Source organism: Mesocricetus auratus, unplaced genomic scaffold, assembly GCF_017639785.1.
Source record: "Mesocricetus auratus isolate SY011 unplaced genomic scaffold, BCM_Maur_2.0 Super-Scaffold_100003, whole genome shotgun sequence".
In the NCBI taxonomy this organism is placed as follows: Eukaryota; Metazoa; Chordata; class Mammalia; order Rodentia; family Cricetidae; genus Mesocricetus; species Mesocricetus auratus.
The window spans coordinates 50,123,660-50,267,838 of NW_024429188.1; the positions used below are offsets into that span (position 1 = coordinate 50,123,660).

The 144,179-nt window shown below is 43.2% G+C and overlaps 2 protein-coding genes across 2 annotated transcripts; one reads left to right on the forward strand and one right to left on the reverse strand.

Annotated features, from left to right (window-relative positions):
- Nucleotides 1–7,849: 7,849 nt before the first annotated feature.
- Nucleotides 7,850–120,695, reverse strand: Slc16a2 (solute carrier family 16 member 2). The gene is made up of 6 exons (XM_005086543.4): nucleotides 120,069–120,695; nucleotides 22,446–22,590; nucleotides 18,402–18,852; nucleotides 16,843–16,986; nucleotides 12,080–12,308; nucleotides 7,850–10,380 (listed from the first exon to the last, which is right to left on the reverse strand). The coding sequence occupies exons 1-6, from the start codon at nucleotides 120,508–120,510 to the stop codon at nucleotides 10,160–10,162; spliced, it is 1,632 nt and encodes a 543-aa protein (XP_005086600.1). The 5' UTR covers nucleotides 120,511–120,695; the 3' UTR covers nucleotides 7,850–10,159.
- Nucleotides 120,696–140,089: 19,394 nt separating this feature from the next.
- LOC121139994 (importin subunit alpha-1-like) lies at nucleotides 140,090–141,978 on the forward strand. Its single transcript, XM_040744289.1, is given in 2 exon segments — nucleotides 140,090–140,322; nucleotides 140,324–141,978. Coding segments are annotated over 2 exon segments (1,569 nt in total). The 5' UTR covers nucleotides 140,090–140,155; the 3' UTR covers nucleotides 141,726–141,978.
- The last annotated feature ends 2,201 nt before the right edge of the window (nucleotides 141,979–144,179 follow it).

A 144,179-nucleotide genomic window follows, 5' to 3' on the forward strand; every position in this document is an offset into this window, starting at 1 on the left:
TACAAAGCAAGTTCCAGAACTGCCAGGGCTACACAGAGAAGAAACAAAACAAAGAAAAAGAAAACAAACTGTCTTAGTCAGTATTCTATTTCTATGAAGACACACCATGACCAAAGCATTTGGGGTCCAGAGAGATGGCAGTGGTTTAGAGCACTGGTTGCTCTCTTAGAGGACCCTGGTTCAATTCCCAGCATCCACATGGGAGCTCATCCCTGTCTGTTACTCCAGTTTTAAGACTTCTGACACCCTTACACAGACATGCATGTAGGCAAAACACCAATGCACATAAAACGAAAATAAATTAGAAAAAGAAAAGCATTTAATTGTGTATTTGCTTATAGTTTCAGAGGCTTATTCCATTATCATAAGGGCAGTGAGCCTGGTGGCGTGCATGCATGCAGGCGGGGAGGCACTGACGCACTGGGAACTACAACCTGATCCATAAGCAGAGAGAGAGAGAGAGAGAGAGAGAGAGAGAGAGAGAGAGAGAGAGAGACAGAGAGACAGAGAGACAGAGAGACAGAGAGAGACAGAGAGAGACAGAGAGAGACAGAGAGAGAGACAGAGAGAGAGACAGAGAGACAGAGAGAGAGACAGAGATAGACACACACACAGAGAGACAGAGAGAGACAGAGAGAGAGAGACAGAGAGACTGGATGTAACATAGGCTTTTGAAACCTCAAAGCCACATTTCTTCCAACAAGGCCACATATCCTAATCCTTCTAATCCTTCTCCAATAGTGCCTCTCCTTGATAACCAAGCAATCAAATATATGAGCCTACGGGGACCATTCTTTTTCAAACCACAACATGAGCTTCTTTGCTTCAAATAAGCCTAGACAAAAGACCCCATGGTAGTCAGGGAGCCAGAGGTGGTCCTGGAAATTAGTGCTCAGTGATGATGATCTGGTAGTAACGAGAGAAGGGCTGAGGCAACAAAGCACAAGATGCTCATTTGGGAGTGTTAACTTTCAGTCCAGTATTTCCTCACTGTGCTCCCTTTCCTCCCTTTTGGAATGGTAATGTGCATTCTGTGGCATTGTACATTGGAAGTCTGTGATCAGCCTTTTAGAGAGGTTTATAGTTAAGAGACTTCCTTGAGTTTCAGAAGAGGCTTTGGGCTTTGAAGTAGTCTTGAGATTGAAAGACTATGGGGACTTTAAAGTTGAACTTCATGTATTTCCACCTTATGATATGGGTCCAGGGAGTGGAATGTGATGGTTTGAATAAGAATGGCTTCAATAGGCCACCATGCTTCTCATCATGATGGCAGCAGCTTAAACTGTAAGCAAGTCCCAATAAAATGTTTTCCTTTATAAAACTTGCCATGGTCATGGTGTCTCTTTACAGCAATAGCACACTGAGGAAGACAGATAGTGATAAGGACATCACATGAAAGGCAGCTCAAGATCCTTAGTTGCTCTGTGTATGTCCTCCATAGGGAAGCTCCTGGAAGAATGTGATGGGGTCCATGAAGACTATAGCTGTGGGGAATGAATGAAGTCCTGAGTGAATGTGTATTATTGACATGGATGCAGCCAAGTCAAGGACCCCAGTCCCTTAGATCCATGGAAATAATAAGGCCTTCCCCAGGTTAGGCACAGGGGAATGGCAAAGCTTCCTCTGGCTCCAGTACAAGTGTTGAGAAAGGATTAACTTTAGCTCTAGCTAAGACCAGTGTGATGACTAATCTTGGTTAATCAACTTGACTATATCTGGAATCAACTAAAACCCAAGCAGCTGGGTAGACCTGTGTAGAATGTAGTCTTTCTTGCCAGCCTGGTTCCAGAGCCACATCAGTCCCAAATGAACACACAGGAGGCTATATTAATTATGAAGCTGTTGGACGTTTGCTGGCTTCTTACTGGCTAGCTCTGACTTAAGTATTTAACCCATAATTGTTAATCTAAGTATTTCTCTTACCAGAGAAAAGGGTCAAGACCTCTTACTCTGGCAGACTACATCGTGTCTCTCTCTGCCTCTCTTTCCCAGAATCCTCCTTGACTCCTAGTCCCACCTGTCTTGCTTCCCTATTAGCCAACAGTGCTTTGTTCAACAACCAATAAGAGGCAGATTTACAGAATGACATCTCCCATCAGACCTGTAAGGGATGTTTTTCTTGACTGGATCATCTGAAGTAGGGAAGACCCACCCTACATCTGGGCTACATCTCCTGGTGGCAGGCTACATAAAAGGACACAGAAGAAGGAAGTTTTTTTTTTTCATTTGCCTGCTTGCCCTCACTCTCCCTGTCAAGTTTATCTACCCTGCTGCTGAGGCATTCCTTTCCTGGAGTTAGAATCCATTTCTTTAGGATTCTAATGTATACTGAAGACAAACTGAGACACCCAGACTCATGGATCCAACAACTATCTAGCTTTTCCATTGTGAAGACAGCCATTGTTAGATTAACTGGACCACAGCCTGTAAGCCACTCAAATAAATATCACATATATTAATTCTGTCAGTTCTGTTCCTCTAGAGAACCCTGACTAATACAACCAATGTACAGAAAATATGGACCACAGTCTTCTTCTCCCAGAGATTTATAGCCCAAGACCGCTCCCCTATAGAGACGTCCCACCTAGACCAGCCAACTGTTAGGAACATAAGTGAAACCATTTTGTGTGTTTAGAATAATAATGTGCTGTCTGTAACATAGGAACTTGACATTAGGAAGTTTAGATAGGAAATAATCCCTCCTCATCAAGGCAATATCTGATGGGTTATGGACTGGCCACAAGGCAGCTAGCTTAGATACAACCAAATCCCAAACAGGCATTGAATGAATATGCTAGTGAACTAACCCCATTAATATGTTGTAGGGATTTTTGTCTGTCTGAAGTTCAATGAAGTCAGGCATTGATTCGAGAGGTAGGGTTCATATTCAACTGGTCAGAATGGGTCAGAGAGCTCCCCAGCAAAATTAAGAAAAAGAGGCTCTGGAGAAGGGGAGGAGGGACTGGAAATTTGTGTGGGCTCTTTCGAGCTGGGAAGCAGATGGTGACAGTGTGTATCACCGTTGTTGTGATTTGTCTCAGGTTTATCCTTATATTTCCCCCCTGACTTTTATTATATAATAAACAGCAGAAGAAAACACATTAATATGTTAGTGAACCAGCCCTAAGTTGTGAGCCCCAATAGAGCAAAGCTACTGCCCAATGAAATGATACAAAGATTGGATCTTTGGAACTGCCTTTAGAATAGTACTGCTGTGCTCCTGAGACACGGCTTCTCTAGCCTCTGCATTGATACCCATCAGCAAGACGACTTTGAGACTGGATTCAGTGGTTCTGGCTTCAGTGACGGTTGAACTTTTGACACCATTGTTGAGCTCACATATGCCTGCCCATCATCACTACTGCTGGCTGGCACTTTCAAGGATCTTCTGGACTTCCGCTAGTGCCATCCCTCTGGCTTGCCACAGCTGAAGGACTTCCCTGCAGTCATGGGTTTAGCCTGCAATGCTTTAGAAACATCCTCACCAGAGAAGATTCCCCAGTGGAACCCTGCAGCAGCATTTTCTGACCAACCAAGTGTTCCGTGCTTGGTGAGATATTCGTTTAGCTTTTATGTTATCATGATATTATAATGAATGCTTATGTGAATAAAACAAGCATATTTGAAAGACAAATCTTGGGTGGACATTCTAACTGCAGAGCACCTCACTGCTGCACTGTCTGTGCTAAGCCTCCTCCTTGAGCTATACATAGTCAATTGGCTGAATTTCCCAGTAGTTTCGTAGGTGTCCTCTGCCAGAGTGAGCATACAGCCTACTCCACTCGAGCTTTTTTGTCTGTCTGTCTGTCTGTCTGTCCAGGTGTCCAGGATCAAGCCATGAAGGACAGAGCATCTGGCCTAGCTCCTGTCACTCTTCATGCTTCCATAGTTTTGCTAGGCTACTGAACTGCTCCAGAGCCTTCTTTGGGGAGCAGGTGCTGACTCCAGAAGCAGAAGATAGGCATTCTGGGAAGTCAGGGGATTTGCCTCTGTTCTGTGAAGTGGGGGGAAGGACCTCGGAGAAGAGATCCAGAACCTTCCATTCACTCCCCCTTTCTGGGCCTCAGTTTCCCCACCTGTAAATTAGGCCCAAGAGCTGTTGCCTCTCAGGGTAGAGGAAGGATCCAGTCTGATACGGGAGGACCAGGAGGACCGGGAGGACCGTGTGAGCTGTGAATGCCTGTCTACAGGTGAAGTAGCCTTAGTGGTCATGTGAAGGAGCCTCCATGTCTACACAGGGTGGAGGGGTCCTTGCGCTGAGAAACAAAGGAGCACAAGCCCGAGCTGGCTAAACGATCTGGGAGGCAGTTCTGACTTGGCCCAAGCCCAAGACAGAAGCAACCTGCAAAGTTGGACTACCAGGAAAGCCCACACACCCTGGAGGAAACAGTGTCGGCAAGTGTGAGGACAGTCAGGGAGTCCGAGCGGCCTCCTCTGCTAGACAAGAGGCTGAAGGGAGCAGGTCAGTGGTGATTCAGTGGGAGACTGCGTGGCAAGAAGACAGACAAAGCCTGTCTTAGGGGCAACATAGGACTTCCCACCATTGCCAGGGCTCAGTACAGCTTTTGGAAGAGGGTTCCCCACCCAGGGAAATCCTGTTTGCTTCGTTGAGGAGCCTCAGGGCAGCTGTTCTGGGTGGGATCTAGGGAGGATCTGTGTGGTGGGGGACTTGGCCCGAGTTTTGGGCACGCTGGCACCAGCCGAGTAGCCTCCCAGAATTATTCTGGCCGTGTACTGATGCGTGTGTGAGCGCGCCTGCACGTGCATGCGTGTGTTCATGTGTGTGTGTGTGTGTGTGTGATGTGTTGGAGGCTTGAACCCAGGACCCGATGCATGTGAAGCCACGCTGTAGTACTGAGATCCGTGTAGGCCCCTCTGGGACAGTTGAAACGGTTGCAGTGGGGAGGTCGAAGGTCAGGTCGTCTAGTCTTCAGCAGAAGCAGGTTCCTGGGCTGACCTGGGTGGAGGGTGGGGATGGGGTGATTGGATTGGAGGTAAAGTGAGGAGCACACGGAGGACATTGGCTGTCCCTAGCAGGAGACTCGGTCCAGGAGGCTCTTCGGTGCCCAGACCCCTTACTGCCCTTTGCGCGTTCAGCCGGGACTCTTTCAGGTCTTACGCTAGCAGTGTCCATATGTCACTTCTGGGACCTTTGGAACAGTGCTCTGGCGTGGAGGGAGGAGCGGGCCTTTTGGAAGGGCATGTCCGAAGACCCAACCAGGATCAGGTAGAGACCTAGGGTGTGGGACACCATGGTCAGTCACCACAGCTACTGGTGGTGGTGTCAGGGGCAGTGGCGGCAGGGTGGAGCAGGCTGGGCATCTTGGAAGAGCTGAGCTGGGACCAGTGGCAGCTGCATTGTGTCCATCGGGCTGGGGCACAGATGGCCGGGTGCGAGGCTGCTCCCGATCTCTCTTCCGCAGGAGGAGCCGGAGCAGATGCTGCTCCCTGGCGCGGCTGGAGGGCTGTCTTCCTGCTCAGATTGGGGAAAGGATCCGGGCCTGCCAAGCAGTCAGAGTACCTGTCCCCGCTCCCTACATGGGCGTGTGTGTGTGTGTGTGTGTGTGTGTGTGTGTGTGTGTGTGTGTGTGTGTGTGTGTGTGTGCGCGCGCCCAGGACGCAGCCCTGGAGGTGTCCGTAGCTCCACCTGCACCCCCAGATGGTCCCAGAGTGCAGTGCTCAGGGGCGATGTCACTAAGCAATGTGCATCCCCGGTCTGCGCGCCGGGCCACTGCAGGGACACACGGGGTGGGTGTGGTGGAGAGGAGAGTGAGGGTCGCCCTGAGGGTCTGTAGTTTCTGATCTGGGGCAGCAGCCGGGCAGCGAGGAGGCTGCAGCCGGAGGAGTGCACACTCGACAGGTGCTGCGGGTGGGCATCTGGGAGGGCGCCTGACAGCCAACTTCCGGCTCGACCCCGCCCCTCCCCCGCTGTACGTGGCTCCGCCACTTGTAGGATGAGAGCAATGGGCTAATTTTATCCGACTGGGGCTCAGCAGGAAACCGACGCTGAGGCGCGCGGGTAGTTCTTCCGGGCGATTAGCCCGGGAGGCCTGAGACGGGGAGCAGAGGGGTAGGGCGTGGGGAGTCTCGGTTCGGGTGGGGGCGTGGTGGTCCCTGTCCTGTCCTGGAGAGGACCTAATTTTGGCGCCATGGTTGGTATGCAACAGGTCACTTGGGCCCAGAGAAGGAAAAGATATCTTGCAAAGAAGATAGTACAAATTCCTTTTTGTGTCTTAATCATTGTGTTTAATTCTCTTCCTTTCATACCTTAAGTTCTTGAGCTCTGCAGCGTGCCAGACGCACAGCAGGTCCCTAGGAAACATTGCTGATACTGATGATCAGAAGCGGTGTGTGTGGTGACCACTAGAGAGAGCTGAAAGACAAGCAAGCATCTCCAGGCCTTTGATGCACAGCCTCCTGAGCCCTTGGGGGAGGAAGATATCCATCCCTCTTTGGTTTTTCTGGGGTCTTTGCTACATTTCAGCTTATTAGAATTTCACAACTAGCTTCAAGCTTCACCCACCCTCTCCTGGTACCAGCTGTCAGAAATTGGGGATTTGTAATCCCTGTCAGTTGGCCTGCTCTGTTTCTGGGGAGAAGTGGTAGGAAGCTGTTGGCCGCCTTTTCAGACATGAAAAGGCCCTGGGGGAGAGCATATGCTCATAAAAAATTATAGGATTCTACAGCTTTGAAATCTAATGATCCTTAGTGATCAAACACAGACTGAACCCTGGGGGGTCTGGAGGAGGCACTGAGGGGGCAGAAAATCTTGGGTGAGAGAGCCTGGGGCCTGGCATCGGGACAGAGTAATTAGCCTTAGTGGGAGGAGGTGATGAGACCAGCAGCCCAAGGGTGTCTGCACTGAGCAGCGAGAAACAATAATAGCCAAGAGCTGGGTGGTAAACCATGCTGTCTCAAAGGAAACCAGTTTCTTCTCTTTGTACTGCTCTGTCCAGTACAGGGACCCAGGGAGCTGGATTTTATTAGCAGGTCTTGGGTTGTTGGGAGTGCAAGGACATTTGGTTGAATCTGTTTTCCAAGGCCAGGCCTGCAAAAAGATGGCTGAGAGGGAGAGAGAATACCAGGGCGATGTGTTGTTTGGGAGCGAGGAAAATGCTGAAGAGATGGGTATGCTGAAAGTGAAATTTTGTTCAACTGTTGGTTTTGCTCTGAGCTAGTCCTGTTGACACTTCTTTGAAAATGAGCTTGCTTCACAGTGGATGCGGTGGGCATGTCCTCAGTTTGTTTCGTCCCTGATGAACTGTGAACCAGTAAGAACCCCTTTCCTAGCTGTAGGCTTCACTTTCCCCATTTAAAGTCAAGATAAAATGGAGGAAGACTAAGTTCGCTCTTAGCTTTGACGATCTTGTCGTATAAGTACCGCGCGCGCTAACCGATTGCGTCACTGGAGCACTCGATCTTGTACGTCTCATGTATCACCTTCTATTCCAGACTGTGGGGCTGTGGGGTATGGAACCGAACTCTACTAACCTCTTTAAGTACCCCAGCAATAAAATAAGAAGACAGATGGGGTTTCACTGTATTTGCTGTGTGGCACTTTTCTATCGAGGTGGTGGCCTAGCCTTGACAGGGCCTCCATTCTAACTCAGCCAGTAATTATGTCCTTATTTGTGAAATAACCACGTTTCCCGTTAAAGAGTGCAGTTACCATTTCAGTCTGAAACAGTTTTCCCCCAGTTCCTCTCTTCCACTGTCAGCTTTCCCCGGAGTGCAGAGAACCAGGCAGAAATACTGTTTGGAATGAGGCTTCAATTGCGAAGCCAACTCTCCTGCTGTTAACTAGGTTAAAACGACGACCCCCTTGTAGGCAACATACATACTCAAACCAAACGTTTAGATCTGTTTATTTTGTTCCAAACCCCGTGAGGATTTAAATGTCCCAGGTCTCAAGCTCTGAAGTTTTGTTCGTTCCTTTAGTTTTAACTGTGGTGCCGAAGAGGTTGCTTCCTACTCTAAACAGTAATACTGTGATGCTTGGGCCGTACAACAGTCTTTCAGAAAGCACACAAGCCCACACGTGCACACACACATGCGTGAGAAAAGGAAATGGACGCCCTGCCAACGCTAGGTGACACCCGAATGGGCAGATCTGGGACCTGTGTCTTTCCTTCATCTGGAGAGAAGTGAGTGGCAGCCTGATCCTTAAGAGCTATCTAGCCGTGAACAATGAAGGAGCCCCTGCACACTCACTGCCCCCTCCCCAAGTGGCCTGGAGGGGTGGGGCAAGGAGGAATGGACGCAGAGGCACTGTTGCTCTCGTACTTTCAATGGCCTCTCTTGGGAGTCGCAGGGCTCCTGGGGCCCAGCTTCTCCTGTTCCACAGATGCTTGAGCTGACAGGACAGTAACTCCACCCCTTCCTGTCCTCAGAGCCAAGAACCAATGGGTTTTCCTTTGGGGAGTTGATAAGAGCTGGACTGGGACCAGCGGAGGGGGGCTCAGGACTTTGGCCTTGAATGAAACATCAGAGGCCAACTATGCCCCAGCTGCCTGTTAGTAACGGAAAATCTCATGTGTGGGGACCATTGTATTCTTTGGAGCCCCTCAGAGCAACCTCATCCTCCTGGCCTTGGGATGACCCTGGCTTGGGGTGGCAAGTTATTGTTGGGTCCAAGTAACAGCCAGGGGTGCCTGGCAAAAGATGATGAAAGGTTGGGTACAGGAACACAATAAACAAAGGCCTAGAGAGGAGAGAGGCGCACACAAAGACAGGGAAGAGAGAAGCTGAGCTCCTAATGAGGTGAACTGTGCAACTGGACAAGGCTGGCAGTGCCCTTTGCCTCCGGCCAGGGGCACTTGGAATGCTCTGTAGTAAGACTGTTGCCCAGAGCCTGGGTGTAGGGAAGTATCTGGCACCAACTTCAAAGGGATGACGGTGGTCCAGAGCCTACTTTTTCTGGCACCTGTAATGCCCACTCGGCAGAGTGGCCCAGGGTGCCCAGAATGGTGGACAGACTGGGTGGTAAAGGCTAGGGTGGCTTCCCCTTAAAAGAAATTGTCCAACCCTGTGTGCAGTTGCTGCCTATGTCTTTTGGGGATCAAGGTACACAATGAGGATTTTTTTCTTTTTCTTTTCTGGATCAGTTCATTTCCTGGCCTGGCCCAGGTGGAAATATTGACCTGTTATGAAAGTGAGAGATGGAGGAGTTGGTCCTTCACCAAGTTGTTAACCGCAGCACCCCTCCCCCATCCTGCCAGGACCCTGCCATGGCTCCTCCGGTGTCTGATGAGATGAAAGGACTTTCTTCACATTCGACAGGTGGCTACAAGGATGGGAAACTGGGAAGGCCTCTTGGTTAATGTCAAAATTGATGAGTGGTACATGGAACTATGGAGTCTTTAAGATCCCTTCCCTATGCGATACTTGCTCTTCCAGTCCATAATTGTATCAGTTTGAGCCCAAAAATGAGATGTAGCTCTGCCTGAGGTGAGCAGGATTAGTGTTAGTGTTAGGGATGATCTGGGCCAAAATGAAGCTGATTGGCCCAAGCTCTGGGTCCCTCCTTTCTTCAAGCACCTATGTATCTATGACAGCAGTAAGAAATAGGGGGAAGCAAATGAACAGGAGGCAGTAGAGAGGAAATGAAAAGAAGGGAAAAGGGAAGCAGATAGTTAACCAACCATATCATGGGGTGCCACAGAGCCCTTCGGAGCACTGATGCAAAACAAGGTCCTTGTCTCTTTTGGCCTTCCTTCCCATGACCCCCACATGGTTCCCAAGGATGGATGGCAACAAATTCCTCAGCAGAGGCTTGGGTCTCTCCCACTGGGTTCTGGGGACATAGTAGCACCTTTGGCAGTTGATTGTAGTGGGTAACTAACAGGCTGGGGCCAGAGGTTCCCCCTTCCCCCCCAGGGACCTAGAAAGTATATGGAGAGGATCCAAAGGCCAGAGGGTGATCCTATGTTTTCCCAGATCCTGGGAGAAGGGCCTGGCAAGTTTCAAGGCATTCATAGGGAGAATTTGGTTAATGAGTTTGGAACACTGAGAGCGTTGGCTCAGAGGAGATGGTCAGGTGGCTGAAATGCTGTGTGCACAGGTTTGGGAACAAGTGTGCTGGTGGCGAAAATGTAAATGCTGAGCAGGGTGAGGTGGAGGGGTGGGGTGGGGAGGAGCACACAATGGCAGGACAGAGGCATTAAATGGGCTCTTCAGGAGCTGGGGAGCCTGGCAGCAGTTCTCCATTGGGATCGGGATCCTGGGATAACATCTTATCCTTGCTGGAATCTCTTTGCTCTTTCTTGAACATCCTTTGATGCATCAGAGGGACAAAGAAGAGGATGACAGCCCCAATGATAGGGGGTACACCCGCAAAGTAGAAGGCCACATGATAGTCACCAAAGCAGTTTCGGAGGAGGCCTGAAAGGGTCAAGAGACATGAGCTTAGTTCAGCCTTTCCCTGACACCCAGAGGCACTCTCTTGCCCCTTCTGGGAGCCAGCCCAGTGCCAATCAAGAGTGTTGGCCTGTGCTGCCCTGATTCAGGAGCTCCCTCAGCTTCAAGACTAAATGCCCCTGAGGTGAATATTCATTAGTAAAGGCGCTAATGAAACTTCTTTTAAAGTTCCTGTGTTTGTCTTTCATTAAGCTACCAGCCACCTTTCAGTCACTCCTAGGGCTGGAGTTACAAAGGAATTGAGTTCAAAGGACCAAGAGAATGGTTCGTGGTGGACGTCCCCAGCCCCCCTCCCACCCAGATATTGTTCTTGGGGAGCAATTCAGCTGAATTCCTGTTTAATTTTACATTTATTTATCATTACTGTGTGTGTATGACGTGCGTGTGGGCACATGCATTACTTGGTGATCATGCAGAAGTTGGAGGATAACTTTGTGGAGCCGTCTCTCTTTCCATTTTTACATATATCCCAGGGATAAACCTCAGATCAGGAGGCTTGCATGGCAAGCACTTTACAGGCCCCCCGTTGGCCTTTTCTGGGAAGTCTCAGTTGCACTAGGAGGAAGATGAGCTGATGTGTGTATCTTTTTCCAGTTCCAGATGCCCATACCATGAGTGTGTTTGACCTGAGAAGTTACTGTAGAAGCTAATAGGAAGTACTGCATCATGAAGATGAGTACAGAAATACTACCGAAGAAAGCCTAGAAGACCCTTGTCCTTTTGCTTACTCAGGCAATAAGCAAAGTGGACAGAACTGTGAATTCTCTGGCTCTCTTTGGGTGGGTAGAGGCTCCTTTCCTAGTAGAAAATGTTCCCACTGCGCAAGAGCCTTGAGTGAAAGATTTGCCACTATCACACGGTGCTCGCACAATGCCTTGCACATAATTGGTGTTCAAGGAGTGAGTTTTGAATTAGCTCATTTAACAAGGCCGGTAAGTGAACAAATGAGCTGCTGCTCGCAGTAAATCCCTGAAAAGGAGCTGAAGTTCTTTCTCTCTTCACTGGGTTTCTGGCTTCTTGTGCTCCTTTAGGACTCACTATGCTCTTCTGGGAGGGTGGAGGGAGAAATTTGGATGTGGAAATGTCACAGCATCATTTTCCCAGTCCTGGTGTATTTCCTTAATTAAATCGCTACTGTGGGTTCAGTTCCAAAGCCAGTAGAGGAAGAGTAGGAAGTGAAGGGTGTCTATAGTTTTATGAAAGCTGGGGCCAACTTTCTCTTTTATCACTTCCTTGATTCGACTACCTTGACATTAATCATTTCACTGTGGAGAGACTAAAGAGAAATTTGGACCAAAGTCAGTGTGATGTGCATACCTGAAAAAGTATCAGCACTTGGGTGCCTGAGGCAGGAAGATGAAGAATTTCAGGCCAGCTTACTCTACCAGGTCAGCCTAGGCCGCACAGTGATGGAGAAGGCTAACTTTACTTTTCTCTCTACCCTCTAGAAGGAGCCATATTGTCTACAATGAAATGCTAGTGAAACATATACAGCCCATGTCCATGTACTGTTTAATCTCTTCAGTCAGGGGTTTCATGCACTCTAACAAAAATGTTTATACAGAAAAGTAGGGGGAAAGAGGTCCCAAGCAGAGGTACTCCAAAGAGCTAGCGCCCTCCCAAAGAAAACCGGACTCACACCTTCCTCAGGGATCAGCCTTACCTGCAATGGGAGGCCCAGCAATCATCGGCAGGGCCATCATTCCCAGGAGGTAGCCAATGGCCTGTGAAGCCTGCATGGGTCCCACCAGCTCAAATGCAATTGGAGCCATAATGGTGATGAAGAAACCGTCACACAGGCCCAGGAAGAGGCAAACAACGATAAGGCCCCAGAAGTCCTGGCACAGGGGGATCATCATGGACATCAGGCCCAGGAGCAGGAATGAGAGGACCTAGAGAAACAAGAACCTGAAATCACATTTCTTTTCTTAGGCCTTCGTTTCTATCATCTATAAAATGGGACTATGTGGGATGTCAGCAGAGAGAGCAGTTGGAGTATGTTGACTCAAGCGCTGTCTAAGTCCTGCACTGAAGGGTTTGGCCTTTAAGAGAGCCCCTATGTATCTGAATCTAGCAGGATTAAAACATTTTCGAGGGAGGACATTGCCTTGCCCATAGTCAAAGAAGTTGGTCTTTGCGAGGTATTCTAAACAAAGGGAGGAGTCATGATTTCTGCTTTCTGATCCTGAGACAGGATCTGGGATCAAGCTATGTTGGTGTTCTCAGATCAAGGAAGGCATGGGAGGAGGAAGAGAGGAGGAAGGGAAGGCTTGCATGAAGCTTAGATAGGGGTTTCGATGCAAAGTGCAGCTTGTTAAAATGCAGAAGGAGCCAATGTCCATCTTTGTTGGGATAGAATTTAGGAAATACCTGTTCCTGAGAGAGACCATTGGGAGGTTCTCTCAGGTTGAGATCACGGTTGATGTGAACCTCCTCCAGGAGAAGCTATCTTTTGCAAAAGATAGGAAAACATACCCAGGAACACATAGAAGAAACACGAGTCAAATCTGTTTCATGCCCTAAGATTTTCTGTGTTGTTGCTGACAGAGATTTTGTTAGGTTAGGAGCTGTTTTCTGGAGAAGATAATGCCATCTTAATCTTAGAATGTCTTGATGGGAGGCTTTGAACTTGGTCTAGGCCATTTTGAGGCAGTTACATAGAGGCTAGTAATAAGAACTGAGCCACCACAGCTTCTCCTGGAGGAGGTTCACATCAACCGTGATCTCAAATCAGACCCACCTATCAATCAAGCTGATCATGGCAGTAAGAGTTAGTATCATATACCACAAAGGACCCCATTAACTGATCTTAATCATCTGAAATTGCCAACTGTTGTATCTAACTCTTAGGCTCCACGAGGCCTTGTCAAAGCTCGGAAATTTATACTCCCTCCTCAAACTGGAACGCAGGCTTCAAAAATGGTCTCAAATGAGGTCATTTGGCAGGTTGTTTCTATTTCCATTCTAACGGACTATTCGGGAGCTAGATTCCTGACATGTCTGTTGGCTTTAACAACTGTTAGGGAACTACAGGGTCTACAGGGTGGCTCCTGAGAATCCGAAGCTATGTTCCCTCCTTTCCTTACCCATGCCTAACTTCTTCAGTTGACCTTGAGAGCAAAGGAGGCCGCCAGTCCCTGTGAGAGAGCATCTTGAAAAGCTTAAGAAGCTGGTGGTGCATGCCTTTAATCCCAGCACTCAGGATGGAGAGACAGGTGACTCTCTGTGAGTTCAAGGCCAGCCCTGTCTACAGAGTAAGTTCCAAGACAGCCAGGGCTACACAGAGAAACTGTCAAAAACAAAAAACAAAAAAACAAAAACAAAACCCCAAAACCAACCAAACAAACAAAAACTGAAAAGAAAGAAGCTCATTCATTGTCTTGTGCCTTGGTCCTAAAATACTCAATTTTCTTTCAGAAAAAGTGTGTGTGTGTGTGTGTGTGTGTGTGTGTGTGTACATTTGTGGGCCCAGATACAGGTGTACATGTAGACACACATGTGGGGGTCCAGAAGACAACTCCAAGTGTCAGCTTCAGGAAGGCTGTCTACTTCTTTTGAGAAAGAGTCCCTCAAGCTCACCAATTAGGCTAGGTTGGCTGTCTGTCAAGCCCCAGAGATCCTGCTATCTCTCCCTCCCCAGTGCTGGAATTGCAAGTGAGCATCACTGTGTGTGTGTGTGTGTGTGTGTGTGTGTGTGTGTGTGTGTGAGAGAGAGAGAGAGAGAGAGAGAGAGAGAGAGAGAGAGAGAGAGAGAGAGAGAGCGCATGTGGAGGTCAGAGGACAATTTTGTAGAGTTGGTTCTCTCCTTCCACTTTTGTGTTGGCTCTGAGGATTGAACTCAGGTTGCTGAGCTTGTACGGCAGGCACCTTTACCCACTGAGCCATCTTGCTGTCCCCTCTTTTGTTATTACCAAGGTTTTAAAAACATGGGTTCTGATTTCTGATGATCACACTCAGGTCCCTATGCTTACAAGGAAAGAAAGTAGTTTACTGTCTGAAGCACACCCACCTCAGCCCCAAACCCTCGGGTAATGAAGATGTCTCAGCTATGTTCTAATGTTATATTATTCTAAGTGGTGAAACTGGGTCGAGTATGAGGAAGGAAAGTGGGGGAAATCAGCAGAAGTCCTGGGTTATAGCTCAGCCTCTAAGTAGCTGTGCCTCCATGTCCTGTGGAGCTCCAGCTGCACAAAAGAAAGCAAAAGCAGCCTAGGCCCTGTCTCTCTGCTGGGAACTGTGTGAGAGATGCGTGTGAGCCGTAGCACCAGGCAGGGGCTGCTGCCTCGATGCAAAAGAAAGTTCTGGCTCAGTGCCAGCATGTTCTCATTTTCTGAACTCTCTGGCATCTCGAAGCTGCTAATACTGGCGGGGAAGGTCCATGGTGGGGGACATGTGGAAGGGGATGGAAGAGCACATATACGCCTATACAAAAGCCCCTCAGATAAAGCACTTGCTGATAATTGCACAAGAATTAAACATTTCATAATTTGTTTATCCCAGTCACAAGCTCCTGGCTTGACTTTGGGCAGTTCACTTATCTCTGAGACTTGGGCCTGTTATCCATCACTTAGAGAAAGTTAGGTGTGCTGGTTAGTTTTTTTTTTAAATCAACTTGGCACAAGCCAGGGTTATCTAAAGAAGAGGGAACCTTAATTAAGAAAATGCTCCCATCAGATTGTCTTTTAGGCAAACTCATGGGACTTGTTTTTGGGGGGGAGCGTGGTTTCAAGACAGGGTTTCGCTATACAATAGTCCTGGCTGTTCTGGAACTCACTTTGTAGACCAGGCTGACCTCAAAATTAGAGATCAGCCTGCCTCTGCCTCTCAGGTGCTGGGATGCCTGCCTCTGCCTCTCAAGTGCTGGGATTAAAGGCATGTGCCACCACTGCCCTGCTGCCTATGGAATATTTTATTGATTGATCGAATGTGGAAGGGTCCAGCCCACTGTGTGTGGTGTCAGCTCTGGGCAGATGGTTCTGGGTTCTATAAGAAAGCAGGCTGAGCAAGCCATGGGAAAGCAAGCCAGTAAGCAGCACCCCTCCACGGCCTCTATTTCAGTTTCTGCCCTGACTTCTGACCATGGTGGACTGCAAGCTCTAGAACAAAATAAACCCGTTCCTCCTCAAATTGCTTTTGGTTATGCATGGTGTTTATCCTATCAGCAGAGAGCAAACCAGGACAATAGGATGAGAAGTATGTGGTGCGGCAGCTTAGCTCTGCCACTTTTGTGGAAGAAGCCGGTCTCTCAGTTTCCTTCCGTGTGGTGCTAGGTTGGCCTGGCTGCACTACAAGGGAACTCCATAACTCCAGGGAAGCAGTCACTGGCTTCATATCCTTATCCATGACACCCGATGGCATTTAGGAACTCATTTGGCACTGCCAAAGACCATGGAATCCCCACTACAAATGGTCAGGGCCTAGAAGCAAGTCCAAACTCAACCTCTTTCTGGTGGAGAATTCGTGATCACTTGTGTTCTGTGGCTGCTGTTACTCTTCCACAGGGCTTTACAGTGTGTGGTACTACCTGGCAAGTCTGGTTGTAGGATCAGAAGCATGAGCTGGGCCAGGAAGGTAGTACTACTGCTAGGTAGACAATGAACTACCTGTATTCAAACCAAACAGAATCCAGGTCACACAAAAAGGATCACCAGACTACCTGAGTGGTCGGTCGCTGCCACAGTGTGAGGAAACCTACATCACTGTCAGAAGGACTAAACCAGGCCACCTCTCTATTTGTTTTGATGCTCACCTTTATGATAAGATAGGAAAGGGGAGAATTATTCTCACTGTACAAATAAGGACAGCGAAGGCCAGAGAGAAGGAGTGAGCTTTGGCCTTCGCTGGCATGATTTTGGTGTTCATTGGTAGGATGGAATTTCAGGTTTGTTTGTTTGTTTGCTTGTTTGAGAAAGGGAATTTCTACATAGTCCTGGCTGTCCTGGGACTTGCTAAGTAGATCAAACTGGCCTTGAACTCACATAGATCTGCCCATCTCTGCCAGGGATGGCATTTCAGAGCTAGTGCCTGATGCTAATGAAGTAGCACTGGAAATGTGAGAGGTGATGGACCTGGGCCTGGCCTAGAAGAGAGAAGCACTAGGTTATAGGATGCTTCAAGATAGTATAGGGAAGCAATTAAACAAAACCTTACTTGGGGCCTGAGATTTTCATTTTCATTTTTTTGGGCTATTATTAATACAAAACTACTTGTTATATGTTCTGCAAGGTTCCACATCCACAGTTCTCACTGATATTTACTCCATTGTAGTGAAGCAGGGAGAACAAGGATGACTGTCTTTAAAAGCAGGGGAACTAAGGCTCCGAGAATCTAAGTATCTATCATGTGCAAAGTTGGGGCCCAGAGACCTGCAGTGGCTCACCCTATATCCTATCCCAGAGCCAAGGCTGTGGACAAGGGGACACTCACCTGCAAGTATATCTTCTTAAGTCCAGGAATGGAGTCGCTGATGTGGCCTGACACAAGACGTCCAAGGCCTGAGGTAGCCCCGATACACACCAAGAGCACCCAGGTCTCCTTGATTTCCTTGAATTCGTCTTCCACATATTTCGTCTGAAAAGCATAACACCAGGACCCCCAGAACAGGAGGAGAAAGAGGAACTGACTGGTTAAATGCAGGAATATCCAAGATTTTCTACTACTCACTTCCCTGGACCAGGACAAGAGTCTCCGAATGGAGTAGCACCTCCCTGTATCCCCTAGCCCCAGGAAAAGCTCCATGGCTGCTTCTAGCAATTACAAAGGCTACTTAACCTAGACTCTCTGGAATTTGGACTATTGAGAAACAGTTGACAGGGCTAGGTACTTCCAAGTCTTCTAAGCCCTGACAGGACAAACTACTTAGAAAATCTAGGTTTTCTTCTATGATATCCCCATACATTGACAGACCGAACTATCACGTTACTAGGAGATTAAGGTCCATCATCATCCAGGCAACTCTTTCAAAGTATGCTTTAGGAAATACAAGGTCTACAGGCAGGGGATATAGCTCATGCTTAATAGGGACAAGACCCTGAGTCCCATCCCTAGTGCGCACACACATGCACACAAAACCTCACAGTTTGTAGAATAACAGCTGCTCTATAGTCAACAGTTCTGTGGGTGAGAAAGTCTGGTGGGTGCTGGTTAAACAGAGCTGAATGGGCTTTTAAACTGCAGGGTTTGTCACTATAGTCAAGAGATTACTACATATTACTGATCTAGGGAGTTTTCATACATGCTATTTCCTAAACAAAATCATTTGACCACAGAGACTGACATTCTCCTGAAAAGTCTTTATACAAATCATGCCTTGGGTCATCTGAGCCTCCCATTCCAGTGATGCTTACCCTTCCGAACCCATCTATCCAATGAAACGTTTTGTTTCCAGTCCTTAGGGATTAAAGCCAGGGCCCTGTGCATGCTAGGCAAGGACTTCACCACTGATTTGCTTCTGTAACCCTCCTTTTACTTTTGTTTGAATTATGAGACACACTCTTGATAGTTTTCCAGACTGGATTGAATTCATACTGTAGTCCAGACAGGCCTTGGACTTGCAATTCTCTTATCAGCCTCCCAAGTAGCTGGGATTTCAGGCCTGCACCTCCAGGCCTGGTTTCTATCTGAACTTTTCTCATGGGAGAAGTCGTGGATCATGGGCCTTGGCCTAAGGAACTACCCTCATTTCCCACTGAGGCTGTCTTTGAACCCGTGCTCTTTACTTCTCTGCCAGTTGCCAATCACTCTGTTGTTTCTCTAGTCTTTGTTCCTTTCTTGTTTATTTGTTTTGAGACAGAGTCTTGCTGAGTAGCCTAGGCTCTCATCAAACTCACAACAATCCTTCTACCTCAGTGTCCCAAGTGCTGAGACTATAGGCCTGAGCTACCATGCTTGACTGTTTTATTTCTTTTTCCTAAACTCTGCCCCTTCAATGTCCTCCACCCCCACCCTTTGGGTTCCAGGTGGGTTGAGGTCAGCTTCTTCCTCACCAGGTGTACATAGGGGACGAAGTAGCCGAGGGCAGCAGCAGCGATCCCAAAGGCCCAGATGCGGTAGGTGCGTTGGCGGAACACACGCATGTTGAAGTACTTCCTGAACTGGGCCAGAACACGTTGTCGCAGGGTGTGGGGACCTCTCTTGCTTGGGGTGTCCTGGGAGCTGGGCAGGAGGGGTCGGTAGGTGAGTGAGAGCAGCGTAAGGATAAACATGAAGGTACTCAGCACCTGGAAGGTTTGGGCCAGCTTGATTTTATCCCCCAGCATTTTTATGAGTAAGGGGAACGACATGGAGAAGATGCTACTTCCTGCAGACACCACACCATTGGCTAGACCTAGGCGACGTTGGAAGTAGTGACCCAGGATGACGAGTGATGGTTGAAAGGCGAAGGAGCAGCCACAACCAAAGAGGATCCCGTAGGTGAAGTAGCGCAGGCTTAGGGAGCTGTGGGAGAAACACCAAGAGCTGTTCTCAGTAGCCTGATAGCAATTTGCCTGCCTCCCTTGTTTGTCCTTGGAGACATCTATTCCTTCACCTTTACCCACAGCCCTATTTACCACACCAAGCTGCAGAGCAGCTAGGGAACTTCTGGACCTCACTTTGCAAATGGGGATGCAGAGTTCCTGAGAGGTAATTTTCTTAAAGGAACTCTAGATAAAAAATATGCTTGTCCTTCACTTCTCTCTCTCTCTCTCTCTCTCTCTCTCTCTCTCTCTCTCTCTCTCTCTCTCTCTCTCTCTCTCTCTCTCTCTCTCTCCTGTGTAGCCTTGGCTGTCCTAGAACTCTATAGACAAGGCTGGCCTCGAACTCAGAGACCTGCCTGCCTCTGTCTCTCAACTGCAGGGATTAAAGGTATGCACCACCATGCCCAGCAGCCTTCAATTTTTTAAGACTAGCCAATGGAGTAACTGTGAGGTCAGAACCCAGCCAATGGGGAAAAGACATAGTTGCCACCCAAGTTAGACTAAAAACCAAGCTTATAACATATTCTTTTAATATGTACCAGCTCTTCCAAGTACACCCTCTTGATCAAGAATAAAGTTTGCCTTGTCCAGACACTTAAAAAAAGTTTTGCCTTGGAACACATGTAGTGGCACATACCTATAATCCCAGAACTCAGGAGGCTAAGACAAGAATATCAGGAGTTAGCCTGGGCTACACTGCAAAACTCTGTCTAAAAAAAAAAAAGGCTTGGACTTTAATCCAGATCTGTGTGATTATAGCATCCTATGAAAGAGGATTAGGAAAAAAAAAAAAAGAAAACCAGAACTGGCCTTTGCAGAGGTTAGGTGAGGGGAAAGTAGTTTTGGCTTTCTTCCTACCTAGACACTGAGTAGACTGGGGGATCAAAGTTTTATCCAAGTAACAACAAAGGCCTGCACAGATCCAAGATTCTGGTCTTGGAAGGGTTCTTTGGTGTGGCTTTATTCTCAGGGCCCTTAATGTTTCAGACTGGATAATTATCTCAGGAGAACTTCCCTTCTCTGCATCCTTGCCCAAAGTCCAGATAGCCCAAGCCTTTTATCTCAAGCCCCAGGAGATGGATATAGGGACTGTGAGTTAAGAAGTCCCATTACTTTCCAGAATTCTGTCTCTGTTGCTGCATATGATATGGATTAGTTCCTTTAGAGTAAGTAGTCTGCTTGATTGACAGAGAAGTCAAGCCTCAAGTTATGGACCTGACCGAGGAAGACAGATCCTTGCTAAAACTCTTAGGCCCTGCTCTGCCACAAGCCTCTGAAAGAGAAGGTCAAGTGTTAGCAGGTGAAAGGCCATGGGCAGGTCAGCCTGGCTGGCCATCTACCCTCACACAATACTGGCACAACCTAGTGATTAGTTTTGGATGCTTCCATATGTTTTGCAACAGTTCTTATCTGGCCATTAAATTAACCAGTGCTTTCTTGTTCTCCACACATAGACCCAGATTTTCTACTGAAGAACTGGATTTATGCTGCACTGTCAGTGGTGCCTTGATTCCAAGAAAATTATCCTCACTGTTGCCTCCCATCTGCTCATATTCACTGGACACAAGCAGGGGGTTAAGTTTAGTATATAGGGGGTTGTCTCCACTTTGAACTTGTAGCTAAGCTAACTGCTTCTCCTCCGTCAGACTCCTTGGGGTCTTCTCTCATTAGATTCTAGGTATCCTATTGGATTGGCTGGGCTGGGAGTGGAGCTAGTCTTGAGGAAAGGGGTCTTGTGTGGATTCTTCAGGGCGCTGTGTAGTGAATATGTCTAACTGGGATCCAGGATGGAAGACTCTTGAGTTGGGTCTTCCAAAGGTCCATCAAGGCTGCCTGTGCTCCACCCTGTTGCAATCACGCAGAAGGACTCAGAGCTCTGATGTGAGACAATACGATGGTGACTTGAAGTTCTAGCCACAAGCAGAATCATGTTGTTCTCCCTGGACGTGAAACCATCCAGAGAGTTTCTTGGCTCTGAAAATGTTCTTACAGAAAGAGCAAACAGAACAGGGGGACGTGGGCTCAAGAGAAAAATGCCTCCTCCAGTGGGCTGAGATAAGAATGCCAGGAGAAAACACCACATCTAAGTACATTTCCCTCCTGTGCCGCAGCCCATGTGGGCTGCAAGGGAAATGAGATCCTTATGTTGCTAATTTGTTTACACTTTGCTGTGCTCTGCCTCAAGAAACAAGCCTCTGTTATGTAGCATTGAGCCTAGAGATACTTCAGAGGCCTAGCTCATCCCCACAAGAATCCAGTACCAGCTTGCTGGGGGTGGGGCAAATGAGGCCGACCACCAGAAGGGTCCTCAGAAAGTTTAGAGCTTCTGCCTTGGGAGGGCTGAGAAGGTTCCAGGCAGGATATGGTTCCCCTTCTCCCTTGTCCCAGTTGGATGGGTTGGAAGCAACACACCACTGCACGCCAAATCTAAGCTCTGCTGCAGGGTAGTCTGGGCAGCCGGAAATGCTCAAGTCATTAAGACAGTTGGCTCACTCCCATGGGGCCTAGCTGAAGCAGAGCATGAGTCTCATTCTCCACTGTGTATGGAAACTTAAGCCCAGAGAGCCATGGCTTTCTCTGGGGAGTCATACTCAGAAAGCAAGTCTCTTTAAAGTTGGCTCAGTCTCCATTCCAGACATGTCACTGTGGTCATATTCGTGTCTCCAGGCCATCATTCTCCTACATCAACCTAGGCAGACTGGAAGTATGAGGTACCACAACTTGCAGAAGGTCCACAGATTTGTTTAGGAAGCTCACATTTTTCTTGCTGTAGGATGGGGTCTTTATTCTCCCCTTCTCTGTATACATGCTTGTGCAGGACTAACAAGAAAGAAGGCAGAAATGTATGTGTAGCCTTCTCATCTAGCTTTACCAAGTTCTATCAGTGGGACCAACAAATCTAGGATTTGAGTTTCAGTTGGGTTGCTGGGGTTTGAACCTGCACTCAGTGGGGAATGTTACTAAACATCTTTTCCATGCCCAAGACACAGGAATTCCTATCTGTCTCATCCACCCATCTTTTTGGAGCCAGAGGCACTCAGAAAAGGGCCAGACATGGTAACTAGCTGTGTGCTCAGATTACCTGTTTTTCAGCTGAAGATTCATTTGGGAATGCTAGGTCTTCACATTAGTTCACTTAAGTAGCTCCCTTCTGGCAGGAAAGGCAAGGTGTGCCACATTAGAGGGGAGCTTGGAGAGATCAGAAGAAACCATGTGATCTCTTAAAGATTTAGAAAGTGAGGCCCAGATAGGAGAAGGATGCGCATCAATTACTCCATAGCTAGTCAGTGGTCAAAGTGGGACTTGAGCCTGCTCTATGAACTACCAGGCTTAGGATCTTCACAATATTTTGGAGCTTTGGGTCTTTTGAGGGGTGGATATTCCTTGCAAATGTATCCTTCAGACTCCGCATAAAGTGATTTACACTGGATCCTGCCTGAGTCCTGGGAGCAAGATCTTTGAGGGTTCTATACGGCCAGAGTCACCTACAATGAGAATAGTGTTCCTAGCTAAAGCCCAAGAAAGAAGTCAGTTCTCACCCTTGGAAAAGAAGCCAGCAAGCGCAGGCCTTACCTGGTGAAGGAGCTGGTATGGAGGCCAATGAAAGCAACAGCGGCCCCGGTGGTGGCTGTGATCCGGCAGCCCAAACGGTCAGTGAATATGCTCACAATGGGTGAACAGAAGAAGATCATGCCCATGGCCAGGGCTGCAACCCATGCTGTAGAGAAAAGAAGCACAGAGACCCTGGAGGTTACTGTGATGTCTAGTGCTGCCGCTGCCTCCGCCTTAGTTCTTCCCCGGCCTTTCCAAGGTGACACTGATATTCAGAGTGATTTGCAAACACAGGTGAGCTATGAAACAGGATTGAAAAGCAGGTGCTGGATTTGGACTAGTCAATTCTGTAACAGAAGGCAGGAATGCTAGGCCAGATATGTAGTTTTAGGAACTGAGGTGCTTGGATTCAGGCGTGAGGAGGGTTAGGGTAACCTTTAGGATTGAGTCAGGCTTGTTTCAGTCCTTAGAATAAAAATCTAAATGTGAAGATTAATGACCAGGGAAGATCACAGGCAAAAATGCTTCCTGGAATTGTATTAGGATATAGAACAGATTCAGGGGCCATCTGAAGGTTTCCAGGGACTCTATGCAAGACGATCATAGAACCTACCTGCTGAAATCCATCTCCAAAGCCCATGTCTGGCAAATCTCTAACCTCCAAACTCACAATGAGATTATCTTATTCCTAGAGGCGTCGCATCATATCTGTAACAATCTTGACCAAGGAGGAACAGTGCCCTTTTACTCACATTCTTCCAACCCATTTCCCCTTGCTCGGCCCTCAGAAGGAGAGCCCAAGTTTTCTGTTTGTTTAAAAGCTGTTATCGGGTTTCATCTTGAGCCACTCTCTTCTAGGTTAAATAATCTTAGTTCCTTTAAGCTTTTCTTTTCAGCTTTAATTTACTTTTGTAACTCTGTAATTATTTTCAGAGTCCTTCTCTGAACTCATTCCAAGACTTCATCATCATCATCAAAAAGCATCCAATGAGTGCCACCTAGCAAAGACGCTGGGCCAGTTTCTTTCTCCTTCCAAGTGAACAATCCCAAGTGGGCCAGAGGGAAAGGCCACTCCACTGCTGGTGCCTGCCTGTGCCTCCTACCTTTAGCGCCAAATAAGCTGTTCTCAGGAACCATCTTCACTTTGCTAGGCTGCTGTTCTAAGTTCTAGCTGCCTTGCTTCAAAAATCCTGGCCCAGGCCACAGGGGATCTGGACATTCATTTCAGTTTCACCCACTATGATATGTGGGACCTTGGGGAGTCACACACTGCTTTGCTAATCTAATTTCTCCTGTGTGGAGTGGGAATTAAAATTCCTGAGCTTTCATCAAAGGCCCCTTCCCCTTGGCAGTGTTGGGGACAGAACCCAAGGATTCATACGTGCTGGGGGAAGTGTCATACTTCTCAGTCACAGCACCAGCTCAGCCCTCAAACTGTTTTCAAATAAAATAATAAGATGTAATCATATGTAGAAGAGAGCTTTGGAAATGTGAAGAGCTATAATATATATATATATTCACATATATATATATATATATTCAATGAAACTCTGCCCATAGACTTAAATGTAAAAGTATTTTCCAGGCCGGGTGTTGGTGGCGCACGCCTTTAATCCCAGCACTCGGGGGGCAGAGGCAAACGGATCTCTGTGAGTTCGAGGCCAGCCTGGTCTGCAAGAGCTAGTTCTAGGACAGCTTCCAAAAGCCTTGGAGAAACCCTGCCTCGAAAATCAAAACAAAAAAAAGTATTTTCCAGGAGAAAATATAGGGAAAATCATTTTCATTTTTCTTTAAAGAAAGATCTCATAGAATGTTCATATGAAATATGACCCGTGAGTGAAATACTGATGTGCTAGACTTTATCAAAACTTAAAATTTCTGCTTAAAACAAATAACCAAGGACTGATGTAGCTCAGGCTGGCCTGAAACTAGCCACCTCTCTCAACCAGTTGTCTACAATTCCGCCCTGATTACCCTTGGGGGAGGGCTAGAGAATGTAAGTGGGAGATGTCAAAAGGAGGCAGTTTTTATCTACATAGCCACTGGGCAGCCTGCATCCCTGCTGAGTGCACCCTTCCAGTGTGGCCTATGCTCATGTCTAATCCCTCAGCTACTTCTCCGAAGTGAGCCTAGTAAACTTACTGTTCCACCAGGGTAAACTTTGGTGAACCCGTACTTCAGTTTGTTAGTGGAACCTTAGGAAAAGGGAAGGAAAATTAGCAACATGGGATTACAGATTTGCATCACCACATTCGGTTTAAAACTTCCGTGCTTTAAGAAAAAAAATAGTTATAAGGTCCAGAGAGATGGCTCAGCCAGGAAAAACATTTGCTTCACAAGCCTGATGACTTGGATTCCCAGAATCCACGTTAAAAACTGGACATTGTGTCATGCGCCTGTAATTCTAGTACTCCTACAATGAGATGGGAGGTGGGGACAGCAGGACTCCCTGAAGCTCCTGAGCCAGTTATCTTGGAGTATGCAGCATAGCCACAAACATTAAGAGAGACCTGCCTCAAGCAAGGTGAGCACAGAGACCTCTGCATGACCTCACACACAAACATGCATACGCACATTGCACATATGCAAAATAAATATTAAAAGTTATGAAAATGAAAATGCAGGTAATGGACTAGGAAATATTTGCAACATATATGTCTGGCAAAAGATAGATCCAGCACACAAGTCTGAGTTGATCATCACAACTCAACAAGAATGCAAATATATCAATTTAAAACAGACAAAAGACTTAAACATGCATCATGCACATACACACAAAATGAATATCAATTAAGCACTCAAGAAGTTGATAAATATCTTTAATCATTTGGTAAGTGTATATTAAAACTACAATGAAAGTCCGGAATTGACTGGCACATACCTGTAATCCTAGAAGTTGAAAGATTAGGGCAGGAAGATTAAGGATTCAAAGCCAGTCTGGGACACATGGTAAGACCTTGTCTCAGAACACCAAAACCAACCAAAGAAATACACAGGAAACATCATAATGAACCATCCCTTAAACATCTACTAAGAAGACCACTTAAGAAATGGTAATACCTAGTGCTGGAAGGATGCAGAGGAGCTGGAAATCTCATACTCTGCTGGTGGGAATGTAAAATTGTACATTCACTTTGGAAAACAGCTTGACAATTTCTTGTGAAGTTAGTCATGCACTTAAGATAGCCCACTGAAATCTTACTCTTAATATTTATGTCTATACAAAACCCTATACCTAGGGATGAGGGTCCAACTCAGAGATAGTAGTCATTGCCTAGCATGTACCATGTCCTGGGTTTGATGTCTAGCACTACCAAGGTGGGTGAAGCAAAACTCCTAACAATCCAACAATCCTAGTTCTCAATAATTATAGAAGCTTCTTTTCATAATTGCTGAAACCTGGCAACAATTCAAATATACTGGTAAATGAATAAAGAAATGCATACATATAAATACAGCAAAATAGAGCACACCCACAAACAGTATAAACTAGTGAGATACACAGCAGCTTGGATCATTCTCAAAGGTGTTGTGCTTAGTGAAAGAAGACAAACTCAAGTGACCCTACTCAGGAAATTCCAGAAAAGGAGAAATTATGGTGATAAAAAATAAAGAGGGGATGAAGGTGAGATTTATTAGATGGGGCACGGGGAAACATTTTGGAGTGTTAGTGGTGGTACTTTTTTGAGAGTGTATGTTTGTTGTGTGTGACTGTTCTCTGAGTGAAGCAACCACCATCTTGGGGCATTCAGTCGCATTTCCTTGCAAAAGATCATCCCAGCAGAGAGGAGCAGAGAACGTCATGAGATTCCCCTGTCCTGCTTCCTACTACCTGTTGTACGAAATGCTGCCTTAATTGCCCATGGCCAGGAAGAGGAAAAAATAAATGAGGAGAGGACTAGATGGTGGCTCCATCTATGTGGTTGTAGAAAAGTTCTCATCCCTGCTGGGTAAGGCTTTTCCTGTTGGGGAAGGTATGCCCACACCTCTGTAAGTAACCCCTCACCTATGCTCTGTAAGGAAGCCCAATAAACTCGTTGGTTCCCCAGAGTGAATTTTGGTAGGACTGTGTCTTGATTTGTCATTAGGAACTTAGGAGAAGGGGTAGACATTACTTATGTTTCACCCTGAGAAGGAATTTTTGTAACAAGTTCAGTGGTAGTGTGTTATGTGTGTTACTATATGTAAGCACGTAAAAATTGAGCACATTAAAGTGTGAATTTTGCCACATGTAAAATATATCTCTAAATCTTACATTGTTTCTTAAAGGGGGCAGAGGCTCAGTGGAAAGAGCATGTATGAGGCCCTAGATTCAGTTCCTGGCACTAAAAGTGGCAGGGCAGGAAATCAAGGTGTACCAATATGAGGTTTTACTTTGGATACATATATATTTTGTTCTAGCCCTATTTAAAAATATCTCAGTTGTATTATGAAAGAGGAAAAAAGTATTCAAGGTAGCAGGTCATCTTACAGACATTCTACAACTGAGCTTCTGAATATCTACAGTATAATGAAAACTGATAACTAGGCTCATAAAATACCTTTTGTGTAGTCCAAGAAAGCTTACACTTTATTTGACATAGTTGTAAAAATTAATCTAACATTTAGAAACTCAAAAAAATTGAAGTAAGAGTTGATTTACAGAAAACAGTCAAGACAGCTCAGAATAACAACAGCTAAAGTAAAATCACTCCTACCTGCTATACCTGGGAGGAACACAAAAACATATTTGAAGAACAATTGTGTGTTTTGAAGAAACTGAGGTCACATGACTTGTAGTTTTCTGGGGCTGGAGAGGTGGCTCAGAGGTTAAAAGCACTGACTGCTCTTCCAGAGGTCTTGCGTTCAATTCCCAGCAACCACATGGTGGCTGACAACCATCTACAATTCAATCTGGTGTATGTGTAATAAATAAATAAATCTTTAAAAAAAACAAGACTTGGAGTTTTCTAACAAGCACTCAGAATACTCCTCGCACGACTCCATTCTGACAAAGAGGGGGCTGCAGTTGCTCGTTTTTTTGTACACAGTGATCAACCATTTGTAAATACTAGTACTTGCAGCACATGGTTCACATTCATATTCAAACCCAAGGAAGGCTTTGCCATGTCTCTGAGCCTCACTCACAGGTGATAAAAACTTTGCCATTCTCATGGGAAAGAGGCATTGGTCCTCCACTTGACTGTGTCCAAGTCAACAATACACAAATTCACTCAGTGATTCCCTCTGCTCCTCATACCTCCCCATTTTCTATTTCTTAGATGCTCATGATGGGTCTTCAGTTAGTTCAGGGGTGGTTCACTGCAATGTTTGACACCCTACTGAGGAGAGAGAAACAAAGCATGTGGCCTCTTGCCCTGGGGTTATTCGAGCTCAAAAACTGGAAAAAAATTGAAAACCAGCAAGATCTTCCCCTTGCAATGCTCCTCTCTCAGGGCTGCTTTTAAGAACTGGGCCATAGCAAGCAACTACCAGCAGCTGCCCAGCCCACCAAGGCAGTGGTCTACATGTTCCAGCCAAGGAATCCCCACCCAAAAGGGCATTCACTACCAGGCCACAACCAAGGGCACCACAGCTGAGGTCTGGAAGGAGTCAGGCCACAAAATCTAGGCATGATTCTTCCTGGTAGTGTGAATCTTTTTTTTTTTCAGATTAGGATAGTCTTCTTTTTATTTTATTTATTTTTTTTCACATTTTTTAAAAATTTATTTTCCAGTTTAAATTTAGATAAGAATCAAGGTTGCTTCACAAGTCAGTTCCAGGTCCCTCTCCCATTCCCTCCCTTCCTCCCGTGCCCTCCCCCCCCGTTATCCCCTCATTTCTCCAGGGAGGGTGAGGCCCTCCATGGGGGTGTCCATAGTGTGTCATTTCATATAGGGCAGGGCCTAGACCCTTTCCCAAGAGTGAGGTAACCCAGTCACAAAAAGAGAAACATGGCATGTACTCTCTCATATATGGATTTTAGACATAGATCTGGGGAGTGCCAGCCTACAATCCTATGGCCAGAGAGTCTGGGAAACAAACTTTATTTAGTGGCTGATCGAAGAAGAGGCGGACTCCCTTGGTTAAGTACTGAGCTGAACTCAAGAAAGCCAGTAACAGAGAGGGAGGACTGATGATCAAAGGGATTAAGACTGGGTTGGTTTAACCCCCAGAAACAGCTGACCAGACAAAGGTTAACTCTTGAATACCAGGCATTAGCCTGGGAAGCCAGCATGAGACTGATCAAGACCCCCCTGAATCTGGGTGTCAGTGAAGAGGCCTAGGGAATCTATTGAGCCTTGGGCAGCAGATCAGTACCCATCCCAAGTATACACACGGACTTTGGACTCCAATAGAACAATGTGAGGTAGTGTGAATCTTAGTAACAAGGTTTTTCCCCCTCCTTATTGAGCAATTTTCTTCTTACCCTTAAGGCGGCTATGTTAATTAGTTGGCAAACTTGCAAAGACTAATGTAATTGGTTGCCAGCCCCTTCATAGCCCAAGAGGCAATGTCTAGAAGCTGCACTCCTCAGGGATCCAATTTCACAGAAAAACCTCCTGTGAGGAAACCACAGGGGTCTATGGAATCACCTACAGGACTCCACAAGCCCAAACAGAAATTGGGAATGCACCGAGTCCTTTGGTCATAGATCCATTCCTCCCATTTCCTCCCATTTCCTCTCAAGCAGCCAAATTTACTGCCCATTCTTCAAGAAACCTCATCTAAAATGATGAAGCTACCACACGTTCACGTTACTTCAGTAGCTCCTTAAAATCTCCTTGAAATTACTAACATAAAATTTCAGAGAAAACATGTAACTCCCTGTCTCTAGATACTACTTCTCCATGTTTTACAATGATGCTTACAATTGTGCTCCCTCTGCCCTCTATTTTTAGTCTTTTCTTTGCCTTTATTTGTACACTTCTCTAGGGAGTGGTCCCTTGTCTGACTGATGCGAGTTTCTGATGGTTCAGCTATGTCTGACTCACACTCATCATAACCCCCACACCCCAGGTTGATGCCTTGACCTGATTAGGATGGTGAGGAAAGGGAGAAAGAACACAGAGATTTATGTACAGAAAAGCTGGACTCAGGTGGGCATGTGCACTCTGATGGAGGACACCAACTGTTGGCAGCATCCTGGAACCTCATCCTGTTTATTATGTTCAGCACAGCAGGAAAGAGTTATTTTGGGTAGGAGGTCTCAGTAGGTGAGCAGTCTCAGGCTGTAAGAATCTGGGAGGAGGAAGCTGCAGTTGCTAGTTTTTGCAGACTAGTTGTAAACACTCTCACTCAGACCTGAGGAAGTCTATGCCATCCCACTGAGCCTCACCCATACTGGGATAGCTTTGCCTTTCCCATGGGATTGAGGCATTGGTCCTTGACATGGCTATCCTCATGTCAACAATACACATTCACTCAGGACTTCATTGGTCCTTCTCAGGGCTTTCTCACCTCCCAACAAAACATCTCATGTTTTCTCTTCTTTCTTTTCCCATCGCCCACTTTTTGGTTTTTAGAGATAGGGTTTCTCTGGGTAACAATCCTGACTGTCCTGGAACTAACTCTGTAGACCAAACTGGCCTCGAACTCACTGAGATTCATCTGCCTCTGCCTCTCAAGTGCTGGGATTAAAGGTGTGCGCCACCACTGGAAGTTTATATAAATGTGTGTGTGTTTAGTTTTAAGAAGTTTGCTTATAATGTCTCTTAGCATGGATTGCTTGGAGTTTATCCTCTTTGGAATTTCCTCATCTTTTTGAAACTATGGATTTATGTCTTTTTGCTGCATTTTGGGAAAATTTAAGACATTTTTTGAGTGTCTTTCTCAGTAGCACTTTTCTTCCCACTCCTCCCCCTCTCTTGGGAATTATCTGGTGACAAGAATGTTAGATCTTTTGTCATAGGTTCATAGGCTCCTAGGGCTCTGCTCTTCTTGTTTTTTCTAATTCATTTCTGTCTGTTGATCATGATGGATAACTTGCATTGTTCTACTTTCAAGTTCACTGACTCCTTCCTCTGTTCTCTTTATTCTGCTATGGAGTCCATCCAGTAAAACTTATTTGATTTTGGCCATTATATTCTTCAATTCTAGAAATTTCTATTGTTTTGTGGTTAAGGTTTCTATTTTATATATTTCTTTTAAGAGTTATTATTATGGCTTGTTAAGTACTTTTTATAATAGGTGCTTTAACATCCTTGCCAGATAAGCCCCACTTTTGTGTCATCTTAGTATTGCCAGTCAACGGTTGTTTTTCCACTAAAGGCAACATTTTTCTGTCCTTAGTGTGGCAAATGATTTTCTGTTTTATCCTGGACATTTTTGGATATGATGAGTCTCAGGATCTTATTAAGATCGTCTGTTTTTAGCAGGCCTGCTTTGACAACTTGCCAGTCAAATACCATCCCATTACTGCCAAATGGGGACAGAAGTCCATGTTCTCTTCTCAGCTGCCATTGCTAGACACTTTGGGGAAGAAAGGTGCCTTGTTATTGCTGGGAGGCCACATTTCAACATCACCACTAGACTTCTTCTGGTAATTTTCTGAGAAGGACAGGGGTCCTTGTTTCCTGTGTGACTTCAATTGACATTACAAGTGATGGTAAAGGTCCTAATGTTTTGCTTGGCCTTCATTGATACTACCTTGGTACCTTGTCAGAAACCAGTGGAGGTGTGATCAGAGGTTATAGTTTGGCAAAGGTGGAAGTCCACACTTTCTACAGGGTCTTCTGTAACACTGTAGGGGAGGAGTAGGTCTTGTTACTGCTGAAAGAGGAGGAGTTTCTAGCTCACTATTCAGTTTTCTCTGACCTCACCTTAGCGTGGAAGGCAAGCTTTTTAGGGACACTATGGTACAGCTGAGACTATAAAAGTCTAGGCTCCTGGTTAGGCTCTTGACCATAAAGGATGAGTGGGGTAAGTTTTTCCCTATGACATTCAGCTGGAGTAGAGAGGTCATTGTCTGGCTAAGATGCCCCTTTCCAGGTCTTTTAGGGAAAAATGGGGCTTCTCTTAGACCTTCTTTGTCTGCTGCCATTGGCATTTCTAGGTTGCTGGCTTCATAGCTCCACATTTCAGACAGATGATGATTCCATGCCATTCCTCCTGCTCTGAAGTCCCTAGCTATATTCCATGGGAGAACAGAGGAATGTGCCTTGACCTAATTATTAATGCTAAATGTGTGTTTTCACGACAACTCATCCATACTACTTTATTGAGCAGTCATTTAACACATTCTCTGACTCAGTCACGTGGCTATCCCTCAGACATTGATAATGACAAATGAATGACATAGAGATACAGTCTTTGTCTTTAGGCACCTTATGGTACACACTTGGTTCTTCAGAACTGGGCACTGAATGTAAGGCTTTGCTTAGGCTAGATAAATGCTCCATCCCTAAACTATATCTTCATCTAGTAATATGTTAAAAGAACCTGAGAAATATTGGATAATCAATCAGAGGGCTCATCCCTGGGGCAGGCAAAGTGGTCAACCTCGAATCCATATACATACAAACAACAAAAACAAACTTAGTAGGCTGCATTTATTATATATATTTATGTATACATACATATATAGAGAGAAGACATAGGGGATTGTAGGGAGGGGACATGGATGGGATGGGCTGAAGAGAAGAAAATAATATAATTTTATTTAATTAAAATAAATAACAATACATTTTAAAAATAAACTGGGCAATAACATCTATAAAATGCATGGCCATAGTAAAGTTTCCTTCCTTGCTCCTTGAGAAAGGTTCTCATCCAGTCCTCACTGGCCTTGAACTTGCTGTGTAGCTAAGGCTGAGCTTTAACTCCCGATCCGTCTGCCTTTATCTCCCAAGTGCTGAAATTAGAGATGTGTGCTACTGCACTCAGGTAAAATTTCTATATAAAGATTTACAGGTCTGGAGAGATGGCTCAGAGGTTAAGAGCACTTGCTGCTCTTCCAGAGGTCCTGAGTTCGATTCCCAGCAACCACATGGTGGCTCACAATCATCTGTAATGAGATCTGGTACCCTATTCTGGCCTGCAGGGATACATGCAGGCAGAACACTGTATATATAGTAAATAAATAAATCTTAAAAAACAAAGATTTGCAAAGAGTCAGACATTCCAAGGACATTTTGCTAAGTTATAGGAAAAAAATATAGCCTGATAGATCAATACCCGAAGAATAGCATGGTATGACAAAAGACTTAAGGACCCTTAGTAGGTAAGTTACCAGCAAGAGTCATGATGATGATGATGATGACAGTTATGACCATATTGACACTAAATGGGCACTGTTTGTCCTTTGCTGTTATGGCACTCAGTTGCCTTTATTTTTTAAATGCAGGGTGTAGCAAACATTTTCTAGAATTTTGACAGTCAAAGCTAGGGCGTTTTTAGCTATTGTTCCCCATAATTACCTCTGCTTTTATAAGGGGAAGACAAAGAAATTTTGACAAAGCAGTTGAGCTTGTGGGAGAATTGGGAAGGGTAAAACAAATGTACTATCTTTCAAAAGAGACTTGGAAAAAAATAGGGGCGGAACCCATAACTTTCCACGAGGCAGAAAACATTATTTTCAATCCACAGCTGCAATATTAAGCAAGTGCCTAATTATTGAAATAAATGTTCTCCCCAACAGAGCTCCAGCCTTTGAAGACGAATTATATTTAAATGTACCATCTACTCCTTTCATCCAGAAGTTCCAAAGTTCTTTTCAACCCAAACCATCACCCCCAGGTTAGTGAGAGGTAGCCCACCCCCCAGAGCTCATACTTGAAGTGAACACAATGTCTGTATTCAGGAGCCAGCCCTTTCCTTTTCTTTACCCAGCACCCTTGGGCTTCTGTTGGTCCCAGGCAGCACAAAGTCAGCATAAACTAAAAAACAGGCCTTTTAAGTTGCATTCTGGACCAACTGGTCTTCAAAATTCTTTATGCTCCATTTTTTTCCTCACTTAAGTGCCCAATTCTGGATGCTTACCCAGGCTCTCAAGCAAAGGTCTTTGAAGTCCAGGGGACCACTCAGAAAAGAACTCAAATGTGGGACCAGAGCCTTCATTCCTTGGTTGACAAAACTCAAGCTATTCAAACTCTCTCAGTCCCAGAGTTAAAACAGAGCAAGAGATCCTCCAAGAACCAAACTCTGGAAATAGGCGGTAGGCTTTTACAAATTGCTGTTATTGTGAGAACTAATCAAGGCTTAAGAAGGGCCAAAGCGAGACAAGTAGGGGCTGGAAGGAAAGGTAAAGGGAGGTGACATGGGGGTAAAGGTGGTTCTGACAAGGTGCACAGTACAACGAAAGTATAACAAACGGAGAGGATGCACCATGGATTAGTCTATGTTACTGTATGTCACCTCTTCTGTCGTATCTCCCCACCTCTTCACAGTTCCCAGGACTTTGCAGAGTCTAAATCTAGCTGAATAGGTGAGGGTGGCTGGAATGGTATAAGTGGGGCGGGTGGAGATAAGGCAGTGGCTCAGGACTGTCATTGAGGCCCGCAGGCACATGGGGTTAGCTGGTCCGCAGTCGTTAATCAGACAGCCGACATCATTCGTGAGGCATGGTTAGAAGAAGTCAGTGAAGGTACTTCTGGGATCAACTGGAGCTCCAGGGGGATGAAATGCAGCACTAATTTTCTTATGGACCAAGCTCTGACCTCCATTCTTTCTGTGTCCTACCCAGGTAGTGACCTCCCTCAGAACTTCACATTGTTTCTTCAGCCTTGGGCAGGGCCCAGTGTTAAGAGCTATGTAACCATTTGTCCAGTGAACACATGAAAAAATCTTGCTCAGGGAAGATGGCTCCAAATCTTTTCCATTTCCCTCCCCTCTCCTTCCCTTCCTCCTCCTTCCTTTCACTTTTCCTCCCTCCCCTCCCTTTCTCTCCTCTCCTCTCTCCTCCCCTTCTTTCTCCACCTCCTTTCTGGTCCTTCTCTTGTTTCTTTTTTTCTTTTCTTTCTTTCTTTTTTTTTGTTTTTCGAGACAGGCTTTCTCTGTAGCTTTGGAGGCTGCCCTGGAACTTGCTCTGTAGACCAGGCTGGCTTCGAACTTACAGAGATCCGCCTGCCTCTGCCTCATGAACGCTGGGATTAAAGGCGTGCACAGTACTGCCCGGCTCTTCTCTTGTTTCATACCCTTGCTTCTTTGGCTGTGCTTGTGGTAGAACCCAGGACTGTGTGCATGACTGGCAAGTATGCTATCATTGAGCTCTATTCTGGGCCCCTTTATATTTTTCTGACACTGTATGGAAAAGCTCTTTCTCCAACTCTCAGTTTCTCTAAGTCCATTTAATCACCATCTACTCATTGTGCTAGAACTCAGATCCAGATTTCAGTGAGCCTGTATTTAAACTCCCAAAGCACTTTCATATTTGATCTTTGAATTGGACCCTCCCAGCGGTTTCTGCGTTTGTGATTTTCTTTGTTTTGTTTTCAGAATGCACTGAGTTCTTTCTGATTTGGCATAATATACTGGAAACCACCTTTTCCTGAACATTGAATACTTAAACAAATGCATTTTTATCCTTCTGCATTTTGTCTCAACCCAAACTATAGTCTCAAAGCCTGTCAAGCCAACAATATCACTGAAATTATATTAATGTGATGCCCCCTTATGTGGCCATTTGGATTTTCTCACCCCTTGCTGTAATCTACTTCCAGTTTTAGAGTCTACTAGTAGTCTAAGGAGTCTACTTCCTAATTTTGCAGATTGAGACCCAGAGAGACTCACATATAGGCCTATTCATACCAGGTCTGAAATAACAGACCAGTATCATTCCTTAGGGTTAACTGGGATATACTTAACAGTCTATGCTATACTGCTTTAGCACTCAGGGCTTCATACAATGTCCAGGTGTCTACTCTAGCAGCTGAGGTAAGACTACTGTGATTATTTGACCCATATGTACCTTCTCTGGCAGAACTGTGAATTGAAGCAGTTCCCTCAGCTTTTTTTCTGAGGAAGGTGGCTTACCCCATATAGACTACGACTGTCAGGTATTCCTCTGATAAAGGGCATGAGAAAGAGGGAGGAAGCAGGCAGGCAGATAAGCACTAAGCAAACAGAAGGAGAGACATATCCAAAGCAGGAGGGGTCTTACTAGAACTGCAGAATGTTAAAGATGAAAAAACTCTTAAGAATCATAGAGGAGCTGACCAACTGATGAGTCCAGATAACCTCCTGACAAATCCAGACAAGTACATTGCAAGTGAAGTACAAAGAAATATCCTTCATAAAAATAGTGGCTCACTCCCATAATCCTTCCACTTAGGAGGTTGAGACAGTAGGGTAATTATGAGTTCAAGGCCAGCCTGGGCTACAGAGTGAGGCATTGTCTGAATTCCCCCTCAAGGAAATAATTCCCCCAAATCTAATTAAAACACTTAACATTTTAGCTAATGGAATCAATGATATATGAAAAGGATAAAACATCATGACCAAGGGGATTTATTTCAGAAATATAGCTATTTCAACATCTAAGAATTACCAATGAAGTATATACTTAGAGTAAAAATGAAAAACATGTAATTACGTGTCAACAGATTGAAAAAAATATGTGACAAAATTCAATAACTGTTCAAGATCAAAAGAGCTCTCAGCAATCTGGAGATAGAAGGGAACTTTTCCAACCTGGCAAAATCAATTATGAAAAACCCGGAGCTAATAGCATGCTTCATAATAAAATAGTGAAAACTTACACAATAGATTGGAAACAAAACAAGGGTACCTGTTTTCCCTACTTCTTAGAGCAATCTGTTAGTGGTTTTTGCCAGTGTATGAGATGAAGGAATAGAAAATACATCGATAGGAAAGGAAAAACCAGGGCTATGAGTTGGCTCATCCCAATATCCACCTCATCGATGAACTGTTGGAGCATGTGAAGGAGACAAACCTACAGCTCCAAAACAGCAGGATCTCCATGACACAGGATAACAACAGGATATCCAAGAGGACCCCCACAATGACAACCCATTATTGGCATGTAAGTTAGGATGAATGGATTAAAGGATAAATTGTGTGACTCAACAGGCCACACTAACTACAGCTTCCATGACAAGATTCCCCCCTCTCATTTCTTTGTTTTGTTTTGTTTTTGTTTTTGATCTGAGGGGACAGGTTGCAAAGGCAGAGGGTGGAGGATAGGAGACAGGGAGTTAAGTGGGATCAGAATGCATGATGTGAAATTCACAAAGAATCAATAAAAGTTAAAAAAAACCTTATACAACATGTTAAACTTGACTCAGGATGGTTCATGGGTGTAAATATAAGAACTAAAATACAAAATATAGGAGAAAGTCGAGGTGATCTTAGTGTAGGAACCAGGACAGCCTCCAAAGCCACAGAGAAACCCTGTCTCGAAAAACCAAAAAAATTTTTTTCTTTCTTTAAATTTTATTTAATGTGTAAGAGTGTTTTGCCTGCATGTTTGTCTGTGCACCATCTGCATGCCTGGTGCCTGGGGAGGTCAGAAGGGGGCATCTGATGCTCTAGAAATGGAGTTACAGATGGTTGTGAGCTGCCATGTGGGTGCTGGGAATCAAACCCAGGTCCTTTGGAAGAGCCTCCAGAGCTCTTAACCACTGAGCTGGTCAGATTTCTTAAAAAGGACACAAAGAATATAAAACATGGAATTTACTTCATCAAAGTTTACTTTTTAAAGACACATTTGGAGAATTAAAACAAAGCCACACACTGGGAGACAATATTTACTAGTCTTGTTTCTGATAAAGGCCTCATACTGTGTGTGTGTGTGTGTGTGTGTGTGTGTGTGTGTGTGTGTAGGACTAACTCCTGCAAGTTGTTTTCTGACCTCCACTCACATGCTGTTGTAGATATGCACTCAACCACATACCCTCACTTAAAACAAATAAAATGCAATAAAAACTTGGAAAACATCCAAATTAAAAATGAACAAGAGAACAAAAGATAACTCCAGCACCTAGAAGACTGAGGCAGGATTACCACAAGCTTGAGGCCAACTTAGGCTACATAGTGAGTTCCAGACTAGTCAGACCTACAAAGTGAGAATTTGTGTCAATTTTAAAAGATGTCCAAAGGGGCTGGTGAAATGTTTTAATGGTTGTTGTTCTTGCAGTGGACCTGGATTCAGTTCCCATCAGTCATATGGTGGATCACAGCTATCCATAATGCCAGTTCTGCGGGAACCAATGTTCCTGTGATCTCTACCATCTTTTAACACTTATTCACATAAAATAAAACAAATAAACCTATAAATTTTAAGTTGCACAAAAGATACAAAGACATACTTCTCCAAAGATGTATATATGCTAAAAGATAAGAAAAGGTGTTGGCATCATTGGTCACTGGAGAAACTCAAGCTAAAATGCACTAAGTGGCTACAATACCCTGATTAGAACATCTGATATTTCCCAAACTGACCGTGCCCAATGTTGCCGAGGATGTGGAAGTGCCAGAATGGTCAGCACTTCTATTTGCATGGCTGTTGAGAATGTGAAATGGTGTAGTTCCTCAAATAGTTAAATACAGACATAACAACCTTAAAAAGCAAAAATGTTTGCCCACATCAAGATTTGTACAGAGATGGCTGTGGTAGCTCACACTGGAATCCCAGCACTTGAAGCCGGACAACTGCTATGAGTTTAAGCCTGGACTACAGAATGACAGTCTGTTTCAAAAAATGCAGAGAAGAACGAGGAGGGGGGCTTTGTACATGGATGTTCATCATAATTACATTTGTAATAGTCAAAAACCTTCAAATGTACATCAATATGTGCTGAACTGTGGTATATCCACGCCAAGAAATACTACTCAGAAAAAGAGTGAACTGTTGATAAATGCATAATCATGGAACAACGTCAAAACAACGATGGTGGTAAAAGAAGACAAAATGAAAATATCTACTGTTTAATTCTATTTATGGAATTCTAGAAAATACAAACTGATCTATGGTGACAGAAAGAAGTACAATGGCTGGGGAGTGGTCTTTTGGCCAATGGCTGGGGAGTGGTCTTTTGGCAGTGATGCATGCTTGCCGTCTGGATTATAGTGAAGACTTCACATACATGTATGTGTAAAACTTTAACATCGTGTGTACTTTAAATATGGCTCTTTACTTTATGTCAATCATGCTTCAATAAAACTGTATTTAAGGTATGACATTTTCCTACTATGTATTTTCACAAAAAAAATTAGAAAACAGAGAAGCAAAGAAAACATATCTGTAATTCTAGTCACTTGATAGCAAATAGTGTAGCTTGATATGTATTCATTTAGATTTTTATACATGTGTCTGTATCATTTTGTTAAAGACAGTATATGTATAGTACATGCTATTTATGAAGCGTTGAAATTTTATGCATGTTTTAGAGACCTTTACATAATAACAAAATTCAATATCACTTCTCCAAAAGGAAGCTGGAAGGAAGGACAGAAAGAAGGAGGGAGGAAATGAAGGGAGGAATGGAAGGAAGAAGGGAGGGAGGGAAGGAGGAAGGGGGGATTGTTAAAGCATGTTGGAACACAGATGGGTATCAAAGCTGTATTCAGTGATAGAAGCCAATTGCTGCCTAAAATACAGATTGTATTATATGTTTCCAGCTATGAAACCTCTAGGAAATACAGAGTCATAAAGTGACAAAAAGAACATCGGTGGTTGGGACTGGAGAGATGGCTCTGAGGGTAGCAAATGCCATATTTACACGTTTACAGCCTGAGTACTAAGTAATCCCAGCACTCCTACAGTGAGAGGCAAAGAGAGACAAGAGAACTGCCTCAAGGGCCGTGGGCCAACTAGCCTGGAATTCACAGCATCAGAAACAAGAGAGACCCTACCCCATAAGGTAGTAGGTAAACCAACTCCAGAAACTCTTCTGACTTTTACTCACACGGCATGGCACACAGTCATTCACTCACAAACAAACAAACAAATAAGCAAACACTGAAAGACCATCATCTCTTGTGGGAAAAGGAGGATCAGAGAGTTGGGTAAAAACAAGAAATCATTGAAAACAGAGGAAAATTGGAGGGGTGAAGCCTATGCCCATGACCTTGATTATAGTGGTAGTTTTCTGGTTTGTACAGATGTCAAAACTCATCAAATTGTATACTTGAAAAATGTGTGGTTTGGTGTATGTTAATATTTCCTCAATAAAGGGTTGAAGAAAACCACAAAATTACGAACGAGGAAATTGAGGGTTAGAGAGGGCACAATCTATTCAAGGACACACAGCGAGTCCTTTGCTGAGCCAGGACTAAAAACCTCACTTTTGGACGTGCAGTCTGATGTTGCTTTCCCTACATCACAGTGTCGGATGAGCTTCTGCTAGGACTGCTCTCCTCAGATCTTCTTTTCTGTCCAGTCCTTCCGAGTCTCTCTCACTTGGTGCTTGTGGGAAGTCACTGGTATTTCCTTACCTCTGCTCCAGACTTGCTTTGCTCTTTCCACCCACTTGAACATTCATTATGACTTCTTTTTTTCCTAAGACAGTAAGCAAACCTAAATTGCTTTTACTGCAAGCTCGCTTGCCTCTTGGAGCATTCTTCCAGTGCTACTAGGTGATGACTTCATGGCCTTGGTCCTCCCGGACTCCAGGGCAGCGCTTCCCAGCCTGGATGTGTGCACGTCAAGGTCTCCAGTGCTCCACCCCCAGCTCCCTGTTCCATATCACTAAGCAGGTGGAGGCATTGAGCAAAGGCTGATTGATCATCCCTTGCTCTTTACAGATGATGACACAAGGCCCACAGACTTCATTCAAAACAGGAGCAGTGCCCTAGTACTTGCATCCTGCTCCCTTTTCTTTCTTTGTTTCCTTCTTACTGTTTTTTTCTTTTTTTGGTGTTTCAAGACAGGGTTTCTCTGTGTAACAGTCCTGTCTGTTCTGGAACTTGCTCTGTAAACCAGACTGGCCTAGATATTCCCTTGCCTCTGTCTCCCAAGTGCTGGGATTAAAGGAGTGCACCACCACCGCCTGGCAACCCTGTGTTTTCTTCCCCTTCCCTGTGGCTTTTCTCACATTAGCATCCTTGCCTTATAACCTCTAAATGCTGGCTTGAAGGTCTCATCCTGAGCAGAGTCTTGTCTGGGGAGAAAAACAAAGGCAAGCCCTTGGTCCAAAAGGAATATGAGTGTGCTGTTGGACTGGGTTGAGCAATGGTGCTCAGACTAGATGCTTCCTTCCAGGTTAGGAAATCTTTTCAGGCTCCTTGGAAACATGTTTCTCCTCCAATACATTTTCCAACCACCAGAAGTGGACTATTGCCGGTTAGTGGGCAACTTTTTAAGTTCTATGTTATGATTAGAATATATCACAATCTTCCATAACCTCATGATTTGAATACTTGGTTCCTAGCTGGTGGTGCTATTTGGAGAGGTTTCAGAAACTTAGGAGGTAAATCCACTGGGGGCAGATCTTTGAGAGCATATTATCCCTGGCCACTCTCTGTCATGCTCCTTTGTTTCCTGGCCTGCTACAGTGTGACTGAAGTGTTCCACCATGCCTTCTCTGCCGTGATGGACTGAACCTTCTGGACCCATGGGCCAATACAATTACTTTCCTTCTTGAAGCTTTTCTGTCATGCGTTCTGTAACTGATGTATACTGCTGTCAGGATGTACCAATGCTTCTGTAGAACTACAAATGAGAATAAATGTCAAGATGATGAGCCCATCTGCCCTCAGACAGTAAGTGCACTGGGCCCTGCCCTAATTTTGAGCACACTTCTAAGTTACAGAAGCAGCCAGCTTTTGTAAGATGATTCTAGCACTTAACCTCAATGGGTGGGGTGATCTCCCTGCTTCCAGAATAAGCTTTCTCTACACTTGTACTTTAGTGTTAGGAAGGAAACCTGGAATGGTATGCCTGGGGCAGATGACAAGGTAATCTGTCTAGGAAGACTGCCTGCCAGAATCGATATGACTTTGATCTTTAGAACTGAGCCAAGAATTCACACTGAGTTCCTGCTGTTACGATTTCATGAAGCATCAAAGCCCAGAGAAAATCCCAAGAGCTCACTTAGGTCATATTCTTGCCTCTGACCAGGAGTCTGCAGATAATCTCTAACACCATTGGATTCCTTGTGAGAGAGCAGAGGGCTGGAGCTAGGGGAAAGAAGACAGTCAAGTGGGGAAGAATATGGGCGGAGTTCAAAAGGCATTGCTGCTCCTTTTTGCTAAGTGTTTTCTTTAGACTTTTTTTTGTTTGTTTTTGAGACAGGGTCTCATACAGACCAGGCTAGCCTCAAATTCATTACGTAGCGACAGATGACATTGAACTTCTGATCCCCCTGCTTTTGCCTCCCAAATGCTGGAATTCAAGGCAGGTACAACATGCTGCCCGCTTTGAATGGCACCAAAGATTGAACCCACAGCTTTGCGTATGCTAGGCATCCACTCTCTCAGTTGAGCCACACCCCCTGCACCTCGTGGAATGTCTTCTGAGGGAAATGCACAGAATGAGGGAACGAGCAGAGGAAGGTGATCAAATTTTCCTGAGGCCAGAGGACACTGCAGTCGTTAGCAACCAGTTACCCAACTGAACTGTTTCCTTTAGCTTCCCATTGGCTGTCCTGGAGCCGACTGGACTTGGACCAATACTGGAGGGTTTGGAGTTGGATTCACCTTTCTGTGCTTCTGTAATGATAAGGGTGCATGCTCTGGAGTCAGACAGACATGGGGTTGGGCTTTCATTTGTCATTTTGTTGGATTAAAGTGCTAGAGGGAGGTGGAGCCCAGGGCCTTGCCTACACGAAGCAACACTTTGCCACTGAGGGACACTCATACACATGGCTTTAAAAACAGGACACATTTACTTACTATTTGACCTTGAACAATTTGCTTCACATCTCTGTGCATCAGTTTTCACATCTGGAAACAGGGCCCCATAAAAGATTAAGCCATATAAGAGTCCTTTGGCAATCAGAAAGTAAAAACTATCTTGGGATAAACAGATGGCAGTTTTTAAGCTGAGACAGCAAATGAAGGAACACCCCTCCCCCTCCCGCCCCCACCTGTGACAACCCTCCATTAGCTATTCAAGGTTTGTTGCTCAGTTGTTATGAAATAAGATTAATGATTGCTTAGAGCAGTCGGTCCTCACGGCATGACATAGGTTTCAGTACACTCACAGATCTCAAGTGTGTCAGTGGGAAGTCTGACCATTGAAAACTAGGAGCCTGGGTACTTAGGGTCAACAAAACTGAAACTGGGGCCCAGGCTGAGCACTGGCTACTTGTTCGAGAAGTGCCTCGGAAGAAGGGGCAGGGTTGGCAGAGAAACGGGGTGAAAGTTCGAATCCCCTCCTTTAGTGCAGTCTGCTAAGAGGAACAAGTGATTGCAAAGATGAATGATCAGCAGGAGAGGAAGGCTGTAGCCACTGATGCCGTCACTGAGTTTGAGGAAGGCTGTAGCCATTGATGCCGTCACTGAGTTTGCCAGAGTCCTGAGACTCAAAATAAACATCTTGTCAGTGAGGGGAAGGTCCTGACATTTGTCTTTTAATGTCAGTTCCATCTCGCCTTTGAATAGTCCCTTTGTCTTCTGAAATCATTTCCAGCACTTATTTCAGTCAATCATTGCATAGCACACACACACACGATATACAGGCAATCTCCTGCACGATGCTCGTTTCTTTGGAGCAGTACTTGCTATAGGACAGGCACCCTGTCCAATTCTTCCCATGTTAGCTATGCTGTTTCATCTAATCCTTACAACAGCTTCATAAGGTAAATAATGAGTGTTTGTTTCATACACCCAAAAAATACACTGGGGTTTGATCAGTACATGCTATAATTCGGATATATTTTTGGTAGTGCTGGGGGTGAAACCTAGACCTAGAGCATGCTACACAAATTCTACCCTCCTGAGTATTGTGGAGGGGACAGCTGTTTTGTTTTTGAGTCAGGATCTTGGTATGTGTACCTAGAGTGGCCTAGAACTCACTATGTAGCCCATGCTAGCCTTGAACCAGCAAATCTTGGACCTCAGTTTTCCCAGTGCTATGATTAAGATGTTTTGTGATTACAGATGTGTGCCACCTTGGAAACCCCAAAGGCTCATATGTTAGAGGCATGATCTGCGGAGTGGAGCTACAGGGAAGTGGCAGAATCCTTAAGAGATGCAGGCTGATAGGACTCCTGGTCATTGGGTGTATATTCTTGAATGGAACAATGGAATCCTAGTCCCTTCTTCCTCCCCCCACTATTTCTTTCACTCCTGGTCACAGAGTGGGTGGTTTTGCTGTGTTACACACTACCTACTATGATATGAACTGTCTCCACACTGTCCAGAATCAATGGAGGCAATGTATATGGTCAGAAAGCCAAGTCTATGAGCCTAATTACCCCCTTTCTCCTTAGACATTTCTATCAGGTACTTTGTTTTAAATAGTAACAGAAAGCTGACTAAAACATTAGACTGCACATGACCCTAAGTGTTAGAGCTGGGCTTCCACTCTGGCTCAGATTAACATTAAAGTCATAATCACTAATGCTCTTAGTGACTATGCTGTGTGTACTCTGCAAAATTACTTTGGATTATGCAAAGGAAGAACTCGGCGCCAAATAGGTTGAGTGGCTTGCCCGGTACCATTGGGCCTAACTTTTCATCTTCCAACCCTGCCTCATGTTTATCTCCTGTATTCTCAACTATATCATCAACGGTGTGCTTTCCTATCCATGGGAACTATGTTGCACATACCTGGGATCACTATGACCTTAGAATGCCAGAGCACATAAACATGTAAGGACGCTTCATTCCGTCAAGGTCAGAGTTAATTTCTTATTATTATGAGACCCACTCTGTACAAGGCTAGCCAGGTGGAAAGAAGGCAAGCAGCTTACTCCAAGATCCCTGCTGTACCAGGATCAGAGAAATTCCTCGAAGTTCTTAACTTTCAAGTCTGGGCATGTTTCACTTGTATACTAAGCATGTTCCCACAAAGCAGCAATGGGTCCAAAGGAATCAGACAAAAGAACCCCAGTGTGCTCCCAGCTTCTTTTAAATTGGATCTATGGAGTCCTCCTGGCAGGGGTAAAGGGAACTGACGCAGAAGTAAGGTGGCTAAAGTGGAGGCCATGGGCCCACAGGGACAAGATGCTTAAAAAAGTACATCCTTTTGGAAAATTGAGGGAAGATCACAGCAGGGTTTTGAAGGCTAGAAGTGTGTTTCTGTAGAGGCTCTGTGGGGTACTGGGGTTGAGGGTAGAGTAAGGGCAACAGCACAGGCAGAGTTGTAAACACATTCCCTGTCCTAGGCCACAGTCATGAAGCCAACACTGAGAAAGAACCTGCCAGGCTTTGGGCCTGAGGTTCAGAGCTACCTGATGCCCAGGGCCACCATGTCTATGGAATGATGTAAGGCAAGGGTCTGGCCACTACAAGCAAGAAGTACAAATAAAATGAGTTGTGTCAGTGATCCCAAATATCAGACTGTGGAAAATGCTTGTCTACCTCGATTGTACCTCCTGGTTTGGGAAGCCCTGGATTCGAACATTAGTGTTGCTTATTGTCACGGTCCCTTGTGGGACTGGGAAGAGCCAAAAAAAGAGGTCAGAAAGTGCATTTGGCTGGAGCTATCAGTTGGAAGTGCTCTAGTCCAGGCCTATGAATCCCGCAATAATTCACATGTATTACGTTACGCTTGTGATGTGTATTAGAATGCTAAATTGTTAAGGGTGTATATCTTAAGGGAGGCAGAGGCAGGTAAATCTCTGTGAGTTCGAGGCCAGGCTGGTATATAGAGTGAGTTCCAGGACAGGCTCAAAAGCTACACAGCTCTTAAACAACAACAACAACAACAAACCCTACAACATTCTTTCTGATGTTTTGAAACTAGTTCTTCCTATGTAGCCCAAGGTGACTCAGGAAATCCTCCTATCTCAGCCTCTCAAACTCTGAAATTATGAGTGTACACAACTGTGAATAACAGCATTAGGAAAATGATTTTTTTCTTATGACAAGGTCTCTCTGTGTAGCCTTGGCTGGCCTGGAACTTACTCTGCAGACCAAGATGGCCTCAAACTCACAGAGGTCCACCTGCCTCTGTCTTCTGAGTGCTGTGATTATAGGTGTGCTTCACTATGCCAGGTTCCAAGATTTAGATCTTTATTTAATTTTATTTTATGCGTATGGATGTTTTGTTTTTATGTATGCCCATGCAACGCTCATGTGCATGATATCCACAGAGGTCAGAAAACATAATTGGACTCCCTGGAACTGGAGTTACAAACAGTTGTGGGTTGCCATGTGGGTACTGGGAACCAAACCTGGGTTTTCTAGAAGAGCATTCAGTGGTCTTAACCTTCGAGTCATCTTTCTAGCCCCAATATTTAGATCTCTAGATACTAGAGGTTCTATACAAGGTCCAGGCGGAATGTTAAAAATAATGATTGTGGTTGACTCCATCCACCCTCAGATGTTAATAACACAATGCCATAGACTAGGTAAGCTTTAAGGAAAGAGGTTTATTTAGAATCATGTTTCTGGAGTTTTGAAATCTAAGAACAGACCTCATTGTTTTGACTTTTGGTGATGGCTTTCCAGTTAGCATAGTCTTGAGGTGATACAGGGCAACACATAGCAAGAGATAAGGAGAGTGTGTGCTTGTCTCCTCGTATCCATCTCTTCTTATAGAGACACAGTCAGTTGTGACGACTCTGTCCTGATGACTTTATCTAATCCTAATCCCACTTCTAAACACCACACTTGGGTTAAATTTCTATATTCTTGCTGCTTTACAAGGGGGATTCAATTTCAACACACAAAGCCTTGAGGATGCACACAAACCATACCCAAGTCATCATCATGTATAGAAAAGTGTGGTCATAAACTACACCAACAAAACTGGTGTAAAAAATTTAGGAAGAGGGAGCCCAGTCAAAGAACAAGTCATGGGGGCAGAAACAAGATTAGACTCCACAGATGAGATCTGGAAATAATGACATTTCAAGCTCATCAATATCAACCCAAGTTTGTGTATACATCATGAAGAGAGTAAGGCTCAGGGAGTTGAAAGCACTATTGTGTGACATTTGTACGCCGTGTACAGATTATTGCTGTGATTGGTGTAATAAAAAGCTGAATGGCCAATAGCTAGGCAGGAAGAGGTTAGGTGGGAATTCCAGGGACAGAGAGGACTCTGGGAAGAAGGCAGAGTCACCAGCCAGATGTAGAGGAAGCAGGATGCGCAGACAGGGTAAAGGTAATGGAGCAGTGTAAAGGATGTAGATTAAAAGATATGGGTTAATTTCAGTTGTAAGAAGTAGTTAGGAACAAGCCTAAGCTAAGGCCAAGCTTTTATAATTAATAATAAGTCTCTGTCTCATTATTTGTGTCTACACAGCACATCACCCAAAATCATCAATTTATTAGTGCCAGAGTAACATTTTCCTTGCTACTGCACAAAGCCTCATGATATTAGAATGACACAGGACTCGATTGTAGGTGTCAGAAAGAGAGCTGAGAAAGACAGCATGGTTTTAAGCCTGCACCTCCATCCCAGATAGTGCATGGATACAAGTTTCCAAATGTTTCCTGAACCTCTTCATTCTTTGAAAGGGAGATGCGATTAGGGGGAGCACTTTGAAGAGCATCACCAAAGCCCGAGCGTCAGGTATTTGGAAACCCTCCTCAACCCTTCCATGCAGTGGGCCTGTGGGACGGTCTAGCTCTCCCAAGGAGTGCCCATCTGGCAGGTTTTAGTAGAGGAGCAAATATTAGGAGAGGCTAGACTTCTTGGCTCCTACTGTAGGCTACTGCCTTCTTCTGTATGGTTGGATTTCCTCAGGGGCCAGGGTGGTGGCAATGGAGGGGGTGAACAAGCATCAGGGTGAAGAAAAACAGAATTTATTTGTCGGAATGCATGTTCTTTGGAAGGGCTGGGCTCTGTGGCAAGAAAACTCTTTCAAAACAATATTTTGCACAAAAGATTAACCATGCATTTGAGTTTGACGTTCAGAAGAAAAGAATATGGATGCACTTTTGCAGTCAGTTATATCAGGCTGTAGAAGGGAATGAATGGGATGGGGGATGTCCATACCTGCAGCACTACCTTCTAGTTAGGAGGAGTCCATTTCACAAAGTTGGATTTCCTGGAACTTGAAGCTGTTCTGCTTCAGAGCAGAGGCGGGGCTCATTGGAGATGATTGCCCATGCACCTATTTGTTCAAGGGCTGAAGCTGTGACTCCCCCACAACTTCTCAACTCCACTGGCTTGTGCTATTATCTGCAGTTACCACAAAAAGCACTCTTCTCTATGAGTCCTAGGAAAGGAATTCCTCTGTCCTCTCACCCTGGGCTGCTTGCTCTCTGCATTGCCTGCCAAGCCCAGGAAAATGGTATCACAAATATGGCACAATTGAAGGCCAAGCAAACTGCCATACTACTCTTAGAGGTGGGTGTGGAGACACTAAAGAGTAGTATGGCAGTTGAATACCCAGACGAAGCGCACACACAAACTAACCCTGAAGGCTAGTTCCAACACTATCCACCTACACCCCCTCAGGGGAGCAACTTAATCCCTTTACACTTATTTTTCTACTGAGAAAGAATGGGAGAAATAGTCATATCACAGGATGGGGGTAGAAAGTATACTAGTGAGAGGAACACATAATTTATCATCCAAAACCTGCCAACTTTGATAGGAAATTTTAAGTTTAACAATTAGAAGAGGATAGAGGCCATAAATTGGCACATCCAGTCACTCTATTTACACATTTTTTTTTCTTGAGGAAACATATATTTGATGTCTGCAATAGATTTCTATGGAACTTGGTACAAGTAACCTCCTCTGGGGCTCATTTTGTCCAATTTTAATAGGAAGGAAATAGAATGCAAGGAGTAGGCTGGTAGTTACATTGGGGTTAAGCCAGACCTCTTGACACAGATATGCAATTTCAGCTGCTGTGGAGGCTGAGGCAGGAAGATCTTGAATTCAAGGCCAGCATGGGCAATGTATAGAGACTATGGCTCGAAACAACAATAAAAATATTTAGGGGGCTTCAGAGAGATCTCAGAGGACATTTCTCCAGCTTGGATGAGGTGCTAGGTGCACTCCCTAGTAGCACACACAAAATAAAAGCATAAAGGTTGATGACTGGTTCATTAGGAATTAAACTGATTCCAATGAGCACTTTCTTCAATTACTGATTACTGAGTAACATAAGGGTTTCCAGTCCCTGAGTACCTAGAACAAGGGTAAGAGCCTGGTGTTCTCTGGTCTTCAGCTTCATGCAATGAGAAAGAAGAGGCTGAGTGCTCGTTTAGAATTCTCCATCACTCAAAATGTTACAGAAGTCGGGCTTGTCATGTTGGAAGTTGAAACCCTAGGTCCCAAAGTTCTGGAGACGTGGTGGGATCTCTGTTCTCCGTGAAAGAGGGTTTTCCCCCTAGGGTCAGCAGAAAAGTTAGGCATTGAGGTAGATGGGGACAGGGCAGATCCATTCTGCTCTCCCAAGAAAGCATGAGGTCACATCCCAGTATTTACAAGCAGTTTGATAAAGAAGACTCAGAGACTGAGCAATGATCAGGCACTGCTAGATTTTTCAATGAGATTCAGTAAAACATCTCTGCATCACAGAGCTTAATGAAAATGGAATCTGCAAGACAAGCTTGCCATAACACATGTGGGCGAAGAGGCCAGGGAGGGGCAGAACAGACACAGTGCCTGAACACCTGTATGTTAATTCCAAGCTCAGTGGAAGCTAAATCACAGGCACAGGTGGGCCTCAGTATCAACGCACTCACTGAAGTTTTGCCATTTATTCAGCTCCTGAGTTCGCATATCGTACCACTAGAGAGAGAGAGTAGGGGGGCATAGAATTCACATGCAACTTCTAGGACTGGGGGCATAGTCATTGGTGGGACACTTGATTAGCATGCAGAAGCTAGAGTGTATCCAGCACCACAAAGAGAAGGGAAGAGGCAAGGAAAGAGAAAGGAGAGGAGAGAAGGGAAGAGAGAATGGCAGGGGAAAGAAGGGTGGTGAAAAGGGGAGAAAAGAAGAGAAGGTGTTACTTCTCTTGCAAAAACCACAGAGGCAAGAGAGACCTTAGAGAGCCCAAACCTGCTACTTGGAAAAGTGCAGGCCCAAACAGGAGGATATTTGCTTTGTCCCCAAGACCCAGAAGTAGCCCAGTTCAGTTCTCACAGGCATGGCACTCTCTGAAGATCACCCACATCCTTGGCTTCTCTTGTCTGACCTGAATGGGGAGACCAACTGCTCCCCAGGGCTAATTACCTGACAATCCAGAACTGGCAGAGATGGGCACATCCTGGGTAGGTAGTGTCCACAGCACGGGACGGTCCCAGAGCCCTGAGATGGGCTCTTCTGGGCTCGCACTGCCTGGTGTCTTCCTTCAGCCTAGGCTGGGCTTGCATGCTCTTCCCTAGGTGGCCTGCAGGCCCTGAGAAGGCCCAGTCCTTCCCACTGCAGTCCCCAGCACCTCAGTCCCTATGAAGAAATAAAGCTGCCAGAGTCAAGCCAGAGTTCTAGCTCAGGCACCTGGTGTCAGTATCTGATATGCTTATGACCTCTTCTCCTGGTGTGTGTGTGTGTGTGTGTGTGTGTGTGTGTGTGTGTGTGTGTGTGTGTGTGTGTCTGCTTTACCCCCTCTGGAGATTCCTGAGTAGGGTTTGACAAAGTTTGTTGTTGATTTTTAGATAGCTTCTCATATATCCTAGGCTGCCACAAACTTACATGTTTGAGGATGACATTGAACTGTGTATCTCCCTGCCTTCACCAGTTAGTCGAATGGCAAGTAGCCAGCCTGCCCATGATGACTCACCTACATGCTTCCTGGAGGCTGCTTCTGCTGAAGCATGGGGATCAAGAGCAAGGAGCTGTTGTGCTGGGGAAAACGCCTGTCACCAATGCAGGCGTCTGGGGGACAATCAATATGCTTATCTAGACACATGACTTAGCCAGGGTCAGAGACAGTAGGAAGCAGGCAGGAAGAGCCTCCCTGACAGGAAGGCGATGTAAACCCAGGCCCCATTTATGCACCAGGGAGTGTGTATGGCTCTTTGGTTGAGATTGTAGAGACCTCAAAGCTCCCAAGAGGGCCCTAGAGATTCTCTGGCCTCTTCACTGTAAAGATAAGGAAATAGACCCTGGCAGAGGAAGTGGCCCAGCCAGGGTCCCAAAGCAACATACTGTCAGAGCAGACCAGGACCTGTGGCTGGGCCTCTTCACCCAGAGCAGGCTCCTGTCCTCCAAGCTGCAAAAGTCCCTCACCCTCAGGGCAGAGAGCTGACTCTACAGTGTCTTCCTGAATGGGTAATGACTTCTGTGACCCTCAGAGGAAGCCAAAGGCATTTTCTTCAAGATACCTAGGTCTAGGCTGCTCCCTGAACTCTCCTGGCTCCAGAGTGTCTGATACTTGGTCTTGCGTACAGACTGGGTTTTCTCCCCAAAGACTGGCTTGTAATTGCTGCCCACCTCTCTCCCAAGGAGGCCCTTCACTGAGGCAAACAGGCAGGTGGCCCCCATTTGGGAAACTTATCTTCCTGATGTCCCTGGAGCTCTCACTGGACTGAGAGCACAGACACCCAAGTGTCAAGGTCCCCACAGTCTTCAGGCTTCAAGGGAGAGTAAGGCACATGTACCCAAGGACAAACCTCAAGGAGAAGAGAGGTGGCCAGGCATGAAGTCAGAGGAAGAGGGACGATGTTGATCTTTGACATACGCTAGGGAAGACAGAGAGAGACCTAGGGGTAATTGTGGTGGAGGCCTTCCCTACCGCCTTCCCAAAGTCTTCCTTTAAGACTGCCTTAAGTTAACCCAACGCTAGCGTCTGTCAGGGACACATCCAGGTCTTCATTTCACTGCATTGACTCTCAGTGCCATCTTGGAGCTGAGGATCCACCATGGCCTTAAGTAGCACAAGGCACAGCTCCCACAGGTCTCAGGAGGAGCTGTGGGTCAGTGGTTCCGGTCACTCAGTCTATTCTGGAGGGGACACCTATGGAAAATGTGTGCACTGTGGAAATTCCCCACAGGTGACTCTCCTGTTCTGGGACGCTCTCAGAGGGCGTGAGGCAGACAGCTAGCGTGCCCCCTCACTTCAGCCCCGTTTCTGGCGGCCTCCATGCTGCTCCTCTCAGCCTGTGGATGCAGGTTTGAGTGCTGGGCCGTGCCAGACAGAGGTCAAAGTCCTTTCCTCTGGAGAAAGGGAGGGAGAGAACCAAGAAAACTGCTCAGAGGCAGGAAGGAGCCGGAACTGCACCTGGGGCAGGAGGAGGCTCTCAGTTTCCTGTGGCTGTCAGCAAATTTCCTGTGCCTCCATTTCTGTTGTTCCTGCCAGGGCCCTGTCCACTCCTGGGGGTGCCTTCAACTGCTGTCTCTGTGAAGATGTGGGAATTCTGGGGAAAGGTCTCTTTGCGAAGCACAGAGTCAAATTCTGGAAAGGCCTCTCCTGGTGCTTCCGAACTTTATTTTAAAAATTCGGAGAAAGCTGGTCGCCAAGTAGTAATTCTCCCCAGGTGACCGCCCTGTGCCAAGGCCTTCTCATAAGGCAGGAGGCTCCTTCAGGGTTGGCTAACTTTTTCTTGCTATTGCTTAGGCGACAAGGCCAAAGCCTCCTGTGCTGTTTGATGGCCTAGCAGTCTCAAGGAGGCTAATCATCTTGGGGACCCTGTGCTGTGGCCCTGATTTAGATCTAACCGTGTGAGTCTAGGCCATTCTTGATAATCAGCTTGCTGATCTCTAGCAGTGATTTTTCCTGTACAGTCCCAGTCTCACTTGAGCCCCAGTGAGCTGTGATTATCATGTCCTCACACACCCCAGGCGGGAACTGCTCTCACCCCAGCTTCCAGGGGCCTACTCCTACCTGTGATGCCACAGCGGAAGAACCAGCACACAGCCAGTGACTTCAGTCCCTCTCAGTGAAGGTTTTTCATAGCTATAGCTACTCTGTTGTTATCATGACTTTCCTCCCATTGTCCGGGAAATTTGATTCAAAGGGTCTCCTGGTTGGCTTTCTGGTGTGTGTGTGGAGTGAGGTCTTTTGGGTCTCCTGGTTGGCTCTCTGGTGTGTGTGTGGGGGGGTGAGGTCATTTAGCTGTCCCAGCAATCAGCCTTTCAAGATTCAGCATGTGAGAGAGGAAGGGTGTAATGGCTTGAAAACAAAAGGACCGGGGAAGGAGCAGTTGATAGCTGAGAGAGAGCTGGGCTCAGACAGCCCCCTCTTTCTTCAGCATCCTTGTGGCTCCCGGTTGCTAAGAGCAGGCGCTTCTGTTACTAAGCAACCAGGGGCTGGTGGATTAAAATCAATTTCCTGAGTTCACTCAAAGGGGGAGGAAGAGAAGATGGAATGCAGATGCTTTGGGAAGATCTTTGCTGCCTGGAAGCCTCGCTGAAAGATGAGGAAGGTGACTGTGCACCAAGCAAGCACCCAGTACAGAGGCCTACAAAGATTCTGGCAATGAAGGCACTGATTAGAGCACTAATGAATGCTACTGCTGCTCCCTTGTGAATCCCTAGGGAAGGTGGCCAGTCCCTCAGGTCTTTCTGATCTGATCGGTCCAGCTTGGATTGGACATAGGTTTTCTTCCAAAGAAGAAATTGGAACTATAGGGCCTATGTGTTCTCAAGAGATCTGGAATTAAAGTCCAGGTAAATGGCAGGAACCCTTGGGCATATAACAGTCTGTCTTTTGCCTAGATGATAACACCAGTGAAGGGGGCTGGGGAGAGGGCTTGGTAATTCAGAGCACTTGTTCTCATAGAGAACCTGGGTTTTGTTTCTAGAATCTACATAGTAGGTCACAACAATTTTTATCTCCAATTCTAGGGCATTCTGCACCATCTTCCGACCTGTGTGAGCACCAGGCATTCGTGTGGTGTAAGTATATATATAAATATATTCAGGCAAAACACATAAATTAACCTTTAAAAATCTAAAAATAAAACAAACAAATCTCAGTGAGGACAGGATACTCTGTTCTTCATTAAGCACACCTTCATGAATCTTCCACTTAGGAAGCATGTCTTCTGGTCCCTGTCATTGTCCTGTGGCTCCTTCCTGTCATGTTTAAGGGAAATCCAATCCACCTCTCTGTAGAAACCTGCAGTGCTCTGTTTTGTGAACTCCATCCTCCTCCACCCTTAGTCACTTTTTAGGGGCAGACTAGGGTTAGAGATTATGAGGAGGAGGCCTCAAGTGTTCAATTTTAATCTTCCACTTGCCATTTTGTCTTTGGTCTTCCTAAAGGATGACCCACATTAGTAATATCCAGCATCCAATTCCATTCTCAATTTCTAGGCTTCTCCTGTTGTCCCGCTTAGGTGAGGACCTCTTGGCTTAGACCAGAGATGTTGAGCATAGAGAAAAACATATGTGCATGAGCTTCACAGACTTACATAGCAGGTCTCTTTTCAAGAATTTGACATGTGAAAAGTCTGAGAATCCTAGAGAAGCAGATCTATCTGGTGAAGTTTAGTGTAAAAATCAACTACTTAAGGATGCTGGAGATGCACTCTACTGAGTGCCTTTCTGGCAACTGCAAGGCCCTGGGTTTGATCCCCTTACTGCATAAACTGGGTATGGTAGAGCATGCTTGCAATTCCAACACTGGAGAGATAGAGACAGGAGAAACAGGAATTCAAAGTCATCTTTAACTACATAGTGAGTTTGAGACCTTGTCTCCAGGAAAAAAAATTCACTGAAGATCTCAGGAAATTATCTTAGTTGTCTACAGCAAAACTTTAGTAAATCTTGGTAAGAATTACAAGAGTCTATGATACTTATGCCATCATCTACTTCTATTGAACTGAATACAAATTAGAGTAATTTTGAAAGAAGGAATGTCAACGAGAAAATGCCCCCACTAGATTGTTGTGATGCATTTTCTTGATTGATGATTGATGTGGGAGGGTATAGACCACTGTGGGTGGTGCCACCCTTGGACTGGTTGTCCTGGATGCCTAAAGAAGGCAGGCAGAGCAAGCCCGTAAGCAGAACTCTTCCATGGTATCTGCATCAGCTCCTGCCTCCAGTTTTTGCTTTGGCTTTCTTCAGCGATGGACTGTGATGTGGAACTGTAAACTGAAATAATCCTATTCCTTCCCAGTTTGCTTTTGGCCATGGGTTTAATCAAAGCAATCAAAACTCTAAAACACACCCCAACCCCCAGCTCAGTATCCATGAATGTTTTATTCTGGAGTTGGACATGGTCGGTGCACAGTGTTTCCTCTTCTGGTAGCTCTTGCTACAGGGTAACAGTTTGACCCAGAAGGGATAGGCTGCTGGAATTTCTCTTCCCCTTAAGCTTTTTTTGTAATCTCTGAAGCTTTATGCTACTTCTAGGGGTGGGGTGGGACATGAGGACTAGGGAGTCCTTGTCCCTCTAAGCTCCCATTATTAAGGATGGGACACTCTACTTCAAAAATGACAGGTGAGTAAAATTGCGTTCAGACCATCTCTCCTCCAGCTCACTCATGGGGAGAGGGTCCATGCTAAGAGAGAAATGTGGAGGAAAGTGGCAGCTACCATTCTTGTGCAGCAGCCTGCTCACAGGACAAGTGGAACTCTTTCCCTGCTTCCAGATCTAGTGTACCGAGCAGAGGTTCTGTAAGAATAGACAATTCCTGGGTTATGGTGCCACAGCATTTGTGTAACATCATCAAGACCCCAGGATTGATTTCTAGTGCCACTGGTATGGAAAAAAAGATCAGGGAACTTTAGTTTTTATCTAAAAGAAAAGAGTGGAGAAATTGCTGCCTAAGGTATTTGTCAGAGCAAGGAAGCCCTCATTGTTGGACTCTAGTAGCAATTGCAGAATGCTTAGAGAAGATACAAGTTTAATAGGAAGAAGCAGAGCAAAAGTTAAGAAAAACTTCTTAAGGTCTGAATAAGCCTCGGAGACAGTTGAAATCCTGCCCTAGTAATGAGCCCAACTTTAATTGGATGAGATTGTAGAATAATTTGTACTCTAGGGCATTGTTAAAAATGCAATAGTGGAATTATGAAGCAATTAGTACAGCTAATAGTTGGGTGTGATATCACTAGAGATAGATTATCCCGAAGCTAAAAAGGAATCGCAGGGAAAGAGGCAGAACCCCACTAAGATCACAGTACTCAGAGTGACAGAAGCCTCAAGCATGGCCGAGATTGGGATCTCTGAAGGGCAGTCTAAAGGCTGTACAATGCAGGGAAGCAGACTTTTCTGTACTCATGTAGCAAAGTCAGTAACAAAACCAGCATTTGTACAGTATGCTACTTGAAATATCCAGTTTTCAAAACATTTATGAGACATGTAAAGAAACAGGAAATTGGCAGATAAACAGGAAAAAAAGCAAGCAATAGTGTCTCAAGGGGGTAGATGATGCACACAGAAGACAAAGCAGCTGTTATAACTGTTTTTAAGAACTAAAGAAAAATATAGCTAAAGAGCCACAGCATGTGTGATGACAACGTCATGCCTAACAGATCATCAAGAAATCGAGGCACAAAAACAACCATTAGGAAATTCTATACAGAAGAATACAATAACTGAAACAAAAAATTTAGTCAACGGGCCCTGCAGTACATTTGAGGCAGCAGAAGACAACTCAGCAAACTGTCCGACAGAAAAATGGACAGAGCTTAGAGAAATGTGGGGCACTATAAGCACACACATGTACATCCAATGGAACTCTGGACAGAGGAGGGACAGGGATAGAAGTGAATATTTTAGAATAGTAAAGATGCCCCAAATTTCAAAGACATTAATCTACATAGCTAAGAAGCTGTACAAATAACAATCTGAGTGAACAGAGGGGGCATTCTAGATACACCACAAAGTGATGAGAATCAAAACAAAACAAAACAAAAAAAAGGGACATCTGAAAAGAAGCAAGAGAAAATGATTCATCATGATTAATAAATAATAGAGGCCAAAGGCAGGGGGATGACATATGCAAAGGAAATTGTCAATGCCAAATCTTATATATGGAATGCCCCCAAATAAGCAAATACATAAAGATACAACTTAGACTAGCAGTCATGATGGCCTGGGAAAGTAGACAGCAGCAATGATTCTATCACATTAGAAATATATTAAAAACAATGACCCATTATCACATACTTTAAAAAATGAATTTTTTTGGTCTGAGAATTTAAGATGAATAAAATTTTAAGTTGGGTATAGTAGTCCATGCCTATAATTCTAGTACTTTTGAGGCTGAGACAGGAGGCCAGTCTGGGCCACACTGGGAGTTCCAGGGTGGCCCGGGCTACATAGTGAGATGCTGTCATAAAAATTTTTAAATCTTAAATCAACAATATAAATTTCTTCCCCAAACCTAGAAAAATACAAAAAGAGCAGAGTAAGCCAAATCAAGCAATCAATACGGAAGAAAGAGTAGAACAGAAATAAATAAGAGAGCCAGGCATTAATGGTGGCACATGCCTTTTTTCTTTTTTTTTTAAAAAATCTTTGATATGAACTTTTATTTTCTCTATTCTTTTTTTTTTTTTTTTTGGTTTTTCGAGACAGGGTTTCTCTGTGGCTTTGGAGGCTGTCCTGGAACTCACTCTGTAGACCAGGCTGGTCTCGAACTCACAGAGATCCGCCTGCCTCTGCCTCCCGAGTGTTATTTTCTCTATTCTATACCAGCATTTTTTATGGCACATGCCTTTAATCCCAGCACTCAGGAGGCAGAGGCAGGTAGATCTCTGTGAGTTCGAGACCAACTTGGTCTACAGAGTGAGTTCCAGGACAGGTTCCAGGTTCCAAAGCTACACAGAGAAACCCTGTCTTGACAAACAACAACAACAACAAAGGGAGAGAGAGAGAGAGAGAGAGAGAGAGAGAGAGAGAGAGAGAGAGAGAGAGAGAGAGAGAGAGAGAGAGAGAGAGAGAGAGAGAGAGAGAGAGAGAGAGAGAGAAATCAATGAAACCACAAATTAGTTCTACATACCAAATGGGCAAACTTTAACTAGACTTACTAAGTAATAAGAAAGAAGGCACAAATTAATAAAATTAAGAATAAAAGAGGACATAAGTGTTGGCCTTACAGAAACAAAAGCAACATAAAAGAATGCTATAAACAATTGTATGCCATTAAATTAGATTACTTAGATGAAATGGAAACATTTCTAGAAAGCCACAAACAACCAAAATCCATGCAAGGCACAGAGAATCTGAATAGAACCATAATAAGAGATGTAACAATATTAATTAAATACTCCACTACTCACCGTTAAAACTCATCTCACTGGTGACTTTCACAAAATATTAAAAGAATAATTAATACCAGTTTTCATAAACTTTTCCAGATCCCAAACCTATCAGAGATATAACAAGAAAAGAAAAACACAGACATACCTCTTCTGGGTAATGATGTAAATCTCAGCCAACTGAGACAAACTGAATCTGGTTACATATGTAAAAAGGTTATACACATGACTATGTGGGTCTTTTCTAAGGATACAAAATTGACTTAACATATGATAATAAACCAGTATAATGTAGTACAGCAATAAGAGGGACAAAATTACCAAAACGTAGTTTGTTTTGAAAAACACAATAAATTAGGAATAGAAGGGAATGCCTTCATTATGGTAAAAAGCCACATATAAAAACCTAAGGCTGGGCCGGGCGGTGGTGGCGCACGCCTTTAATCCCAGCACTCGGGAGGCAGAGGCAGGTGGATCTCTGTGCGTTCGAGGCCAGGCTGGACCGATAGCCTCTGAAACAATACAGAGAAACCCTGTCTCGTAAAACCAAAAAAAAAAAAAAAACCTAAGGCTGGACTGGTGAGATGGCTTTGTGGGTAAAAGCACTTGGCATGCAATCTGACCACCTGAGTTCTATCCTCAGACAACATGTGCAAAAGCTGAACGCAGTGGTATGCATCTGTAACCCTAGCACACCTCTGGAAAGATGGGAGGTGAAGACAGGAGAATTGCCTATGGGCCAACTAGCCTAGAGTATGAGGCATGGCAGAAACAATAGCTAAGATCCTGCCTCAAACAGGAGTCGATTCCAGAAAGTTGTCCTCTAACCGCCACCTGTGTACCACACACACACACACACACACACACACACACACACACGCACGCACACACAAATTAAAAAATAAAATAAAAATTATCAACTCACAAAATGGGACAAAATATTTGCAAATCATTTATTGCTAAGAGTTAAATATACAGAATATATATAGAACTAGCTGGGTGTGGTGGCATATGCCTGGAATACCAGCACTAAAGATGCAAAAAAAAAAAAAAAAGCAGAAAAATAGTGATCTTGAGGCCAGTCTGAATTTCATAGCAAAACTATTTATTGAAAAAAAACCCCACACTGAAACAATAAAAAACCTCTTACAATTCAATAGTAAGGAGACAAATGGCAGGAAAAAAGAAAAAGAGGCTGGGGATGTAGCTTAGTGTTAGACTGCTTGCCTAGCATGCACAAGACCCTCGAATCAAGCTCCAGTACTGTATACGACTACTACTACTACTACTACTACTACTACTACTACTACTACTACTGATAATAATAAAAATAATGATAATAAAGCAAACGTATGGTATGGAGGTTGGAAGTCATCACTCTGCTTAACAACCAACAAAAATGTAAACAAAATATAACCATCAACAACTAACTGTTCATAGAACCAATAAGCAAACAGAGAAATGAGTCCATAGGTAAACCAGTTACAGAAATGGACAAGCTAACACAGAGGAGAAAACACTGTAAGAACCAACTGGAAAACCCAAACTATAACTAGCAAATTGCTGGAAGCTCATAGTATACAATCAGAGAATTAAAGTCTCTGAGGGGTTGCTAATCATACGAGCACCCCCATGTTTTTGTGAGCCACACCTCTAAGAGATCTACCAGGTTCTCATGGTGAAGACTGGAGAAAAATAACCTTGTATCTCCATCAGAAGAAAGTAGTACTAACCATAATGAACTAAATTAGACTGGAGAATTTTCTTAACAAGACTTGCCTACACTTAAGAGACCCAATTAACTAATCACTACCTTCTCATTATTTCTTTTTAAATACAAGATCTTGCTGTGTAATTGTGCCTGGTCTGGCTTTGAACTTGCAGTAATTCTGCTTCAATACCAGGTGTGTGCTACCAACCCTGGCTAAGATTTTGAAGCAGAATTAGGGGGAAAGACAGTTGAGGGAACGTATATGGGCTTCTTTAGGAAAGAATTGTCAAAGAAATTCTCTCTCTCTCTCTCTCTCTCTCTCTCTCTCTCTCTCTCTCTCTCTCTCTCTCTCTCTCTCTCTGTGTGTGTGTTCATGTGTGCTTGGGCACATATGTATGTGTGTGTATGTCTGGAGGCCAGAAGTCAAAGTATGTCTCCCTCCTCTACCTTCAATACAACAACCTAATACCAATTACTAATCCCACTATGTGTGTCTTCATCTTATCATTTTCTACTTTGGTTTTTTGTTTGTTTGTTTTTGTTGCTGTTTTGTTTTGAGACAAGGTGTCTTACTGAATCTAAAGCTTACTATTTGGTTAGACTGGCTAGCTAGCAAGCTGTGGGGATCTACTTGTCTCCATTGCGTCCTCTCCCCTCAGCTATGGGCACACCATAATGCCAGGCTTTTATGTGGGTGCTGGGGATCGGAACTCACGTCCTTCCTTGTGTTTGCACAGCAGGCCCTTTATTGACTGAGCCATCTTCTCAGCCCACCCCAAAGAGGAACTATTTTAATTTTTGAAACTACATTTATGTGAGCCCGGGAGATGGTGGCACACGCCTTTAATCCCAGCCCTCGGGAGGCAGAGGCAGGCGGATCGCTGTGAGTTCAAGGCTGGGCTGGACCGACAGCCTCGAAAACAATACAGAGAAACCATGACTCGTAAAAACCAAAAAAAAAAATTGGGGCTGGAGAGATGGCTCAGAGGTTAAGAAACTACATTTATTTAGTGTGTGTATTTGTGTGTGAGTGTGCATGTGTGAGTGTGTGTGTGTGTGTGTGTGTGTGTGTAGCATAGCACTTGTCTAGCATATGAAATATACTGGATTTGATCTCCATCCCTAAAAATAAAACAAAAATAACACCCCTTTGTAACAGAAATGAAGAATGCCTTTGATGGGCTCCTAAGCAAACTAGATATGGCTGAAGAAAAAGTCTGAGCTTGAGGAAAAGATAATGGAAACTTCCAAAATGGAAAAGCAAAGGAAAAAATAAAACATTGGAAAACGAAGCAGATTTTATCCATATGTATGTATGTATGTGTACATACATATATACATTACAGGCTAGAATTCACATGTGAGAGAGAACATGAAGCTTTGTCTTTCTGAGTTTGGGTCACTTTACAGATTCTCTCATTTACCTTCAAATTTACAGTTTAGTTTTTGTGTACAGCTGAATAAAATTCCATTATGTTTATGTAACACATTTTCTTTATTCATCTGTTGATGGGCCATGAAAGGCTAAAATTAGGTGTTGAGGAAGGGCGTGGGAGGGCAGGACACATGTGGCATGAAAGAGTAAAAGAGACTATTAGAGGAGGTTCCAAAAGAGGATGGGGGCCGATTGTGGTTATACACTTTTAATCCCAGTGCTCTGAAGGTAGATGCAGGTGGATCTCTGTCAGTTCCAGGCAAGTCAAGGTCTACATCACAAGACCTTGTTTCAAAAAAGGGTTTAAGTGGGGATGTGGGAGTGTGGGAGATGAAGAGGTAAGGAGAATATAAGAAAACACACTTTGAACTGACATTATCACATCTAACGCTTTATATGCTATTTTAAAGATTAAAATTTGAAAGATGAAGAAGAATGGCCAAGGACTGCGGGACAGCCACTAAAGGTATAATGAGTAATAGAAATACAAAGAGAAAAAGACAAAGGAACAGAAAAGATAATACCTGAGAATTTTCTCAAATTAATGTCAGACACCAAGCAATAGAACCAGGAAACTCAAGAGAAAAATCAATGCTCAAAATTACATTTAGGCATTCCATATTCAAACTGGAAAAAATAAAAAATAAGGGAGAAATGTTTACGACAAAGCAGGAAACCACATGCAAAAGTGCAAAGGTAAGAATTATGCCTAGCTGGGTGTTGGTGGCGCACGCCTTTAATCCCAGCACTTGGGAGGCAGAGGCAGGCAGATCTCTGTGAGTTCAAGGCCAGCCTGTTCTACAGAGCGAGTTCCAGGACAGTCTCCAAAACAATACAGAAAAACCCTGTCTCGAAAAACAAAACAAAACAAAAAAACAAACAAAAAATTATGCCTATAATGGATGACACTAGAAGAAACCATCCTGAGTGAGGTAACACAGTCACAAAAAGAGAAACATGGCATGTACTCTCTCATATATGGATTTTAGACATAGATCTGGGGAGTGCCAGCCTACAATCCTATGGCCAGAGAGTCTGGGAAACAGAAACTTCATTTAGTGGCTGATCGAAGAAGAGGCAGACTCCCTTGGTTAAGTACTGAGCTGAACTCAAGAAAGCCAGTAACAGAGAGGGAGGACTGATGATCAAAGGGATTAAGACTGGGCTGGTTTAACCCCCAGAAACAGCTGACCTGACAAAGGTTAACTCTTGAATCCCAGGCATTAGCCTGGGAAGCCAGCATGGGACTGATCAAGACCCCCTGAATCTGGGTGTCAGTGAGGAGGCCTAGGGAATCTATTGAGCCTTGGGCAGCAGATCAGTACCCATCCCAAGTATACACATGGACTTTGGACTCCCATAGAACAACGTGAAGTGCACTCTCACCCTGAACTCTTGGGGAAGGGTCTAGGCCCTGCCCTATATGAAATGACAGACTATGGACACCCCCATGGAGGGCCTCACCCTCCCTGGGGGGGTGAGGGGATAACAGGGGGGGGTTGGGGGGAGGGCACGGGAGGAGGGGAGGGAATGGGAGAGGGACCTGGAACTGACTTGTGAAGCAACCTCGTTTCTTATCTAAATTTAAACTGGAAAATAAAATATAAAAAAAATAAAAAAATAAAAAAGATAAAAGAATACAAACATTTGAATCCAAAAAAATTATGCCTATTTCTTCTTCAGAAACCTTGAAAGCAAGAAGAGAGTAGGGTATAATATTTAAGGCATCAAAAGGAAAACTTTACCAATCTAAAACAAGAAAAGGAGAGAGATTGTCTTAGACCAAAAACAAATGGAAGAAATTGGTTGCCAGCATAAATGCCAGGCAATTAAAGTTTTTCAGGGAAAAGAAACATTATATAAGTCAGGGACTTCGAGTGTGAGTTGTGTTTAGTGTTGTAACCCTGAAATCCCAGCTACTTGAAAGGACTGAGGCAGAGGGTTATGTAAACTGGAGGCCATCCTGAGTGTGATCCTTTGTCTCAAACAAAACACATTTTTACAAAATGGTTAGGGGTGTATCTCAGTGTGAACTTGCTTCCCCTGTGTGAGTCCTTGGCTTCAATACCCAGAACTGCAAGCCAAAAGGAAAACTTGTAAGTCTATCCAGGGAGAGGAACCTTGGTAGTATAAGAAAGCAGACTGAGCAAACCATCGGGCAAGCTGGTAAGCAGCACTCCTCTGTGGTTTCTCCCTGCTCTTGCTGAAGTTCCTGCCCTGACTTTTCTTCATGATAGACTGTAAGCTGTAAGATGAAATGAACCCCTTCCTCCCCAAGTTGCTTTTGGTCGGTGTTTAACACAGCAACGGAGAAGAACGCTAGAACAGATATACATACATTTGTAATAGGTTATTTAGTTATATAAAGAACAAAATTCTGTCATTTTCAGTAACATGGATGAATGGGAGGGCATTATGTTAACTGCAATTTGTCAAGAAAGGAAAAACAAACACTACATATTCTTACACTTGGGAGCTAAAATGACCTCAAAGATGTAGATAATAGAATAAAAGTTAGCACCCGAGAATGGTGGAAGATCGGATACTTAGAGGAGTGCAGTTGCACACAAAGAATGACTTCTAAATGTATGTGATGGGGTAATGATAAAGGTCACCATATAATGTTAAAGGAGGGACCGATACTCCAAGAAAACAGCATTCTTACGTAGTATGCCATACAGCAAAACATTGGAATATATAAAGTAAGCAAGAAACACTACGGTGATCTAAGATGGTGGACAATACACAGGCAAAGTCTTCTAGAATCTCCAGGGAGTAGACAGGGAAAATTTGGTGATAGCTATCAGACAGTGTAGACAACATGTGGCTATCTCTAGTAAAGTAAAATAGGTGACATTATAAAGCAAGAGAGGTTTAGAGTCCACCCTGGTGGAAATGGCTCGGTTTAGTGAGCTCCCTACTCACAGTGAGATGGAGAATCAACAATAAACAGTAGGAGGCATGGCTTAAGTCAGAGCACCTACGAAAATCTACACAATCCTTTCAGTAACAAAGATTCTCAAGAGCAGGAGAGCTTCCAGGCAGATGGTGCGTTTTCATCAGAGCCCAGGTCCCACCAAATCTCAGCTTTTCTGTACATTTGCCTGTTGTTTCTTCATTCCCTGCTGCTCCAGTCAGGTCAATCCCAAAGCTGTGCAGGTCGGGGCAAGGGGTGTCTGAACAGGAATTTTGACTACAGGAAAGCACATTGGTTAGACAAGTGAGTGTTCCCATGAGAAGCACATAAATAAAGGTAAGGGAGATTCCATTTTTATTTATTGGGTATCAAACACGGGTTAGAGTCTAGAGAAATGGATTTGTATACATGGACTCCAAAGACTACACTTAAACTCAGAGCAACAAGGTTAAAATGTACCACTTACTCAGCTCCCAGACTTCTTCATACAAGAGGTTTGTCTATGGCTTCCTAAAGAGAGGATGGTAAATCTAAGTACTTGGGATAAGGTTGGAGAAAGGATGAGAGGCCAGTACTCGCAGAAGGTCTAGAAAAAGATGTCTATTTTTACTTTTGGCTTGCAGTCGATGATCTCAGATCGCCTTGATCCATGTCCTGCTCATAAGAAAAAGTATACTTTATCTGCTTCAGAACCAGGTCCTAAGGCTCACTCAGTGTAAGCCCCTGCCTGAAGGATAGAAAGGACTAGCACCTAAGAGCATGATTTCATCTGAGTGGCATCCAGGCCTTCCCACACCGCTCTGTGAGCCCAGTTTCCCTCCCAAAGTCTATCAACCTGAGTAGGATCTTGATGAATCTAGGGCTGAAACAGATTCCAAGGCAAGTGTGTCTGGTGATGCATTAGTTTCAGCAATGCACAACTTATAACTTTAGACTCCTCTAAAATACAGGACATTCACCTAGCAACCAGTCCATTACACGCACCCCGAGAAGGGCATGGTAGGGGACCAGGGAGATCCTTACTAATTTTTGAGTTTTTCCAGTTTTTGACCAGGGTGACCTAATAACTTGGGCCAGAGACTATGACGTTTTGTATTCTTTCTCATCTCACTTGGGTTCCGGAGACCACACAAAACTGTGCAGGACTAGAAGTGAAGCTGTGGTAGGATCATATAAGAAATAAAATCAGTGAGGTGTGGAGAGATAGTGTACCCCTGTATGAATGAGTATTCATGACATGGCCATGTCAAGAACACCACTGCCTCAGATCCATGCGTGTGGTAAGGTCTTCCTCTGGTCTGAATACAGGTGTTGACAGTATGTACAGAATATATCAACTACAGCTTCCTCCTCTTAGACTACTGAAGTCTGAAACTGTGCTCCTACAGAGACCCCTACTGAGATGGCTAACCTGCTTCTTTAGCTGTATATAATACACAAACTGAGTTCCCAGGCTGCTGGTGCATCTTTGTTAGAGTGCATGCCCACCCCTTCCCGGGTTTTCTGCAAGTGTCTGTTGTTTCTTCATTCCCTGTTTCCCCAGTTAGGTCATTCCCAAGTCCATGCTGAGTGCAGCGGCAAGCACAATATTTTATTATCGGTGGTGTGCTAGGGATTGAGGCTAGTGCTTCACTCAAACATTAACCTTCCAGAGGAAAATGGAATTTCAAACTTATTGCATTCCACTCTCCCAAAAATTGCAAATATTTCCACTGAAATAATAAGGTGTTAAAAAGCCCAAACACTGATCTAACCCCAGTTGTACAAGTCCCAATAGAAAACCACAAGAAACATGAAAACAAGCAGCAGAACCCAAGTCAGCATGACGCCTCCAAAAATTACTAATCCCACAGTAATGGCTTTCAATAAGAGCAAATCAGATTAAATCTCAGACAAGGAATTCAAGAGACTCATTACAAATATGCTTAAAGAAATTAAAGAGGACACAAACTCTTGGATGGATTTCATATTGAAAAAAATACAGGTGAATGAAATAAGGCAATGAGTACAGGATATGAAAGGTAAATTCAATAATAATTAGAAATATTGATAATAAAACTAGCTGAAATATTGGAAATGAAAAATTCAATAAATTGAATAAAAAACTCCATGGAAAGTCATGCCATAGAATGGCAGACTATCAGAGAGAAGATAAAGCAGAGGAAATAAAATATTCATACAATAAAAATATAAAGTACTAAGAAAATACAAATAGAACATTCAAGATCTATTCAGACATTGGAAAAAGCCTACCCATTATGAGCATAGAAGAATTTCATGCCAATAATGTAGAAGATATTTTCTTTTTTTCATGTGGGAGGTTTATTGGGGGAGGTGCAGGGACAGCCTCTGAGTGAAATCAGAAGGAAAAAAAACTAGAAAGCATTTTCAATAAAATTATAGCAAAAAATTTCAAAGTCTAGGGAAAGAAATGTCTGTCCACAGACAGAAGAAATTTTCAACACCAAACAGATGAGATCAGAAAGGAAACTCCCTATGTTTACTATAATCAGAACACTAAATATATAGAATAACAAAAACAAAAGCATGTTGAAACAAGAGAAATACCAAGTCACATATAAAGGCAGCCCATCAGAATAACATATTTTTCAATAGGGACTTTAAAATGCCGAAATGTTTGGATTGGTGTGTTTTAATTTCCAAAAGGCAACTGTCAGTCCAGACTACTATGCCTAGCAAAACTATCTGTCCTAATTGGAGGAGAAACAACTGTTCATAATACAAACAGGTTAAAGGAATTCATGACCACTAAACCAGTTCTACAAAAGATATCTGAAGGAATTTAGATTAAAGAGAAAGATAAACACATCCATGAGGCTACAGGAAAGAACAAATCATTCTAGAACAGTAGTGTAAAAAAAGAGAAATAGGGAAAAATAAATGGGAAAACATGAAGCACTGCAAATCAACAAAACAACACACAGACTTTAAGATTGGATTAAAGCAGGATACAGAGCTGGAGATGTTGCTCAGTTGGTAGCAGAGTATTTGTCTAGGATCAACAGAACAAAGATTTGTTGACAAATCCTTAGTCAAACTAACCAAATGAAAGAGAGACATTTGAAAAATAAAGGTAGAACTGGTCGGAAAACTCTCCTTACTGGCTAGCTTTTATATATTGCCAGAAGGTGCTATGCAGGCCACTGGAGAAGAAAATTCATCAGTAGTCTTTCCTAGTGGTGGGGCTGGAACACTGTAATACTAACCCATCAGTCAAGATGTACTCACTGGTACAATATTGTCATGAATGTTATGGGGGTTTCCAGCTACTTTATTTCACATCATCATCATCATCATCATCATCATCATCATCATCATCATCTGTGTGTGTGTGTGTGTGTGCCGTATATGATGTGTAAGTGTGATCACATGTGTGCCATGTTGCTTATGTGGAGGTTAGGAGACTACTTTTGAGGGTGATACTTTCCTTCCACCTGTTTTTGTCATGCTGTATACTCCAGGCTAGTTAGTCCTTGAGGTTACAGGCAGTTCTCTTACCTTTTATCTCTGCCTTCCATCTTTTCATAGGAGTGCTAGGATTACAGATAAGTGCCATGGTATCTGTCTTTTTATGTGGCTTGTACAGTAAACACCTTCAACCTGCTGAGCCATCTTGCTGTCCCCTCCAATCATTTTCTGATTGGATTTGAGTCCCATTCAAGGAAACTCAAGCCTCGTACTATAAGCCTGGTTAAAAGCTCATGGCTGGGTGACTCACTGTCTTTAAACTCCTTCTAGATACATTAAATGAATTGTTAAATACATGAAAGTAGGAGGGAGATGTGTTGAGAAGGGTTCCAGAGGATGTGGGAGGGGGATACGAGAAGGGAGTGGGAAGCAAATATGATCAAAATACATTATATAGGTATAGGAACTGTCAAAGAATAAAGAATGTTTTTAAAAAGGATGACCCGAATAAATATAATTATTGATGAAAAGGGAGCAATTGTAATAGATACAAATGAATACTAAAGGGAATGGATTTGTAGCTGCACATGACCTACCAAAATTTAACTAAGATGAGAAAAATACTTAAAACAGACTTTATAGCAAACATTGAGAATGAAGTAATAATAAATTAATCAACCAAGTAAAAAAAGGTTATTCCTAGAACAATTCCCTGTTAAGTTTCACCAGACCTTAAAAGAACTGACACCAGGCCAGGCAGTGGTGGTGCACTCTTAATCTCAGCTCTTGGGAGGCAGAAGCAGGCAGATCTCTTGAGTTAGAGGCCAGTCTGATAGACAGAGAAACCCTGTCTCAATAAAAAAAAATAGAAGGAAGAGGAGAAGGAAGAAGAAGCAGCAGCAGTAGTAGAAGCACCAATACTCTTCAAGCTATTTCATAAATTAGAAAGGTAAGGAATGCTATCAAACTTTTTACAAAGCAACCCTTAACCTGATATAAAAACCAGACAAAGACCTAATAAAAAGGAAGATTATAGCCGGGCGGTGGTGGCGCACACCTTTAATCCCAGCACTCAGGAGGCAGAGGCAGGCGGATTTCTGTGAGTTCGAGGCCAGGCTGGACCGACAGCCTCCAAAAAATACAGAGAAACCCTGTCTCGCAAAAACCAAAAAAAAAGGGAAGATTATAGATCAATCTCCCTGATGAACATAGATGTAAATTCTTAATAAAATACTTGCAAACCAAATTCAAGAACATGGACAAAAGATTATTCACCATGATCAAATTATCTTCATTCCAGAAATACAGGGATAGCTCAACATACAGAAGTCAATACATGTAATATATCATATAAATTAACTCAAGGACTGAAATTGTAATTAATCATCTCAATAGACGCAGAAAAGGTTTTGACAAAGCCAATCCCTGCATGATAAAAATCCTCAAAAAGTAACAGTTCTTGATATAATAAAGACTATATATGACAAATGTGTAGCTAACAGTATGTTAAATAAGTAAAAACAAGAAACCTTGGCCAGCCAAGGAAATGCTGAGCAGAAAGTATTATACCATTGTTGTGGTTACTAGGCTTTACAGCTGAGTACGACTATTGATTAATTTTTCTCTCTTGACAATTTGCATAGAATACAACCTTATAGGTTGTCCAATCCCAAATCATCAGCTCTAAACACATGTGCATATGAGCAACATGAACACAGTAGCTTGTATGTATATGTACCCCAGTAGAAAGTATAATGACAGATACATCACTGTAACTGATTTCAAATTATGCTACAAAGACTTATTAACAAAAAGAACTCACATACTTGTAGAAGAAGTACAGGTGAATGAAATAAGGCAATCAGTACAGGATGTCAAAGGGAAATTCAATAAGAATTAGAAATATTGATGATAAAACTAGCTGAAATATTGGGAATCAAAATTGTTTTTATGTCTGCCTGCCTGCATGTCTGTCTGTCATCTGTATGCCTGTCTTCCTATCTATTCATCTCTCTGTGTAACAATAATAAAGAAGAGTTCATGAATTTAAGAGGGAGTTAGGGGCATTGAAGGAGTTGGTGGGTATAGGGAGAGATCTACGTACCTGTAGCACTGACCATGCCCGTTTAGATGTGGTCACAGGTACGTAGAACTTATGGGGGATAAAAGAGCCAGGGGGAGGAGAATCTTTCTTTTTGGGCTCTGGTTGTGGCCTAGAGAGCAGCGTGCGGACCTTTTGTTGTTGACTTTCTTGGCTTCTCATGTAAGTGATTTCTCGCTCAATAAAATATCATAGGACATCCCTATTTTGTGTAGCTTAATATTTCTGCATTAGATGGTGGTAAAGAGAAGGGTGAAAATTATGTAAGCATAGTATTTACACTAGAAAAAATTAAAAAGAAGCCAAAATGTTATTTTCAGATGATAAGATTCTATACATAAAAGAGCCTACTGACTGCTCTAGAAAGTTCCTACATCTGATAAATATTATCAGCAAAGTGGCAGGATACAAAATAAACATACAAACTCAGTAGTTTGCCGAAACAGCAATACCATTCTGAGAAAGAAACCAGGGAAACAATTCCATTCACAATTACCTCAAATAATACTTTGAATTAAACTTAAGAAAGGAAGTGAAAGACTTGTACAATGAAAACCGTATAACACTGACAACAGTAGAAAATGGAAAAATTCCCGTTGCTTCCAGATTAGAAGAATTAGCATTGTAAAAGTGGTTATACTACCAAAATAATCTGAATATTCAATGTAACACCCACAAATTTCCAATAATAATCTACACATAAATAGAAAAAAGAAATAAAATTCATCTGGAAAAACAAGAAACCTTGGCCAGCCAAGGAAATGCTGAGCAGAAAGTATTATACCTGAGGCATCACCATGTCTGATTTCAAGTTACTCTACAGAGCCGTAGTAACAAAAACAGCACAGATACCTGCATCAAATAAACACACAGATCAATATAATGGAACAGAAGGCCCAGATATACGTCTACACAGCCACAGTCAAAAATATACATTGGACAAAAGGACAACCTCTTAAACAAATGGTGCTGGGAAAGAATGTAGAAGAATGAAACTAGTTCTCTTATCTCCCACTGCACCTAAACAACCCCAAAGAGATCAAAGACCTAAATGTAAATCTTTAAACTGAAAGCGTTCAGGGAAAACACTTCAAGATATAGGCATAGGCAAGGGATTTCTAAATAATATTCAGGTCTTTCAGAAAATGTCAACACTTAATAAATGAGCCATTATGAAATTAAAAAGCTTCTATACAGCAACAGAAACAGTTAATAGAGTGGAGATAGTCCATAGAATAGGAAAAACTATGACAAAGAATTAATATTTAGGACATACAACGAACAGAAAATCAAACCAAACACACACACACACACGCACAAATTAAATAACACAACCAATGAATAAACTAATGAAATGAACAGTTTGCAAGAGTTGAAATAAAAACTGACAGTAAACATAGAAAATAAAATTACATTGAGTTTCTATCTGTATTAGTTGGAGTTTTCTATAGGAACAGAATTGACATGATGAATATGGTGTGTGTGTGTGTGTGTATGCTATTAACATAAGTTAAAATAGTAACAACAGCTGCATCACACCTGAGAAGCTGAGGACCTGGCAGTTGCTTTGTCCTTGAGGCTGGATGCCTCAGCAACTGAAAGAGTCCCACAGTGACTGTTTCACATCAGAGAAGCCAACAGCCCACTAGTTGCTTAGTCCATAAGCCTGCGTGCCTCAGCAATCCCCATTTGGTGCCAAAAAACTGGAAATTTCCTGGAGAGTCATGGTCCTTAGTCTCCAGGTGGAGCTTGCAAGTGCTGGTTCTGTTATCAGTGAATGAATCAGCAGCAAGAGCAACAGGATATTGCTGTTTTTCAGGCTCACATGAAACATTAATCAAAGCCAACCACATTCTGGGACATAAAATATACCTTAACAGATTTAAAAGAATAGAGATCATTCAAAGTCTGCCCCAAATTCACAATGGAGATAAACTAGAAACTGTGAATCCAGGTGTGGTAATGTACATCTACAATGCCTGAAATCGGGAGTTTGAGACAGGAGTGCTGCTATGAGCTCTAGGTCAGTTTGGGCTAACTACAGTTGACTGGAGCTAACTCAAGGTAGGGCAGCCAGGTGCGGAGTTCCACACTAGAAGGCAGTGGAGGAGATGATGAGCGAGGGGTGTGCTGATGTTTGCATAGTGACTGTTAGTGCAGACAGTAAGAGACTAAAAACAAATAAAATGACATTACCAGTTCCATGAGGAAAACAGTATCTAATCCTCATCTGCCCATCCATCCACTCTACAGAGCATACTAGAAGGAATACTTCAGTCTGAAGGGAAGATTAACTATACCCAAGGGAACATAAGGAATAAATAATCCCAAAAAATTAACCAAAAGAAGTCTAAGGAAACAATAGCACAATAACAAAATAACATGAATTAATAAACATTTTCAACAATAACTCCCCATTAATGGTCTCAATTCCCCAAATAAAAAGATATAGACTAACAGATTCAATTAGCAAACAGAATGTGTCTTTTTGCTGCCTCCTGAAATCACATGGTACCATCAAGTACAGACATCACCTTAAAGTAAAAGGATGGAAAAAGATATTCCAAGAAAATGAAACCAAGAATCAAAAGGTATAGTTATGTTAATATCTGACAAAATTTTCAGAAGAGAGAGGGAAGGTCACTGCATACTTATTAAAGGAAAAAAACCTACCAAGCTATTACAGTTCTAAGCATTTACCCACCAAACATAGATGTACCCATTTTCATAAAAGAAACACTAGTAGATCTAAAATCACAGATTAATCCCAACACAGTGGTAGTGGGTAACTGCAATATTCTACTTTTGCTAATAGACAGACAAATATTAGAGATAAAAGATGCCAGGAAGCAAATATACCAGGCTGGCCTCAGACTCATGATCCTCTTGTGAGCAAATCCACTGGCAAGCGTGGGGCCTGCATGAGTCTGCACCAGCTCGGCTGTGCATATGCTGTGACTGTTATCTTGGTATTTTTGTGGGGCTCCTAACAGTGGGAATGGATGTGTCTTTGACTTATTTGCCTGCTCTTGTGACTCTTTCCTTCCTGTTGGGTTGCCTTGTCCAGCCTGGTGTGAAGACATTTGTTTTGCCTTATTGTGTCTTGTTTTGTCATGCTTGGTTGTTGTCTCTTCTGAGAGGAGCTGGAAGGGGGACTGGAACTGGGGAAAAGGGGAGGTAGGGAGGAGGAGCTGAGAGAAGTGGAGGGAGGGGAAGCTGTGGTCAGGATGTATTGTATGAGAGAAGAATCTATTTTCAATAAAGAAGTTAACTTTATAAAATAGAATAAAGCAAGTCAAATGGCCCTAACAGATATCTACAGAACATTTCTCTCAAACATTAAAGAATGCACATTCTTCTCAGTAGCCCATGATCTTTCTCCAAAATCGACGGCCCACAAGGCAACTCTCAACAAATGCAGGAAAATTAAAATAACTCCCTCTATTGTATCTGACCACAATGGAATAAAGCTAAAATATCACTAGCAATAGAAACTCCAGAAAGTATGCAAATGCCTGCAGACTAAACAGCATGCTATCAAAGGATGATTGGACTACTGAAGAAATCAAGAAGGAAATTTAAAAAAATCCTAGAATTGAATGAACAAACAACAATCAAAACGAACAAACAACATACCAAAACTTAAGGGACACAGTGAAGGCAGTCCTAGGAGCAAACTTCATAGCCTACATAAAAATGAATACTTAATGGTTGCAAAACAAGAACAAAACAACCCCAAAAGCAGTATATGGGAAGAAATCATTAAAACCAGGACAGAAATTAATGAAACAGAAAAAATGAATACAATACAAAAACTAATTAAACAAAAAGCTAGCTCTTTGAAAATATAAACAATACTGACAAATTCTTAGCCAAGCAAGTCAAAAAGAAAAAGACAGCCAACCCAAATTAATGAAATTAGAGGAAAAAGGGGAACATTACAACAGATACTAATGAAATTCAGTAACCAGTGAGGACATATTTTTAAAACCCTTTTTTCTACTAAATTAGAAAATCTAAAAGAAATTAATACCTTTTTAGATGTAAAAGATACATCAAAATTTAAACAAGAAGAAATAAATGATTCAAATACACCCATAAGCAGTAATGAAAGCCTCCCAATTAAGAAACAAGCCAAACAAAACCAGAGGTATTTAATGCAGAATTCCACCCGAACTTCAAAGAAGAATCAGCACCAGTACTATACAATACTTGGAATAGATATTTCTCCAAAGAAAATATATGAGTAATTAAGAACTTGCAAATTGAAGAAAACAGATGAGCTAACACTTCACATTCGGTAGGATAGCAAACAAAGAAAACAGTAACAAGCATTGGCGAAGATGGAGAGAAATGGAAATCCACAGGCAGTGCTGGTGGTTTAACTGTTACAGAAAACATTTTAAACCATTTCTGAAAGTGTTCATCATAATTACCATCAAAATGGAAAGATATTCCAAGCTGCTCGAACAGGACAAACAATGGGATGTGAAGCATACAATGTGAGTAAATACAGTACTTGTGAGTGGTTTAGGTAGGGTTGGGTAGAAAAAAGTGAAGCTGAGATGGTCACCTGGGACCTCTGGTGTGCTTGGAGCTTGAATCTAATCTTACCAGGTCTATGGAGATTTGTGAGTGGTTCCTGGGATGGGAAGCTACAAAGTCAGATCTCCATGCTGTGGAGTATGGATGACAACATATACAGGACATTGGGAAAGAATCAAGACTAATTTGTGTAAACTGGCCTGTTTTAAAAACCGTGTAGTTTCCAAAGCCTGTGGTTGGGGGCCTTCTTAATTGTCATCTCTGAGTTACCTCCCTTAGGGCTTGCCCTGAGCCTTTTTCCCACAGGTCCTTACCCAGTGTAGGGCTTTATTTTTGGAAAATTAAATACAAACAGACTTCAAACTGCAAAACAGTTATAGCATTTCTGTTTCTGAGAGATACTTTGAATGTCTGTGTGGAGAGTCTTCAAAACTATTTTAGATGGTGCAGCAAATTCCAGGTTGTGGTTAACCTAGGCCATAATGTTTTATTCATTTGTTTATCTACGTATTTATCACAGCACTGGAGATGGAAGCCAGGCTTTGCACATGGTAGGAAAACACAGTGCTCCTGAGGTACATGTACCCAACCCTTGTTTGTTTTAGAAGCTCCTCTTTCATTTCTAGTCCAGCGGTGAACCTTACCAGTAATCTTCTATATGGCTAAGGTTAAGTTCTTTAGTCTGGGTCTTGGTTTCTCTATCTACATCGTGAGGTGTTTTGAAAAGATTATTTCTAAGTTCTATTGCCACCTTCCAGCTTGGCTTTCTCTAGATGCAGAGAAGCGGAAGAATGGAAAAAATCAGGAAGATGGAAGAGAGGGTACACTCTTAGAAGTCTTTAGCCTCTCTAACTGGGAGCTGTCTGGGTAGATGACATCCTAGTTCAGTCTGGAAGAAGGAGCACTGTTCTCAAGTCAAACATACTTACTATCTAAACTGGCATCTCACTCAGAGTTTCCACTGTCAAATCCGAAATGTGCTTCATTTTTTCCTTTGTTTTCTGTGTCTCTAACTCTCAGAAGAGAATATTGCTCAGGAGAGCATGTTGTTTTGGGTAAGCTAGAAACCTATCAGAAGCAAGTCCTTCATTAACAACCTGAACAAGCTACTGAACAATGACAAGAAGACCAAAAGGCGCTGGAGATGGGCCTTGATTCAATCACAGAGAGCATTGCTACTTTGGTCCCTCTTGCCTGCCTTTAAGGGGCTTCCAGATTCCTGTCCATACTTCAGTAAGTCTCTCCTACTGCAGAAATAACATAGAGACGAAGGCCTAAAAGGAAGCCGCAGCATAGAAGTCAGCTATGGCGGACAGAAACCGAGGAGCCAGATTAAGGACAAGCAGCACAGGCTCACGACATTGCAGCATCTTTCTGGATATATTATTCATCATCCTTTACTAACCAGGCAGTCTCATTGGCAGTCATTATCTTTGGTTAGGAAAGCTAGGAATTGAATTAACCTTCAACTGGTGTATTAATTAGTATACAAACTCATGAAAAATATATGACCTGGGGGGAAAATACTGGAGCGAAAATGTTGACAGCTGCTTGTGTGTTGCCTAAGAAGAAACAGACTCAAGGAGTAGCCTGTCCAAAGCCATAGAGTGAATGGGTGGACCCTTCAAAGCTGGAACTACTCAGATCACTTACCCCATCAGCCAGATGCTTTCCCCTCTATTACACTTTCCCCAAGCATTGCTCATCCTCCCACAGTAAAGTAGGTTCTTGGGCACAGTCTGTCAAAATGGATGAAACACATCTCTTTTGTCAGAAAATGTCTGATTGCCTGGTTCCACAGGCACAAAATTATGTAAGTTGACAGAATGGGCTAAAAACAAAACAAAACAAAAAACAAACAAACACAGAGCCTAGGTATCTCTGTTTTCTGTTGGTAGAATAGGATGTCTGAAAGAGTAATTTATAATGGGAAAACATTTATTTGGGCTCATAGTTCTGGAGGCTTGGGAGTCCATGAACATGACAATAGTATTTGGTTAGAATTTCTTACTACTTTTTGTCATGGCAGAAAGGTAGAAGGGCAAATGAGCTTATGCAAAAGAGCTCAAAGGCATAGAATAGCCACTTTTTAAATTTGTTTTATGAAACAGGGTTTCTCTGTGTAGTTTTAGAGCCTATCCTGGCACTCACTCTGTAGACCAAGCTGGCCTCGAATTCACAGAGGTCCACCTGCCTCTGCCTCCTGAGTGCTAGGACTAAAGGCGTGCGCCACCAACGCCCGGCAAGATCAACCACTCTTTGTAACAACTACTGTTATGATAGCCAATCCAGTCCTTGAGAATTAACACAGCCCTGCAAGAGAAGTATTAATCTCCCCTATCACCTCTCGATACCATTACATTGGAAACTGTACTACATGCTTGTCTTATTGATGTAACAAAATACCTGGACAAAAGCAATTTAAAGGAGAAATTTGCTTTGGTTCACAGTTCCAGTGTATTGTCCACCATGATGGTGAAGTCATGGTGGCAGGAGCCTAAGGTGGCTGGTCACATCGCATCTACAGTCACGAGGCAAAAGGATGAAGGCTGCTTAGTGTTCATCTTGCTTAATCCCTCTTAATCAGCCCAGGACCCCAGTCCATGCAATGGCTCTGCCCACAGTTAAAGTGAAATTTCCTGTCCCAATTAATCTAATCTAGATAATCTCTCACAGGGACTAGTCTCCTAGGTGAGTCTAGATACTGTCTAAATGACAATATTCAGCACCACAGGAAATCAAATTTCAATACAAATTTTGAAAGGGATAAATGATATCCAAGTAATAGCCCTTGACTAAAATGTACCCATGTTATGAACTACTGACTACTACTGTCAGAAAGGCTGGGCTTTAGGACCATGCTAAATCAATGACAGCTCTCACATTAGAGTAACATCCTGCTCTAACATGAATCAGAACTCTCTTCGACCAGGTGAGTGTTTTATTGTGCCTCTAGTGTCTCAAAACTGGAATCTTGGAGTATTTGTTGCAGAAGTAGAGCTAAAGTTATCTTGAGAAGCAGCAACTTCACTTTTGTCAGGCGCAAGAGAGTAACTGATCTGTGGTGAGGAGAGCCATATGGAGTGAGCACACTGGAAGTCGTTGGAGACACCAAATAAAACACATCCAGGAAAAGCAGGTGTGGTGGTGCATGTCTGCAATTCAGGAGGTAGAGATGAAGGTTTGGAAGTTCAAGGCCAACTTTGGCTACTTGAAACCCTATGTAAAACAAACAAACAAACAAACAAATAGGCAAAACCAAAACTTGGGACTAATGAGCCCACTCAGCAGACTAATGTGGTGATATTTTGTTTATGATTTATTGAAGTCACTGGAGATCAAAATAGCAAAGCAGCCACACTAGTAGCTATAGAAGCTAGGCAGTGGTGGTACACACCTTCAATCCCAGGACTCAGGATTAAGAGGCAGATGGATCTCTGAGTCCAAGACCACCCTGAGTTATAGGAGAGTGAATCAGAGCACATGCCTTTAATCCCAGTATTTGAGAGGTATAAAAGGTTCAGTCTGAGAGTTAGTCTCTAGTCAAGTTGAGGAGAGCATAGCAGTCTGAGAGAATCTGAGGAGCAGTGAGGTCTGGAGCAGTCTGAGGATCGCCCTTTTGGTTTGAGCTGAGGTAGAGGAAAGAGTTAGTGGCTGGCTGCTTTGCTTTTCTGATCTTCAGCTTGAAGATTGAACTCCAACACCTGTCCCTGGGTCTTTTATTTGTCGTGTTACAGACTAAGGCACTTACCCACCAACCCTGACTACCTTCCCAGGACCCACATGGTGGAAGGAATCAAGTCCTGCAAGGTGTCCTCTGACTTGCATGAGCATGCTGAAGCACTTACGTATCCACACACATACAACACATATAAATAAATAAGTAAATAAATACTTACAAATATACCCACCAGAGAGTATAAATGGGTAGGGAGTTGGGTTGTAACTTGAGCAGCTGTTTGGCTTTCATTGCTCTGTAGGAGGCAGGTCTAGAAAAATCTCATACAGACAATGAAAGCAAAAACTTCACACTAGCCACAAGCACCAGGGCTTTGAAGCATTGGTGGGAGGGTATGGACTCTGCATCCACCGCCCATCCGGGCTCCTGGAACCCTGGGGCCCTTGGATGGAGTCGGCCCCCTTCTTCCTAGGCTTTCCCCAGGAATGGTGCTGCCTGCTGGGTCTATGGTTCTCTTGGCTCCCTGCTTTCCCCTCTCCCCTCTACTTGGAGGTGGTATTCACCAGTCCTCTCCCACCAGATAAGGAAGTCTTGTTCTTCCTGATCCAGGACAGCAAAACAGTTCTCAATCCCTGGGGGCTGGGAGGGCCCAGAGAGGGGAAGTTCTGATGATTGTAAGCAGATCAGTTAGTGGCCTGGGCAGCTCCAGGGACTCCTGGTCCCCATATCCTCCACCACCTCCACCTTCTGTCCCCTCCCCACCTTCATCTTGCTCCTTCTTTGTCCACTTGGCTGCTTTGCACATTGCCTAAAAACTTGCATCGAGAGGAGACTACACCTCAGCTCTAAGGAGTCATCTCCCTGATGAGAGCTGGCTGGGGAAGAAAAGTACAATGTGCTTCTCCCTGGGCCTCCCTCTGACCCATCTAGCCCTTTCCTGACTTCCAGAGGGGGCTGTCCTAGTCTGTAAGTGCTGTCTAGGACCTACCAAACAGGCAGAGCTCCACCTCCACCTTCCCTGGCAGCCCAGAATAGAAAAAAAAAAGCTCAGGTCAGCCCTGAAGCCCAGGCCAAGTGTCTGTAAGGTGAGCAAGGGTCCAGAACCTGTGGTGGTTAATGGGCCAGTGCTTCTTAATAGTATCTACTCTTGCCTTCTACAGTAATTACTTCTCAAGGACTTATGCAGGGACTTGAGAGTGTAGGGCAAAGATTTTTGCTGCGATTCCCTATGCCAGTCTCCCCTTGCAATACTGAGGCAAAATCTTGAGACACATTTTCCTCATGGTCCAAAGAGTCACCCTTGAGCTCCGAGTCTCCCATGTTGCCATTTAAAATTTTATTAAGGAAATGAGAGTGGAATGAAAATATGATCATTTTCATAGGGAAGCCTGGAAGGAAGACAAGAGATAGATCACATAGCCTGTTAGCAGCAGTTTTTACACTGCACAATTTCTCTGAACCATTTTCCTAAAATAAAAGTTTTTTTTGGTCATGGGCCAGAGTTCTCCATACTGCCATATTCCCTGGTGCAATAGGTCTAAAACCGCTTTAAGACTGTCACTTGTCTCTGGGGTTAGGTGAAGTCCCTATTCCCTTATCAAGGTCAATGCGATTAAAAGGAAATCATGACTGCTCCCCTCCACTGAAGCAAGATGCTGACCGCTCTGCTCTTGTGCAGAAGTAGGGAGGCCATAAAAGGTGGTGAATCCTGTTTGAGAAAAGGCCTAAGAATTTGGCACTGGAGAAGACATGTAGGTCAAAAGAGATCTCACCTGCCTTGTCAAATGTTTATGTTACATCTGGCTGCAGCAGCAAAAGGCCTTTCTCTATAAGTGGCTGTAATTGTCTCTCATGGTTAACCAGTTCACCTAGGCCCTGGACAGTCAAACAGCAAGCCCAGCTCCTTAAGCTTTCCCACAGGTGTAGGCCAGGGACACAGCAGGGCAAGAAGCAGTGGCTGTTAGTCTGTGCTGAGAGGAACGATTTTGGCAAAGGGGAAGAGACCACCTATTCCTTGAACAGGGGGTCAATATTGTCACTAACTTCATGGAGAACATGGAGACTCTGCTGGTGGTGATTACCCCATTGAGCTGGTATCTTCTTGCCTGCTCTGTGTCATAAGATGGGGGTCCCCTACTGCATCACCAAGGGGAATGTCAGGCTGCAGTGGTTGGTCTACAGGAAGACATACACCACTGCTGCCTTCCCACAGGCTAACTCAGAAGACAAGGGTGCTCTGGCTAAGCTGGTGGAAGCTATGACAATGACAAATATGATGAAATCTGTCACCCTTGGGGAGGCAACATCCTGGGTCCTAAATCTGTGGCTCTCATTGCCAAGATGGGAAAGTCAAAAGGCCAACTTGCCACCAACCTCCATTAAATCTACACCACAGAGTTTTCTGCAAAAAAATATAATTTTAAAGTGTTCCTAAAGAGAAAGAAATTAGTATCTTCTGGTATTATATTTACTGATTTGTTTTAAGAAATATAGAATGTTTATAAGAGGATTTTTTTGTCTCCCATTTTCATCTTGGACAAATCTTTAAACACAATCTTAAGTTTTCAACTGAACGACTTTCTCCACGGGTTTTCAAAAATCCATTCACAATGTTCAGGGAGGTGCAACAATTCGTCACAACATCAAAGGAAATAAAATATCAACAACAACAAAAACTTCCAAAAATAGTCTTTAGTACAAAAGAGAAACAGCAAGGCAACAATTGCCAAGTCAGTTTCTGCTAAAAATACATTTTGAAAAAAAAATACTGGTGAGTGACCTGCAAGTAAATTTACCAGGCAGTCTTATTTTTACTAGGATTGTAAACAGCACAAATACATATGGACAGATAAATACACAAAACAATCTGTGAGACAGCCACACAATGGGGCTGCTACTCTGTAGTAAACTGGGAACTGGGCACAGTGACACACACCTGTAAGACAGCATTTGGGGACCTGAGGCAGAAGGACTGTGAATTCTAGGCCAACCTGGGCTACATAGCGAGACCTTTTCTCTAAAGCTCAAAACAAACAAGAAAACTAAACGAAATGTTGCTACACACATTATTCTGAATCTTAAAAATAATTATGTTATTTGAATCTCCAGATAAAGGAGTACAAGATTCTTAAAAAAGCCAACTAATCTATGATGATAGAAGCAGATCAGTGGTTGCTTCACTATGGGGATGACAGTCAAGAGAGGATTGTCTTAAAAGAGCATAAAGAAACTTTTGGGCGTTATTATTACATTGAAATAGTGGATGAATACAGTCTTCAAAACTTACCAAATTATAGAGATATAATATGTATTGCTTATTGTGCATTGATCATACCTTAATAAACTGTAAAAATTAGACTTAGAGCAAAAATATTCTAGTAGGTGGCGTTGAAGTAGTTTGATATGCATTTCAACTCTCTTCTCTACCTCTGCCACTATAACCAAAACTAGAAAAGTGAAATGCATACCTTGTCAGACTCACTTGCAGCTGGAACTTAGAGAGTTAAACATTTTCAAATCTGTGGAACCACCTTCCCTTTCCAATTGCAATGAAGTCCCCAGTAAAAATCATAGAAAATAAGAATACTCTGGTGTGATGGAGAGGGTTGTTAGTCTACTGGAACCTCTGCTGACTTTTCTCATTTGCATTTTTCCTACCCATCAGCATTAGTACCTAGTGAATTCTGAACAATTTCAAGTTATTCAGATCTCTTCTTTTCCGGGCTAACAACTATTATGCTTCTATACTAAGAGATGATAGAGTCTAACTCCCATTTTATATATGGGGAAATTGTGCCACAAAGAAATGAAGGGACCTGCATCTCATTTTTGAGGAAGGATAGAAACATAGGAAAAACTGAAGGAACATGGAAAGATGAAAAGAATCTCCTTGCCAGTTAGGAATTGAGAATTTTGGTAGGGTGGGCTGGGGAGATGGCTAAGTAGGCAAAATGCTGTGTAAATATATGTATATATATATACACATATATATATGAAAACAATCACAATTCTCTGCAAGAAGCCCACATTTTGGTATATCTTATTCCTTGCCTGAGATTCTCTTTTTGTCTTTTAATGAACTCTAAATGATTCATACTGGCTTGGCCTGAAACTGTTTCTCCTTGTGGTGAAGGATCACACTGTATCTAAGTAGAGGTCTTTAAGGGAGAAGGGAACTCCTCAGGCTACCTACTGGCACGAGTTCTGATCTGCCTCTCCTGCCATAGTGTTGCTTGCTGCCTTACAAAACAGAAGAAGCAATTGGTTCAAATATTTTGCATGTCCTAGGTAAGATCCCCTTGTTGAGTCTGTAGGTGGTATTTCTTACAGGGTTTTATTTTGATGGGAGTTTTGCTTTGCTTTAGTTTCTTCATATGTGTTTTGGATTGCTAAGGGATCCCTACTACACACTAATGCTAAGCACAACTACTTCTCTGTCCCCTGCTCAATCCAGTTTCTCTTTGGTTGTGGTCTTCTAGGCCTATGAGATGCTCTCCTTGCACAGAGATCTGCAGAGGTTTCAGTAAGAGTTGTGATATGCTGGGATAAGTACAGCAAACCAGCATGAAAAGCTCTGGATGAAATGGTAAGAAACGGAAACCTCAGACCCACCTCTGTGAAGAGAAGCCCAAAGCCCCAATGGAGCCTGGGAACAAGAAAGCCCAAATAACAATGATGCCTATTCACTCTTGGATGCCTGAAAGGTTTTTGCTCAAACTCAGAAGGTTATCTCAGAAGCGTTTTTAAAGACCCCGAGGAAAGGACGCAGAAAGGAAATTTGGAGGGGGTGAGGCTCACTGGCTCAGGAAGGGGGGGGACTCCTTTATAAGAGCAAATAGGAAAGAGTGAAGACCTCAGTGGGGAGCATGGTTAGGGTTAGAGAGGTTGAGGTTTGGAATAAAGCATCCTGATCTCCTTCATAATGGCTTTAAGCCTGAATCCCTTCTAGGAGGACTTGTAACAGATTAACTTTCAGATCTCTGGGGGTGGTTTCTAGAAATACAAAGCTAAAGACCAGAATGCCTTTCAACCTTACAAGCTCTTGGATTTGGCTCATTATGCTAGAGCCACAGATCATCTGTTCTCTATATTTCTATCTGCTATTTAGTCTCAAAGCTGTCATGGGCAGAGCATCAAGGTACGAAGACCACAACTCCAGAAAGAGCTTTCTTGCAAAAGTAGGTCACTGTATCTGTTGCCTAGCACTGCATATGAGGGAACTGCCTAGCAGCGAAGCTGGAGGTAGGGTACCCAGACACCCAGATAGGGAGTCTGACTTTTGAGAGCCCTCTCCCTCTCCCTCTTTGTCTTTCTCTCCCCCCTCCCCTTCCCTCTCCATCATCCTTCCCTGCCTCTCTCTTCCCAACATACCACTGCTCTTTAGGAACCTCTGAGCCCACAAGTTTGAAATTTTATAACTGAGGCAACACACAAAGAAACTGTAGAGAAAAACACTAACAACCCCGAGGTCCAGAGAGAACAATAGACTGTAAAGGTATTTGTCCAAGGTGATAGGGTTTGTTAGTGGCAGAACAGTTCTATTTCTCTGAGTTTCCACTCAAAGTGGAAAACAAGAGAAAAAAAATGAGTATTTCTCAGGCAATAGGACAATGTGATTAAATAAAGATCTTTGCCAGGTGTGGTGGTGTATGCCTGCAGTTTCATAGTGCAGGAGGATGGGATAGTAGGGTTGTGAGTCCCAGGTCAGCCTGAGCTAAACAGGAAGACCCTACCTCAAAGAAAGAATGAAATAAAGGAAGGAAGGGAGGAAGGAAGGAAAGAAGGAAGGAAGGAAGGAAGGAAGGAAGGAAGGAAGGAAGGAAGGAAGACGGGTCAATTCCTATTCCCTGTGGCTGCTGTGTCTTGGGGTTTGACATAATGAAACTAACTGTGCTATTAGACAGATTTCCCCTTATTTTTCTATTGTTTTGAAGTTCTGGACTTGAGCCAGCAGTGATGTCATTGTGTTTTGATGATTGGTTAATAGGGAGAATTCAAAGACCTTTTGTAATAACAGAAATTAGAATTGGCGACATACACCGGGGAAGTAACAGTCTGTAACCAGGATGCTGACCTTCAGCTATAGGTTTTCTTATCCTGTTGTTTCCTGTGGGATCAACAGATTTATGTTCCAAGGACCTGATGTTTTCCTATTATCTGAGCTTAATTAGAGAGAAACTTGGGATAGCATCCATAAGTTCCAGGTGGCTTGCTTTGTGGAGGGGGTGAAATTCTCATCTCGTTAGAAATGAATGGATATGATGTGAGTACCTTGAGTGACAGCTCTCAACAGAAGAAGGGCAATAGCCATCCGTTTCCTCACAAAGTAAACAATGTGAACCTAGGTTTAGCAGTTAGAAAGAGGACCAGCTATGAACCGCTGGTTCAGTAATGCCTGTGTTAAGATGTCCTTTGCTCCTGGAGATTCAGGATCTGCAGTGTGCATTTGCTGGGATTCAGTTGTAGTACCCTGTCTATTCCAAGATGAGTCTTGACATCTGCTACCTCATTAAATACCTTCTGGAAGGTTTGGTTACTGCACACCTATACCGTCACATTCCAACTTTTTAAATGTGCAATTGCTATCAGAACTTTGTATGTGAAGTCACTTGTTCATAAAAAACTGTTACTGTATAAGAAAAAGGAATAAAAAAATCTTCCACAAGAAGGCACATAAAACATAAGTTGGGACATTTAAAAAATGGGGGCTGGAGAGATGTCTTGGCGCTTAAGAGCACTGGATGCTCTTCCAGGTGAGGCAGGCTCACAATCATCTTGTAATTCCAGTCCCAGGGAGATCTGACAGGCTCTTCCGGCCTCTGAGGGCACCAGGAACTCACAGTGTGTACAGATGTGCACACAGACAAAACCACCCATACACATAGAACCAATAAATAATTTGTCAGAAATATTAAAAATAAAACTCAGATTTGTCAGAGATTTGGCATAACGCAGAGCAATACATTAGATCACTCACAAAGTCTCTCTAAACTTTAGGTCTACTTCTCCAATGTCTAGAAACCTACTGCTTTCCAAAGTTGGCCTAAGGCTTCCCATTACACAAAACCCTAGGTACAGACCCAGACTCTAGCCAATATACTTAATTTCAGCTTGATCAGAGTTTGTATTAGCTTGGGACTTGAGAGAAACATATAATAAAATGGATTTTTAAATGAGAATTTATTAAGAGAGATGAGATCAGATAGAGAGGAATGCTGGGGGAGACAAGAGACTGCACTGTAAGCCTCAGTGTGAGTAAAGGCTCGAGAGAGAGGTGGAGGTGGTGGGGAAAACGTCTGGGTGGAAGAATTTAGGCCTCCCCTGTACTCCAAGGAAGATTTGGCAGGGCCACCAAGGTTTCATGAAGCCAAGGTCAGCCAGCAGTCAGAGGAGTTCTGTGTCTCCTAGGAATAGACTGATATTAGTGACTCTGCCATGTAGCAACTGTGACCTCAGTACAAATGCTGGGCTAGATTTCAGAGTGTTGGGGCCAAACCCTTGAGCCAGTTCTGTTCTCTGAAATGATACAAGGCATATTCTTGAAGGTGTCACAGATTTTTAGTGTATACTATCTTCTTTCTTTGTCCAGCAACGGTTTTCTGTGTCTCTGCGCTCACAGACCCTCCTGGGACCCCAAGTTTTTAGAGAGGAAGAACTCAGGAAGAGGACAGAAAGCCTCTACCCAAGGTCCAAGTTGGTCACATTGGTCATGTTGAGCATTGTCTGTTTCCTTACGAGTACTCATCCTAGGACCTCACACTGACCTGAATGTATGCGTCCTCCCTGCTACAGACTCCTCGACTTCCCTTCTGTATCGCCTTAACCACCAAGGCCTGGAAAATATGGGCCTAAACATGGGTCAGGGAGGTGGAGTTAGAGAGTGTCACACACAGCCTTTAACTCTTTTTTTATATTTAATTTTATTTTTTGTGTATTGGTATGAGGGTGTCAGATTCCCTGGAACTGACTTAGAAACAGTTGTGAGATGCTATGTGGGTGCTGGGAATTGAACCCGAGTCCTTCCAGAGGGCAGTCAGTGCTCTTAATCACTGAGCCACCTCTCCAGCCCCCAGCCTTTAACTCTTACAGTGGCTACTGCTGTTGGGACCTGGATAGAGGAAGACCCTGACATTTCGGAGGCACCCTCATATCTGTATTTTACCTGCTTTAATCTGCACAATTACAGCGGGAGATGGCAGGCCTATTCGTATACATGCTTGTTGGATGAGGAAACTGAGACTCATTCAAGCCACTTGTCCACAGTGACTCAACTTTAAGGGACAGAAGTGCAGGTTTCACAGCGAACCAGAAATTCCATGAGGGAAGGGTGGACTTCACCCACAGTGAGTGCTTCCTCATCCAAAACCTCAGAGACTTGACAGGATTGGAGTTTCTCTGCAAGCTTTTCCACTAGAGACCATTACCATCTGCCATCTGACTTGACATGATGGGACTCATCCTATTTTAGCCTCTCCTTTCGAGGAGATCTCTCACAGCTCCATCCCTGAGAGAAGGCGGGACAGTTACAAGTGGAATGAAGGGTGGAAGCCTAGAACTGTCCAATGAAGGACTCCTGGGAGGGGTATGGTGAGACAGTCCAACTTTCTCCACAGCAACAACCACCACTGAATTGAATATAATAAACTTTTTCTATAGTACTAGTTCAAAGAGGCATACAAATAACCAACAGGTTTAAGAAAAGATGCTCAACATCACAAACCAACAGAGAAGACCAATAAAAACGAAATCACAACGAATGTAACATGTTAGGACGGCACTTTAAAAAACAAAGAAACATTAATCCCAGCACTCGGGAGGCAGAGGCAGGCGGATCTCTGTGAGTTCGAGGCCAGCCTGGTCTACAGAGCTAGTTCCAGGACAGCCTCCAAGACAATACAGAGAAACCCTGTCTTAAAAAAAACCCAAAAGAAAAAGAAAAGAAAAGAAATCAATATGTGCAAAGAGTTATCAACGCTCTAATGCTCACTGCAGCAGTATTCATAACAGCCAAGATATGAATATGGAATCAACCTAAATGTTTCTCAACAGGTAGATAGTAGACAGACAATAGAGAATGTATGTATGGTATATATATACACAATGGAATGTTAGTTAACCTTAAAATGAAGAAAATAGCCGGGCGGTGGTGGCGCACGCCTTTAATCCCAGCACTCGGGAGGCAGAGGCAGGAGGATCTCTGTGAGTTCGAGGCCGGGCTGGACCGACAGCCTCCAAAACAATACAGAGAAACCCTGTCTTGTAAAAACCAAAAAAAATGAAGAAAATATTGCTATTGTCAAGAACATGAATAACCCTGCTAACTGAAATAAGCCAGACATAAAAAGACAAATTTCCATATGGTCTCACCCATCTGTGAAGTCTAGAAACAGTGAAGCAAAGAGTTGAATGGTGGTATCCAAGGACTGAGAGGTAGGGGAAATGGGGAGATGCCAGCCAAAAAGTAACAACATTTTATAAAGGGAGTAAGTTCTAGAGGCCTAATGTATACACAGTGAATGCAGTTAATAATAGTGTAATGTATACTTGAAATTTGCTAAGAACATAAATCTTAACTGATCTTACCACAAACAAGAGTAACTATGAGGTAATAGATGTGTTAATTATGTTGATTGTGGTAATCATTTCACAATGTACCATACTTTGTATCATCACATTGTAAAATCCACATATTTACAGTTTTTATTTGTCAATTAACCCTCAATAAAATTGAGCAGAATAACAGACTGAGAAAAGGAAAGTGACTGTAAGTTGCCAAACGTTATTAATGAACTCTTCCAGTTTTGTTTTTGTTTTTAGTTTTTGGCTTTTAACTCTAATTTTTTTTCATACAATACATTTGATCATATTTCACCTCGCACAACTTCTCCCTGAGCCTCCCCACCTCCCTACCCACCCATCTTTTTTTGTATCCTTGCCCTTTCAAAAAAATCCAGATACCAAAACAGATACCAGAACGAAAAACAGAAAACCCCCCACCAACATGAAAATCAAACAAATGTGCAAAAGACCAGTAAGTCGAAAGATGCCCAAACAAAACAAAACAGAAGAAAAAGTTTACAGAAAAGAAGCAAACTGAACGACCCATAGAGCACATTTTGTGTTGCCTACAGGCACTTATTATTGGAGGACAGGTTTATGTTGCATGCTGAAAAGAGATTTTTAAATTTTATTTTTAATTAAAATATTATACCATCTCCCCTCCATCTTTTTTCTCTAGCCCTTTCCATGTCCCCCGACCCTTCTCTGCTCACTCTCAAATTCATGAGCTTTTTCATTATTGTTACATATATATGACATAAAATAAATAATATGTTACTACATATGTTGTTTGCATGTATATGTTTTTAGGGCTGGCCACACATTACTGAATAGTCATTTAGGGAGTTCCTCCTTGGGTAAGAATGATTCTCTCTTAGCAGTCCTTAATTGCTTATAGCTCTGTCTAGATGTGGGCACTGGGAGGTTTTTTCTTTTTAATTTTGTCTACTTATTATCACTAATGATTGGGTTTACTAATGGAATATATCTTTTTTTCCTTTTTCTAAAATTGTTTTTGAACTGTCAGAGATTGAACCTAGGGGTTCACACATACTAGGCAAGTATCCTACTACTGAGCTTAATGATTCTAAAAAGAGAAAGGCCACTTTCTTTTGTGTGAATGTGGAAAATGGCACACATCTCTACTTTCTAATTCCTAGGCAAGTCATTACACATTACTATAGCCTGAAGCCAACATGATAATCAGGTGGACAGCTAAGTGGGCTTGGGGAGGGGGCAAAGGCTCAGTCTCTCTTTTCTCTGCTTTTCACTGGTTCACCCTGACCTGGTGCTTACTTAGTAAATGGTTTCTATGTATGAGAATGCCAAATAATCGGGAGTGGGGTGTCGACTGACAGTTTTAAATACTCAACATTAGCCCCTCAAAGGGAGCTAGGGAGATATGCCTTGTGAGTGAACCACTGAGAAAAGCCGGAAATTGGGTCAACTTATTTATGGGCTTCCCACTAGAGGCAGACAGTCTCTTAAGAAGCCTTTATGATGTTAAAGTGGAATAAGAAGGTTGAAAGTAAAATATTTCTTAGATGGAATGAAGGAAAAGCAATAACAAGATCAATGTGACTCTAGCATTTAAGCCTTCCACATGCCAGAGTTTGAGGACACACTGAGGTATAGGGATGTTCTGGATCAAAAGGAGAGTCATGTCTGTAAAGTCTGGGAATCTGTCCTTCAAGTTCCCTCAGATTCAGGCTTGTTTTCCCAGACCAACGATACTTCATCTTGACTACGTATTAGAATCACCTAGGGAGCTTTTGAAAAATAGTGCCCCTCCTTTGGAGATGATTCACTTGGTGAGATTGGGCCAGGATGCCAATATTTTTAATGCTCCCTAGGGAATTCTGATGGGCTGCTGAGGTTGAGGACTGCTGCTCTGGAGGAGTCCTGTGGGCTCAATTGGATGCCAGCTTGGGTGACAGGCCAAGTGACTGAAAGTTTTTGGAGGTAAAGAGGTAGGGAATGCATCACTAGCCTCTAAACTAGGTGAAATGGATTTGGGACATTTCTGTCACTGCTCTACTATGTGATCCTTGTCAGGTCCCATGTCTCTCTTTGAGTCACCATGCCTCCACCAGTACAATGAAGGAACAGACTCAATGCCTATGAAGACTCTTTTTTAAAATGGGCTCTTAAAAATTATTTATTTACTTATTTAATTTTTATATGCATTGGTGTTGGCTTGTATGTGTGTCTGTGTGAGGATGTTGGATTCCCTGGAACTAGAGTTTACAGACAGTTGTGAGCTGCCATGTGGGTGCTGGGAATTGAACCTGGGTTCTCTGGCCCATCTGATGAAGTTTCCAGGGCTAATAAATCAAGAGTTCAATGCAGTGAGTACACAAACAGTTATGAAATTAAAAAGATGCATGTATGAGTGTTTGTTTTCATGTGTATCTGTGTATCACGTTCATGTCTTGTGCTCTTGGATATTAGAACAGTTTACTGGATAGTTTAGAACTGAAGTTACAGAAGTTACAGATGGTTATGAGCATCAAGTGCTCTTTAACATTGAATCATCTCTCCTGCCCTGTTGTGAATCAATCAATCTATCTATCTATCGACAGGTTCTCACCATGTATCTCTGACTGTCCTGGAACTCACTATCTAGACTTGACTGGCCTTGAACTCACCTGCCTCTGCCTCCCAAATTCTGGGATTAAAGGCATATACCATCACCCTGGTCCCCAATCTTGCAGTTTTGTGAGTAGGCTTGCTACTATATAGGCTTTCCTCCTTTTTCCATATAGCACCTTCTGGCACATGTCACAGAAGTACTCTTGGGTGACTCTCACATGGCTCTCATGTCCTGGCATTTTCCTTTTCAGGTTCCTTCTCCTCCTGCTTATAACCCTAGAAGAAAAATGTAGGAAGAAGTACACCTTATGTTGTTCACTAAACCACTAGGCACCCTTGGCCTGGAATGGCTGGACTGACCCTATCACAGCCAGTCAGATGCTTTCCCTTTCTCACTCCTTCCTCATCACCATCAGCAAACCTTCCCTACCAACCAGAAACACCCAACAGGAGTATTAGAATTCTCTACTCCACATTACAGTCAATTCTCTAATAGTTAAAATATCTCACTTGTATGATCGTACACAAGGCATACAACCCCTCAAGCTTTAATTACTCATCTTTAAAATAAGGATGACAAGGCTCAATCCAGGCCTGTATTTCCAGCTGTGTAGGAGGCTGGAGCAGGAGGATCATAAATGCAAGGACAGCTTGGGCTACACGTGAGTTTCAGCACCTGAGCAAATTCCTGACTTACAAAAAGAAAAATAAATTCCCTCTTTAATCTCCTCCCAGATAAAATGAGACAAACTGTGTTCAAGTATATAGCATATAAAGCATATAATCATGATTGTTAATACTTATCAAATATTTATATGTGCAAGGCACTTTAAATACTTCATACATATTGATTCATGGAAACCACCAGCAACCCTATGCAGTAATACTATTATTATCTTGATCTTGATTAGACTGAGTAATTTCCTCCAAGGACATACAACTTACTAAGTTGGAGAACTGTAGAATGTGATTTTTTTTTTGGTTTTTCGAGACAGGGTTTCTCTGTGGCTTTGGAGGCTGTCCTGGAACTAGCTCTTGTAGACCAGGCTGGCCTCGAACTCACAGAGATCCGCCTGCCTCTGCCTCCCAAGTGCTAGGATTAAAGGCGTGCGCCACCAACGCCCGGCTTGTAGAATGTGATTTATACTCAGGCTTTGGAGTGTTTACTTGTATGATTTAATCACATATCTACAATATATGTAGTAAGATGTGTGTGTGTATACTGTGTGTTCATTATACATGGTACTGGGTTTCACAAGGACATTTCTATACAAGTACATAATGTACTTTGAGCATATAGATCTCCAAACACATCCTCTCACCTTCTTTTTCTTACTCTGCCATGTCTTATGAGTCTTTGTTGCTCCTTTAGACAGTTTTACTTTTATTTTCATGTCATATACATATGATTTTATTTATTTGTATAAAATATAAGATCCATAAGTAAAAGAAAACATGCTACTTGTCTTTCCAAGGCATATTTAATTATTTGATTAATAATAACTAAATATGATTATCTCTAATTGCTTCAATTTTCCTAGGGGTGATATAACTTCATTCTTAATGAAGAAAAATTCCATTGTGTATATATGCCATATTTTTTGTCAATATTTTTGATGTTGGACATCTAGGTTTGTTCCATAACTTATCTATTGTGAATAATACTGTTTTATTGTTGTGTAAGGGTTTCTGTAATATGTTGACTTGAGTCCTCTGGGTAAATACCCAGGAGTGGTATAGCTGGTTCATATGGTAGATCCATTCTTAGTTTTTGAGAGATTTCCATATAAGTTTTGTAGTCACTAGACTAATTTACAGTCCCATCAGTAGTGTATAAGGATACACTTTTGGCCACTATCATACCACAATTTATCATTATTTGAGTTTTTTCTGAATGATTGTCATTATGACTGGAGGCATATGTATATTCTTACATAAAATAAAGTCTGGTACAACATAAAAGAAATTTAATAGACTTTCTCCAGTTCAGAGGATAGATCAAGATGATCTAGAGTTGTCAGATAAAATATTATGGAGGATGCACCATAAAAGGCACATTAAAATGGGAAAGATATGTGGTAATATCTTGTTTGTACAAAATAAGTGTGTCTGAAGGTTAGAGGGTGGAGTTTTTCACTAGCTAACAGACAGGAAGTGAGATGGTTGGGCAGAGACAAGAAATGAGATGACTGGGTGGAGAAAGCTGAAAAGAGAGCAAGTTCCTGTTTCTTCCTGCCTATAATCCTTTCTCTGCCCCGTCAACTCACTTCCCATCTCTCAGTTGGTAGAACATGGGACTCTTAATCCCATGGTGGTGGGTTACGGCCCCACGTTGCATGCCAATCTGTAACTTGAGTTCTAATAGGTCTTAATAATAAAAGCCTGGAGTCAGATATAGGGCTAAAAGCTGAAATATCAGAGAGATGAAGGAGCATGTCACAGCCACACCTTGCCTCGGTAACTTCCCAGCTAAAAAGAGATCGAGTTCCTGTTTCCTCCCACCTATAATTCTTTTTCCACCCAATCATCTCACTTCTTGTCTCTGCCCAACCATCTCACTTCCTGTCTGTTAGTGGCAAGCTCCACTCTTTGATCTTCAGACATGCTTTATTTGTACAAATAAAATATCATCACAAAGATACCATAGGTGAAGGCTTAATGTAGTCAAAAGCCTAGAGATAGAATCATGTCTGGGATTCTAGGAAGGAAAATGGTGCTGACATGGACTTGGGTGGAGTGATGGCATCATGGTAGTAAGACAGAGGAACGACAGATGAGTGGCCTGGAGAAATTGATACGTCCTACTGTGAAGAGCTGTGTGAAGTTTAGATGCAGCTTTCTGTGAGCTAAGGAAACTAGATTTAAGTATGGATGAAGCCCATTCCTTAGGGTGAGATGCCATGTTCAGTGGAAGTAGGACCACGGTATAATCCCAGTACATGATCTAGCTTGTTGGAGCACATTCTCTATGGTGGGATACCATGCTCAGTATTAATGCATGGGAGAGGGGCTGGGCCATGCCCCAACCTATTGTACCAGACTTTGTTGACTCCACATGGGAGCCCTTGGCCATGAGGAAGAGTGGACTGGGGGTGGACTAGGGGGGAGGCATGGGGAGGGGGTTGGGGGTGGGAGGAGGGGTAGAGGGGAGATCTTTGTTTGGAAGGTAAAATAAATTAAAAAATGGGAAAAAGTAAAAAACAAACCAAGTATGGAAGAAGACGGAATGGATGTAATGTGCAAGTGGGTTTTGAAAAGTGAGATTCGTGCAAGGTAAAGTATAACAGAGATAAGATAATTTCTGTAATGAAATTTAACACATTCTTCAAAGATCTGGTAATGAAGCTCAGTGGTAGAACATTGTCTAGTGTGCACAAAGTCCTGAGTTGTACTCTTATCAGTATGAAGGAGAACAAAAAGGAGGGGAGGAGGAGAAGGAAGAAGAGAGGGGAAGGAGGAAAAAGGCAGGAACCCACACAGTGGTATAATAAAGTAGCTAGAGACAAGCATAGCCATGTATGAGAGATATTTAGGAATGTGGGGCAATTTTAAGTTCAGTTGATATCAATTTGTGTTATGTTGTGAATAATCTTTGTACATTGTGAAGATGTGTTGTTCTCATTGATTTAACAAAGTTCTAAATGACATGTAAAACAAGCTATTTAAAATTAAAATAAAAAATTAAAAAAGAAAAAATTTGAAAATTCAAAGAAAAAAACCCCCCAAAGTTCTAAATGGCCAATAGCTAGGCAGGACTTGTGGACAGGGAGAGAGCCTGGGATGAAGAAGGGTGGAGTCGAGAGGAGACACAGGGAGAAGCAAGACAAACATACTGTGTTGAAAAAAGGTACTGAGCCACTTGATAGAATGTAGATAAGAAATATGGGTTAATTTAAGTTTCAAGAGCTAGTTAGCAATAAGCCTAAACTATTGACTGAGCATTTATAACTGGCTGGTGGGACAGAAAATTCCACTTACAGTGTTAGCTTATTTGAAATCTAGAATTGAAATGTTCAAAATATACTGGTCAGGACAATGAAGATATCTGTGTTCTCCTTTACTCTATGTCTCCCAATGCACAAGGCTTCTAGGTTCTGGGATCTCCACACTTTATAACCAATATGAAGTTGATAAGTCCATAGGAGTAAGGATGATAGGCTGAAGACACTTGAAACTATGTCATGTGACAATTTGTGAAGAAAGATCTGTGTTTATTTGTATATCTATGTATATACATATAGTATTTACCATATATACTTAATGTAGATGATATGAATATGTCATGATAAAAAATTTATGCTTATAACTGCTACATAAATTTAAAATTATATGTGCTACTTCAAATTTCATAAAATAATAATTATCCCTGCTCTGTGTGACAAATTGTCATCTTCTAATAATGCATTTTATTTGTTACATGTAAATTGTGACCTTATAAATTAATTTTCTGTGCTATAATGTATTGAAAAATTTTTGAGACAGTCTCATTACATAGCTCAGCCTGGCATCAAACTTGAGATTCAACCGCCTCAACCTCTCAAGAGATGGGACCACAAGATGTTTTCCACCATGTTTGGCTCCTATGAGGAACACTTTGGAAAATCATTGTACTAAATAACCTTTGAAGTTCCAACATGTCATAGGCTTTCACTCATCTGTGATGATCCCTGCTCATTCCATAATTCAAAATTATGGACAATCCATTCTTACTTTGCTAGGTTGGAAGTTCACAAGACTACTTTCCACAGGATAGGAAGGAAGGTCTACCATTCTCCTGGCCAGTGGAGAGGTGATGCTCTTAGGAAAAATCACACTGATAGTTGTAGAAGTGTTGAGAACTGGTTGACCCCACCTCAATGCATGCCCAGTCTGGAGGATGCCCAGGGGTCTTGCCAACTCTATTCTGGTCATTACAACATGATCTAAGGGGGTCAAGCAAGAACCCGCTGCTAGTCATTTAGCTCAAATAGTGTTCTGACAGTAGATAGGGACACTGGATTTTTCCCTTATTGAAATAAAGGGCCTCCTTTGGCCCGTTTCCCAACTATGGGCTCCTCCAAGCAACACATTTCTTTACTTTATGACAGCATAGCACATTTGAACTTAGGCTTATTCCCTCCTATTTATAACACAAGGAAAGCTTAAGTATGCCAGTGGGATTTAATCAGTGTGGCACATTTACTGTCAACATCTTTCTATGAGACATTTGTCCCATAGCAGGTGGGAAGGATCCTTGAGGGGATGACATTTCAATGCAAACAGGCACATCTGTAGAAGAGATTCTGCTTCATACATTCCCACATGCTTCCTTTGTGATCCGTTCTTGAGCTATCTGGCCCTGAGGATACTAAGGCTTCTCCCTAACTATAACTAACCATTAACGGCCCATGTCACTATATAGGCAGGCATAGCAAGGTCTAGCCACTTTTTAGTCATTTGTTCCTTGCTTCAAATAATACACAGAAAGTAACCTCAGAGGAGTCACTGGAAAGGCACATCGTAGATCTGAGCAATCTCGGATTCAGAGAAAGGCCACCAGAAGCTGAAGAACTCTCACAGACTAGTCCAAATCTGAAGTTTGAACATGAAGCCTGGCTGTGTGAGGGAAAGAGGTGTGGGCCATCCACTTCCAAATGATTGATTACACATTTTAGGCTGTGTGCTTTTTTTGTCAGATAGATAAATATGTTCCGCCTTTCTTTACAAAGCAGTCTCTGTCCCCCCTAGAAACTCAGCACATATCCACGTAGCCATTACCCAAAGCCCAGCTGCAGCCTGACTCAGAACACTGCAAGAACATACAAGAACAAATCTTCCTATTTGTTACATATTTGGAATTAGAAGGTCAAAAATTTTCAGGACTGGAAGTTCTCTTAGCAAGATTTTTTAAGCCTTCAAAGTTCATGTGCTTTAACCACACAGCCCACAGAAACTCAACCCAGAGGGACAAAAAGGAATGCCTAAGTAAGAGAGAATCTATCTATCTCTGGTTTTCTATGTAGTTCTCTTTTTCATTGTAGGTAGGCTGGCCTGTGTGAGTTAATATTCTTATGGATGAGACTTTAAAATCTAGATTTATGTGTTTACAATAGAGGACAAGGATTTTGTTCTGTCATGACCAGGGAATTCCCAGATCTCCAGAAGCCTGCCCACTCCAAGCACTACCAGAACCCAGTGAACATTTCTTGAGGGAGGATTCCTCTTTTTAGCCCAGGCCTTCTTGCCTCAACCTCTGCAGTACTGGCATCTGTGTGTGCTCCTACATACTCAGATCAACATACTTTTTGAGGGACATCAAAATAGAGGGGACAAGATGGGAACCTGGATTCTTTTGCCTTTAAATCAGGGACATGAAGCCCTCTCAGCCACTCCACTGGCATGGTTGGAGCACTGACTTCTCTGAAATTACTCTAGTCCTAAATTAAGAGTCATGTCCATTTATCCCAACAGGATGAGCCCAATATCATCTGATAACAAGATGAAGGTTTATTTTTTTCCCCTGGAGACAATGGTAGAGTGGTATTTCACCCAGAAATACAGATCAGACTTGTGAACTACAAAGATGGGCGTTCCATAAGGGACCGTTCAATTCAGCATGCAGAGACTCAGACCCAGAGAAGAGACAAAAAGGAAAATATTCAAAATTGTGGTGTGTGTTACTGGCAGACTCGGGTCTTCTACATCAGTTAATACTATTTCCATTGGCCTTTGTGTCTGTTAAGTCTTCATTTATTCTGCTATTATTCATTTATCAAATATTTCCTGATTATTACTTATGTCCTAGCTAGACTCAGTGCTAAGCTCTGGGGCTTATAATGGGGAAGTACATAATTTTTCAATAGCAGTGACTTAGGGAGAGCAAGTTTGTTGGATGGAGGTGATTAGAGGTCTTGTATTAATGCTTACTGGCATAGTAAGTGCATGAGTTTTATTTAGACCATGTACTCATTAGTTGTGGTTTTGGGAGATGCTAAACTTCCCTAAGCTAAATTTTGATGACACCATTGATGGAAGAAGGCTAAACCTTCCTAGTAGTCTATAGTGGCCTGCTGTAAGGCAAAGTTCTTCCTTTTATCTCTGAGGGCTGAGGGGCAAGGCTTGGAGGAATAGGTTGGGAGGGGGGGATAGTTGTGGGCAGGAGAAGGGCTAGGCAAAGAAGAAATCCTCAGAGCAAGACAGCTGCCAAGCTAAAAAGTTCCCCACAACAGGATGAATCAAGACCTTTCCAGTCAGAGAAACCACAGTCTTGGCACTAAGCCGGTGCCAGCAGGTGACCTAGTTAGAGGGGTGTGTGGCTGAAGACACCAACGTTCTGGAAAACCTAATAGATGCTGCAGAGTAGAGCATGAGAGGACCACGGAGGGGGTCATGAAAAGTAGAGCTATCAATGTCCCTGGAAACACACACGTGGTAAGAAAAGCAGCTATTAGTTGTATTTGAAGTATCCAGAGTGCAGTAGAGTTAGCCTGAGCTGAGATGTGGGAAGAGCATATGTAATTGCTTTGAAGGTTATATCTTAAGTCTTCGAAGGAAAATCAGTACTTTTTCTACGAGTGGTTTCATAATGGGATGAATAGAGATTCATGAGGGTAGGGAATGAGCATCAATCATTAGGTGTCTACCCCTGATCCTCCAACCTGAGTAAATGAATTACCATCATTCAGTCAGAAGCAAAAGGCTTCCAGCCTAACCTGCTCATTTGTGTAGGTGAAGAAACTGAAGCATAGAGTAAGGGCTTAGTCTATAAGGACATAGCAAGCGAACATGACACCGATGAGGCTTGAGCCCAGGTCTAATGACTATCAATGCTTCGTCCACAATCCCCTCTCTTGTTTGACACCAAGCTCATTTCAATGTACATAAATGAAAATTACCAACAAGTCAATTGTGCCTTGCTTCCCACTAGCCATTTTTCCATTCTGTTTCCTCTGTCGCCCCCAAAGAAAGCAGGCCAAAGATCTACAGACTTTAGCAGGATAAAGCACAGTATTTGGAGAGTGATAAGCACAGCTAACATAAGGACATGAAGAAACAACTCCCGGGGGTTGTCTCAATACCGACTAATTGACGTTTGAGGCATTTTTCAAACATGTCATTATCCTTGTAGTTGAGGCTGCCGGCGATAAAATAGTGGGAATGATGCCAAAATTCCCGAGATAAACAAACAGACAGTGTCAGCCTTAGTTTTGGGTAACCTGCTTCCGCTAGACATTCCAGCTTTCTCTGCTCAGGAGCCGAGTCTTAGCAGTCACATAGCTTTGGCCAGATCTCTACCAGTACACACAATTGAAACCTTGCAGCCTGCTTTGCCACCATAGCTCCTCCCCAAACCCTCTGTCTCTGGAAAAACTGAGGCAGTCTAGGGATGTCCAAATGCCCAGCAAGAGTACAGCTCTAGGGGTCAAACTCAAGGACTTGGAGTCCAAAGATATGGTCTGATGTAGTTTCACCATTACCATACTCAATTATGAAAGCATGGGAAGGCAAGTAATTGATCAGGCAAGATGAGGAAACGTAATATGAGTATTCTATGCAAATGGGGGGGGCAATATGAACCTAAACACATGTGCTCTGCTCTTATTTTCCTGTCCAGCCACTTTGCTACAGATCATTGCCTCCCTGAGCCTCAGTTTCCTCAACTAGAAAACAATCAAAATACTCAACTTGACAAATGGATCCCTATTATTAAAATTATCTAGCAGCATGTGTGTGTGTGTGCGCGTGCGCTAAGCAAATGTCATGCCTTGAGTCACATCCTCGGCAAGATTTGCATTTTAAAAAATTTGATACAGGGATTAAGTTGTCCAGGCAATGCCTCAGCCTCCCAGATAGCTGGGGCTACAGACCTGTGGCACCAGGTCCAGCATCAAATAAAATTATTTAAAATATTGAGTTGAAGGCTGTACTTCAGCAATTCTAATTCAGTGAGTTCATCTTTAACCACAGAGAAACTGTATTTGTAACACAATTCCTAGTGATTTTATTGGTCAGTTGAGGTTGCCACTGGGGATTTTCTAACCCCTACCTTCTATGAATCTGAGGCAAATTAGGAATCCATACTTAGCCATAGTAATCAACATCCCCATCCCCCATTTTTTCTTACTATTCTTTTTTTCTTTTCTTTTGAGACAGGGTCTGTCCTGGAACTCACTCTATATACTAGCCCGGCCTAGAATTCACAGGCATCTGCCCGCCTCTGCCTTCTGAGTGCTGGGATTAAAGGTGTGTGCCACTACTCCCGGCTCCATTTTTTTTAATGTAACTGCCTCCATATGACTCAGGTCTGGATACTTCATACAAGAAGCCAGCAGGTCCCTCTAAAAACTCACAAAGACTGAAAAGGAACATGTGGTCAGGTTGTCCAAAGGACACAACTAAGGCCTCTTGCATACTGAATAACCTTTTCTTGGGATAAGCAATAACAGTTTTATGTAGGAAGAGAAGGGCACAAGCTTATTGAGGGGTGGCACAGGGAGAGGCATTCAATGACAAGTTAGGGCAGGATCGGGTGGGGAGGAATGCATTCTTTGTTGCAAACAGTTAGGTAACTCTGTCATCCTGTCATCCTCATCCTCACCTGGGCCTTGGGCCAAAATCTGCACTTCCGACAGCAAGAACATAGACTGAGTTCTTCTTTTGGGCATGACTGGAAGCAGGAGGCTGAGCCCAGAGGCTGAGGGAGAACTGGATCAGTCTTACTGGCTTAGAATTCCAAGTTCAAAAGTTCTTTCCTCAAACGTAATAATATTGTTTCTTTTCTTTCTCTCTTTTTTCTTTTTTTCGGCTGTAAGCTTACTACCAAGTAGGGTTTCTGTGTATGTGGTAAGCAAACTTCAGTCACCATTCCCTGGATAGCTACATGGCAGAATCCACTAGAACTCGGGATGCTATCTGCCTGCCCTACTCAGTGTTATTGGGCCGGCAAGAGAGGAACTTATCTTGCTTGCTTGCTCTTTTTCCTGGAGAGAACTGATTTGGGTTGGATCTGGAAACTGGAGGTGGGGAGGCCAGGCTGCCAACGGAAGGACGGGACAAATGTGTGGGAGCTCTGTCCTGTCCAGCTGCATCTGGAAAACAGAGGAGGCAGACAGTGCTTTGGGAATTCCAGACTTGGTCAGAGGATGGGCGAGAGTGCAGCACTTCCCTGGAGCTCAGAAACCTGATCGGCCCCAAGGGAAAGAGAGGAAGAAAGAATGCTTGGCCTCCACAATTCCAATAAGAATTCATAGACAGGGCAAGGAAATAGGACCGTCATTTGCCAGGTGTCCAGCAGCAAAGTAAAGCTTGGGGCTTCCTGTGGGATTTCTTCTGGGTATGGCCAGTAGTCAGAGCAAAAGCCAAAAACTCTGACCTTGGTTGCTAAGAACAATGATTTGGAAAACAAATCCAAACATATAATACCTTTAAAGTAGCCTTGCGAATATGTCCTGAAAAGACAGCATGGATCTGGCTTTGATTAACACGCCTGTAATGAAAGATAGGAACTACTAGGATACCCTTTCTTCAAGCAACACTCCACATTGTCCCATCTTTACCTCTCACTTCATTTCAACACACACTTATCAAGTACTTATGATTGATAGTGCATTGTGTCAGGTGCCAGAATCCGCCCAATTCTTCTTTATGAAACCTTATGTCAACTGTTAGTTCTTGCTATCATGGATGGTCTTGATTTAAGTATGATGTTTGCATCTCTTTGTTCATACAGGTGCGTAACCTAATTCTGTATCCCCCTTTGACCCTCTTTTATCACAACACCCAGAAAAACATGCTGTATTTAGCAAAATGAAATGAGTCCCCTTGGAGAAACTCAAAGCAAATAAAGGAGGCAGAAAGGTTAACACACACTGGGATAAAGTAAGGACCTAGTAAGTTTGAATCAGTGAACCTACATGAAAAACCAAGAGCAGTGGTGCATACTTGTAATCCCAGCAGGGAGGACTAGAAGACACAGAGATCCCTGGTGGTTCCCATGCCAGCTGGCCTAGCCAGAGCAGTGAACCCCAGGTCCCAGTGATAGAACCTGTGCCAAAAAACAAGGTGGATAGCTCTTGAGAAATGACACCTTAGGTTGGCCTCTGACCTTCACATGTCTGTATACACATGTATTTTTACACAAATACACACACACACACACACACACACACACACACACACGAAGAAATGCAGTGCACAGTCAGAATCTTTTTGGTCTAACACTTAATTTTCATTAGAATTACTGCCTAGTTTTATTTTATTCCTGGAGAATGGTGGTTATCGGAAAAGCAAATCCAGATTGTTCACTTCTCATAGACATTCAGATAAACTCCCTACCCACTTCAATGTGCACACAAACACACACAAATTAGAACTTACCATTTATTATCTGTCATTTCTTTACCCACAATAATGGGTTAGTAATAACATCGTAAGACAAGCTGCATTTTCCCAATATGCCCGTCTTACTGATTTGCATGAACCCAGGGTTGGCACCACTCTTATAGGTGAAACAAGAAATCTTTTCTGTACATAAAAACCTAGCAAAAATTGCTTCTGGGAAAGGAAAAAGGATCTTGTGACTCTGTCACAGAGATTGCAGAAGCAGATGGTCACCTAGTCCACAGAGCAAACAAGGCAGCTCCTCCTAAGAGAGAGTATATCAGGACTCACCAACTATTTCCAAGCCATTCTCTCACCTGATCCTCAAAGTATGTAAACACAAATCTAAATGTTTTGGCATACATTTGATTCTCACCTGGACTCTTCCATGCCTTTCAATGAAAGCTGGTGTTTTGGGTCTGTGAGATGTCTCAGTGAGTAAAGGCACTTTCTACCAAGCCTGGTGACCCAAGTTTGATCTCCAGGACCCACATAGTAGAAAAAAAGAAAACTCCTGGAATTAGTCATCTAGCCTCCACACATGTGCCCACTCCCCTCGAAAAATGTGAAAAAGACTGATTTTCACCAATGAAGACATTGATGTTCAGGGTAGTAATAGGGGGTAGGGCATGTTATGGCGGAGGCCCCTGACACAGAACAGTGGCAGAACTTGGTGTTTTTACATGTATATGTGGATGTACATGAACATCTGTTCACAAGCATAGGGAGGCCCGCGGTAGGTACAGTGGTTTTTGATGGCTCTCCACTTACTTATTGAATCAGGGACTCTTGCTGGACCCGGACCCCACAAACTCTGGTTGGTCTAGATAGCCAGCTTGCTCCAGAGAATCTCCTGGGACATGGAGACATGAGGAAGCTGAGTTAGAGCCGCACAGCAATTCATACGAAAAATGATCAGGAGAGGGTCACTCAGTCTACTGGTGTAGAGGCATTACATATGTGGGGACCTTACAGGGCAGAGAAATATGACAGGAGAACACAATCAAGTGACTCAAGGCTTCTGGGGTTAATAGGGAAGGATTACTATAAAGCCGACTGACCTCTACAATGTCAGAGCTGCAAAAGGCTTTAAGAGTTATTTGAAAGCTCGGGGCTGTGGTTCAGTGGTAGAGTATGTGCCCAGCATGCTCAAAACCTCAGGTTTTAGTACTCAGTACTGGAGAGAGAGAGAGAGAGAGAGAGAGAGAGAGAGAGAGAGAGAGAGGGAGGGAGGGAGGGAGGGAGGGAGGGAGGGAGGGAGGGAGGGAGGGAGGGAGGGAGGGAGGGAGGGAGGGGGAGAGAAAGAGACAGAGAGAGTCAGAGACAGAGAGACAGAGAGACAGAGACAGAGACACACAGAGAGAGACACAGAGAAACAGAGAGAGAACACTATCTAGAAGCATATACTGGTATCCATAGAGGAGCAGGAAAAGGAGACTCCAGGCTTGAGAGTCAACAGGACTGTATTTGAGTCCTGGCTTCACTGCAAATGCTAACACTGGGCCTTGGATAAATGACCCAATATTTCTGCTCCTCAATACCCTTAAGTGGAAAATATTGGAGTGAGAAGCATCCCCCCTACAGAGATATTTTGAGGATTAAGTGAAATAATCCATGGAAAAATTTTAGCATAATGTCTGGAATGTAGTAAGCTGTCAATAATTTCTTTTAGTCAAGAAAGTTGCAGTTGAATTCTCGCTGTGCCATTATTAGCCATTTTACTTTGACCAGATCAGTGGCAATTTTTTCTTGGAGCGTCTTTACAGTGTTATTGTAAGGCCTCAGTGATATAATTCATATATGTAAACATCTAGCTTGATGGTAGGTACACAATAAACGCCCAGTGAATACTGGCTGACTCTGAGCTGGAGTATCTCTAGGATATGAAACCTGGGCAGTTTTCCCAGACCTTTGCTACAGTACCCCATAGTCTTGCCTCATCCTTTGTGCAGCAGACTGAAAACTCAAGCAGGCTCACTTTGTTCAGATGAGAACTGATACACAGTTTGGTGCTTTGCTTTCATTATTATGGGGCTATCCTCACTTGCTCCGCCAATTCCTCAGCTCCAGATCAAACAATCCAGGACTAATGAGGCAGCTACCTACCCATCTCCTGGGGCACACATTCTTTGTACCCATCCCTAACCCTGTTGGAACATTTATAGGATTTCTCTTGCCTTGGAGTCCTGGGTAAGAGTGCAGGAGTAAGATCAGGGTCTAGGGGAGAGAGACTGGCCTGTCTCTTATGCCAGTCTGGGAACATGCCCAGCATATGTCTAGCTTGAATCCTGTGAAGACTTTCAGTGGATCTCTACTGGAGACCAAGGTTTGTCTCTCAGGCAAATGAAAACTGTCGAGGGATGAGAAGGGTGACTTCCAATGATATTCAAAGCTTCCATTGCTTAACAGTATCCTTCAGAGAAACAGATCCAAGGGAACCAGCCATCAGTTAAATATTCCCCTGGCACCTAAGCCTAGTCTTTTCAGGCACTTCGAAGTGACTTAAGAAGCTTCTTTTTGCACTTGCCAAATACCCATTGTGTGCAAAAACCTTTAAGAAATAGCTGGGCTTTCACTTCAATTCATATGGATTGGCATCTGACACCCAATCAGGATTAGTGTGACTGTTGCTAGTCAACCCGTTACCACTGCCAAGCAAGTGCTAGAAGTGTATAAATCTTATTTCCCATGCTTTGGTTTCCTCACATGTAAAATGAGGCAATGGACTATGTGGCTGTTGTCTTGAAGCTGAGTCTGCAATCCAGTAAAAGACTAGCTATCTTACATGTGCACACATACACACATCCTCATCCACTCTTACTATATCCATGTTCTCTCTCTCTCTCCCTCTCCCTCTCTCTCCCTCTCTCTCTCTCTCTCTCTCTCTCACACACACACACACACACACACACACACAGTTAGATATGCTCACATTCTCAAGAACACTCACATAAATTTAGCCTGGACATATAATGCACAAAACCAAACAGGCACTCACAGATACACACAGAGACATGAACACAAGCACACACTCACATTTCTCAAGGCATCTTGTACAGAGCCCTTATGGTATTCTCTTTCTTAGAAACCTGTAACAAACACATCCTGATTCTAGAGTGAACACACATTTTGGGCTGCCCATTTTACTGTGATAATTTTATTTTATTGTGTTAATCCTATTTTATTCCTATCATTCCATAAAAATATTAACAGTGTTTTCTTCCATCCTCAAAGGCATCCCAGTTTCCAATATAAGTGGTATGATAACCCTACCTAAACCCCTGTCACTATAGCCTCAGGCTTGTTCCCTTCATGAAAGACTACCTTATTCTCTGATAATGTTTACCTCTTCAACTCCACCACTAGGAATTCACTTTAGTGTTTCAACCAAGCAAATAAGCAAAGCAATTTGTGGGTCCACATCCCACAGACTGAGGGAAGGATGGGATACTCTATCATTTGACTTGAAAGGTATCTAACCTCCGAAATTTTAATTGGCCTCAAAGTGGGTAGTAGGCTTCCTCCTTTTGGTCTGATCATTACTAATTCTCCAGTTATGTGCTTTCTGCTTCTAATCCTCAACACTCTCACTTCTGCCTTCCTTTTCCTTGCCCTCCTTCCTCTTAAAGCTTTATGCCCTGATGATATGCTTCAGGCTCTTTCTGAAGCAAATTTACTCTATGGTACCATATTTCCATGACTTATTCTCAGAGATCTTTGGAATAAGAAATGACCAAACCGGGGGTGGGGAGTGGGAGGAGGTTGGGGGAGTCACAGGAGGAACAATGGGCAGTAGCAAGAGGAGAGAAGGGAGTACAATTTAATTTCCTTTAGGCTCTGTGACTAATTTTCATTAGGATCATTGCCTAAAATTTCTTTTAGCTTCAAGGCATTTTGGGCCAGTGACTATTCCTGTGGCTGGATTAACTGTGTTTTGAAAAACCTCTGAAAATGCTGTCAGCTATTTGCAAACATGGCTATAAATACATTGTGCGGGAGTTGCAGTGTTATTCCCAGAGCAACTGGGCAGGACCCATGCTCTCCAGACATGTGGACACCACACACTGCAGTCTGAATTTTAGCAGCAGCTGTGCTAATGTGCAAACAAGATGGAGGCCAGGAGGAAATCCCAGCAAGGGCAAAAGAGACACTATCAAGGTGAAGTGCGGGGGGGGTGGATGGTTTAGAAAGAGTGTCTTTTTTGGACTACTAGAAAACAAGTCTAGAGAGAAGTGGAATGCTGTGATGTGTTCGTTTCACAGCTAGGAAGTTCTTCATATGGGCACACTTTTGGGGTGAAACTATGCACTTTTAATGGTTAATGTCATAAGCTTAAGCTTAAAATCAGATATATGTTTATATATGTATAATTTTGTACGTAGATGGAGCTGCTTATACATGTGTGCATTGTGGATAATGTCTCAGTCCATATACACCTGCGCAAGCACACATGTAAATTTCCAGACCAACTTACAAATATGAACAGGATGATGCTTCATATAGAAGGTTTGAAGAACTTTCTAAAGGGTTATCACATTTATTCTATCATTTGAAATTTTATCACACAGCTAAGAGGCAGGGATTATAACTTCTACTTCTCTCTTTTTCTACAGAGAAGGAAAATGAGACTCGGATTTGGCCAAGATTATGGATCAGGTAAATAGTAAAGACAGGGCTCTAACAGTGTCTACCTAATGTCAAATCTTGTGCCACATAGAATGTAGAGAAGTGAGACGAAGGAGAGTTAAACCATAGGAGCCTCAGTGGAAGCTCCCATCCAAAGGCATCTTTTATTTCAATGTTTAGACTAAGTCCATGAAAAAGAAGAGGGCCTTGAAGCCAGTGCTAGCCTCTGTTGAGCCATGGCCTTGAATTGTAGCCTTGAGGTTTCTATTCTTGTCTGGAGTACCAGCCAAGTTCATGCATGGGGCATACGTGAGCCACAACATTCTTCAGCATGTTCATTGGTGATACCCTAGAAGCCATGGATAGTTTCTTCAGGTTAGAGGCTGAAACAATAGATTTGTTTCCTCCTCATTCTCTCCTGTGACTGTGTGTGTGTATCTATCTTTCCCTTTCTACAAGGCGTAGGCTCACAACATCCGGTCTGACCGGTTCCACCTGAGCCTTCCATGTTTGAGACATTTTATGAAAAGGGCAGATAGCACAGGCCTAAATGTGAGTGGTGCCATCACCAGGCAAGGCAGCAAATGAAGGTCTCTGTACCTCCCTAACCTATGATACCATGTCTCTCCATCTGTTTAGTTAGCAAGCCTGCAGAAATTCTAGTTTTACTTTGAGTTAGTCTTTCCATAGACAAAATGTATGTCAAAGCAAAAACACAAAACAAACAACAATGAAAATCCCAAAGAAGCCAGACCAGTTTGGCTCTTGAAGCATGCAACTATCTTATTGTTGACCACTTGAGTGGTTAGAACCTGATGATGCACAGAGCAACACAGAGGCTGATAATGACATCAAGGTTTCTAAGATCACCGACTTGAAGTCACTGGAATAGTCACTGTTGTGAGAGGCTCAGTCTACCAGCCATCTGAACGCAGAGGAGCCTCGCTGTTCTTCTCTCTCATCCCAACTCTACACCAGGATTTTAACTTGATAACTTCATTTTAACTTGAGACTTCCAGAAACATGTTCCCCTTTTCTCTCAGAAGATAATCATCCTTCCAAGTACTATATGGGAGGTCCCAACCAGCAAAGAATTCATGAGGCTTGGCAGGATGAGCCAGTGGGAACAGGATACAGAGCACCCTTCTGTGAATGGAACTGCTTGGGTGAACTGCAATGTGTGACTGTGTAGGCTACTCGTGATTATTGATCTTTTTTCCAAAACTTAGAGAGGAGTGTATAGACTATTATAACTGATGTGAGATGACACCACATATGAACTGAGCATAAACTTAAGTATCAATGAATTGGCCATGTTTATCAATTGCACTTTACATACATTTATCAATTGCACTTCCAGCATTTAGCAGTCTAAATAATAAAAGTGTAGATCTACTCTGCCCTCCCCCAGCATTTACCAGTCTAAAAATGGATCTTAGGGACTCTGAAGGTCCTAATCTAGTCCTAGGCTTGGGCAACATGAGAGCAGCCCAGGTGGTACCCTAACAATACACCCAACTCCCAATTCTTGGCTATAAATTGGGCTAGCCTGGGACACATTTGCTCTTTCAGGCTCCACTATACAGGTTCATGAATCATAGACTATTAAAGGACAAGAACAGCAAACATGTATGTAGCTTCTGCAATATGTCAGATGCTGTTCTATGCCAGTTTATAAACTCATGTCACAACTATATTCAGTGAGTGATTTTGTTATCGTCCTTTTACAAACAGGGAAATGGAAGTACAGAGAGTTAAATACTGTGTGCAAGGATAAACAGCTAATGAATGGTGGAGCCAAGGTTTATCCAAACAGTTTGGCTGCACATCAATGCTGATTCAAGTTGGCTCTATGAAAGGGTCTGCCCCACCCTGCCCCACCAAAACAAACTTCTTTTAAATAATAAAACCATCCTGGTATCTGGAAAGTGATATTTTTGTTTGTTTGTTTTTTAAAAACTTACTTATTTTGTTTTCTGTGTATGAGTGTTTTGCCTGCAAGAGTAACAAGTATTCTCAACCACTGAGCCATTTTTCTAGCCCCTGGAAAATGCTCTTAAATCGGAGGTTATTCAGGAAAGATTTCCCACAATGCTAACTCAGTATATCATAATTTGTTCTAGTAATTGCATTTTCTCACTTGCACAGGTACACACACATGCATACACATGTACAGTCTCCTCTCATCTCTCTTTAAAATTTGTTATATTTATTTATTTGCATGTGCACGCATGTGCGTGTGCACGCCTGTGTGGGCATGTGTGTGGGCCTGTGAGTGAGCATGCGTGTGTGTGCCCTTATGCCATTATGCTATGATACCTTACAGGAAATCAGTTCTCTTCTACCACCATGTAGGTACTGAGGGTGGAATTTAAGATTGCTGGACTTGGTGACAAGTGCCCTTATGTGCTAAACCATCTTGCCTCTTTTGATGGAATTCTTCAAGGATATAGGAGTGAGGCTATGGAATAGTTATTATCTCTGAAAGTTGTCTTGACTTAAATCTGTGAGGCTATGTTGCCATTTTCATCACAGGAGTTCTCTTGTTCACCACTTCACCACTCCCATCATCATCAAGCTCAAGGTCTCCCTGTGAAACTGTTCATTGTCCAAACTTCTCCCCTCCCCTCCCCTCCCCTCTCCTCTCCTTCCCTCCCCTCCCCTCTCCTCACTGGTGACAGTATTTTTCTGGATCCCAGCTACAAGATCTTAGTTAGACCTGGATATTTCCTTCCAGAACTCTTGTTTCTATGACCTTAATGGTACAAGTCCTGTTTGCGTGTTTGGTCACACTACATGTATCACTTCTTACCCACACACTTTTACTCACATGTGTGCTTTGCCTGCACATACGTCTGTGCACTACATGCATGCCTGGTGCCTGAGGAAGTGGTGAGTCTCCTTGTGAGTGCTGGGATTAGAACTGGGGTCCTTCAAAAGAATAAGTTCTCTTAACCACTGAGCCAACTCTCTAGCTCCTTACCCATACACTTAAACTTCATAATACTACCACGTTTCGCAAAACTTCTGTTGCAGCTTTCAGAAAAATCCTGTATTACTACTCCCATGGAACATGGGCTTGGGAGACCTGGGTTAGAATCACTGTGTACATTCAGCTCTGTTAAATACTGACAGCATGGCTGTAGGTCATTCATTTGCCTTAAGTCTGCTGTCTACTTTTTGTTCCTATAAAAGGGGAACAGGAATTCTACACACCCCTTCCATACAGTGAACTTTCCCCTAATTGACACAAATCATATTAATTTTTCATTTACCAGGTCCCGTCAATGTAGCACTTGATGTGATCAAAGACACTGGTGCATTATGAGCTTAAATGATTTCATTTAACTGTCTGTTCCAAGGATTTAAATAGCTGAGATGTTAGATACAATGTGTCCAGTAAGAGATGACTATTGCGACTCAACAGGATTCTTTCTCTGGGGGTTCACAGGATCTGGAGACCATTTGGGACCTAGCCTGGGAGTCTGAGAGCTTCTGCTACTGTGCTCTTCTTGGCTGTGGAATGCTTAGAAAAAATGTCTGGACTGCTGACATAGAAAAGCAGGTGGTGTGGCCCAGGCTGCTGTGCCACAAGCCATTTTCAGGCATCTCATTTTGTGGCCAAATGCCCGGACATCCCCCCACCCCATGCCCTTCTCTCCAAATGTCCTCAGTAGGTTTTCTTCCCCTACCCTTCCACCCCACCCCACCCCACCTGCCGGGTAGGGCCTAATGGGGAACAGTGACTCACTGGATTCTCATAGGGCAAAAAAAAACCACCCACAAACAAAACAAAAAACAGACAATCAAACCCAGAATCTGAGACACAACCAAATTGTCTAATTTTTCATTCTGGTTTTTGGGTTTTCTTTGCTTGAGACATAGTAGTGCTATGCAGCCCAATCTGGCTTTGAACTGATCCTCCTCTGCTTCCAAGTACTAGGATTATAGGCCTGTATCACCATGCCTGCCAAGGAATTGTCTAATTCTCAACTCCTATACTGTTACCTTTGCCCAGTCCCCACATAGCTAAGCCCTATGTCAAGTTCCAACCCTACCAGCAAGATTTCCCTGATTCCACATTCTTCTCTCTTCACCCACATCACCACAAGAAGATGATAACAACATTCAATTCAGTACATATATTTTTCCATTTAGCAATAACCATAGTTATTTTGAATACTGTATCTTTTCAAATAAGTTGTAAACTTCTTAAGGGACACGTCTATGGCTCACCTGGAGGTCAGCCCAGCACTCAGTAAAGACATATTCACTTGAATTAAACATACATTCATGCCCTTAGAGGGGAATGGATGGGGAGGTCTTGTGAGGGAGGAAAGAGCCCACACTTACCAAATATTTAGTAGGTGCCAAGCTATATGTTAGAAGCTGAACATGTGTTGTCTCTTTTAACCTCCACATCAGCCATGATGTTATTTTATGTATTAAAAAGCTAATAAATTAGCTTAAAATTGCAAACTTTGTCCAGAAACCATATGGTAAGGCATCTGGATCTAAAGCCTGCAGTAAAAAAAATTGGAGGCAGATGAATGTACATAAGTAAGACATTGATTAAATAAATTATGATGTGCCCACTTAATAGACTCTGATATGGCTGCAGCAAAGAATGAGGGCTTGCTTTATGGACTTAATGGTACACTTGGAAGTTTGAAGGCAAGTTAGAAGATGATGTGGATTATAGTCATTCATTTGCACTTTAAAAGTAGGCTATACGTTCAAATGCTAGTACAGATACAGAATATTTCTGGAAGGATACCCTGGAAAGCACTGGTAGCCTTGGCGAGAGAAACGGGGTATCAGGGAGATGGGAGGGAGGGAGGGAGAGACAGAGAGAGAGAGAGAGAGAGAGAGAGAGAGAGAGAGAGAGAGAGAGAGAGAGAGAGAGAGAGAGAGAGAGATTTTCCAGCCTTAACTTTGGAAAGTTCAGGATAAGTAAGGGAGCATCATGCCAGTGATTGAACTGAAATGTGTGTAACATGCCAGTAACTCAGTCTTTTCACTCACTCCTCAACCTCTTTGCAAACCAACCTCCACTACAAATGGTTTGAGTAACAACACACCTTTCCATACATAGCTCAATTATAGATCTGTAAGATAGGAATGGGAATCTCTCTCTCTCTCTCTCTCTCTCTCTCTCTCTCTCTCTCTCTCTCTCTCTTTCTCTCTCTCTCTCCCTGTCTCTCCATACTTTGCCCGATCTCTTGGGTGGGGTCAGATTGGAGACAGACCCCAGGACTGTTGTTACACTTATGCCATTGACCTATAGCTTTAGGCCTTCAGTTCAGACACATTTGAATAACTGAAAATCAAGATGTTTACTTGTGGTATTTTTTAAATTCTTGTGTTAAAGAAGGGCTTGCGGATCACTTTTTTTTTTGCAAGATATGAAAGAAAATGGTGGTACATTCTTATAATCCCAGTATTTGAAGTCTAAGGCAGGAGAATCACCATGAGTTCTAGGACAGCCTGAACTACAGAGTAAGGCCCAGTTTTAAAACAAAACAACAATAAAATAAAAGCCATTTCCTTAGACAACTAACTGGCCCCAATGAAAGTTTTCTAAGTGGCTACTGAAATGCAAGCCCAAAGTACTACTGTTGTCCTTCCTTGTGAAGGTCGCAATCCTGTGGCCTCTGTTCTCTTGGGGCTATCCTGTTTAAAACATAAGGAAACTGGCCCACTCCAAAGCTGATTGCAAAGGACTGAGACTCCTCCTAAACTTAATGTCCCCTGGCCCGGACCTTCTGACCCTAAATATCCCTTTCCTCCTTCCTTACTACCTGCAAGAGAACAAGGCTCTGTGAAGGACCCTCGGGAGGAAGTGACACCCTAACTCCACCCACCAGCCACCCCCCCCCTCAGCAGTTCCTACTGAAAAACCCAGCCCTTGACAGAGTGGGATCTGTGAGCTCCTGCCAAGAGCTTTAAATATTTCCACATGCCTTGTTTCCTAGAATGTATATGACCTGGGATCTGACTCCTCTTCTTGGGCTCTCCGAGAGCTGAGGAACAAAGGAAACACAACTAGTCCAGTCTTTAGCTTTAGGACATCAGATCAAACTGCAGAAGAATCTGTAAGGAAGTTGGGGAAGAGGTGGAGTGGGGAGCGAGAGGGCAGGAGGAGAAACATTTAAACAAAAGCAGACAAATTCTGTTTCTAGGACCTAGACAAGCAAAGATCATCATAACAATGGCAATGACCACAATTTACAAAGACCTTTTACAAACACACGGTCACATCCCACCCCAACAGAGCTATCAAATGAAATACTGCTTTCTGAGCACAGCTTTGAGGCCTTTGGACATGGACTCCTGACTTCTAGAAAGGCTATGTGATTTGTTCAGGACTAAAGAACAAAGAAGTGACAGTTTCTCTGACACTTTTTTGACTCAAGAATTACGATTCTTCACACACAGACTCTGGGTCTAGTGAGATGAGTGGTGAGAAGATGATGTCCTGTATCACAGGATTGTCCACCCTTTGTTACTAAGTCCTATCTTCCTTAGTTATAAGGATGCCCAGAAGATGCAGGAATGAGAAAACTCCACAGTAGTGTCCTGTGGTCGCTGCTCCCACAGCTGAACTATGTGTTAAGTCAGGATAAAGAAGCAGGAGTTCTGGACTGTTGTGATACAAATCCGAGCTTTTGCCACATGAACTTGAACATGATACCTCTGTGCTTTGATTTATCTACAAAATGGAGGAAGTGGTGATACCTACATGATTAAACCGTTGAGAATTAAAACGAATTGGTACATTAAAGTGTTCAGGATGGCACTTCACATAGCAGTAATTGCCGTTAAATAAAGGTTGTGTATTATCACTGCTGTGTCACTACAATTATTAGGGTGCTCAGCAGAAGTATGGAGCTAAAAGACAAAGAAATCCCACTGTGGAATGCAGCAGAGGCAGTCACCCTAGGCTATATGCTTCATATTTTCCTCCAGTAGCAGAGAGGGCAGGCAGGAAGTCATCTCCAGTCTTCTACCCTGTTCTTTCATACCTGTATGAAGGACATAGGCTATCAATGGGAGACTTCTTTTGTTTGCGAGTTTGGTAACTCAAAGACGTGACTAAAACTGTGCCCTCCATCTCATAGACATCATGTTTGAAGGAACTCTGCTGACTTGCCCAGACAGCCATTATCCACCCAGCTGTACACACATACACACAGGTCTGAACACATGGGTGCATGGACATACCATTACAGCTGAGGTAAATGGCAGACAAGTAGACACGCAGGATGAGGCAGGGAACAGTCTGTGTGGGGATGGCTCATTTAGCGACATCTCCTTTCCCTGTTTGTGTTCAGCCTCGTAGAAACAGGTAAGCAACTAACCCAGGAACTACCCTCTCCTCACTCTGCGCTCCTTAAAGTACTTTTGTTCTTTTTATTCTTAAGGGCTTGAGTATCTGTTTTCTTCCCTCTTTGATCTCTCAACGACCAACTGTCCATCTTCTCCTGGCAAAAAGAGAGATTCTAGGAGCTTAACATAACATGAATCGGAACCCCGAAGCCTAACCCAATCTGGAGTTCTGGAGTCCTAGGAGATGCAGAACAGTGACGTTGAGGATTTAAAGCAAAAGTGGGGAGATTTCTTGAATTTTATTAAGACTCAACTATAGTATTACCGCCTGGGCTGGGTGCCTAGGGCTGTGCAAAGAGAAGGCATGGAAATGGCCAAAAGGGTTTCATAGCGACTATTCTACCACAGAACTCAAGAGGTGATGGTTTTTGTACTCTTGAGTGCTCTGTAGAATGTCACCTTTCACTCAGAGTGGAAAGCAAGAGAGGGGAGAAAAGAAAGAGGGAAGAGGGGTTTTCATAGGATATACTGGTGGTCTTGAGACCCCCAAATGGAGTTGAGCTTGCGCAACACCTTAAATTCCACCTGCTTTTCTAACTGAGCAGTGGAGAACAAGAGAATAGAGAGAAGAGTTTTGGGGGGAGGAAGACAGCACATCTAGTAAAAGTGATAAAAGTACGCGATGAAAAGTGTGAGAGCTGAGCCACTGTGACTGGGACAGCCAGTCTCACACTTTCCTCCCGTATCAAGCCCAGAAACATGAAAAGTGCAGAACAGAGCAGGACAGGACTGCTCAGATGAAGTGGCTACATGCTTTAAGGCAACCCAAATGGGCCAAATTCTCCAAATAAGCAGCTAATGCACACACCTTCAGAGCAGGTGGCTAGATGTCCCTTAGGTCTTTTTATCACCCCTGAAGTCAGAGATGTGTGGAATGACTAAAACTCCCTTCTCGGCAACATTTGAATACTTAGGTAGTAATCGGAGTAAGAGGAAATACAAATTCAGAGTGGAACTTGCAATAAATGTTTCCTACTCTCACAATTGGGGAATAGCGAATGGGTCTGGGCCAAGAAATATGAGCCAGGCTGACCATAGTCACCACCTTCTTTACCTAGCATGTTTTCTAAGGTTAGACACTTTGTGTCTATCTCTGTCACAATTAGTTCAACTTTGTAGAAAGATGGGGAAAGACTTCTTTCAGATGGAACATTCACAATGCATGACTGAGGGTATACATGTTTTAAAACACCCATGTTTCTAAGAACAAGGCGTTCCTGCCACATGTGGTTGTGTCTGCTTGGATCTGAGTACTCGGGCAGTAAAGACAGGAGGATCACTGCAAGGTTGAGGGCAGCCTGCTCTATGTACTGAGAGCTTCTCTCAAAAGAGAACCAACCAACCAACCAACCAACCAACCAACCAACCAACCAACCAATCAAGCAAGCAGTCAGGCAAACAAACAAAACAAATCCTCTTCTCTAGGGTTTACACAACCAATCCCAAGTGAGAGTTTCTTTCAAGGCAAGAAATCCCCCTCCACCATGCACACAACCTAAACAAAACAAAATCCCAAGCAATTCTTTCCTTCTAACACACACACACACACACACACACACACACACACACACACACACACCAAACAAACAAACAAAAAAACAAAGCAAACCCCAAAGACATTGATGGGAGGAGCAGGGCACCCTCCTGAGAAACTGGTCTTCTCAAAAGGCTGAGGTAGCGTTCCTTACTTCTGCAAATGCTGGTAGTCTAGCTACTTGCTCATTCTCTACAGAAATATTGCCAAATGACAAGAAAATAAAAGCCCCGTGGAAAAGGAAGAGCACTCCGTGCCTGCTGCCTCATTAGGCACACTCTCAGCCAAACTAGAGCAAAGCTAAAGTTGACCAGGGATTAAATGCAAGCATCACAACCTTCTCCAAACTCAGCCACTCTTTGCTATGAGATCCCCAAGCCAGCTACAAAGATGCCCTGTCTGAAGCCCTCTAATAGAAAGCACTGTGTCCCATTTAGAAATCTTGTTTTTCATTTCTAGCCTGAAGTAACAGCAAGCCAAGGTCATGCTTAACATGAATTTCTGAGAAATGAGAGCAAGCTGTAGGAAATTAAATTTTAATAAAGGGATCGCAGGCTGGAGAGTTGTTTCAGTGGTTAAGAGCACTTCTTGTTGCAAAGGACCTAGGTTCTATTCCCAGCACCCACAAGGAGGCTGATTACCTCCTTGGGGACCAGGGCATCAGGCACACATTTGATACACAGACAGACAAAACACTCATACACAGAAAATAATAAAAATAAATGTATTTTTAAGAGAGGGGTGAGGCCTGAGGGACTGCTTTCAGTTCAATGTTTTTGAGTAACAGTCAAATACTTGGAAAGAGCATCATACAGACCTATCCTGCTAACAGCAGGCCAAGTTGAGAGAGTTCTTTTGGAAACTCAGTTCTCTGCTGAGCAGGACATTGTGGGAAAAATACGTGTATGCTCAGAGTAGCTCTTACATACTGAACAAAAAGGAGTGGGTCTTTTTAGTGGTGCACGAATAGCCCAATAGCTTTAAAAATAAACAGATAAAATAGGAGAATGATGTCTATGTGGTTTCCTTTGCTTTCCTAATACACTCCCAACCCTACCTAACTGCCACTTCAGGAAGCTTAACAAATTTTTGTTTGCCTGAATGTGTCAAAACTTATGCTAGGTGAATAGTAAAATATAAGTTATCCCACAATTCTGGAAAGATATAATGTTGGGATTACGAAGTTCCCATAGATAGCCTTTCTCACTTTACAGATAACGGAGTTATACAGCAAGTTGGGAACACAGGTTGTGTAACTCCTAGTTAGTGCCTTGTTGCTATCATTGAGGCCACTAGCTTTGAGGGGGGTACAGATTTGGTCTGAGGTCTTGCTCTTTTTAGATTTAGAATGAGTTTCACTCTCTAACACCACTAGCAGCAGGAGGAGGAGTTGAGGAGAGAGAAGTTGTTTACAGTGATCACTTGAGGACTGGATCTCAAGTGCACCCAAGGCTCCAGACTCACCCAGCTATCAGCTCCAACAAGCATTTTCTTGTTCGACTTTCCAGTGCCCCAGCCTCTCATCCTCATTCTTTACAGCACAAATCAAGCTCACAGGTTGAGACCCACTTTGGTTGGAGAGGAGGCAGAGGAATGATTTGAAAGATGCCTAGCCAATGGCCCTGTGGCCAGAAGCACTGTGGTTATCACTGAGTCAACATGACCTTGCTCTGCTGGACAGTAGGTAGATGACTTCAACCAAAATCAGGGGGCTGACAGATTTACTCAAAAGATATGCCTTAATTTCAAAGTTAACAACTTACCCAAGAACCCAGAGAGACACTGAAGCAAGTAGCTCAAAACCCCACATTGAGGAGAAGGACAGCCTGCTCTGCCTCTGCCCCCACTCATTTGGGCGATTCAGAATCACTGTACTATCTGGTGCATTTTCTGGGCAAGAGAAATTCTTAGTTTCCATAGTAGACTAGTCTTTCTCATCCCTAGAAAATTCTAGCTCCATCATGGTAGACCACCAACCCAAACCGTCTTGTACCATCAGTGAAGCTTCCTTCCCATTGGTCACTTTCTTTAGTAGTGAGAGCCCTAGCCCTGCCTCACTCAGAATTTTCCAAGGACTCTGTTATAAACTCCCTGATAGAAGTGCTTCTCATCATGTGTGGCTCAGTGGCAGACTGGGAGTCAAGGTTGAAAGAGCAAAGTATGGGTTACTCTGAAGCACTTTAAAACAGACTTTAGTTTGGGTTCAATGTTAGCAACTTTGGCTAATTCTTTCTTATCTGTTGAGATTAAACCCCAACCTCACCTCTACTTAGGATTTCAAGAGCGAGTTGAGACTAGCAACCAATACTCTCTTTCTCCTCTTGCCCATCATAAGACTTAGCTGTTGTCTCAAGAAACCATGCTTGCTCTGTATATCCCATAAAATTGACTGTCTCCTGCCCTATCTGAGGCATTTTCTGGGCAGGAGAAATCCCTAGTTTCCATTATTTCTACAAAATCTTATTCTCCTTTCTCTTTTGATCTTTTCACCGTTTACTCCCTAAACCAGACCTTGGCTATTTGTTTCACTCCCAGAAACCTTTTGACTGCCAGTCTTCCTAGGCCTAGGTCCTAGGGAGAGTTGGCTTCCCTTAAATAAGAGCAGAAGAAAGGACACAAAATATATAGCTGGCGGCACACCAGGACCTCAAAACCACAGGATCCACAAAGATTGTATATTACCTGCTCTAGGACAGCCTGAATTCTACTTCCCTTCTACTTGTTCCTTGGCCGGTGACAGAGACTCCCTGTTTGGAATTGTCTCTCGGACATCACAATGACCTTTCTCCGGGACTTTCAGCACTGCAGAACCTTGAACCCATTAAGCCATTCTTCAGAACTTCATGGCTATGTCAGCGTCAGGCCTAAGCAAAAGCGATTTGGGTTGCAGAGTACCTCCAAATAGTAAATCACCACATTAATAGAACTGGGCAATGCATCAACTTCTTAAGTGCCCACCCCCACACAACTGGTTATTGGGCAAATACTTGCTGATAAAGAGAGTAGCAAAATACTAAGTTTTCCCCATCTGTTTGATACTCTAGGGCTGTGACATAGGTGGCCAAGGAATTCTTTTGTTTGTTTGTTTGTCTTCCGAGACAGGGTTTCTCTGTGTAAAAGCTCTGGCTGTTCTAGAACTGCTTTGTAGACCAGGTTGGCCTGAAACTCAGAGATCTGCCTGCCTCTGCCTCCCAAATGTTGGGATTAAAGGCATGGGCCATCACCACCCGGCAGGAATTTTGAATAGACTGGAGAAAGTGTATTCAGGCAAAGACATTTGGAATCTCAACATTTAAATGGTGACTTGGGCCAGGCATGGTGGGACATGCCAACAATCCTAGCACTTGGGAAGTTGAAGCAGGAGGACTGCCACAAGTGTAAGGCTACTATAGGCTACCCAGGGCTGCATGACAAGGCCCTGTCCCAAAAGACAAATCAATAAACAGCTTCAGAAAGCTGACAGTCTCAAGAAAGGTACTGCAGAGGATGAAATGTTTCTGTAAAATACAGAATATAGTAGGGTGTTGTTAGGGACTTCCAAAATAAAAACCGAGGCATTCCTGAGAGGCTCGGCATCAAAAATAACTTCAATGAAATCACAGTATACTACAGCAAGGACCTACGTAAAAAGTATTCTCAGACCCTTGGAACATACCAAATTCCTTTTTGTCTCTTTCTGACCTGTATTCTCTATAGTTTAAGCCAATAGCCCCAGATCCTTAGTGGACCTAGTATGTGTTAGCACACACACTAGCCACACCTCTGGGAAGACTACAGCACCACCGCCCCCTCCAGCTGCACTGTGAGGTATTGACCGGAAAGTCCCTGCCAGCCCTCCCCCTGAGTCTCCTATGATCACCTACTTTGAAGTCTGTTCCCCAGCAGAGAACCTCTTCCTGGTAAAATAGTGGTTTTTCCAAGTTTATTGCGTGCTCCTGAGGCCGAGCTCTAGGCCTGACCATATCACATAAATGCCGAGGCCTAACTTCAGCTCAGCCTCCATTGCTTCCCTTTAAGTGTCCCTTAAACTTTGCCACTGACCCTAAAGGCCACTAGCCTGCCTTCAACCCCAAGGCAACTCTCAGCAGGTGCCCAACCCCCAGTAACCTAGGCAACAGCCTGCTAGGCCTAGCTTGGCCGCCTTCCTAAGAGTCCCTGATCTGCATCAACGCAGGAAAAAGGTGGTCCCAAGCAATGTAGACACAGCCTTCCACCCAGTTGTCCCATGGAGTCCAGGGAACCCTCCACTCCAGTATCGAATGGCCTAGGTTGTTGTGAGACTGCCATTTACAGCCGCTGACCACACTCGAGATTTCCTCAAGTGGGGCCTGTTCACTGCAGCTGTGCCAATGGGTCACAAGGTCTGAGGCACAAGAGTCCCAAAGCCCCTTCTGCCAGATAGTCCAGCGAAGCTGCAAACAGCACGTCCTCAACTGAAGGCTGTGGGAGGGGCATATCTAAAAGTAACCCACAAGTGGGCATCCCAGAACTCAAGGTTCCCACTTCGCTTGATAATCCCAAAGTCCCCTCGTTCGGAGGTTGGCAAGAGAGGACCCTCGCAGCTCCAGGAGAATACCGTGTTTTCCACTTTTTCCAAGTACGGAACTTGAGAGGTGTTGTGCACACTTCCAGCTGTCCTAACAGCCCAAAGAGAGGGACAGACTTTCTTGAAAGGGTATGGCGAGACCCCAGACAGCTCCAGAAACTCTCATCAGAGCTGCTGAGGGGCTGCTCCTGCAAAGCGAATGAGTCTGTTTCCCCAGGTCGCTGAAGGGTCTCCGTGTTAGGGAGTGGGCACACATAGGGTCCCACAGGCACGTGCCTGTAAGGCGAGGGCTATGTCTCCAAGCCTGCCCAGTCTTAGGGATGACCAAGCCAAAACTGGGGTGGTGGGTCAACATTCTAACTTCGGACGGAAAGAGGCCCCCATCGGATAACAGAGGTGCAGGGAGTCAAAGACCGGCAGCTGAGGTGCAGAGTGAGCTGCAAGAGCCATTCTTTCTGCTGCCCCCTGCCTCCTTTGGGGCTAGGCTTCCAGTGCACAGGGAGCCACTCGCTCCCCGGGAACAGCGGGCCTGGCTGGGCCGTACCCACAGCAGGCGCGCACACGCCCCCCCTCCCCGCCCGCACTCCTCCCTTTCTCTCCTGCAGACGTACACGCCTACCATGTGTTTGACTCTAAGCGAGGAGTCATCACGGTTCCTGAAGTGATTTTTGACAGAAAACCGCTCTGGTCCCCGAAAAGAACAGGGGCTGCTGCGGAGCCCCACTGTTGCATGCTTCTTTTGGAGCCCTTCAACCTTTCTACTCTCTCCTGTCTACACGACCTCGCTCCCCGCCCCCGCCCCCAAATCCTCCAAATATTTTCCCCAGCACACATGGGCAAAGTACTTTAAGCAATCTAAAAGGTGAGTCTGGATTTGTCCCAGGGCAAAAAGTTCATTGCTTTGCCTGTAACCAATGAAAGCCCCAGTTCTCACCCTTGGGACTGTTTGAGCCTAGGTCTCCACTGCCCAAGCTGCCCAGAGCCCTGCAACCCATGCCAGGACTCGGACAAGGCAGGCACTTTGAAAGGGCGCCTTAGACCAAGAGGTATGGGGGTGACGGGGTGGGCATTCATCACGCCCACAATGCCAGGTGGGTCACGTGGAGTCACTCACCTGCTTGGAACTCCACTTGGCGATTTTTCTCTTTTTCCTCCTCTAGTAGCATGGAGTAGAGGATCCCAACAGAGTTATGGATGCCGAAGATGGAGCCGTTGCACCAGGTGGCTGCAAACACCACTATCCAGCCGAAGCCACCTTCGGGAGGCTGGAAGCCACGCGCGGTGCCTCGGGTCTCCACTGTGGGCGTGGGCTCGGGTTCTTGCACTGGCTCAGCCTCAAACCCCAGCTCCGGCAAGGGTGCAGGGTCGGGTAGGGGCTGAGGCTCAGGCTCTGGCTGAGGCTCGGGCGGGGGCACTGGCACTGGCTCGGGCTCAGGCTCAGGCTCAGGCTCGGGCTCAGGCTCGGGCACCGGACTACACACCGGCTCCTGATACTCCTGGTTTGCCTCCTGACAGGGCCCCTCAGCTTCCTCGCTCGCTGGGCTTGGCAGCGCCATCGCGGCCAGGGGACTGACTGTGGCTTGCTGGAGCCGGAGGAGCTGTTGTCTGGCTTGTACTTGTTTCTGCTGCTACTGCTGTTGCTGCCGCTCCGAGCACTGCCGCCGCCGCTGCCTCAGCCCCTGCCTCCTCCTCCCAGCGCCCAAGCTGGCCAGCCCGTCCCGCGACAGACGGTCCCTCGAGCCCTCTCCTTCTCCTCCCCCGTCCAACCCCCCTCCTTCTCTCCCCACGTCATCTCTCTCTCCTCCCCCTCCTCCTCCCTCCCACCTCTTCCTCAACAGGCAGCCGCTACAACCTCGCTCTTCTCCCCGGCCCTTCCTCTTCTTACTCGCCTACCTACTCTGGGTGCTGCTGCCACCCCCAAACTGCCCTCCCAAATCACCGAATCCCATTCTTGTTCAGATGCTTAGAAGAAGAGTTGAATTAACAAAAGAGAGGAAACTATCCTGTTACCCCTGCCCTCTTCTCCCTGCAGGTCCCAGAACGCACACTGATCAACCCGCAGCCTCCAAGGAAGACCCTGCCTGTTCCATTAGTTTACTTCCTCCTTACTTACAAGCAACCTGCAACTAAACTGGTCCTGGGAACCCCAAGACAAGAGCTAGTCCGTGACAGACCCCACCCTGCCCTCGGGAGTCCTTGTGTTCCCACTTGGACTCGAGACGGGGGACCTAGAGGCTACAGCCTGGGCTTCGGACAGAGGGTGGACACAATCTACTCAAGACTGGGACGCAGACCCCCCACTGACCAGAGCACCCCTCAGAGTCTCCCCTACCCCCGCGCTTCCCGGCAAATCCCTGGCGGGACTGAGGGGAGGAGGCGGCCCCGCAGCGAGGCCCGCCCCTCCGGGCAGTCAATCAGGGCTTTGTTTGCGCCAACCTGGAGCCCAGAGGAGCCACAGCAGGCCGGGTCTAGGCTTGGCCAGGGCAGACTCTGGGCCAGGAGCCGGTCCAGGAAAGGAGGGAGGTACAGTGACACCAGAGGGGGCCGGGCTCCGGCCCCCTGCAGGACACAGAGCTCAGTTTAGGTTCCTCTTGGCTCTCTGTTCCAGACTCAGGAGCAAGAAATGGGGTCCGGTTCGAACTGCTAGTTTGGCCAAGGGCTTTCTGGCCCTGACATCCTGGTCACACTGGTCCTCTGCTTTTCGAGTGCATTGTACTTTGAAGAGTCCCATGCAATGGGACGTCTTCCCACCACCCACCTCCCTCTTCCACCCACTCTTGAGGCCAGACCTCGGAGTCTCACTGAATGTCCAAAGCTCAGACCTTAGGCCTACCTCGGAAAGTGGGGCTTTGTTCTCAAGGGGGTGCCCGGGTCCTGAAAAGGGGGAAGGGGACTCTGTCTTGTTGGTGAGCAGTGGTGCCCAGCTCAACTCTCATCCACCTGGTGATTCCGTGCAACTCTGCCGTCCCTAAGAGTCTGCAGTTGCACCGGTAAGAGGTGAACTCCGATGACTTTTTACCTCGCATCTGATTAGCCTTTCTGCTAGGTGAAAAACTGCCCGACAGGTGGAAATGTAGCTCAGGGCTCCTGAGCTTCGTCTGATGCCAATGGACACAGTCATTAAGCACCTGAGGACAGGTGCAATTGGGTGGCAGAATAGGGATGTCTTGTGGCTTGTGGTTCCATGAAAGGAATCAGCCAAATTCACAGATCACAGGGTCCTGCCAGTCCACAGAATATGCATTATGCAAGTAAGTAAAACAGGTCCCCTACTGATGGATAGCAAATATTATCACATGCTCCTTGTGGCCTCCAAATTGAAGCAAAACTTGGGTCAGTCGTTTATTGCTCTAAGGCCATGGGGCAAGTCAAAATACAAGGTAAAATTGAAAGCAAGTCTTCACACAGAAAATCCATGATTTAACACAGTGATCTAGGACTTGTTCCTGGGATAGGAGAGAGAGATGACTTAGCCAAGCTATGGCAGGGTTCTAGGGAAGGCTATGTACAACACAGGTCTTGAATATTGAGTGGCATGGAGGTGGTTTCCTGCTTCAGAGCATGGCCTGACCCCAAGGTACAGAGACACAGGAAGATTATACTCATAGAAGGAGGAAAGTGAAAGTTAATCAGGCCAAAAAATGAATATGTATGATGCTTCTCCCAGGAAACACTTGCATTTTAATAAAACTCCACAGTGCTTCAGCCACAAGGAATGAGAAATCATAGACATCCTGACTACTGAGTCTTAAGGTTTGCTTCACAGCCAGGGAGGGCTTACCAATCACATTGCCAGCTGTTCCTCCAGGAGACATCTAGATGTGGTATCCACTTGGAAAGAACCTGACTGAGACCCTGAAAAGAGTTATTTCCAAGCCCAGACCAGTAAAGCCTAGAGTTCTGCACTTCATCTTGATTCCCAGTGCCTACATTCTATTTCTCTTTTAGTTTTAATGAGTTTTTAGATCACTAGAATGGGACGTGGAGAGTGCAGAAGGTGGTGGCACTAACTGAGAATCTCCTGTAAGCCTAGCACCATGATAGGCCCTTTACATATATGATCTCATATAATATTCTCAGCAATGAGGAAACAGGACCCAAGAGGTTAAGTCAGTTAAGTTTACAAAGTCTGAAAGAGGTAGAACAGGTACCTTTGCCCATTGGTGTGAATTTCAAAGCATGTGCCCCACCCAGGAGAAAGGGTTATGTAACCTATCATTCTATCAATACATGAGGTGCATAACAGTCCTCCCCTCTTTAGAAGGTACAGATATTTTTTTTAATGGCTAGATCACTGATCTGTGGAGACCTGGATCCTAATGATGGTTGTACTATTTCAGCTGGTGTGATCTTAAGCAATTTGTTTCTTTATCTTCAATGCAGAGCTCTATTTACTCCCCAGAATTAGTGAATTACTAAATGCCATAATGAGAATCAGATTTTACTTGGGATATGGAAGTGCTATGATTTCAATAAGCATCTTCTAAAGCCTGTGCGGAACATTGGTGGGTGGAGACACATGATAGAAAGTTAAGTCGCCAGTGAGGTGGATCTTGGGACTGTGGCTCCTCCCTGTCTTTCTGCTTTCTGGCTGCTGCCAAGTAAGCAGTGGGGTCACATGACTATGAACTAAACCCTCTGAAACTCTGGGCTGAAACAACCCTTCCTTCCTGAAGAGTTGATAACCCTTTAATATTTCACCATAGATAATAGAAAGTTAGCCCAAGAATGCCAGTGAAGATTTTTGAATCAGAGAGTAACACCACAGCTGCAATTTTGAGAGAAAACTGTGGTGATAGTTTACAAAGTGGCTTGGATTGATTAGAGGTATAGAAACAAGCATCAAATGCATGTGATTTTTTTCTGTAAATCTTTAAATCAGACTTGGGCAACAAACATCAGGGGTAACAGATCTTTAAGGGATAGTTATTATTTATAGAGTTATCAGCTTTGCCCAGGCTCACAAATAAGTAGTCAACAGCCCCTGTAGCTCTTTATTTTGACTTGTCTAACTATGGACCATGGAAAAGCCTAAGTGAAGGTTTTCAGTGTTATTCCAAGTGAGACAACACATTTCCCTTCCATTCTTAACAGACTCAAGCCCACAGTGGAATGATTCCAAATAGTTACGCCTTTCATTCCTTTAAGAGAGGGAAAAACAGAGTGGTGTTTTCCTAACTTGGAGTTACATTAGAATCACTTAGGGAGTTTTGTAAAATATTGACTCATGGGCCCCCTGTAGTCAATAACTTGTGAACATAGTGTCTAGAAGTGGAGCTTACAAACACGAGCTTTTATAGGGGCTTCTAATAATGCTGATGCACTGTCAAACATGGAAACCACAGAACTAAAACAACGGTTCCTGAGCATTTAAATCCTAAAAATTAGTATGGTATCTCTACAATGTCTAAGGCCCCAATATAATGCCAACTTTTAATGGCATGTGGAAACACGTATCATCAGTAACATGACATTAATGAAATGATATTCTAACATCAGAGTACAGAAATGTACAAAGAACATAACCTTTAATGAGGAAAGTCTTAAAAGAAGTCAATTGGCAACATTTTTCTCATGTATCAATAGGCACAGAATGTCTGACTATCATGGGCATGCAGGCCCTGGACTAAATGGCCCTGAGAGACCCTTCTGTTGCTCAAGTTTTCTATTTTATGCCAAAGACTCTCCATTGTCTTAAGTTTTTCTTATCCTCCAACAGAATTTTCTGACTAAAATGGAACTCAGTGGGCCATTCACATCATCCCTATGCCCGGTGTCCAAGTCATCTCACTAAGTACGTGAGAATGGATAGTATGTTGGGAATATTCTCAAGAAGGCAAGTGCATGGTCTTCCCTCTTTCACTCTTGAGTTCTAAGAGTTCTGATGATGCCGCACTACCTTGGCTGTAATAGCCAAGTAGGATCGATTATGAAAATGAGCCTGGGTTCTTTAGTAGTGTCAGTAACAACACCAATAAAACATCTAAAGGCAGAGAAGACTTTGGTTTCATTGTCAATAATCAAGAAAGGTATTGATGGGAACCCATATTACTGGGAAATGAATTTGAATGCTGATACCTTCTGATGGCCAAAGTGGAAGCATGGAAGAGAAAAGATACTGGGCATGGTTTAGTTTCAGTTTGAGCCAGAAGGCAATTCATAATAATAGGTGCATTAAAAATGAATCAATTGACCATATGCATGGAGCCTGCTTCCTGAATGCCAAGGAGAAGCAGTCTGCTCAATAGTGAGTCTATTATTAGAGCAGCCATGGAGGGGAAAAGATGATAGAAGCAGCAGAAGCATTATGGAAAAGAAAGAGGTAGGGAATACTTAGCCCCATTAGGACTAGCATGAGCAAAACCTGAAGTGAAAGAGTGAAATGGGATTAGTTTCTTGATTATATTCAAGGAAGAAATGGGATTATGGGTTTCTTTAACATTTTGTTAATTTATGCTTTTCATTAATTCAATAAATATTTATTAACTCTACTTAGACCCCATATACGTGTATATTTCAGGAAGATTCAGCAGTAGGTTTCCATATGGTTTTTTTCAAGTCCTTAGTGCTAGTTATCCTTTACCACATTCCCTCCTCAACCTTCCCCTTTCACCCGCCCCCCATCTAGCCCTTCCTGTTCTGTTACTTCCCTTTTCCCCTTCATAGTACCTTCATTCTATCCCCTTTCATTGAACATCTCTATGGCTCTTTTCTGATTTCCTGCCCTCTATAGGTACTTTCATTTAAATACATATCTAAAAGTTCAAAAATAGCATTTACATTTGAAAGAGAACATGTGGTGTTTAACTTTCTGGATCGGGTTACCTCACTTAGAATTATTTCTAGCTCCATCCATTTACTTGTGAATTTCATGATTCCATTTTTATTTACAGTGGAATAATATTCCATTTTGTATATAAAACACATTTTCATTAACCATTCATCCATTGATGGAAACCTAGATTGTTTACACTTCCTGGCTATTGTAAATAGAGCAGCAATGAACATGAATGAGTAAGTATCTTTGTAGCAGAATATACAGTTCTTTGACTTTAGACCAAAGAGTGATATAGCTGGGTCATATGGTAGCTTTATTTATAGCTTTTTGAGAAAGTGCTACACCGTCTTTCACAGTGGGCTACACCAGTTGGCACTCACACCAATGATGAATGCCTCCTCTGGGCACCATAAGCTAGCAAATATAAATCTCAGTTCCAGGTATGGGGTACCTCTTTTTGAATTGTTGATGCCACCAAATATGACAGACTATTGCCATTACTCTTGGATACTTCCCATAACTTGATGGTAAGACTTTATTGCTGAAGACAGCACATACTGAGTCATAAGACAGAAAAATCAAGCAGATACTAACTGAGAAGCCTCCAGACTAGTTAGTTTTCATAGTATCAGAAGATGCTATGCAAGCTGCTGGTGGAAAAGTCATCAACAGTTTTATCCAGCTATGAACCCTGTGACTGCAATAATGACTAGCCTTGTGTGCCTACTTACTCAATAATGGCATGAATGTTATGGGAGTAACCACCCACATTTTGATTGGATTTAAGGCCTGTTCACAAGATGGAGCACATATCTGGGACTCTTAACTGAACCCCAAATGTAGTGAGCTGCCGGTGTGTTTGCAGCTACAGTGCTACCATGCTTCACAACGATCCGAGGCTAAGGGCTAATGATGAAAATAAAAACAAAGACAGCAGCTCATTCTTACAAGGAGAATGGCATTTATTATTACAAGGGTAGAGCCTTATATACCAAAGTCAGGTATGGTGAAAAAACACCAAGGTCAGAAGCTTACGATCCCAGGGCCCTCCAGCAAAGGGGTGGGCTAAAACTTGCATGCAGGCCTTACAGGGAGGAGGGGATGAGAAGCGTCTTGCTAAAAGCTCCTAGTAACAAGCGGTCAACAGACCCCCATGGGGGAAGGGTACAACACCCAAAACTCATGACTGGCTATGTTCTAGGCCCTAAGGGAGAACCTAACAATACTTTATTGTTCTGTCTACTCTGCTGCATGGACATCTCAATAAACTGTCCCCTAAATTCTTATTTTTATACTCATAGATTAGTGCATCTTTCAACCTTTATCAGAGAAACTTCTTTTTTCACTAGAGGGTGATTCATACAGTGACCCAAAATTGCATAATATGCAGACAATAAGAGATTATAAATTGCTTAGCTCTAAGTGAGATATCTGTATCACAACCCTGGCTCAGGGATCACCATGAAAGAGGGTGTGGGTAGACAGTGGAACTCAGAGGAAGCAGATATCAGTAGCAAGCCAGTGTTTGCCAGACATGGCAGTATAGTTACACACATGATCTCACAGTAGTTAGGACTGCAAGCACTAGACTGGTACAAGATCAAGCCAGACAAAATCTCAGCATGGATGGGGGAGGAACTCATGAAGTTGTACCCCTATCTGAAGAGCTGCTGGAAAATGATGGTTCCTGGTGGAAGGAGAATCAGTTTTCTTCAGAGATGTGGGATCGTATACTGGAGTTTCACTCTGTAGCCCAAGCTGGCCTGGAACTTGCTGTGTAGCTCAGACTGGCTTTGAACTCATGATGCTTCTGCCTTAGCCTCCCAAATGTTGAGATTTAGCCACTTAACACCACACCTAGCTCCATGCTCCTTATTTTATAAATAAGAAAACTGAAGTCTGAAGAGAATAAAAGAGTTACTTGGGCAATATCTAAATTATCCAATTTCCCTTCAAATCACTGCAAATAGGTATAGAAAGTAACATGATGTAACAATAAACATCTGAGATATAGCCATTGTTTTACAATGGTTGAGTTATACAATGATAATGAACAATGACAAATCTTGTGAAGCAAGTGAAGGATTAGAGACAGGAGGAAAAAAATGCTCCTCACCGCCTCCTGGGACTTCTTTCAGCTGAGAGTTTTTGTATTTGATACGTTTTTATTTTGTTTTGGTCAATTTAGGAAATGTTTCCCCTTTCACCTGTTTCTCTTAAATTTGACCCTTTAGGGATTAAGAATTCTCAGTCCAGATAAAAATGTGACTCCACAACACATCTAGTAAGTAGATTCTTCTAGCACTAACTAATGAAAATACTACCTGCTAAAAGGGCTCAGGAGGGCAACGAGAGAGACCAAGGAGTACTTAGTGCTGGGTGAGGCTCTGGTAGCAAAGAAAGGTCTCGGGTTGAATTTGTTTTCTGTATTCTCAAATAGTGTCTTTATCACCTTGATAATGAGTTCCCAGACTCCAAGATAGCCACAGGTCTAAGACCATAAGAACCTCTAAGTTCCCAGCTCTAGGAAGATCCTACATAGCACAAGATAGAGAAATGAAAACTGTTGGGCTTTGGACCAGAATCAGGTATCAGCAGCCAAATTGGAAGAGAGTGACCAGTATGCTCTGGCCCAGGGGCCAAGTTTCAAGTACAACTTGCTGACCCTGCAGATAAGGGAAGCTAGTTAAAAGGACTGTGAAAAAATCACTCAAATGGAGCAGGGGCAAGGGTCCAAGGGGCATAGGTGAGGGAGTTGGTTACAGTGGAAGGACATAGAAGAGGTGGTTTATTTTTCTTCATCAGTACATATTTACAGAGTTTCCTGTGCCCGATTAAATGCACTTTTTTTCTGGGGCCTCTTTCTGGATGAAGGAGGAGTCAAAGGGAGTATTTTGTTGAAACTTCCTGAGATGTAATCCACTTGCCCAAGGTCATACTGTGAATGGGACCCAGTTTAGTTTTTTGTCTCTTAGTTCCTAGCCAAGGACATGCCTCTATACTACCCTACCGCCTGTTAGTTGGAATCTATATTCAATCAGGGATATTGGACCGTAGTTTCCTGTTTTGTTGTTGTAGTACTTTTACCTGGCTTTGCTATTAGAGTGACTCTGGCTTCGTAGCAGGAGTTTGGGAGTGTTCCTTCTGTTTTGTTTGTGTAGTTTAAGAAGAATTGAGTGGAGATCTTCTTGGAAAGTCTGGTAGAATTCTTTGAATCTCTCAAGAGCTTGTACTCTTTTTTGTTGGAAGAGCTTTTATTGTTGTTTCAGTCTCTTCGTTTGTTATGGGTCTGTTTAGGTTGTTGATCTCTTCTTGGTTGAATTTTTGTAGTTTGGATGAATTTAAAAATTCATTGGTTGTAATGTTTCCCTGTTAATTTTTGAATCTGATGATTTAGGCCCTCTCTTTTTTCTGTTGGTTAGTTGAACTAAGGATCTATCAATTTTGTTTTTCTCAAAGAACCAGCTCTTTGATTCATTGCTTCTTTGTACTGCTTCTATTTCATTAATTTCTCCTCTGATTTTTATTATTTCTTGCCATCTAGTGTGTTTGGGTTTGTCTTGTTCTTGTTCCAAAAGTTTTCTTTCATCATTAAGTCTTTTTATTGCGTTCTTTCTGATTTTTAAATATAGTCACTTAAAACTTCACATTTCCCCTATGGGACTGTTTTTAATGTGTTCTAGGGTTGTTTTTCTTATGTTTTGCTTCATTTTCATTTAGTTTTAGGAATCTTTAACTTATTTCTTGATGTCTTTTTTGACCCATTCATCATTCAGTAATGAGTGGCTCAATCTTCATGTGTTTGTGTATTTGCTAGATATTTATTTGCTGTTGGTTTTAAGTTTTACTGCATTCTTGTCAGATAGGATTCATGGAGTCATTTCAATGTGTCTGAATTCATAACGATTTGTTTTGTGTTCCAGGATGTGTTCTATTTTACAAAAGCTTCCATGGGTTACCAAGTAGATTCTAAATTCTTTGGTGCTTGGGTGGAATATTCTCTATGTATCTGTTAAGTCCACTTGACATATGATATCATCTAATGTAAGACATCATTCTGATGTCTGTATGTTTGGTTTGTTTCTTGTCCATATGATCTGTTTATTGGAGAAAGTGGGACATTGAAATCACCCAACATTAATAGGTTGATGCTACTCTTTATCTTTAATTCTAGTAAGCTCACTTTTTATGAAATTGGATCCACCAGAGTTTCATGCATACATGTTTATAATTGCTATTTATTCTTGCTTAACTTTTCCTTTAATTAGAGTGAGATTTCCTTCTTTATTTCATCTTGTTTGTCTTAATTTGAAATCTACTTTGTCAGATATTAGAATAGCAACACCTGTTTGCTTCCTGGTTCCATTTGATTGGGATATTTTGCCTGTCATTTCACTCAAAGGAAGTGCCTATCTTTAAAGTTAAGGTGAGTTTCTTATAGATGACAGACAGATGATTTTGTTTTTTGATCCATTAAGTCAGCTTGTGTCTCAATCTATGGGTATAGGAATAAGTCATCAGGAGTAATTTTAATTATATATACATATATTATATACTATGTATATTAGTAATTCTAATTACATATATATATATATATGTATATATGGCAGAATAACAATATTAGGTTCTCCCCTAGGGCCTATGACATGTTTAACCACAGGTTAACGGCCCCATTATCAGTGCCAAGTATGGATTCTATCTATTCTACAATGCTTATTGCTGATTTTCTCATATTGGTCACGAAGTAGAAGCAGCCTAGATATCCATCAAATGATTAATGGACAATTAAAATGTACATTTACACACAAAATTCTATTCAGCAAGTACGAAAATTAAACTATGAAATTCACAGGTAAATGGATGAAACTGGAAACTATCATCATGAATGAGGCAACCTAGTCCCAGAAAAACAAGTAACACACATTTCCTTTCCTATGTGGATATTAGCGTTCAATATACAGATATGTGTATTTCATTTTAAATATCCATAGAGTTGGGTATCTAGTAAGGGATTGTGGGGTACGAGGGGGTCTTTTCAGGAATGGGACATAGAATACAGTGACATAAATTGAAAAAGTAGATAAGGAAATACAATAATTAATTGGGGTGGGGAATAGAAGGGTAGTTAGAAGAGGGTTAACTAGCATTAAAGTCCTTTTTAATATGCCATATGGAAAACTACTTGTAGACTCTTCTTAAAATATATAAACATACATATATAAAATAGTTATAATGGAGTTACTCTGTAATGGGGGGCAATATTCTAATTATACCTTACATCCTTGCAAATAAAAATCTCAGTATCAGGAATAGATTACTTCTTTTTGAGTTGTTGGCCAATGGAGTACAGTAGTTCTCTTAAGTATTAGGAGTTATTGCTAATACTTTTGGTTACCCTCCAGAACGTGATGGTAGAAGTCTTGTTGAAGATACCACACACTTGAGCCTTACAACATTGACAAATCAAGCTGGCATTCACCTGCAAGCTTTATACTTACTGTCTAGTTTTTATAGTTCTGGGGGGGGTTGCTCTGCATACCTCAGGATAAGAAAAGGAATCATTATTCTCACTCAGCTATGACCTCTGTGATCTACAATTAACAATTGGCCTGGCAAGATATTCCCATTGGTGCAATAGTGGAATGAATGTTATGACAGACAGTACCAATCACTATCTGATTTGTTTTGAGTTTTAAGACAGTATCTCTGCTATGTAACTCAGGTTGGCCTCAAACTCCACCACATAAATGCTGAATCTACAGGTATTTGCCATCATTTTTGGCTTGGTTTTTGCCATTTTGTCAAGTTATCATGACAAATAATTAGTCATTATTTATCGTTTTCTTTATTTGCTTTGTTTTCTAAAACATAATAGACACACAAATGTCTTTCTCTGCACTGGGACAATAGGAAAGATTTCCTGAGGGTGAGATCCCAGTCACTGAAGATTTCAGCTTATAAAAATGAAAATTCAATAGAAAGAAAAAAGTTTAAACTTAAAAAGCAAGCAAAAGAGTTCTCTGCTTAAAACTAACTGCCTTGAGAAGTATTCTCCCAGAATCAGCACATAGAGAACATTGAAACTGTGGTCCATGTTGCATCTTGAGTTGGCACTTGACAACCTTGTCCATATGGCACTGGCTTTGCAGGCATGAAAGATTCAAGAGCAAAGAGATGGTAGAGGCCTGTGTCAAGGTCCCGAAAAACACTGAAGCCAGGCTGTCTATTGCATGGAGTTTGTAAAATGAAATCTAAGTTCCTTAGGAGACCCCAAGATATTGAAAATGCCAGAACTGTTAAATGTCTGCTGAGGAGTGTAGTTGACCAAAAGAGAGGCTACACATATGCTATAGGAGACAAAGTTTGAGGGGCGGTGCTGCTGAAAGCCATAGAGCCCAGATAATTTCATCACGAATCCCAGATGGCAGACATGGAGCAGTAGGATTTGTTATTTGCCCTGCTGGTTTTCGGTCATGTAGTAGTATGGTCTTTCCTTTCCACCCTTTCATTTCCTTTTTTGCAATGGTAATATTTATTCAGTGTAGTTATATATTGGAAATATGTAATATTTTTATATTACAGGGGCTCACAGTCAAAAGATTGCCCCAAGTCTTAAAAGAGCCATTAGACTTTTGAAATATGCAAGGCTGTTGAAGACTATGAAGACGCATTATGAAGTGAAAATGAGATTTCGGAGGTTAAAGGAGGAATTCTACAATTTAAAGTCATGTACTTGTGTGTCAAATTGACAAGGGTGGAGTTGTCATAGTTAATTTTCATTGTCAGCTTGACTGGATAGTTCACCATGGAAACACCCATGGATCTGTGTAGCACGAATTCTCTTTGGCCTTAATAATAAAAACTCTGAGTCAGCTATCAGGGGGTGGAAATTGAAGGATCAGAGCAGAACAGCCAACCACTAAAGTGCTTACCTCTACCAATGTTCAGACCAAAGGGGCCATACTGTCCTCAGATTGCACCCTCAGACTGACTGCCCTACCTCTCTCTGCCCAGCCATATCCCTTCCTGTCTCCACCTCCTTAGCACTGGGATTAAAAGTGTGTGCCTCCCAAGTATTGGGATTAAAGGTGTGAGCCACCACCGCTGGGCTATGTTTCTTTTAGACTGGATGAATTTTGTATAGCTCAGGGTGGCCTTGAACTAAGAGATTTCCATCTACCTTTTTCTCCTGAGTTCTGGGATTAAAGGTGTGTGCCACCATTGCCTGCCTGGCCTCTATGGCTAACTAGTGTGGCTAGCTCTGCACTCTGATCTTTAGGCAATCTGTATGTCTTAGATCATAAATAAAATATCACCACAGATCTGTCTTTGCAAGTGTTTCTGGAAAGGTCCACTTGAAGAGGGGTAGCCCATGATTATGTCAGAGTAAGAGGAGAAATTGAGTCAAGTAGCACATTTCATCTCTCTCAACTTCCTTACTGAAGATACAATAAGACTAGCTTGCTCACACCACTGCCGCCTGACTTCCCTGCTGTCACGTTCTACACATGTAGCAAATGATGTCGTGTTTCTATTTCATTTTCCTGATTAAAAGATTGATTACTTTTGCTAAGCTTTACCAAATTTTTATTATCCTTTCAGAACAGTTAGCTTTTACTTGTGACTATTATGATAGATGATTCATCTCCCTTTTTATGTCATAAAAAATCACATCTCTTCAAGGCCTAGCTCAAATGGTACCTCAGTAGTGAAGCTTTCTTCATATCCTAAGTTCCCCAGAACTTTCTTTGTACTTTGCACTCGGTTATACTTTCATGGACTAGGCATCAGCTTCCACTTATTATTGGGTTAGACTATTTCTTACAGCAACTCCAGCTTTGTGTCATAGGGTCTATATTTTTGTACTAAATCTCCTTTACTAGGCTAAAAACCTTTCGAGCACTGAAACTCCACCTTGTTTAATTTTGTATACCTCTTTAATTCACTATCGTCACACAGAGTGACAGTGTGTAGTAGACACCCAGTAAACATTTGTTGAATGAAATGCCTGTTGTTGCGTATATCCATAAATTATTTTTGATCTCCACAGAGGCTCCACAAGTGATATTGTGTAATTAATACTAAGAGAGGTTTTAGGTGGGAAAGATGAAACTAGTCACTAAAGGCATATAGACTCGAGCCTCAGAACTACAATCAGATTCAGTTTTGTAGGCTGGAAAGTCAGGAATCACTTCTCATGGGTTGTAGTGGTATTTTGTTTGTCATCTAACAAATAAAGCTTGACTGAAGAGCAGAGTGCAAAGCTAAGCCTCTAGTTAGCCATAGAGGCCAGGCAGTGGTGACACACACCTTTAAGCCCAGCACTCAGGAGACAGAGGCAGATGGATTCCTGTGAGTTCAAGGCCACCCTGGGCTACACGAGATTGAATCTGTCTAAAAGAGAAACAGAACTCACACAAAGGTGGTCCCACCACTTGGAATCACATGCCTTTAATTCCAGCACTAGGGAGGTGGAGACAGGAATGATGGCTGGGCAGAGAGAGGACTATAAGGCGGGAGGAGACATGAGCTGGGGCAGTCTGAGGATTCATAGAGACGGATGCAGTCTGAGCAGTCAGTCTGCGCATGCAGTCTGAGAACAGGATCGCCCCTTTGGTTGGAGCATTAGTAGAGGTAAGAACTCTAGTGACTGACTGCTCTGCTTCTCTGACCCTTCACCTTTTATCCCTGATAGCTGACTCTGAGTTTTTATTATTAAGAACAAAGAGAATTTGTGCTACAATTGATCCTTGCCTTGTTTCTAGAATGTCAGCTCTATTTGGGCAGGGTTTTACACCCCTAGTATCTACTTCATAATAAATAATATTTGTTTGTCAAATTAATTAGAAGATTACTAATGTGGCCAAACTCTTTGTTTTATCCTTTCCAAGTGTTTAAGATAAGATGTTAGTATGACTTGTTTTCTTCTCCTCCTCCTCTTTATTATTATTATTATTATTCTCTTCCTCCTCTCCCTCCTCCCCTTCTTCTTCTTCTTCTTCTTCTTCTTCTTCTTCTTCTTCTTCTTCTTCTTCTTCTTCTTCTTCTTCTTCTTCTTCTTCTTCTTCTTCTTCTTCTTCTTCTTCTTCTTCTTCTTCTTCTTCTTCTTCTTCTTCTTCTTCTTCTTCTTCTTCTTCTTCTTCTTCTTCTTCTCCTCCTCCTCCTTCCCTCTCCCTCCTCCTCCTCCTTCTTCTTCTTCTTATTCTCCTTCTTCTCCTCTCCTTGCTCCTCTTCCTATTCGTTGTCCTCCTCCTTCTCCTTCCTCCTCTTCCTTCTTCTTTGTATTAGTTCTTTTAGAATTTTGTGCAACATGTTTTGATCATATTCACCCTCTCTTCCTCAATTCTTCCTGGATTCAAGCCCCTCTCTTCCTATTCAGCTTTGTGTCCTTCCCCATCCTTTTCCCATCAAGCCAGTTTGTTATGTCCAAATATTCTTGAGTGTGCAAACTTCCTTTAAGTGATGTACTTTCAGAATACCTAATGAGGGGTGAAACTTATTTTTCAAATGTGCCTTTTGAGTAGATCTTCACAAAATAGCTTCATAGTGAGTATCTCATTTTTATTTTGCTTAGGTTTTCTAAGGAAATTAAGCCAGGAAATAACATCCCCATTCTTCAGAGGGACAGATGACTCTCAAAAAGTACAATTACTCTCCCCAAGTAGCTCAACTAGTAAGTGGAGAAGCCAGGTTTTTTTTAAACATCTTACACTTTTATTCATAAATTAGTTCTACATGCAAATTACTAAGTATGTGGGAAACAGTTCACAGCCTCCATTATTTCTTATTCATTCATTTATTTATTTACTCACTTATAACTTATTTATTTTACATCTAGCTACAGTCTCCCCTCCCTCCTCTCTTCCTAGTCCTTCCCTGTACCCTCCCATGTTCCCAGTTCACTCCTTCTCCATTTCTGTTTAGGAAAGGGCAGATCTGTCACGGATATCAACAAAACATGACATATCAAGCTGCCGCAAGACTAAGCACCATCCATGTATTAAAGCTGGGCAAGGTGACCAATGTGAGGAATGGAGTCCCAAAAAGCCAGTAAGAGTCTGAGACAGTGCCTGTTCCACTGTTAGGAGCTCCACAAAAGGATCAAGCTACACAACTGTATCATATATGCAGAGGGCCTAGGTCAGTCCCATGTACACAGCCTCTACCCTTTATTCTAGAAAAACAAATTATTTTAAAAGCTACTTAAATCTTTCTTCAGAGAAATGAAGGTACTACATATACATAATTTCAATTTGTTTTTAATCTTCTTTCCACACACATTTTTTTTTACCGATTTTGGGATTTCACATGATGCACCCTGATCACACTTCCCAGTCCTCCCAGATCCATGCCCACCCTTGTAACCTCCCCTCAAAAATAAGAAAAAAATATCAAGTTCATTTATGTTGCCCTTATACTCACTGGAGCATGGTCAAACTCTCAGTGGCCAACCCCTTAAAGAAAACTGAGTTCTTTCTGACTCCCAACCCCTCAGAAGACATTAACTGTGAAAAGTTACACCTCAGCATCCATTTCACTTTTTTGTTGTTTTTGAGACAGTTTGTATAGGACTACCCAGCTGACCTGGAACTCACTCTGTAGACCAGGCTGGCTCTGAACTCACAGAGATCCGCCTGCTTTTGTCTCCTGAGTGCTGAGATTAAAGGTGTGTGCTACCACCACCCGGCTTGCCAGCGATTATTTTTTAAGTGGAGTCCTTGGCAATCATCATGGCCTCTGGCTGGCAGTGAGTTGGCAACCCTGGACTTTGAAGAGATTTTAGCATCATACCCCATGATTGAGAGAAGAGAACAATGAACCTGTGACAAATTTTGATGAACTTGTATAGGACAGGGCTTGTACCCATTCAACTCTCCATCCCCAACCCAAACAAGCCTTCTTCTATGTTCTAAAAGCACTCTAATCAACTACATATTGACCTATTTATCCCACTGGACATGAGTTCCTTTCTGTGTCTCTGAGCACATGACAAGCACTGTCTAACTTCATGTTGATTGTATGAGCAAATGGGTTTGAAAGACTGAGCATCACAAGTATTTTGGCTCAAAGAGACATAGGAAACCATTCCACCCAATAGGCCCTGGTCCTTCTGAGCTATGACTTCAGTATCAATCCCAGCTCAGTAAACAGTGTGTCGTTCCCCCTCCCTGCCCGCTTCTCACTCCTTTTTTATTTTCCTTCCTGTAGGAGGATATGGAAAGAACTAAAGGGCTCAGAGTAAGTTAACATGAGTTTTAGTCCCAGCATTGCCAGTGTTATTGAGTGGCCTTGGGCGAGTCCTTTAGCTCGTTTGGTGTTCTTAATATCTTCACTTTGCAGTAGAATAAATAACAATGAACACTTTCTAAGTCATTTGGTTCTATGGAATATAATTTCTTTAATACAAGGGCATGAGACAATTTTAGGCATTGTCATAAGCAGATCTTCAATTTTAATAGCGGCAGATACATGTCAATATTAATTAGAAAAAACAAGCCCAGGGCATTAAATCTGTGATGTTGTGGAACAATCTTTGTACATTGTAAATATGTATTGCTCTCACTGGTTTATAAAGATCTAACTGGCCTATAGCTGGGCAGGAAGAGATTGAGCAGAAGAGCCAGATGCTATAGAATAATCCTCTTGTATACTGTAAAAATTTGTCACTTGAATTGGTTTCATAAAATGCTGATTGGCCGGTAGTGAGGCAGGAAGTATAGGCAGGGTGAACACACTAAGATGACGGGAAGGAGAAGGGCAGAGTCAGGAAATGCCAGCCAGATACAGAGGGAACAGGAGATGAATGTGGCTAATAAAGGTACTGCCACATGGTAGAGCATAAATACAGTTAACTTAAAATATAAGACTAGTTAGTAATAAGCTTGATCTATTGGCCAAGCATTTATTTTTATTTTATTTTTTTTATTTCACAGTCAACGTTTACTAAGATGGGAAACAAGGACAGATATTGCTGCAAACTTTTACATAAGAAAACAAAATGAATTCTAAGTTTCAAGTGGTGTAACTCATCCATACAAAACTAAATAAACCCCCTCACAGATTATGAAATTTGAATACAATCAAACAATCTTAAGTTGTACACACTGGGCTTAAATATGAAACAATAACCACTTCCTGACCATTTCATGAGTCAACCACACCTGTATGATAATTTTAAGATGTCCAGAAAAGAATAAATTATATTATATCTCAGAAATGTGCAGTCAATTAAGAACATGTCCAAAGACAATTTATACCTAAAATATTTACATTTTTTCTTTCATTTTTTATTTTAATTTTAAATAGCTTGTTTTACATGTCAATCCCAGTTCCCTCTCCCTCCCCTCCTCCCGCACTCCCCTTCCCCCCCACCCTCCCACCCTATTGCCAAATCCTTCCACATAGGGGATATCTCAAGTCTGTCACTTCACTCTGGGTAGGGTCCAGGCACTCCCCTAAGAGTCCAGGCTGAGAGAGCATCCCTCTTTGTGCTATAGGCACACGATGACTGTTTGTATTCCAGGGATAGACACTGATCCACAACTCAGGGCCCCATAGGTTGCCCAGGCCTTCTCGCTGACACTCACATTTGGGGGGGTCCAGATCAGTCCTATGCTGGCCTCCCCACTGTCGGTCTGGGGTCCAAGAGCTCTCCCCTGTTCAGATCAGCTGTCTCTGCTGGTTTTGCCAGCCCAATCTTTGCCAATTTGCTCATCACTCCTCTCTCTCTGTCACTGGGTTCCTTGGGTTCAGTTCAGTGATTAATTGTGTGTTTGCCTCTGCTTCCATCAGTCACAGGATGAATCCCGGATGGTTATAGACATCAAGTTCATTATCAGGAATGGGCATTCGAGGTGGTCTCTCCACTATTGCTTAGCTTGCCAATTGGTGTTATCCCTTTAGATCACTCGAGGTCACTCTGGTGCCTGATCTGTCTTCTAACCTATGATTCCCTCTTCCCCCTATTCTACCCCCACCCACTCAACTTCCTGATCCCCCATGACCAACTCTCTTCCTCTTCACCCCCTCTCTTCTTCCCAGGTCCCACTCCCCCCCACCCCTCGCCGTGTTCCCCATCCATTCAGAGGCTCTTGTCTCAATCCTCTTCTCTTGGGTACTATGCATATATGCATATCTTTTAGGTTCTTTCCTGTTTCCCAGACTCTCTATCAGTGGAAGTGCAGACTGGCACTATCCTGATCCATGTCTAAAATCCATATATTAGTGAGTACATACCATGTTTGTCTTTTTGCGACTGGGTTACCTCACTCAGGATGGTTTCTTCCAGTGCTATCCATTTACCTGCGAATTTCAAGATTCCATTGTTTTTTTTTCTGCTGAGTAATACTCCATTGTGTAAATGTACCACATTTTCTCTATCCACTCTTCAGTTGAGGGGCATCTAGGTTCCTTCCGGGCATCTGCTCCACTATGTTCATAGCAGCATTATTTGTAATAGCCAGAACCTGGAAGCAACCTAGATGGCCAAGCATTTATAAGTAATATTAAGTCTCAGTGTGTTTATTTGGGAGTTGCTGGTGGGACAGAAACTTCTGCTTACACCAAATAGGAAGATGCTGGGAAGAAGGGTGGAGTCACCAGGAGATACAGAGAAAGCAGGAGATGAACATGCCATGCTGAAACAAGGTACTGCTACTTGGTGGAGCCTAGATAAGAAACAGTAGTCAATGTAAGCGATAAGAGCTAGGTAAGAACAAGCCTAAGCTGTCAGGTGAGCATTTATAATTAATAACAAGTCTCTGTGTCGTTTTGGGGAACTGGCTGGCAGGACAGAAAAGTCAGCCTACAAATGGCATTCCACTCAAATGGCAAGGTCACTCAATCCACGTAAAACATAAAAACTGAGCCAAAAACAATTTCCTAGTCCAACAGTCTCTCATATGGACTGAGGTACAGAGAGGTGTCTCCTGGCTGCTTCCTGCAGGCTTGAGCCACTAGATTGAGCCCTGCCAGAACACCATGAACTAAGCTGTATGGTGGGTTTAAGTTTTGCTTCTACACACAGAAAAGGTTACAGACACGCAGTAAAGATAGATTCAAATGAACAAAATCCCTAAACAGCTTACAGTGTGTTTAAAAATATATGTAGGCTCAGGAGAGAAAAGAAAAAGAATATGGACAGTCAGAAAAAATAGTTTAAAAATAATAAAATAAAGTCCTTAAAGAAGGAATAAAGTAATAAAAAATACAGCAAGCCATGTAAAGATGGGAAATACATAGAGTCTGGATTCTGTATGTTATTGTATTGTCTTTAAATTTTTTGACTGCTGATGAATGAGTGATAGCTGCTAAGAGACATTGGATTATAAAAGCTGCTAGAGAGGTGGACGTTTCGAGAGCCCGCACCGCCTTTCGTGGACGCCTGAGCCGGCTGAGCAGCTTTCTCCCGTATTCCTGTAACCATGCCCCCCAACGAGAATGCTAATTCACCAGCTGTCCGGCTTAACAGATTCAAGAACAAGGGGAAAGACAGTACAGAAATGCGGCGCCGCCGAATAGAAGTTAATGTGGAACTGAGGAAAGCGAAGAAAGACGACCAGATGCTGAAAAGGAGAAATGTCAGCCACTTCTCTGCAGGAGAACCGCAGCAATCAGGGCACTGTAAACTGGTCTATTGAAGACATTGTTAAAGGCATAAACAGCAACAATTTGGAAAGCCAGCTCCAAGCTACTCAAGCTGCTCGGAAACTGCTTTCTAGGGAGAAACAACCTCCTATCGACAACATCATCCGGGCTGGTTTGATCCCAAAATTTGTGTCCTTCTTGGGCAAAACTGATTGTAGTCCCATTCAGTTTGAATCTGCTTGGGCACTTACTAACATTGCTTCTGGAACATCAGAACAGACCAAGGCTGTGGTAGATAGAGGTGCTATCCCAGCATTCATTTCTCTCTTGGCATTTCCCCATGCTCACATCAGCGAGCAAGCTGTATGGGCTCTTAGAAACATTGCAGGTGATGGTTCAGTTTTCCGAGATTTGGTTATCAAATATGGTGCAGTTGACCCACTGTTGGCACTTCTTGCAATTCCTGACCTGTCTTCCTTGGCATGTGGTTACTTATGCAACCTTACCTGGACACTTTCAAACCTTTGTCGAAACAAGAATCCTGCACCCCCCTTAGATGCTGTTGAGCAGATCCTTCCTACTTTAGTTCGTCTGCTGCTTCACAATGACCCAGAAGTCTTAGCAGATTCCTGCTGGGCTATTTCCTACTTGACTGATGGTCCAAATGAGCGGATTGAAATGGTTGTAAAGACAGGAGTTGTGCCCCAACTTGTGAAGCTTCTAGGAACTACTGAGTTGCCAATTGTGATTCCTGCACTCAGAGCCATAGGGAATATCGTCACTGGAACAGATGAGCAGACTCAGATTGTGATAGATGCAGGAGCACTTGCAGTTTTCCCCAGCCTGCTAACAAACCCCAAAACTAATATTCAGAAGGAGGCCACGTGGACAATGTCAAACATCACAGCTGGATGCCAGGACCAGATACAGCAAGTTGTGAATCATGGCTTAGTCCCATTTCTTGTTGGTGTCCTCTCTAAGGCAGACTTCAAGACACAGAAGGAAGCTGTGTGGGCTGTAACCAACTACACCAGTGGTGGGAATGTTGAACAGATTGTGTATTTTGTTCATTGTGGCATAATAGAACCTTTGGTGAACCTCTTAAGTGCAAAAGATACCAAAATTATTTTGGTTATTCTTGATGCCATTTCAAATACCTTTCAGGCTGCTGAGAAACTAGGTGAGACAGAGAAACTCAGCATAATGATTGAAGAGTGTGGAGGCTTGGACAAAATTGAAGCACTACAGAGCCATGAAAATGAGTCTGTATACAAGGCGGCGTTAAGCTTGATTGAGAAGTATTTCTCGGTGGAAGAAGAGGAAGATCAAAACGTGGTGCCAGAAACTACCTCTGAAGGCTTTACCTTTCAAGTTCAGGATGGGGCTCCTGGGACCTTTAACTTCTAATGTCCAGCTGTGACACAAAGTTGTTAGCTACGCTGTGTTGCTTATAAATTTGTCTTACTGTTTCTCTACTAAGAACTCTTTTTAAACGTGGTTTGTTATTGTAGCACTTTTTACAAAAAAAACTATACTTGAACAGTTGTAAACTGTACATACTATATGAAGCTGTCCTCTGAGTTTCTTATTTCTATGTGGAATTTCGTATCCTGCAGTGTCCTGTGTAAATAAAGATTAGGTTCCACTCTTTAAAAAAAAAGCTGCTAGAGTAAACCAACTGATACATTTAAAAAATACCTTTACTTCTGCCGGGCGATGGTGGCATACGCCTTTAATTCCAGCACTCGGGAGGCAAAGGCAGGTGGATCTCTGTGAGTTCGAGGCCAGCCTGGTCTACAGAGTGAGTGCCAAGACAGGCTCCCAAACAATACAGAGAGACCCTGTCTTGAAAAAACCAAAAAAAAAATCTTGACTTCAAAATGAAAGTCAAAGGGTGTGTTGCTTTGGAGAAGAGATTATGCTTTTATTTCCACAGGAAATGAGAATCTATGGATTCATTCCAGATTGATATGGATCAGGTTTGATCAGGGAACACCTCTTGAAAATCCTGGCTACAGACAAAGGAATAAACTTAGAAAAACTATGAAACGTGTAACATGTGTTTTACTTGGTCAAACATACAACAAAAATCATCTTTAACTAACGTGTACAGCACACAGTCTATACTTGTATTAATACAGATATGTATGTTACCTTTAAAAGTTTATGTATTTTCAGAGCAAGGGAATCAGACACCAATTAAAAGGGATTGTCCAAAAGCTGCAGTTGAGGGCCATGTCAGGGTCTGTGGCCCCACTGAAGTCATGGTCTATGCTGATGTCTGATGCTCCTGCTACCATCAAAGGCCATGCAGAAATCTGAGATTGAGGGCCAAGTTAGTGTCTCAGAGCCAGACTGCCACTGGGGGCAGTGGGGACATCATTCTGTATCATATCATCCCTGGAGAAAACTGATTCTCCCTTTTAACAGTCATTGATTGCCAATAGTTCTTCATCTTGCAGAGGAGCCTTGTGAAATTTCCCCTATCCAGCTTAGCATGTGAATTGGTGTAATATTCTGCAGGTCTTGTTTAGGGAGCTATATTGTTGATATTTAATGGGTACAGTTTCCTTGACATGTCCAGAGCATACTATCTAGCAGCAAGTATCTTGGTCCTCTGGCTCTTACACTCTTTCTACCCCCTCTTCCATATTTTCCCTTGACCCTTAGCTGTAGGAATTTCATTGGAGATGTACCAATTGGGTTTGGGAAACCCATGGTCGCTTCTCTGCACTTTAATCAGCTGTGGATCTCTGAAGTAATCTCAATCTGCTGCAAAAAGAAGATTCTTTGATGACATGTGTAAATCATACATACTTGCAGGTACAAAGATAAGTATTTACAAAACAGAAATTACATTGGTTTAGGAAAATGGCAGTAGTAGGTTTTCGTGTAGGGTCTATGATCTCTTCAGCCATGGGTAGTTGGCCAGATTTATAGTGCCAGACCTGAATCCCCTCTTATTGAGTGAACCCTAAGGCAAACACCATTAGTGATAGCTTGCGAGGCAGTCACTGTTGTGGTTCGTGGGTTCCTCTGAGTCTGACTATTGATTGCTTTTTATTCCTGGAAGCTTGCACAGCACCTTCTGATACCATGAAAGTTAGTACTCAGGGAGAAGGCTTCCAGGCAAGTCCCAGATCCAAATTCCTCCAAATCATGTGTCTGAACTTTGTGGTGTCTTCAGCAGTAGCCTTACTTTTAAGTTCTAGGAGGCAACCAAGGGTGGCAGCAATAACCTATACTGTTTTGAGAGTCTCTTAGACTCCCCGATCAACAATTAAATGGAAGGTTTTCCATGCCTGGCACTGGGGCTTTTGTTAGTCTAAATCAAATTAAGTCACATTTACTTTCCTAGCTTCTGTGGTTACTTCATGTTATATTCTGAAATTTAAAATTCTGGAGCCAAGCAGGAAGGTGGTGTTGAATGCATTTATTTCCAGCACTCAGGAGGCTGAGGCAGGCAAATCTCTGAGTTCCAGGCCAGCCTGGTCTACAGAATGAGTTCCAGGACAGCACAGTTAGGGGTACAGAGCGAAACACTCCCTCTCTCTATACATATATATATACATACATACATACATACATACATACATACATACATACATCAGAGCCAGGATCCACAAATACAAGAGAACACAGAGTGTTTGTCTTTTGGGGTCTGTTTCCTTATGAAATATAATATTTTCTAATTCCTTCAATTTACCAGAAAATTTCATTTTTCTTTGCAGATGAGTATAATCCCATTGTGCACATGTACCACGTTTTTATTATCCATTGATCAGTTGAAGGACATTTTAATTGTTAGCATTTATTAACTAGTATGAACAGAGTATGCAGCAGCAACAAACATGGCAGAGC

Bases quoted from the DNA above. Each gene is read 5' to 3' on its own strand.
- Slc16a2 (XM_005086543.4), bottom strand. From the start codon at position 120,510: ATGGCGCTGCCAAGCCCAGCGAGCGAGGAAGCTGAGGGGCCCTGTCAG. The intron at 12,309-16,842 runs GTGAGTGTCCCC...TTGTTTCTCTAG, and splicing joins TTAAGAAGATATACTTGCAG to GTCCTCTCATTCCTGCTCCT. The intron at 10,381-12,079 runs GTAAGGCTGATC...TGACCCTTTCAG, and splicing joins TGCTGGGCCTCCCATTGCAG to GCCTCCTCCGAAACTGCTTT.